Below are 133,602 nucleotides of genomic sequence, written 5' to 3'. Positions count from 1 at the left end.
TGTATATATACTTATGTATATATACACACACACACAGTATATATATGTACAGTGTTGGGTTAGTTACTGAAAACCAGTAACTAGTTACAGTTACTAGTTACTTTATTTCAAAAGTAACTCAGTTACTAACTCAGTTACTTACACCAAAAAGTAATGCGTTACTGTGAAAAGTAACTATTTAGTTACTTATTTTTTTCTCCTTTTTTTTTTTAAGGCTCCCATTAATGCCCTTTTAGCCTTCATTTCAGTACTGTTATTGCACTGGAGAATAATACAATGTGTTGATCAACTTGACATGCATTTGCATCACTGAACTCAGAAAGCAATGTGGTCTACATACAACACACAAAGACAAAGATATGTTTCAAAGGGCCAATTTATTTCAGGCCACAACAAATTGACAAAACTATTTGAAATAGCTGCAACATAACATACATAAGTAACAAACCGCATAATAACAACATAGCTGTAAAGCTGGCTTCACCCAAGGAAGGCACACATCACATACACAAAGCCTAGTCAGGCATTTCTTTCTCTCAAGGAATTGTGAAATAAAATCATGTATTCAGGAGATCAACACTGTAGTGAAGCCCAGAAGACTCTACACATTTCCCCAGTTTTAGTTTAGAGATAAGGTAAGATTGGCCTGGCCCACTAGGATCCCTCTTCATGTTTGTGAACTTTATAGTCTATACATTTAGAATGATGTGATAATCAAACACTCTAGAAGTCTAGAATGAAATAGTTTATAAGATAATTGACAGTGTGTACCTTCAATGATGAGCAGAGGCAGAGTTTGGAGTGTTTTCTTTAGCTCGCTTTCCATGTTTATGTACTCACTGTCCAGGTACTTGGAACATGTTTTCCGTGCCATTTGTTGTTTGACGCCGGTATCATGCTAATTAGCTGCCAGAAAACGGGTGACTCCACTGTAGAAATAGCCTGCATGTCTTCTAGCACATACGCTGCAATGGCTCTATCAATGTTGTCCTGGCTAGCATTGCCTCCGTTAAAATCCTTAGGTGGAGGTGAAGTGGCATCGGAGTCTGTGTCTCTCTTTACTAGCTTCGTCGAAGCATGTTGCTTATGTGGCGTGGCGAAGTTGGGAGAGTGGCCGTGCCAGCAATCTGAGGGTTACTGGTTCAATCCCCACCTTCTACCATCCTAGTCACGTCTGTTGTGTCCTTGAGCAAGACACTCCAACCTTGCTCCTGATGGGTCCTGGTTAGTGCCTTGCATGGCAGCTCCCGCCATCAGTGTGTGAATGTGTGTGTAAATGGGTGAATGTGGAAATAGTGTCAAAGCGCTTTGAGTTCCTGAAAAAGGTAGAAAAGCTATACAAGTATAACCCATTTACCATTTATGTAGCTGTTTCAGCAGATTTGAATTGCTGTTTTGGGCAGTATTCCCGGGTGCGGTCACTGCTGCTGCTCACTGCTCCCCTCACCTCCCAGGGGGTGATCAAGGGTGATGGGTCAAATGCAGAGAATAATTTCACCACACCTAGTGTGTGTGTGACAATCATTGGCACTTTAACTTTAAGTAGATGGGATCTTTGATCCAAGACACAACTTACATTTAACTAAAATGTTCTTTTCTTTGTGCTCAAAAAAAATAAATAAAGTGACAATGTCTCCATGTTAAGAAACTCGACTTCTGGCTTCGCCATGATGTCTTTTTAGTTGTTATGAGAGTAGCGTATGTGTGTGTGTGTGTGTGTGTGTGTGTGTGTGTGTGTGGCCCTTTAAGATATGACAGCTTATGAGGTGAGTGACGTCAGTGAGTGAGTGGGCGAGAGAGGTGAGGGAGCGCAACAGTGCGTGCGTGCAGGTGCTCTAGCTTGGTAGATGGCTGCGTGCAAGACACCAATAAAGTCACAAAATTGCAACAAACCGCCGGCCTCGTCATTCACCCTCGAGTCCGGAGCTGTAAAGACCCACTGCCGGGTAAAGTGAAGGTTGTTAGCCCCGAAGTACATAGACCCTGGAGGAACGTCTCCCCTGCGCTCCGCTCCTCGGTCGAGGAAAGCACGCCTTTTCTTTTCCTTGTGAGACAGAAGGACGACACTTCTTCTGTTTCTAGCCGATACTACATTAAAAAATAACGTAAAATAACGCAGTAACGCATCACGTAGTAACGGTAACTGAGTTACTGAATATAAAAAATAACGCGTTAGATTACTAGTTACCGCCGAAACTAACGGCGTTACAGTAACGCGTTACTTAGTAACGCGTTAGTCCCAACACTGTATATGTATATATAATATATATGTATATATGCATATACACATAGTATATATGTGTATATATATATATATATATATATATATATATATATTTATATATATATATATATATATATATATATATATATATATATATATACATATATACATATATATATACAATATACACAGTATAAACATATATGTATATGTCAACCGTTTGTATGCACCTGGGATTTTCTACTTCAAATATACATGCAAATTATGTGTCATTAATTCAAACCTAATAAATCCATACAGTACATCATTTCGCCTCCAAGCCAAAAATAATGCACACCTGTATCACCTGCAATAATATTTGCATAGAAAATATATGTTACATTGTCCCATGTGATTGCAAGGATCAGATACCTATGCAAAGTATGCAATAGAAATATGGAACAAAACATACAAACATGAAAGAGGTACACCTGTAAGTTTGGGCAGCTGGACATGCTTTGGTGCGTTTGCAACCGTAACTCTAAATTAAAAGAGTACATTTCCATGTAAAATCAGGGGATATTCCCCAACAAAAGGCGCATTACCAAGTCTGAGGCAGCATAGATGTCTGCGTAATCTTAAAACTGATGACAAATTCAATGATCCTCTTTTGGTCGGTAGTCTATTGAAACGAGTCAAATGTAATAAAATTTTGCTAAGCCCCGCTCAAGGAGACTATATAAGCCATTGTTGGGGGGTTCATCTGCCCCCATGGCTGATCTGTGCTGAGGCATGCTGGACGCTTGTTTACCCGGGATCCAGAGTCTCAAGGGCCAGCTGTGTGTGCTTGGACTCACTCTGCCTTTATTTGCTTTTGGATCGGCCCAAATGATGCAGATCTAATTCTACAGAGCTCTGCAAAGATTACACAATTGCCTACCGCCGCATCGGAGGTAATAGGCTTTGGCTTTAATAATTTTGTACGGGGGAGTCGCACCTGCTGAACCCGAGGGGAAGTCGGACAGAACAAGTCGGGCAACTTTTGTTATGTCGGACCATATCCACCGATAATTCCCCTTCTTCACTCCTGCATACCAAAGGCCACAAAGAGCGGAGGAATTCCCCTTCAAGGACAAGAACACTTTTTGAGTGACTCTGTCATTAGAACATCATTAAAGCTGATACCGACATGGCTTTCTGAAGGAATGCGGAGAATAGAAATCACAGCAACATTCAGCAGAAAAGAAGCAAAAGTACTTGCTTTTTGACTTAGTCTTTTGAGCTATAAAGAATTGCAGGAGGAGATGCCTGGAGGAGATGAAAAGGCTCCCAAAAAAGAGGGGAGAAGCAGTGTTTGCAGATTTAGCAGACTTCAGTGGCCTGTTGTCCTGTGCGGCTCAATGCTCAGCAGCTCCTTTTCACTGCCGTCTGCTTAATTTGTTTTTAGCACAATGAGCCCATGTACCTCTTGGAATCCATGTGCAGAATGTAGAAGGAGAGTCAATTCAATGAGTATTAGCTGCCGTCGTTTGGGCAATTAGGTTCTCTCTGATGTTTACAGCAAGGAATGACCAGCAGCCTTTGCTTGAATCCTTGCTCGGACAAAGTGATCAAACCGGTTAGGAAAAGGTCTCCTTGTTGAGGAAAGCTTATTAGAAACCATGTTATACTCTGTTGTAGTGTTGTCCCGATACCAATATTTCGGTACCAAAATGTATTTCAATACTTTTCGGTACTTTTCGGTACTTTTCGGTACTTTTCTGGGGACCACAAAAAAGTGCATTATTGGCTTTATTTTAAACAAAAAATCTTAGGGTACATTAAACATATGTTTCTTATTGCAAGTGTGTCCTTAAATAAAATAGTGAACATACAAGACAAATTGTCTTTTAGTTCAAGTTAAAGTTAAAGTCCCAATTATTGTCACACACACCCGAGGTGTGTTGAAAGGTTTATTGAGCTTAATTATGTGTTGGGGTGTGTTAAAAAGTTAAGTTAAAGTACCAATGATTGTCACACACACACTAGGTGTGGTGAAATTTGTCCTCTGCATTTGACCCATGAGGGGAGCAGTGAGCTGCAGCGTGGGCCGCGCTCGGGAATCATTTGGTGATTCAACCCCCAATTCCAACCCTTGATGCTGAGTGCCAAGCAGGGAGGTAATGGGTCCCATTTTTTGTAGTCTTTGGTATGACTCGGCCGGGGTTTGAACTCCCAACCTACCGATCTCAGGGCGGACACTCTAACCATTAGGCCACTGATAGTAAGTAAACAGACAAAGGATCCTAATTTGGTCTGCTGACATATGCAGTAACATATTGTGTCATTTTCCATTCTATTATTTTGTCAAAATTATTAAGGACAAGTGGTAGATAATGAATTATTAATCTACTTGTTCATTTACTGTTAATATCTGCTTACTTTCTCTTTTAACATGTTCTATCCACACTTCTGTTAAAATGTAATAATGACTTGTTCTTCTGTTGTTTGGATAATTAAAGGGGAACATTATCACCAGACCTATGTAAGCGTCAATATATACCTTGATGTTTCAGAAAAAAGACCATATATTTTTTTAACCGATTTCCGAACTCTAAATGGGTGAATTTTGGCGAATTAAACGCCTTTCTAATATTCGCTCTCGGAGCGATAACGTCACAACGTGGCGTCACATCGGGAAGCAATCCGCCATTTTCTCAAACACCGAGTCAAATCAGCTCTGTTATTTTCCGTTTTTTCGACTGTTTTCCGTACCTTGGAGACATCATGCCTCGTCGGTGTGTTGTCGGAGGGTGTAACAACACGAACAGGGACGGATTCAAGTTGCACCAGTGGCCCAAAGATGCGAAAGTGGCAAGAAATTGGACGTTTGTTCCGCACACTTTACAGACGAAAGCTATGCTACGACAGAGATGGCAAGAATGTGTGGATATCCTGCGACACTCAAAGCAGATGCATTTCCAACGATAAAGTCAAAGAAATCTGCCGCCAGACCCCCATTGAATCTGCCGGAGTGTGTGAGCAATTCAGGGACAAAGGACCCTCGGTAGCACGGCAAGCAATGGCGGCAGTTTGTTCCCGCAGACGAGCGAGCTAAACCCCCTGGATGTCTTGGCTCACACCGTCCCTTATGCCACTGAAGATGATCAAGAGAAGAATATCGACCCTAGCTTCCCTGGCCTGCTGACATCAACTCCAAAACTGGACAGATCAGCTTTCAGGAAAAGAGCGCGGATGAGGATATGTCTACAGAATATATTAATTGATGAAAATTGGGCTGTCTGCACTCTCAAAGTGCATGTTGTTGCCAAATGTATTTCATATGCTGTAAACCTAGTTCATAGTTGTTAGTTTCCTTTAATGCCAAACAAACACATACCAATCGTTGGTTAGAAGGCGATCGCCAAATTCGTCCTCGCTTTCTCCCGTGTCGCTGGCTGTCGTGTCGCTTTCGTCGGTTTCGCTTGCATACGGTTCAAACCGATATGGCTCAATAGCTTCAGTTTCTTCATCAATTTCGTTTTCGCTACCTGCCTCCACACTATAACCATCCGTTTCAATACATTCGTAATCTGTTGAATCGCTTAAATCGGTGAAATCCTAGTCTGAATCCGAGCTAATGTCGCTATAGCTTGCTGTTCAATCCGCCATGTTTGTTTGTGTTGGCTTCACTATGTGACGTCACAGGAAAATGGACGGGTGTATATAACGATAGTTAAAATCAGGCACTTTGAAGCTTTTTTTAGGGATATTGCGTGATGAGTAAAATTTAAAAAAAAAACTTCGAAAAATATAATAAGCCACTGGGAACTGATTTTTAATGGTTTTAACAATTCTGAAATTGTGATAATGTTCCCCTTTAAATAAAATAGTGAACATACAAGACAAATTGTCTCTTAGTTAAAGTTAAAGTACCAATGATTGTCACACACACTCTAGGTGAGGTGAAATTTGTCCTCTTCATTTGACCCATCCCCTTGTTCACCCCCTGGGAGGTGAGGGGAGCAGTGAGCTGCAGCGTGGGCCGCACTCGGGAATCATTTGGTGATTCAACCCCCAATTCCAACCCTTGATGCTGAGTGCCAAGCAGGGAGGTAATGTGTCCCATTTTTTGTAGTCCTTGGTATGACTCAGCCGGGGTTTGAACTCACAACCCACCGATCTCAGGGCGGACACTCTAACCACTTGGCCACTGATAGTAATTTGGTCTGCTGACGTATGCAGTAACATATTGTATCATTTTCCATTCTATTATTTTGTCCAAATTATTAAGGACAAGTGGTAGAAAATGAATTATTAATCTACTTGTTCATTTACTGTTAATATCTGCTTACTTTCTCTTTTAACATGTTCTATCTACACTTCTGTTAAAATGTAATAATGACTTGTTCTTCTGTTGTTTGGATACTTTACATTAGTTTTGGATGATACCACAAATTTAGTTAGTTAGTTAGTTAGTTAGTTAGTTAGTTAGTTAGTTAGTTAGTTAGTTAGTTAGTTAGAGTTTATTTCGAACATGCAAGCATACAACATGATACATCACAATTTCCAGTTTCTCTTTTCAACATGTTCGAAAAGGCATTTAGGTATCAATCCGATACCAAGTAGTAACAGGATCATACATTGGTCATATTCAAAGTCCTCATGTGTCCAGGCACATATTTCCTGAGTTTATAAACATAATATAAAAAAATAATAGTATATCGATGTAATCATAGTAGTATCGACTAGATACGCTCCTGTACTTGGTATCAATACAGTGGATGTCAAGTGTAGATCTACCCGTGGCATTTGTTTACATTCATGAACTGCATCATTAGCAGTGACGCCGGTGACTATTGTAGTGAAGCATGTTTAGCTATTCCTCGTCCTGCAGGGATGGTACTTGTTAGAAACTTACTTTATTTGTCGCCATGGAAGCGAGGATTAGTGATTTAGAAGTAGCTAAAACACTGCCGACTGTGGGTGGGCTTTAGCTGCAAGCTAGCCAGCCATATCTTAAAGGGGAACATTATCACAATTTCAGAATGGTTAAAACCATTAAAAATCAGTTCCCAGTGGCTTATTTTATTTTTCAAAGTTTTTTTCAAAATTTTACTCATCACGCAATATCCCTAAAAAAAGCTTCAAAGTGCCTGATTTTAACCATCGTTATATACACCCGTCCATTTTCCTGTGACGTCACACAGTGATGCCAATACAAACAAACATGGCGGATTGAACAGCAAGGTATAGCGACATTAGCTCGGATTCAGACTCGGATTTCAGCGGTTTAAGCGATTCAACAGATTACGCATGTATTGAAACGGATGGTTGTAGTGTGGAGGCAGGTAGCGAAAACGAAATTGAAGAAGAAACTGAAGCTATTGAGCCATATCGGTTTGAACCGTATGCAAGCGAAACCGACGAAAACGACACGACAGCCAGCGACACGGGAGAAAGCGAGGACGAATTCGGCGATCGCCTTCTAACCAACGATTGGTATGTGTTTGTTTGGCATTAAAGGAAACTAACAACTATGAACTAGGTTTACAGCATATGAAATACATTTGGCAACAACATGCACTTTGAGAGTGCAGACAGCCCATTTCAGGTGCGCTAAGAACATATATTTTTCCACGATTTCAGCACTCAGGTTAATCATACCTAAATAGACACAAAATACTGCATTACACAAGACTACCCGAATGTACTCGAATGATTGAAACAAATAAATGTGTTTAAGCTAAATTATTGGTAAACACAGTTTATGTATAATAATTTACGTAAAACCGCGAGTAATGAATAAAGTTTTCATCAATTAATATATTCTGTAGACATACCCTCATCAGCTCTCTTTTCCTGAAAGCTGATCTGTCCAGTTTTGGAGTTGATATCAGCATCTGCTTTGAGTGTTGCAGGATATCCACACATTCTTGCCATCTCTGTCGTAGCATAGCTTTCGTCGGTAAAGTGTGCGGAACAAACGACTGACCATTTCGTCGGCTTTCCCCACACCCTCGTATTTTGAACAAATTTCGTCCAATTTCTTGCCACTTTCGCATCTTTGGGCCACTGGTGCAACTTGAATCCGTCCCTGTTCGTGTTGTTACACCCTCCGACAACACACCGACGAAAGTGAGAAAATGGCGGATTGCTTCCCGAGAGTGAATAATAGAAAGGCGTTTAATTCGCCAAAATTCACCCATTTAGAGTTCGGAAATCGGTTTAAAAAAAATATGGTCTTTTTTCTGCAACATCAAGGTATATATTGACGCTTACATAGGTCTGGTGATAATGTTCCTCTTTAAAGCACCTCTTCCTGAGGGCGTTTCAGTGTTATAACTTCACCTTTATCGTTAGTTTTTAAGCCAAAATGCGTCCATTCTCCCTTTTTTGTCTACACACTGTGTCTGCTTGTAAAACCAACAATGACACGACGTGACGATGACGGGTGGGGCGGGAGGTGCCGGACCGGTACTTTTTAGAGGCGGTATAGTACCTAATATGATTAATTAGTATCGCAGTACTATACTAATCCTGGTATACCGTACAACCCTACTCTGTTGTGACAAGAGCCATGCACAAAAAATGCATCTTACAAAAAAGTTTACACATGGTGTCACATCAATTCTACATCAGAATAAAGTGGTAGAATCCACTTGGACCTGGATTAAAAAGAACAGCCCTAGGACCATTTTGACCAGAGACCAGTCCAAAATCAGCCCGTATAAAAACGTAGTTTAGAGATATGATGTAACAAATAATGGATTATGACAGACTACTCAACCCGTCGCTCGCAAACTCGCCAAAAAGTTTTGGAAATGTGACACGTTATTATGCACAGTAAACAGCTGCTATACGGTGGCCGAACAATCAGATATTTTGAAAGGCTCTTTCAAGTGAATAATGAGTACTCATTCAGTCGGCTTCCAACTGTAGGGACTTTTTGGCGTTCCTATCATTTTTTTAGTGCCCGGGCCGTTTTTCGTCGTGTTCCGACATACGGGACTATGGACTAAAACCATATTAGCTCTACTCTGAGGCAGGGTCCAAACTGAGTTCTATAGGAACTAAAATACATAGGTGTTTGGTGACTGGTTGAACTGACTACCTACGCCCCTTGCTGGCAGGCAATGGGGCGCATATGTGGGACCGCATATGTGGGTGACCCCCCCCCCTCTAGGGGAAACCGGATGCAATGGACGTCGAGTGGGTCTGACATAATATTGTGAAAGTCCAGTCCATAGTGGATCCAACATAATAGTGAGAGTCCAGTTCATAGTGGGGCCAGCAGGAGACCATCCCGAGCGGAGACGGGTCAGCAGCGCAGAGATGTTCCCAACCGATGCACAGGCGAGCGGTCCACCCCGGGTCCCGACTCTGTACAGCCAGCACTTCATCCATGGCCACCGTTTTCTTGTCGTTGAGTTGCAAAAAGTTAGCGAACATCCATTGTTTAATTTCACTAAGACACGCCTCCAGCTGACTACAATGTGGCGTGTTGGTCAGCTTTAGGGGCATGTAGAGTTGGGTGTCGTCAACATAACAGTGAAAGCTAACACCGTATTTGTGTATGATGTCACCTAGGGGCAGCATGTCGGCACTATACCAGAACCGAACCCTGGGGAACTCCACACGTTACCTTAACATAGTCCGAGGTCACATTGTTATGGGAGACGCACTGCATCCTGTCAGTAAGATAGGAGTTAAACCAAGACAAGACTAAGTCTGACATACCAATACGTGTTTTGATACGCTCTAATAAAATATTATGATGGACGGTATCGAAATCAGCGCTAAGAACAAGAAGCAGCAACATAGATGACGCATCAGAATCCATCGTTAGCAATAGATCATTAGTCATTTTTGTGAGGGCTGTCTCCGTAGAGTGATTTGCCCTGAAACCGGATTGAAAGGGTTCACAGAGATTGTTAGACTCTCAGTGTTCATTTAGCTGCTGTGCAACAATCTTTTCGAGGATTTTCGAAATAAACGGAAGGTGGAAGATGTTAATATAATATCATAACGGCGGACATTTACACATGAAAATATGGAAAGGCAGAGGTGTGGACTCGAGTCACATGACTTGGACTCGAGTCAGACTCGAGTCATGAATTTGATGACTTTAGACTCGACTTGACAAAATGTAAAAAGACTTGCAACTCGACTTAGACTTTAACATCAATGACTTGTGACTTCACTTGGACTTGAGCCTTTTGAATTGACATGACTTGCTACTTTCCCCAAAACCCAAAGATGAAAAAGTTATTCGGGAGCGCTCCGTATTTTTCATTGTGTACTTGTCTATCAGCGTTGCGTGTGTCAGCTGGTGTGGTCTCAGTACAACAGCCAATCAAATTAGATCTACTTTGTTTTCATCACACAGCATTCATCCAATCAAATTGCAGGACAACCAACGAAGAAGACATGTCCAAACCACACGCCAGTGAACAAAAAATGATACCTAAAATAATTTTGTTTGGGTATAAAAATTACGAGGTGGTCAACACAAAACGGTTTGCAGTATGCAACACATGCGGTTCGAAAATTACTGATGGAGAGGCAACAACTTCCAACTTCGTCCGGCATTTGAAGTTGCACAAAGAACGGTAAGTTTTGAATGTAAGATAACGTTTATTGGCTAAGTAACGTGACTTTTATTTGCTGTGTAGTTAAATCAGTGAGGCTGTAAACTCACTGCTAACGTTATAACGTTATTGCAAACACGGGAATCTGTTGCAGTTCACTACCTTATTCATACTTTTTGTTCAGTGATTTTTTTTAAGCAGGGTTACGTTAGTCAATATATCACACGTAACGTTAGACGGCGGTCAGCAGCACCGCGTATTTTAGCCACCTAAAAAAAGACAAAAATAGTAAAATAAAGGTCAGTTAAAATGTATACTATATTATGAATATGTGTACCGTTTTAGCTAGCTTTCTGACATACTGTTGGTTGTTTACCTCAGTTGTCCCCAACCACCGGGCCGCACAAGAATTTTTTTTTTTCTTTTCTTTTTTTAATTAAATCAACATAAAAAACACAAGATACACTTACAAGTAGTGCACCAACCCAAAACAACTCTCTCCCCCTTTTTGTTCTGGGCATTGAACATGAAGACTCTTCCTTCACTGTTCCGAGTGGCCATGAGAGTCTTGGCAGTGCCTGCCTCCAGTGCTCCAGTGGAGCGAGTTTTCAGCCATGGTGGCATCATACTACGCCCCCATCGTGCACAAATGACTGACAGACTCTTGGCTAATTTGGTCTTTTGCAGATGCAATGCAGCATAGGGCCCTGACATATAAAAAGTACAACTTTTTTGTTATGTTCACGTATATGTCATGTTTTTTCAATGTTAACACTTTTGTACAAATAAGTACATTTGCACTTTATTTTTCAATGTGTTTGTTCTGTAAAGGAATGAGTTAATGTTTAAAATGACTGGTTAATATAGTGCTATTATAAAGTGCAATGTCAGCACAATTTTCTTTCCTGCAATTTAAAATGCACTTGTTTTAATAAATAAATACAGCGTTTGAAAGGCATACACAATCTGTGTTAATATATTAGTCTGTGGTTAAAAGGACTTGAAAGGACTCGAAACTCAAAATGCAGGACTTAGGACTTGACTTGAGACTTTCCAGTCTTGACTTTGGACTTGACTCGGGGCTTGCCTGTCTTGACTCGGGACTTGACTCGGACTTGAGGGCAAAGACTTGAGACTTACTTGTGACTTGCAAAACAATGACTTGGTCCCACCTCTGTGGAAAGGTACTGATGGTGTGTTTGATGGAGAAGCAGCTCAGAGGCAATATGGGAGAAGTCCACTCTCCAAGGTAAATACTGTACATTATCATTACATTGATTCATAAAACTAGTGTAGTTGTTAGTGCTACAATCTTTTGTATTGTTTTCATACATTATTTGTCATCTAAAAGTTTGTTTTTATTTTGAAAACACATTATATGATGAAATTGGACTGTTTTGAGGGGTCGAGCTTTTGAGAGGCGGAGTTGTTGGATGCAAATGAACCTCTCCTCATCCGCCCTCTCACGCTGAGTGAGCATTTGCCCGCGCCCGGCAGAAATGTTTTGTAGTTTTAGCTCTCTTGCTTTTAATGTGCACTATGACCATCATTTGTTTTGAGTGACTAACCACAACATAACATCCCAGATGATATAGCGAGATCAGCGGCTCACCGTGTTTTGTTGTTGGCACCAAGGAAGGAGGCAAAGATGTGGGCGGACGAAAGCGAGGAAGGAAGCCCGGCTTACGTACAGGTCTGAAACTATAGCTGGCTAAGGTTAAACTTCTGCCGAGTCCAGCTTTTTAATGCTAGATCCTGGTCATATACATACGAATATTGACATTAAAAGGCTTTTCTGTTCTATATCATGTTAATAACTGTGCTGCACGACTGCTTCAAGTCGTAAACAAAGTGAGGCTATAAGGTGAGCTACGAGCGACATGGCAAAGGTAATAACGGATTATATAACTTACTCGCCCATTACCAAACACAGTAGACACTGATCCAATTAAAAGTAGTTTTTAGGAAAATCATTCTTAGTTTTGCCGGAGGAAGGTGATGCTATTGTCTTACAGTAGAAGGCTAAGCGAGCTACACAACAAATCGAGCTGACATTACTAACGTATCATTCACACATTTCTAATCTACTTAATGTTTCATTATCTCCTCCATTGCCATAAATATTTGACACCGAACCAACCATTAAAATTAATTTTTCAAAAGTCCATCTTTTTGTGAAAGTTTGTGAGTAAAGTAGACTCATTTTTTGCACACACTCGGAGCGACTTTTTCACAAATAAAGGCACATTGCCGCCAAATGAAAAAGTTAGCCAGGCACTTTCTACAGCATTTTCGTTCTTCAAGTTGTATTTTGGGCATCTTGTCATCTAAACTAAGGATGTTGCTCATAAACTAAAAATGGCGAACACGTGCAAGGCAGTTTGGGTAGATTTATACCATATATGAATAATCCACTGACAATGTTCCTATATGGTGACATCACTAATTGTACACATTCCAAACGAACTGTTTGGAGGAAGTAGATAGGGAGACAAGATTGTTGTATAAATATCTCCACAATGCCTCCACGCTTTAATTTCCAATTTTTCTCTCCTGCTTGCTTCTTTGTCTTGTCTTGTCTTAACTTTCTTGTTGCCTCTTTTTGCACTGCTCTCCAAATCTAAACATTAGAACTATATAACTGGCCTCAACGAAATTGACGAGATCTTGGTTTTGGGGGAACCTGCTTTTCGTGACGGAGTGGTTGTTGCTGGACACGCGACGGACTCTGGGGAGAAGAAGGAGTGCCGCGTGCCTGGCGACCAGTGTTGGGACTAACGCGTTACTAAGTAACGCGTTACTGTAACGCCGTTAGTTTCGGCGGTAACTAGTAATCTAACGCGTTATTTTTTATATTCAGTAACTCAGTTACCGTTACTACGTGATGCGTTACTGCGTTATTTTACGTTATTTTTTAATGTAGTATCGGCTAGAAACAGAAGAAGTGTCGTCCTTCTGTCTCACAAGGAAAAGAAAAGGCGTGCTTTCCTCGACCGAGGAGCGGAGCGCAGGGGAGACGTTCCTCCAGGGTCTATGTACTTCGGGGCTAACAACCTTCACTTTACCCGGCAGTGGGTCTTTACAGCTCCGGACTCGAGGGTGAATGACGAGGCCGGCGGTTTGTTGCAATTTTGTGACTTTATTGGTGTCTTGCACGCAGCCATCTACCAAGCTAGAGCACCTGCACGCACGCACTGTTGCGCTCCCTCACCTCTCTCGCCCACTCACTCACTGACGTCACTCACCTCATAAGCTGTCATATCTTAAAGGGCCACACACACACACACACACACACACACACACACACACATACGCTACTCTCATAACAACTAAAAAGACATCATGGCGAAGCCAGAAGTCGAGTTTCTTAACATGGAGACATTGTCACTTTATTTATTTTTTTTGAGCACAAAGAAAAGAACATTTTAGTTAAATGTAAGTTGTGTCTTGGATCAAAGATCCCATCTACTTAAAGTTAAAGTGCCAATGATTGTCACACACACACTAGGTGTGGTGAAATTATTCTCTGCATTTGACCCATCACCCTTGATCACCCCCTGGGAGGTGAGGGGAGCAGTGAGCAGCAGCAGTGACCGCACCCGGGAATACTGCCCAAAACAGCAATTCAAATCTGCTGAAACAGCTACATAAATGGTAAATGGGTTATACTTGTATAGCTTTTCTACCTTTTTCAGGAACTCAAAGCGCTTTGACACTATTTCCACATTCACCCATTTACACACACATTCACACACTGATGGCGGGAGCTGCCATGCAAGGCACTAACCAGGACCCATCAGGAGCAAGGTTGGAGTGTCTTGCTCAAGGACACAACAGACGTGACTAGGATGGTAGAAGGTGGGGATTGAACCAGTAACCCTCAGATTGCTGGCACGGCCACTCTCCCAACTTCGCCACGCCACATAAGCAACATGCTTCGACGAAGCTAGTAAAGAGAGACACAGACTCCGATGCCACTTCACCTCCACCTAAGGATTTTAACGGAGGCAATGCTAGCCAGGACAACATTGATAGAGCCATTGCAGCGTATGTGCTAGAAGACATGCAGGCTATTTCTACAGTGGAGTCACCCGTTTTCTGGCAGCTAATTAGCATGATACCGGCGTCAAACAACAAATGGCACGGAAAACATGTTCCAAGTACCTGGACAGTGAGTACATAAACATGGAAAGCGAGCTAAAGAAAACACTCCAAACTCTGCCTCTGCTCATCATTGAAGGTACACACTGTCAATTATCTTATAAACTATTTCATTCTAGACTTCTAGAGTGTTTGATTATCACATCATTCTAAATGTATAGACTATAAAGTTCACAAACATGAAGAGGGATCCTAGTGGGCCAGGCCAATCTTACCTTATCTCTAAACTAAAACTGGGGAAATGTGTAGAGTCTTCTGGGCTTCACTACAGTGTTGATCTCCTGAATACATGATTTTATTTCACAATTCCTTGAGAGAAAGAAATGCCTGACTAGGCTTTGTGTATGTGATGTGTGCCTTCCTTGGGTGAAGCCAGCTTTACAGCTATGTTGTTATTATGCGGTTTGTTACTTATGTATGTTATGTTGCAGCTATTTCAAATAGTTTTGTCAATTTGTTGTGGCCTGAAATAAATTGGCCCTTTGAAACATATCTTTGTCTTTGTGTGTTGTATGTAGACCACATTGCTTTCTGAGTTCAGTGATGCAAATGCATGTCAAGTTGATCAACACATTGTATTATTCTCCAGTGCAATAACAGTACTGAAATGAAGGCTAAAAGGGCATTAATGGGAGCCTTAAAAAAAAAAAGGAGAAAAAAATAAGTAACTAAATAGTTACTTTTCACAGTAACGCATTACTTTTTGGTGTAAGTAACTGAGTTAGTAACTGAGTTACTTTTGAAATAAAGTAACTAGTAACTGTAACTAGTTACTGGTTTTCAGTAACTAACCCAACACTGCTGGCGACTCTTTCAGTCGAGGACGTGAAGATATCTACCTATTGGGAATTATGACAACAGGACATCTGCTGATTGGAGTAAGCGTTGCTCTGGTTTGTCGACAAATTGGAAGTTGCTGGTTGTCTTCAAAGTACCCCAAAGCTGCCACAAATGATTGGAGGATGTGGGAAGAATTGTGGACAATCTTGCGATTTGGATAACATCGGACTGTCTGCCCCACAGGATGAATTTTGAGGATCAGTCATAGACAATTTAGAGTGAAAAACAAACTTTATTTTCACTCGCATACAAAACATTCCAACTTGGATTGTTTCCCAGGCTCCGAGACTCTCCCGAAGGACAGTGCGGCGGAGACACAACAAACTCCCTTCTTGTTTCTCATGGACACACACCTGTTGTCGTTGACTTTGGACTAGTGACTGCACGACATCAAGGCCGCGGAATAGAGACACACACACATGCATCCACAAAAATATACGCCGCACACACATACCCCACCCGCCATCCAACACCCTTGACACGAATCCCTTACAGGTGATGGACGGATGGGCAGCACCTGAAGAGCTGCAGCCAGCCACCATGGACCCCAACCTCCCCTCTGTTGCAAGTCTAGAGATGTTGTACTATGTATATGTGCTTTGCTGTGGATTTTTTTTCCCACTCCAGACTGGGCCTCCTTAGGAGCCAAGTCTAGATTGTATTTTTTTACTCATCCTCCCCCAGTGTTTACCTTTTTCCCATCTTTTACGGGGCGCCTTGTGGCGACACATCAGCGTTCCTGTTACGTAACCCTGTACACTGTTTGTGTGTCTAATCTTGAACGGGTTTGTGCTGAAAACAAAGTTCCGTTGTACTTGTGCAGTGACAATAACGACCTATCTACCTACCTACCTATGCAGAGGGCAAATTTCACCACATCTAGTGTGTGTGTGACAATCATTGGTACTTTTTTGGTTCGGGACCCTTTGGGACAGTGTGACAAGGGGTGGCACTTTTGTGACTTCTACGGTGCTTTTTTGTGAACTTCTGGATCTGCCTCCCGGGAGCCTTTTGGCCAAGGAGACCAGCTGCTGGGTCTCTGCCACACCAGACTCCGTTTGGAGAGACTGGAGGAGATGCGGATGAAGAGACAAGGCTGCGGAGCTGGCGCTGAGCGCCGGGACGGACAGGCTTCACAGTGTCTTGGCTGAATGAGCAGGTATCGGACACCTCGGTCTTCTTGGACGTATCCTCGCTGATCCATGCGGACTGGACACTGGCCGAGGGTTGGTGGGCGGCCGAGAGTGGAGTCGGCTCTCTTGGTTGCTTTGTTGGGTCTTCTCCTGTTTCTGGCCATGCTCCCTCCACTCTAGCAGACGATGGCGTGGAACACCGCAGAGGCCACCACAGTGTATATTTTTATTTTACTTTTTATTCATAGCTGTATGTAGAAGTGGCTGGTTGCATCAGCTCTGCTCTTTTAATGTGTTTAATGTCCTTTGTTTCCTTTGATGTTTCCCTCTTACACACATGTAAGAGGGATGTGTGCTATGGCTATGAGTTGTTTTTTCCCTTGGCCTCAGTCTGGACGCCCTCTCCAGGGGCCCAGGCTTAGACCGATTTTTTTTTCTCTCACCCCTCCATTGTTTACCTATATCTCACCTTTTTTGAAAGGGGCACCGGAAGTTGGCAAACCCGTCAGCAATCCTGTTCTGTCTCCCTGTAATGTTTGAGCCTGTTCTGTCTCCCTGCAATGTTTGTCTGATCTTGAATGGGATTGTGCTGAAAATTTAGATTTCCCCTCGGGGATTAATAAAGTATTTCTGATTCTGATTCTGATTCTGATTCTGAGTCTGATTTAACTTTAACTTATATGGGCTGTAAACAAAAAATCAAGATCAAGGGAATTTTTTCTTTTGAGATTCGAAATTGCACCCCCCGCTACCCCAAAAGGGACAAGCGGTAGAAAATGGATGGATGGATGTATTTGTTCAGTTTTGGATGAGGCATGCAGCTGACATTTATGAGAACAGTGATTTCATAATTTGACGTAAGTTCAATGTGAACCCCAAGTGCTTGATAAAAGATCCTATTTGAGTGAATGAGAGTCGAAATATTGCAGTGAACATGGACGCTTGCACCACAAATGCTAATTCCCGCACACGTTATCCTTCTTTAATTTCATTACTCTCTCAGCTGTTTTCATATCTGCAAGGAGACTCTATGATCAATTATATTTGCCTCACTTTTCAAACGGCTTGTTGTCATTTTGCCATCTGCAGACCAGCATGTCCAGTACAATGTGGTGTATTCACACAGCCCCTTTTGGCTTTCTGAACACAGAAAGAGAGCGCCCTTTCTCTTGCTCCTCGCCCCGATTCAAGTCTTTCTTCTCCTTTTTAAGTGGGCTGTTGATGAGGTTAGCCTAATCAGATTAAGTCAACTCACATTGGGCTCTGCAGTTTGTTTTCCTTCCAAAGGCGTCCTGACATCTCCTATACTTTTCCTTTATCCTCCTCTTTGCACTTTTCTTCCAAGCTTCCAGCCCCCCAAAAAAAGCCCTTTCAAACATGGGCTCCAATGGACTCCTTTATAAACCACACATCCCCAATGATATAGGTTATTTAGAATGGGTCACTAGGCTGCAATACATGGGAAAGGCCTTTAAAGTTGTGCAGTGACGCATTTGGACATTTCCACTGGTGTCTGCGTGAATGCCAGAGATTAGGTAAACACAAAGCACTAAAAAAGAAAAAAAGAAAAAAAACGCTAAATCAAATTCGGCAAATTGGTGGAACCCTTAACTCGATTCTCAGATAAATGTCGGCGAGCTGTTTAGTAACTACAAGGCTAATGTAATCAGCCCACTTATAAAAATGCTTGTTAAGTTGTTCTTAATTGTTGTTCGGATGCTAGTCTGCATGTGGATTTTAAACATTACGCCCCCATTTTTAATGTCATTTAAATGTGTGTGACTCAAATGCTGAAACTGAAACTGTGGTGATCACTCAAATAACCTTGACCTACTATTTGCATGTTTTTGTGTTCATTACTTTCTAGTTCATGTCACTATGTGCAATACTTGTTATTAATGCTGCTGCAGACATTTTGATTAAATATAGTTTAACATAAATTAGATTAGATTAGTTTATTTCTAAGGGGACAATGCAATTTCTTAAAAAAGCCAGAATTAGCCAGAAGGCTAGTTTTCATCTGTAGTCCCCTGGCCATGATGTAAAAAAGGCAGTAAAATTACAATTTAACCCTTGTGTGGTGTTTGGGTCTGTGGGACCCGTTTTCATTTTTTATTAAAAGAAAATTGATACAATTAATACATTTTTCAAACTGAGACTCACTAACTTTGGCTCATTTTCTGTGAAGAACATATATCAGAATACATATTTAATGACCACACACCATACACCCCCCCTACACATTTATATTACATATAAAATTACGTATAAGATGTACCACACACACACACACACACACACACACACACACACACAGCAGGCCTAGACAGGAGGAGGACAGAGTGTAGGTACACAGAACATCAGAGGGTCAAATGTGCGAGAAAATGAGAGCAGACAGTGTTGACAAACAATGTTGCAACCTTGTGTGGGAACCGCAGGTGCAGAAACACAAAAGAAGAATCCCTGTGGGATGCGGAAACTGGCAGAGAAACTTTCCGTGCAACGTTCATATTGTTGTTACTCAGCCAGCGTTTGTGGGTCTGATGGACCCGTTGCATTTTGTGGCTTTTAATGCTTCACAATCAAACACTTCTATGTTAAAATACTGAACAGATGTTTATTGGGATAAGTTAACTCTTTTGCCTTCGCCTTCATTGTCCATTCGTTTTTGGTGACTTTAAATACTCTGGACCTAGACGTTGACTCGGCGACATAAATGGCGGACAATAACTGATACAGTCTTTGTGCCAGTCCAAATGCATTCGTTGTTTTCCTCGACGGACAGGTAATACAAAGCATACGCTATCTTTTTTATCACATCCACGGGAGCTCGCATTCTCGTTGACTCTCCTTCGACAAATGAACAAAGTTTTTCGTTAAGCAGCATCACAGCTGACCCGGCCGGACATTGGAAAGTTCTTTAACCGTCTGAGAAGTGTTGTACCCCAAATAGCTGCAATTGCTTTCTCTTAAGGTATTCATGTGTGATTTCCACAAGCGTCTGTACGTGTAGAAGAAGGAGAAACACGGGCATGTCTGGATGACTCGCTTTCATATTCCCAGTGGTTAGCTCCGAGCTACAAAACCGCTTTATTATGAAGCTGGCTGTGGCGCGTTCTTTCTGACGTCACTTCCTGTGTGGGCGAGGTCTTTCTGGCATCACTTCCTCTCCGAACTCACTCTGTAAACTATCAATGTGTTGTGTTTTTCCTTGTCTGCACTTGTGTTTTTTAGTGATTCGTCCTCGGTGAGGGGCACATGCTCACAATTAGCTCGTCAGTATTTAGGCTCGTCACTCACAGCTTGACCTTGCTGGTTATTGTTTCCTGAACCCCGCACGTGCATGTGCCTGCTTCGCCTCGTCACTCTTGGTAGGTTGCCTTTTCTTAGTCCTGTTAATCTTAACCTCTTTGTGTTTGTTTCCTAGCCTCCTTGATTTAAAGAGGACTTTATGCTGTGCTTAGTGCGCCCTGGCTTTTTCCCCGCCGACCACTGAGGAACCTGTTTTGTTAGTATTACATGATGTGGGTACTTCTGCCCCATCGCCTTTTGTTACCCCTTTTTGGACTTATCAAATTTTTCCCTTTTTGTTATTCAACCTTGCCTCCTGTCTCTGCATCCCGGGGTCACACCCTTGATCAATTCTTAACACAATGAGTCTATACAAAGCATAGAGTCAGGAGATTCAAGAATTACACGGCTGACTTACCCGTGTAAAAAATTGTCCGAGGAGGGGGACCTTAAACGTTGGTTAGTGTGGCTGAAACGGGGCTTAGGCTAAATAATTATTCGTTTAAGGGGTTAAACGACTTAGTGGAGACATGGCCTTAGTCAGCAAATGTGTGAAGACTGCCCCAGTTAAAAATACTGTAGTTTTTTTAGAATGGCACAATGATGATAGTGCCTAAGTTTGTTATCCATAACCTTAATTGATTGTTTGTACAAGATTTCCAATGTTTTTTTTTTTTTTAACTCTGACCAGCCTGAGACCAGCTGGTAAGGCAATAGTTGAAATGGCTGAAAATCCATCCATCCATCCATTTTCTACCGCTTATTCCCCTTTTTGGGGTTGTGGGGGGGCGCTTGAGCCTATCTCAGCTACAATCGGGCGGAAGGCAGGGTACACCCTGGACAAGTCGCCACCTCATCGCAGGGCCAACACAGATAGACAGACAACATTCACACTCACATTCACACACTAGGGCCAATTTTAGTGTTATTTATATTGGCTGACAATTTGTATTCTTTCTCCATTAATATGTATGTCGGGGTCAGATAATGTTTTTGTTTGTTTTAGTTACATACATGCCTACAGTTTTAGAAAGGTTTAGCTGCAGACAGCTCTCCTGCAACCAAGTTGGACATTGTTTGAGTGAGTTTAGCAGCAACAATGTCTTTGGTGTGACCATGAACGAAGAAAACCGTGCGGTCTGCATACATTAAGCATTCGGCTTCAGGACAAACAGTGGGCAAATCATTAATATAGAGGCTAAATAAAATGTATTTAAACTATTGATACTGCTCCTTGATACCCACAATTCAATCAATTGTGTATATAAAAAATAACAAATATCAAAAGGGAATTTTGATTCATTTTTTTTGTTGATGATGATAATCCCAAATTTTAATTAAGTATGAAAAACATGCACCTGGGGATAAGTTGATTGGCAACACTAAATTGGCCCTAGTGTGAATGTGAGTGTGAATGTTGTCTGTCTATCTGTTTTGGCCCTGCGATGATGTGGCGACTTGTGCAGGGTGTACCCCGCCTTCCGCCCGAACGCAGCTGAGATAGGCTCCAGCGACTCCCTGCGACCCCAAAAGGGACAAGCGGTAGAAAATGGATGGATGGATGGATGAACCGTAACATGCAGAAAGTGTCACATACATTTATAAAACTGTATAATAATTAAATGTGGTAAGTAGGGGTGTGGGAAAAAATCGATTCGAATTCGAATCGCGATTCTCACGTTGTGCAATTCAGAATCAGTTTTCATTTTTAAAAAATCGATTTTTTTTTTTTTGTAATTTATTTATTAAAAAAAAAAATAAAATAAAAATGTTTTTTTTATTAATCAATCCAACAAAACAATACACAGCAACACCATAATAATGCAATCCAATTCCAAAACCAAACTCGACCCAGCAACACTCAGAACTGCAATAAACAGAGCAATTGAGAGGAGACACAAACACGACACAGAACAAACCAAATGTAGTGAAACAAAAATGAATATTATCAACAACAGTATCAATATTAGTTACAATTTCAACATAGCAGTGATTAAAAATCCCTCATTGACATTATCATTAGACATTTATAAAATAAAAAAAAGAACAATAGTGTCACAGTGGCTTACACTTGCATCGCATCTCATAAACTTGACAACACACTGTGTCCAATAATTTCACAAAGATAAAATAAGTCATATTTTTGGTTCATTTAATAGTTAAAACAAATTTACATTATTGCAATCAGTTGATAAAAAATATAAAAGCTTATAAGAGCTTTTTACAAAAATCGACTACTCTGCTTGCATGTCAGCAGACTGGGGTAGATCCTGCTGAAATCCTATGTATTGAATGAATAGAGAATCCTTTTGAATCTGGAAAATATCGTTTTTGAATCGAGAATCTTGTTGAATTGAAAAAAAAAATCGATTATGAATCGAATCATTACCCCCACCCAAAGATTCACAGCCCTAGTGGTAAGTTTACCGCTATAGAACAAAGACCAGAAAGTAAATCAAGCGTAAAATGCCAGTTTTAACCAATTTGAACAGTAATTAAAACACCAAATGGTTCGGTGAAACGAATGAATTGTCCATCAAAAATGGATCTGATTAATACACACAGATGTCTGGCGCAGAAACATCCTCCCCGTCCCCGACCCCTAACTGTAAAGGTAAAGGTTCTCATCGGAAGTGTGCGGTAACTTGATGCCCCCTCTAATAACAGGCTTACAGAGACAATGAGCACAATGAGCATAGAGAAGAGGCCTTTTCAGATGACTTCAGATCCAGCCCCCCTGAAAAGACACAGCAGTCCACTGCCTGAATGGGGGTGTGCAAGGGAGGGGGTGCACGACACATTCAGGCTAATGGACATGAGAGACTGTCAACAAAATTACATCACAGCATTTCAGCAGCCCTTTGAGCTCCACACTTGTGGCTCAGGCACATCCCCTCACTCAATTCCTTCATATTATAGCTCATGTACAGTGGAATGTGCTGCGACAGATATGGCCCTCATGGTCACTTTACAAGAAGGGATGGGCAGGGCTTCCCCCTCGCAGCATCCCACTCCCTCAACCTCGTGCTTACAAGCTCCTGGATTTAAAACAGAGGGTGGGCCATGAAAATACGAAAGATCAAAAAGACTGAAAACAAATTTCAAAATAGATTTAAGGCCAACATACAACAGTTTTTGCTACTGTTCTGCTTGCAAATTAGGTATAGGCTCGGTTGCCAGGATGATCAATAATAATTAGGACTGTCAACCAGTTTATATATATATATATATATATATATATATATATATATATATATATATATATATATATACACATATGTATATATATAAATATATATATATATATAAATATATATATATATATATATGTGTGTATATATATATAAATATATATATATATAAATACATATATATATATAAACTGGTTGACAGTCCTAATTATTATTGATCACATATATACCTTTTACTTTTCCTTGAGTATATTTATAGAGAAGAAACATTCATTATCTACATTCAGCTCGCTACTCGCTACTGATTTTTATCGATCTGTTAATGCACGCTTTGTTTGTTTTGGTCTGTCAGACGGACCTTCAAAGTAGGATCTATCGCATGCCTGCGTTTCACCAATTAAATACAGTCACTGGTGACGTTTGACTCCGTTTCACCAATCAAACAGCCAGGCGGTCACATGATTAACAAACTTAAGCTTACATGAACTCAACGTCAAATTTGAGGAAGCACATTGCGGTAAGTAACGTTAGTAGATATTTTGGCTGATGTTAGCTTCCCTACTATGAATCACTGTCAAATGTACATCGTGTGGGGACATTTATTAACGTACTGCAGCCTCATAGACACACACACACACACACACACACACACACACACACAAACACACACACACACACACACGCACAGTCGCACGCACACACACGCACACACACGCATGCATAGAAACACCAATCAGTGTGTTCCCAGATGCAGCCCACACCTATCAGTTTATGGTTTGCGTAAAGGCTAACTTTTTATTTTTATTCGTAATCTCTGGCTACTGAGCCTATGGTGCTGTTAAGTTATTGTGGCTCAATTTGCCTTAATTTTTTTTATGTTAATGTATCATTATTATATATACAGGTAAAAGCCAGTAAATTAGAATATTTTGAAAAACTTGATTTATTTCAGTAATTGCATTCAAAAGGTGTAACTTGTACATTATATTTATTCATTGCACACAGACTGATGCATTCAAATGTTTATTTCATTTAATTTTGATGATTTGAAGTGGCAACAAATGAAAATCCAAAATTCCGTGTGTCACAAAATTAGAATATTACTTAAGGCTAATACAAAAAAGGGATTTTTAGAAATGTTGGCCAACTGAAAAGTATGAAAATGAAAAATATGAGCATGTACAATACTCAATACTTGGTTGGAGCTCCTTTTGCCTCAATTACTGCGTTAATGCGGCGTGGCATGGAGTCGATGAGTTTCTGGCACTGCTCAGGTGTTATGAGAGCCCAGGTTGCTCTGATAGTGGCCTTCAACTCTTCTGCGTTTTGGGGTCTGGCATTCTGCATCTTCCTTTTCACAATACCCCACAGATTTTCTATGGGGCTAAGGTCAGGCGAGTTGGCGGGCCAATTTAGAACAGAAATACCATGGTCCGTAAACCAGGCACGGGTAGATTTTGCGCTGTGTGCAGGCGCCAAGTCCTGTTGGAACTTGAAATCTCCATCTCCATAGAGCAGGTCAGCAGCAGGAAGCATGAAGTGCTCTAAAACTTGCTGGTAGACGGCTGCGTTGACCCTGGATCTCAGGAAACAGAGTGGACCGACACCAGCAGATGACATGGCACCCCAAACCATCACCCAACCATGCAAATTTTGCATTTCCTTTGGAATTCGAGGTCCCAGAGTCTGGAGGAAGACAGGAGAGGCACAGGATCCACGTTGCCTGAAGTCTAGTGTAAAGTTTCCACCATCAGTGATGGTTTGGGTTGCCATGTCATCTGCTGGTGTCGGTCCACTCTGTTTCCTGAGATCCAGGGTCAACGCAGCCGTCTACCAGCAAGTTTTAGAGCACTTCATGCTTCCTGCTGCTGACCTGCTCTATGGAGATGGAGATTTCAAGTTCCAACAGGACTTGGCGCCTGCACACAGCGCAAAATCTACCCGTGCCTGGTTTACGGACCATGGTATTTCTGTTCTAAATTGGCCCGCCAACTCCCCTGACCTTAGCCCCATAGAAAATCTGTGGGGTATTGTGAAAAGGAAGATGCAGAATGCCAGACCCCAAAACGCAGAAGAGTTGAAGGCCACTATCAGAGCAACCTGGGCTCTCATAACACCTGAGCAGTGCCAGAAACTCATCGACTCCATGCCACGCCGCATTAACGCAGTAATTGAGGCAAAAGGAGCTCCAACCAAGTATTGAGTATTGTACATGCTCATATTTTTCATTTTCATACTTTTCAGTTGGCCAACATTTCTAAAAATCCCTTTTTTGTATTAGCCTTAAGTAATATTCTAATTTTGTGACACACGGAATTTTGGATTTTCATTTGTTGCCACTTCAAATCATCAAAATTAAATGAAATAAACATTTGAATGCATCAGTCTGTGTGCAATGAATAAATATAATGTACAAGTTACACCTTTTGAATGCAATTACTGAAATAAATCAAGTTTTTCAAAATATTCTAATTTACTGGCTTTTACCTGTATATTATTGTTTGCTCTTGAACGCATCATAATTACCCCCCCAAAATGGATTAACTCGCTGGAATAAAAAAGACAATATAACATACATACATAAACGCGGATGCATAAGAAAAAGTGCAATACATTTATCTGTACAGTAACCTATTTATTTATTTATATCTGCACCTTATTGCATTTTAATCCTGCACTACCATGAGCTAATGCTACGAAATTTCGTTCTTATCTGTACTGTAAAGTTCAAATTTGAATGACAATAAAAAGGGAGTCTAAATCTAAGTCTAAGTCTAAGTTTTAGTTGCTTAAGAGATATTCCTGGCTCTCAATTTGCTCATTGCTATTTTTATGTTTTTGTGCATTATTTGTTGCCGTCATTGTTACTCATCATTTACTCAGTACTTGAGTAGTTTTTTCACAACATACTTTTTACTTTTACTCAAATAAATATTTGGGTGACTACTCCTTACTTTTACTTGAGTAATACATCTTTAAAGTAACAGTACTCTTACTTGAGTGCAATTTCTGGCTACTTTACCCACCTCTGACATCAAGCAAGAATGGGAAAGAATTCCACCAGAAAAGCTTCAAAAATTGGTCTCCTCAGTTCCTAAACATTTACTGAGTGTTGTTAAAAGGAAAGACCATGTAACACAGTGGTAAAAATGCCCCCGTGACAACTTTTTTGCAATGTGTTGCTGCCATTAAATTATATACATATATGTGTGTAAGTATATACATGAATACATATATGTGTCTATATATACACATATATACATATATGTGTGTATAAATATATATATATATATATATATATATATATACATATCATATTAATATATTCAAATGTGTAAAAATAAATATATGTGTGTGTATGTATATATATGTATATATATATATATATATATATATATATATATTTATTTATTTATTTATTATGCGCACATATACACACCGGCCCCGAAACAAAAATTTTTTTCTCTCTGTGTGGGCCCCTGAGTCAAAATAATTGCCCATGTCTGCTATATATGGTACAACTTCTTTGGGAAGCAATATTACACTCAGTACATTACTGGTATTGAAACAGAAGTTCAGAACAATCATACAAGTATATTCCCATTTTTTAGGACATGTTACTGGAAATTGAATTGAGGAAGTTCACCCAGGCTAGCAAAGTTAGCATTTAGGTTGGCAAAGTTAACATTCAGGCTAGCAAAGTTAGCTTGTCTACTACTGTGTTTACATCTACATACTAGACTTTTCTAGTCTGTGCACCTTAAACATTTTTAAAACAAAAATAACCCTCCGTCCGTCTTCATTTTCTTATTCCCTTCGGGGTCGCGGGGGGCGCTGGAGCCTATCTCAGCTACAATCGGGCGGAAGGCGGGGTACACCCTGGACAAGTCACCAATAACTGATTACTTTTAATGAACAATTAATGAAATGTGTCCAAAGCCCATCCTTGGTCCACCGTCCAACAGAAGTTAAGTAAAATAGAGCAGCAAATCCCCTTTGGCCAGTCATTTCAGCCTAACTAAACAGATAAAAGGGAACACGATTCTTTTCACAGAGTGTGCTGAATAAGTCAAACAGACAAACACAGACATCTGTCACTGCATTACCATCCTCAGTCAGTTGTGATTTATAGCAGTCTCTCTCAACATTCACTGGTCAAATTATTGAAATTTACTCTGATCCTTTTATTTCAATTATACGGTAGCTACACACAAAGCTAGCATTGACTCTGTGTCTGCAGATCAAGTGAAAAATTCAACGGATAACTAAAATCGCACAAAGCACAACTTTAAGTGATTTTCCACCCTGATCGCCATAATAATAGATTTTTTTGTTCAGTTTTGTTTCTGGAAGAAATGCTTTGCCTTTATTTTTCTGGACAGAAAATGACACCTTTTGTTCCCAAATCAATGCAAATTAATCCTTTATTCATTTTCCTGAATAATTCAAGGCTTTATACCTTTGTTTGCGTTGGCTAAACCAAATCATAAGAAAGGTGGAGATCATGAATGTTCATTGGTCAGTGAAGGAGGGAGATGACCCCCACTCACGGCTAACAAAAAAGTCCTTTATGGCGTTGCCTTGAACCCATGACGCAGGGCAATCCAGTCTAACTGACCAGCACCACAGGACATCAACTCATGCAGCCCAACTGTGTCTCCCCAAAGGAGATTAAAAAAACAGCATATAATTATTTCAGTCTTTGGTATACATTTTCCACATAAACGCCACTTCATGATACAATGGGGATGAATTTTTCCTTTCATATTTACAATTTGTTTTTTAAAATATCCATCCGTCCATCCATTTTTTACCGCTTGAATCATATTTTTTCAAAAAATGGTAAACTAGGCCCACAATGAGGCTTAAAAAGGGTGACATAGCAAATTTAAAAAAACGCAATGCATTGTGGGCTTTACGGGTATCTTAAGGGTGTTTACGCTGACTGCTTGTAGTGTTTTTGTTTTTTTAACAAGTTTAAAACATGGTGCAAACTTGCTGCGTTATTATCTGCCACAATCGTTCACAGGGGAAAACAATGACGGCATGAGATATTTCTCATTTCCAACGTGTAAGCAAAGCCAACGACCTAGGATCCGTGAGTTAAAGGCGAACATTATCACCAGACTTATGTAAGCGTCAATATATACCTTGATGTTGCAGAAAAAAGACCATATATTTTTTTAACCGATTTCCGAACTCTAAATGGGTGAATTTTGGCGAATTAAACGCCTTTCTATTATTCGCTCTCGGAGCGATGACGTCACGTTGTGACGTCACATCGGGAAGCAATCCGCCATTTTCTCACTTTCGTCGGTGTGTTGTCGGAGGGCGTAACAACACGAACAGGGACGGATTCAAGTTGCACCAGTGGCCCAAAGATGCGAAAGTGGCAAGAAATTGGACGAAATTTGTTCAAAATACGAGGCTGTGGGGAAAGCCGACGAAATGGTCAGTTGTTTGTTCGGCACACTTTACCGACGAAAGCTATGCTACGACAAGGATGGCAAGAATGTGTGGATATCCTGCGACACTCAAAGCAGATGCATTTCCAACGATAAAGTCAAAGAAATCTGCCGCCAGACCCCCATTGAATCTGCCGGAGTGTGTGAGCTATTCAGGGACAACGGACCTTGGTAGCACGGCAAGCAATGGCGGCAGTTTGTTCCCGCAGACGAGCGAGCTAAACCCCCTGGATGTCTTGGCTCACACCGTCCCTTATGCCACCGAAGATGATCAAGAGAAGAATATCGACCCTAGCTTCCCTGGCCTCCTGACATCAACTCCAAAACTGGACAGATCAGCTTTCAGGAAAAGAGACCGGATGAGGGTATGTCTACAGAATATATTAATTGATGAAAACTTTATTCATTACTCGCGGTTTTACGTAAATTATTATACATAACCTGTGTTTACCAATAATTTAGCTTAAAAACTTTTTTTTTTTTTTTCAATCATTTGAGTACATTCGGGTAGTCTTGTGTAATGCAGTATTTTGTGTCTATTTAGGTATGGTTAACCTGAGTGCTGAAATCGTGGAAAAAATATATGTTCTTAGCGCGCCTGAAATGGGCTGTCTGCACTTTCAAAGTGCATGTTGTTGCCAAATGTATTTCATATGCTGTAAACCTAGTTCATAGTTGTTAGTAATTATCTTATCAGACAGTGTTAAGCCGCTGAAATCCGAGTCTGAATCCGAGCTAATGTCGCTATACCTTGCTGTTTGTTTGTATTGGCATCACTGTGTGACGTCACAGGAAAATGGACGGGTGTATATAACGATGGTTAAAATCAGGCACTTTGAAGCTTTTTTTAGGGATATTGCGTGATGGGTAAAATTTTGAAAAAAACTTCGAAAAATAAAATAGGCCACTGGGAACTGATTTTTAATGGTTTTAACCCTTCTGAAATTGTGATAATGTTCCCCTTTAAAGAAGCCAAACGGTCTGGATAGCAGCTGTGAGTTCAATCAATCAATCAATCAAAGTTTATTTATATAGCCCTTAATCACTAGTGTCTCAAAGGGCTGCACAAGCCACAACGACATCCTCGGCTCAGATCCCACATCAGGGCAAGAAAAAACTCAACCCAATGGGCTACAAACGACGTTGAGTGGATCTAGTTAATAGTGTGAGAGTTTAGTCCATAGTGGGGCCAGCAGGAGATCATCTTGAGTGGCGACAAGTCAGCAGCGCAGAGACGTCATCAACTGATGTAAATATGAGTGGTCCACCCCGGATCCCGACTTTGAACAGCTAGCGCTTCATCTGTGGTCACCTAATAACCTCTCTACACAGGAGAGGGGGGCAGAGCAGAAAAGAGTCGTCAGTTGAGCAAACGTCACTTTTTGTTCCATCACTGGACACATGTTGGTGTGTTCATGGCATTTTCAGACTGGTAAGTTTGAATCGAAGCATTGTATTCCACTGTTTCACGAGTAGCATTTAGTAGGCTGCCAGAGATAGCGGTAACCAAGGTAGCTGCGGGCTGTAAACAATGTACCGCATTTTGGGGAAAACAACTTGACTTAAAGTGATCTGTGGGGTTTTTTTTGGAGAAGATTGTCATTTTAAAAGTGACAATGGCCGTGTTGTCTACATACCTCTGAAATGACGACAGTCTTCTCGCTCCGATGTAAAATGTGCATGTCTTGCAGCCTCTTCCAATTGGTTTGTCCAAGAGCCCTTAGAGACTTTGCAGTCCGAAAATGTTCACAGGTATAAAAACGGACTCGTTAACGAGGGCAAACTTTGCTTCGGATAATGGTGGGAGGTCATTCAAATCGCTTGTCTAGTGGATGTACTCATACGAATCAATTTCACAGATTTTTGTGATTTTTGTCACGGTATCAAGCCTTTGGAACAAGGTCCAGTTAGCAGAGGTGGGACCAAGTCATTGTTTTACAAGTCACAAGTAAGTCTCAAGTCTTTGCCCTCAAGTCCGAGTCAAGTCCCGAGTCAAGACAGGCAAGCCCCGAGTCAAGTCCAAAGTCAAGACTGGAAAGTCTCAAGTCAAGTCCTAAGTCCTGCATTTTGAGTTTCGAGTCCTTTCAAGTCCTTTTAACCACAGACTAATATATTAACACAGATTGTGTATGCTTTTCAAACGCTGTATTTATTCATTAAAACAAGTGCATTTTAAATTGCAGGAAAGAAAATTGTGCTGACATTGCACTTTATAATAGCACTATTAACCAGTCATTTTAAACATTAACTCATTCCTTTACAGAACAAACACATTAAAAAATAAAGTGCAAATGTACTTATTTGTACAAAAGTGTTAACATTGAAAAAACATGACATATACGTGAACATAACAAAAAAGTTGTACTTTTTATATGTCAGGGCCCTATGCTGCATTGCATTTGCAAAAGACCAAATTAGCCAAGAGTCTGTCAGTCATTTGTGCACGATGGGGGCGTAGTATTTATTTTACCTTTATTTTACTATTTTTGTCTTTTTTTAGGTGGCTAAAATACGCGGTGCTGCTGACCGTCGTCTAACGTTACGTGTGATATATTGACTAACGTAACCCTGCTTAAAAAAAATCACTGAACAAAAAGTATGAATAAGGTAGTGAACTGCAACAGATTCCCGTGTTTGCAATAACGTTATAACGTTAGCAGTGAGTTTACAGCCTCACTGATTTAACTACACAGCAAATAAAAGTCACGTTACTTAGCCAATAAACGTTATCTTACATTCAAAACTTACCGTTCTTTGTGCAACTTCAAATGCCGGACGAAGTTGGAAGTTGTTGCCTCTCCATCAGTAATTTTCGAACCGCATGTGTTGCATACTGCAAACCGTTTTGTGTTGACCACCTCGTAATTTTTATACCCAAACGAAATTATTTTAGGTATCATTTTTTGTTCACTGGCGTGTGGTTTGGACATGTCTTCTTCGTTGGTTGTCCTGCAATTTGATTGGATGAATGCTGTGTGATGAAAACAAAGTAGATCTAATTTGATTGGCTGTTGTACTGAGCTCAGTACAACAGCTGGTGTGCTCTAGAGCACACCAGCTGACACACGCAACGCTTATAGACAAGTACACAATGAAAAATACGGAGCGCTCCCGAATAACTTTTTCATCTTTGGGTTTTGGGGAAAGTAGCAAGTCATGTCAAGTCATGTCAATTCAAAAGGCTCAAGTCCAAGTGAAGTCACAAGTCATTGATGTTAAAGTCTAAGTCGAGTTGCAAGTCTTTTTACATTTTGTCAAGTCGAGTCTAAAGTCATCAAATTCATGACTCGAGTCTGACTCGAGTCCAAGTCATGTGACTCGAGTCCACACCTCTGCCAGTTAGTCTAGGTATGATCACTAGCTTTTTTTTGGTACAACCCATGTTTTATTAGTTTGTTACTTGTTCTCCAACTCAGCGATGTATACAAAAATACCTGCCTTGTGGTTTGAGTGTCCGCCCTGAGATCGGTAGGTCTTGAGTTCAAAGCCCGGCCGAGTCATACCAAAGACTATAAAAATAGGACCCATTGCCTCCCTGCTTGACACTCAGTAACAAGGGTTGGAATTGGGGGTTAAATCACCAAATGATTCCCGAGCACGGCCACGGCTGCTGCTCACTGCTCCCCTCACCAGGGGGTGGAACAAGGGGATGGGTCAAATGCATAGGGTACTTTCACCACACCTAGTGTGTGTGTGACTATCAGTGGTACTTTAACTGTAAAAAATATTTTCCATCAAAAATGGCAACTGCAGCCCATAATGCGAGATCACATGCACTTTCGAGCCCTTTTCTAAAACTGGACTGTACCTCACACGCTATATGTCTTGTTTTCTCAAGAGGGTTTCAATTGTTTTGGAGAAGAAGTGAAGTCAAAGATATCAAATGCATTTAGATCCAAGCAGAGCTCGTAGACTGCAATGGTTGAAACAAGGAGTGTGTTTATGGTAATAGTACACACCATCCCATCATCAAAGTCCCTCCCTTAAATCCCAACAGACCACCCTTCCTTTAGCCTCTGATGTGTAGATTCATTGCGTACCCTCCCTTTAACTTTTATTTTGGGCCAAACATAGCTGAGGAGACACTTTGCGTCTTTGAAAACACTGTGTATCAATCACATCAAAAGGCTAGGAAACAAAGGCAGACAGTGGCAGCATCAGACAAACACTCCCATTAGTCAACTGCATTCTCTTTCACGTGAATCCCGTCGCGGCCCGAGGAGGGGCTGTTTACTTTGGAATATGTGCCACTGTAAAAGCAAAGTGCGAAAGGGAACCTACCGCCTGGCCCATTCAACTAGCAAGGAAACAAGTGACCTACTATGTGCCCACTTCCAATAAAGACAATTCAAGGGCCACAAAATGGACTTGTGTCTTATAATGCACCATGTGGCAACCTCAAGGCCCTCACACTCTATCTTCCCACACTCGTACACAAACTCACCATTAATAAGGTCTGAAAAGTGTGATTCTTAACTCCCTTTTCTCAGTCTCTCCTCCTTGTCTCATCCCAAGCCCCCTGCCTGGTACTGACCCAGCCTTAGACCCCCTACACCCCCTTTGGCCCCCTCCAACCCTGGGAATAAGAGGCCCACGCCGGAGCTACAACTGGGGCTCATTAGCAGCGCCCACCTGGAGGTTGGTTGGGGGTTAGCAGCGGACCACCTCGGCCCGGGGCCTAGATCTGTTGGCGGGGACACACAGAGTGAAGAGGACTGTAACATACAGTACAATATATGCTGCCACATCAAAAAAAAAACTCTTGAGTAGAGGTAGGTCACGTCTCTATGTTATGACACAAACCACCTTTTTACCACTTCCATCGTAAAAGTTAAGTGGAGTGTTTGACTGTTTGAGCTGATGCTATCTTAGCATCTCTTAGACAATTCAGAAGACAAGCGCCCCCCCATGGTCAGGTACCCTCTGTCTGGGTGTGAGACACAAAGGGATTCCAGGAAGAGCTGCCATGTCTTCTGAGACCCATTGGTTCCATGCTTCCACATACCTATTCACATCAAAATAGTTTTCATGTCATATTTTATATATTTTGAAAAACAACTTTTCCTGACATCTAACTCTTAAACCGATCTATTTATTTCAATTAAGTATTGTATTTGTGCACTTGTAAATGTTTGGATATAACCAATTTAATATTAATAGCTAATGTTATGTATAGATTCCATGACATTTCAATTGTTTAATGGCATTTTATTTTATGATGCCGGAGTTCCTTGAAAAACAACACAAACAAAGTGGAACAAACCTGTCAGGCTTGCCCCTGACAGTTTGGTTGTGTTTTAGTTTTTCCTCTGTGTGTGTAGTATTTCCTGTCAGCGCTCTTGTTTTGGTTCTGTTTCCTGTTTGTCTCCCTGAGTGCTGTGTCCCCTCAGCTGTGGCTGATTGGCACCTGGCCACACCTGGTGACAATCAGCCAGCTGCTGTTTATACCTGCCCTACCCTCCAGTCACTGCTGGATTATTGTCATTGATTGTCGCTAATACTTGTTGTCACTACTACCTGTCATAATAATTGTTGTTGTTGTAGCTCTGTCTACTTTTGTTCACTCTGCTCTTGTCATAGTTCCTTCGTGTCACAGTAAGTGTTTGTTTCTTGTCGACAGTTAGCTTTTGTGCTATTTTAGTTCATAGCCAAGTTTGTTCTCCGCCTTGTGCGCGCCTTTTGTTGTTACCCTTTTGTTTGTTTTTTTGCCATAGTGTTTAATTAAATCATGTTTTCTCGCTCAATGCCTGCCGTCATCTCTGCATCTTGGGGTTCGTCACCAACAAACTCTGACAAAACCATTAAGGCATACTTGCCAACCCTCCCGGATTTTCCGGGAGACTCCCGAAATTCAGCGCCTCTCCCGAAAACCTCCCGGGACAAATTTTCTCCCGAAAATCTCCCGAAATTCAGGCGGACCTGGAGGGTCTGCATGGAGCAATGTTGTTGTAGTATATTGAGTTGGAGGCAATAAACAGGCGAGGGGATGAAGTACGTCTCTTTACTGTAGACTTCAGAACTGACTCACACACTTGACGTCAGGTGCGCAACACCACGTAAATCGTTGGCCAACCAAAAAGTAACCCCAGTACGCTATAGCCAACATTCACCAGGAGATGGCAACAGACAAACATAGATCAGAAGTATTTCTTATATATATATGTATATATATATATATATATATATATATAAAAAAATACTTCACTTTCAGTGAATTCTAGCTATATAAAGTTAAAGTTAAAGTACCAATGATTGTCACACACACACTAGGTGTGGCGAAATTATTCTCTGCATTTGACCCATCACCCTTGATCACCCCCTGGGAGGTGAGGGGAGCAGTGGGCAGCAGCGGTGGCTGCGCCCGGGAATCATTTTGGTGATTTAACCCCCAATTCCAACCCTTGATGCTGAGTGCCAAGCAGGGAGGTAATGGGTCCCATTTTTATAGTCTTTGGTATGACTCGGCCGGGATTTGAACTCCCAACCTACCGATCTCAGGACGGACACTCTAACCACTAGGCCACTGAGTAGGTGTAGTAGTAGTATATATATATATATATATATATATATATATATATATATATATACATATATATATATATATTTATTTTATTATATATGTGTATATATATATATATATATATATATATATATATATATATATATATATATAAGAAAATACTTCACTTTCAGTGAATTCTAGCTATATATATATATATATATATATATACATATATATATATATTTATTTTATTATATACATATATATATATATATATATATATATATATATATATATATATATATGTGTGTGTATATATATATATATATATATATATATATATATATATATATATATATATACAATATATATATGTATATATATATGAAATACTTGACTTGGTGAATTCTAGCTGTAAATATTAGCCACGCCCCCAAACACGCCCCCGCCCCATCCCGACCACGCCCCCCGCCCCCCACCTCCCGAAATCGGAGGTCTCAAGGTTGGCAAGTATGCATTAAGGTCACTGTTTAAAGAGGTGGTGTACAGGATGAATGTCTTATAAATTATTGAAAGTGTCATACAAATTTCATCGGTCTTAAAATAAAATACTTTTTAAAATATGTTCAATATGATATTTGATTTTAGTTCTTTTTTCATTGAATATAGTGCAATTTACTTGGTGTTATGTTTATTTTTTTAAATCCCTCAGAAAAACACATTTATTGTATTAAAACTAAAGTGAAGTGAATTAAATTTATCTAATGCTTTTTCTGTAATGAATCGAAGCACTTTTCATTGAGAAACCCATAACCCGGTATCTACATTTAAGCTACAAGGTGAGTGAAACGTCTTGCCCAAGGACACAACAGCATTGACTAGAGCAGTGTTTTTCAACCTTTTTTGAGCCAAGGCACATTTTTTGCATGGAAATAATCCGGAGGCACACCACCAGCAGAAATCATTAAAAAATGAAACTCAGATGACAGTAAAAAGTCGTTGTCGCAATTGTTGGATATGACTTTAAACCATAACCATGCATCACTTTAGCTCTTGTCTCAAAGTAGGTGTACTGTCACCACCTGTCACATCACACCCTGACTTATTTTGAGTTTTTTGCTGTTTTTCTGTGTGTAGTGTTTTAGTTCTTGTCTTGCGCTCCTATTTTGGTGGCTTTTCCTCTTTTTTTGGTATTTTCCTGTAGCAGTTTCATGTCTTCCTTTGAGTGATATTTCTCGCATCTACTTTGTTTTAGCAATCAAGAATATTTCAGTTGTTTATCCTTTTTTGTGGGGACATTGTTGATTGTCATGTCATGTTCAGATGTACTTTGTGGATGCCTTTTTTTCTCCACAGTACGTCTTTGCTGTCGTCCAGCATTCTGTTTTTGTTTACTTTGGAGCCAGTTCAGTTTTAGTTTCGTTCTGCATAGCCTTCCCTAAGCTTCAATGCCTTTTCTTAGGGGCACTCACCTTTTGTTTAACTTTTTACTTGCACACTGCCTCCCGCTGTTTCCGACATCTACAAAGCAATTAGCTACCGGCTGCCGCCTACTGATATGGAAGAGTATTACACGGTTACTCTGCCGAGCTCTGGACAGCACCGACACTCAACAACACATAATTTGCAGACTATAATCACTGGTTTGCAAAAAAATATTTTTAACCCAAATAGGTGAAATTAGATAATTTCCCACGGCACACCAAACTGTATCTCACGGCACACTAGTGTGCCGCGGCACAGTGGTTGAAAAACACTGGACTAGAGGCCCTTCACAACCAAAAGTTCAACTTTTGGTTCCTGGAACCTCTGGTTCCTGGATCTATAGGTTCCTGTAGAAGTGTGTGGTTTGTGTTTCCACCGCATTTCACAGTTCAGGGTAGTTTATACAAATCCGGCTGATGACGTATGACGGAGTGGTTTACTATATTTCTACACTGATACCATGTAAAGAAACAGACAGTATTAGGTGACTGCAGTTATTTTACTAAAAAGTAGGTAATTGAAATACAAAGCAATAATATGAATTTTTCATACACAATCTGGTTTTTGTCCATCCAGAAAGTCGTCCTCTCAGTAAATGATGAATTTGTGAGGGTCCTTTTGGTTCATGTGAGCTGTAAAAAACAATATAAAAATAATAAATGTCCGGGTTTATCTCACGGACATATCGGTTTTAGTGTTAGCTTGTTAGCGTTATATATATATATATATATATATATATATATATATATATATATATATATATATATATATATATATATGAAATACTTGACTTGGTGAATTCTAGCTGTAAATATACTCCTCCCCTCTTAAACAAGTCCCCAACAACGCCCCCCTCTCCCGAAATCGGAGGTCTCAAGGTTGGCAAGTATGGGTTTACGACACTCCTGTCTAGTCGGTGGACACCTCAATAAGGACTCTTTGTGTGTAACCCACCTAATTAATGGCTAATAAGGTTTGTGAAACAAGATTATTCATATTCATTCATGTCAACTGCTGGATGTGGTCGGGCCCCGGCCGTAAAGCTGAGTGGCCAGAAGACAGATGAAAAATAAGGCCATTGAAGTTGCACAAAATGAAAAGGATCTAAAGCGCCGAAGGGACGATTTGGGGGGGTGTTGTGATGAATGTGGACAACGGATTGGTCATGATGACTGGTAAACCTCTGTCACAGAGCAGCAGCCCATCACATCAAGGACAATTAGCATTAGCTTGACTCTCCAGGCTCAGCCTTTAAGCGGGGTGAAGAAGTGACCTGCTGACTAAGCACATTCCACCTGCATCGGGCAGTTCAAAAGGCTCCCATGAGGATCTCCCACCGCACTTCACTGCTCCAAAGCTATCCAGCCACCACCTGCCCTCAGGGAAGGCTCCACCCGCCCCCCTTGGCTCCCCCACACCGCGGGTGACCCTGTGCTCCATCACCAACATTGCCGCCATTTTACAACACACGAGCGGAGTCGCTACCTGCCAGCTAAGTGCCTCAGGTGACATTTGAATGGATTTCACTTGAGAATTAGCCACACCTCTCCCCCTCCTCACAGGGGAGGCAGCATATGGCCGCTTCAGATGAATCCCCCTACTGTTCCGGGGAGCTCCGGAGAGCCTTCGGGGTGATCGGGAACGTCACGCTCCGCTTTTACTAGATTAAGTCTAATAATCTCTCAGTAACGAGACTTTAAATCCAGAGCGGTAAAACAGCGGAGGCAGAGTTCCCTGCAGACACAATACACGCCGTTACCCTTTTTACACTTTATTTTATGACCACAAGTAAGAGTTAATGCCCCCCAACTGCACTTTCTCCTCTATCTTTGAGCAAAGAGCAAGACCCCATTATGTCTTTTTAATTACTTGCATTGCAATAACTAGAATATCCATAAAAAATACATTTGATCAACAATTTGTTTGGTGAAAGTTATATTTTCATGTAATTGCTCCTTTACAGTATAAGATATGTATACTGTAAATATAACTGCTGAATGTTTGAGTATTTTTGCTAGGGGGGGTCCCGAGTCGATATCAGCAAATAAATATCGGATGTTATCGACTTGCATCTAATATCTCTGATGTAAGCTCTGACCATACTTGCCAACCTTGAGACCTCCGATTTCGGGAGGTGGGGGGTGGGGAGGGGGGGGGCGTAGTTAAGAGGGGAGGAGTATATTTACAGCTAGAATTCACCAAGTCAAGTATTTCATATATATATATTTATATATATATATACTGTATATATATATATATAAGAAATACTCAAGTATTTCATATGTATATATATATACTCAATATTTCATATATATATATATATATATATATATATATATATATATATATATATATATATATATATATATATATATATATGTATGTGTGGGGAAAAAAAATCACAAGACTATTTCATCTCTACAGGCCTGTTTCATGAGGGGGGGTACCCTCAATCATCAGGAGATTGAAATCTCCTGATGATTGAGGGTATCCCCCCTCATGAAACAGGCCTGTAGAGATGAAATAGTCTTGTGATTTTTTTTCCCACACATACATATATTGCGCTCTACTACGGTATCGAGCACTATTTTTTGGATAACCTTATTAAGACATATATATATGAAATACTTGACTTCCAGTGAATTCTAGCTATATATATATATATATATATATATATATATATATATATATATATATATATATATATATATATATATATATATATATAGTATAGCAGTTGTGCACTGCACTCTCTAAAAGCCCTAGATGTTATTGTCACATATGCATGTACAGTAGATGGCAGTATTGTCCTGTTTAAGAGTGTCACAACATTGCTGTTTACGGCAGACGAATTGCTTTACGGTAGACGAAAACGTGACTGCTGTTGTTGTGTGTTGTTACCACGCTGGGAGGACGTTAATGAAACTGCCTAACAATAAACCTACATAAGAAACCAAGAACTCGCCCTCGATCATTCTACAGTTACAACGTGATTGGGCAGGCACGCTGTTTGTATTGTGGGAAAGCGGACGTGAGAACAGGCTGGCCGCTGTCGACACGTCACTCAGGTCCGCCTGAATTTCGGGAGATTTTCGTGAGAAAATTTGTCCCGGGAGGTTTTCGGGAGAGACGCTGAATTTCGGGAGTCTCCCGGAAAATCCGGTAGGGTTGGCAAGTATGGCTCTGACACATGCAGTCCTGCAGCGCGTTTGCTTGTGCAAAGCTGGGCAACCATTTAACAGGACATTTACATCCTCCAATAAGTGTTGGACTTTCCTTGTATTTGATTGAAGTAATTTACAAACCCCCAAAACCAGTAAAGTTGGCACATTGTGTAATTTGTAAATAAAAACAAAATACAATAGCTCCAGCCTATCTTGCCGATTGTATTGTACCATATGTCCCGGCAAGAAATCTGCGTTCAAAGAATTCCGGCTTATTAGTGATTCTCAGAGCCCCCCAAAAAATCTGCGGGCTATAGAGCGTTTTCTATTTGGGCTCCAGTACTATGGAATGCCCTCCCGGTAACAGTTAGAAATGCTACCTCAGTAGAAGCATTTAAGTCCCATCTTAAAACTCATTTGTATACTCTAGCCTTTAAATAGACCCCCTTTTTAGACCAGTTGATCTGCCGTTTCTTTTCTTTTCTCCTCTGCCCCCTCTCTCTTGTGGAGGGGGGGGGGGACAGGTCCGGTGGCCATGGATGAAGTGCTGGCTGTCCAGAGTCGGGACCCGGGTTGGGAACATCTCTGCGCTGCTGACCCGTCTCCGCTCGGGATGGTCTCCTGCTGGCCCCACTATGGACTGGACTCTCACTATTATGTTAGATCCACTATGGACTGGACTCTCACAATATTATGTCAGACCCACTCGACATCCATTGCTTTCGGTCTCCCCTAGAGGGGGGGGGGGGGGGGGGGGGGGGTTACCCACATATGCGGTCCTCTCCAAGGTTTCTCATAGTCATTCACATCGACGTCCCACTGGGGTGAGTTTTTCCTTGCCCTTATATGGGCTCTGTACTGAGGATGTCTTTGTGGCTTGTGCAGCCCTTTGAGACACTTGTGATTTAGGGCTATATAAATAAACATTGATTGATTGAATGATCTGCAAATCCTTTTCAACTTATATTTAATTGAATTGACTGCAAAGACAATAGATGTAATATTCGAACTGAGAAACAACATTTTTTTTTGCAAATAATCATTAACTTAGAATTTAATGGCAGCAACACATTGCAAAAATGTTGGCATGGGGAATTTTTACCACTGTGTTACATGGCCTTTCCTTTTAACAACACTCAGTAAACATTTGGGAACTGAGGAGGCCAATTTAATTTTTTAAGCTTTTCAGGTGGAATTATTTCCCATTCTTGCTTGATGTACAGCTTAAGTTGTTCAACAGTCCGGGGGTCTCATAATGTGCCACACATTTTCAATGGGGCACAGGTCTGGACTACAGGCAGGCCAGTCTAGTATGCGCACTCTTTTACTATGAAGCCGCACTGTTGTAACACATGGCTTAGCATTGTCTTGCTGAAATAAGCAGGGGCGTCCATGATAACGTTGCTTGGATGGCAACATATGTTGCTCCAAAACCTGTATGTACCTTTCAGCATTAATCGTGCCTTCACAGATGAGTAAGTTACCCATGCCTTGGGCACTAATACACCCCCATACCATCACAGATGCTGGCTTTTCAACTTTGCGCCTATAAGAATACGGATGGTTCTTTTCCTCTTTGGTCCGGAGGACACGACGTCCACAGTTTCCAAAAACAATTTGTAATGTGAACTCGTCAGACCACAGAACACTTTTCCACTTTGTATCAGTCCATCTTAGATGAGCTCAGGCCCAGCGAAGCCGACGGCGTTTCTGGGTGTTGTTGATAAACGGTTTTCGCCTTGCATAGGAGAGTTTTAACTTGCAACTTTGCGCTTATAACAATCCGGATGGTTCTTTTCCTCTTTGTTGCGGAGAACACGACGTCCACAGTTTCCAAAAACAATTTGAAATGTGGACTCGTCAGACCACAGAACACTTTTCGAAGGGATCGAAGGTCACGGGCATTCAATGTTGGTTTTCGTTTTGATTTCTCCAGATTCTCTGAACCTTTTGATGATATTACGGACCTGAGATGGTGAAATCCCTAAATTCTTTGCAATAGCTCGTTGAGAAATGTTGTTCCTAAAATGTTGGACAATTTGCTCACGCATTTATTCACAAAGTGGTGACCCTCGCCCCATCCTTGTTTGTGAATGACTGAGCATTTCATGGAAGCTGCTTTTATCATCATCATCATCATCATCATCGGCGGTCACTCGAAACGGCTCTTAACTTTGTATGGACTCATCGATCGTTTACAAACTGAGTCCGGAGAGGAAGTGACGCCAGAAAGAACGCGCCACAACCAGCTTCGTGACAGACGCTTGTGGAAATCACACTTTAACAGAAGGAAAACGCGCCATTGCAGCTATTTCGGATACAACACATCTCAGACGGCAACATAGCAATGTTGAGCGACGGTTTTGGATAAGGCCTGGAAGAACAACAGCCTGGTGTGCCACAAGAACGGCAAGAGAACTTTCGAATGTCCAGGTCAGCTGTGATTCTACTTAGCGAAAAATTTTGTCCATTTGTCGAAGGGGAGACAACAAGAATGCAGGCGAGGGAGTACTACGGACAACAGCGAATGCATTTGGACTGGCAAAGCAGACTATCAGTTATTGTCCACCATGTATATCGAGTGATTACTCAATGTCTAGTTTTGTACTCCATAACTATTGTGAAGCCATGAAGTGTTTGCGGCCGTCAAGTACAACCGCCAATTTCAGCCTATGAGCACAGTGTCCTGACCAGATATCTAGACCCCTAGATTGATTGTTGTAAAATTTTATTTATTACATTGTTTACTTTCACATGTCCATTAAAGATATGATTCATGTATGATGGCTCAGGTGTGATTGACTACAAAAGGGCCAGTCTAACAGCTGCTGATGGTGAGGCAAGCAAGGTTTACTGTTAAGAGAAATGTGTCAATAGGCTACATTGAAACACAGGGTAAGAATACACTTCCAGGTCAGAGGTGACTATGACACGCGCATCTTTTTTCGCGCATGCGTACTAGGTCGAGTTGCGCCGGCGGACGGAAGGGGGAGGGGGTCTTAAACGGTAGCATTGTGTGTGTGTGTGGACAAGGATAAGGTCAGGTGAGATATAGCCTGCACAATACGAACGTCCTGAGTTCAATCCCGGTCCGGGGATCTTTCTGTATGGAGTTTGCATGTTCTCCCCCGTGACTGCGTGGGTTCCCTCTGGGTACTCCGGCTTCCTCCCACCTACAAAAACATGCACCTGGGGATAGGTTGATTGGCAACACTAAATTGGCCCTAGTGTGTGAATGTGAGTGTGAATGTTGTCTATCTATCTGTGTTGGACCTGTGATGAGGTGGCGACTTGTCCAGGGTGTACTCCCCCTTCAGCCCGAATGCAGCTGATATAGGCTCCAGCAACCCCTGTTACCCCAAAAGGGACAAGCGATAGAAAATGGATGGATGATGGATGGATGTGAATGCACTGGCCATTACTTGTTGTTTACTTGCTTGTTTGAACAGTAACACTAGTATATATATTTATGGATTTCAACTCACCAAATTCTTTCAGTATCGTTCTAAATAAATGATTACATCGTCCCTGAATGGTGTCAGCAACACCAAATTATGATTTGAATCGAAAAAAAACAAAACAAGAATCATTAAAGGGGAGCATTATCACCAGACCTATGTAAGTGTCAATATATACCTTGATGTTGCAGAAAAAAGACCATATATTTTTTTAACCGATTTCCGAACTCTAAATGGGTGAATTTTGGCGACTTAAACGCCTTTCTATTATTCGCTCTCGGAGCGATGGCGTCACAACGTGACGTCACATCGGGAAGCAATCCGCCATTTTCTCAAACACATTACAAACACCGAGTCAAATCAGCTCTGTTATTTTCCGTTTTTTCGACTGTTTTCCGTACCTTGGAGACATCATGCCTCGTCGGTGTGTTGTCGGAGGGTGTAACAACACGAACAGGGACGGATTCAAGTTGCACCAGTGGCCCAAAGATGAGAAAGTGGCAAGAAATTGGACGTTTGTTCCGCACACTTTACCGACGAAAGCTATGCTACGACAGAGATGGCAAGAATGTGTGGATATCCTGCGACACTCAAAGCAGATGCATTTCCAACTGGACTGGACAGATCAGCTTTCAGGAAAAGAGAGCGGATGAGGGTATGTCTACAGAATATATTAATTGATGAAAACTGGGCTGTCTGCACTCTCAAAGTGCATGTTGTTGCCAAATGTATTTCATATGCTGTAAACCTAGTTCATAGTTGTTAGTTTCCTTTAATGCCAAACAAACACATACCAATCGTTGGTTAGAAGGCGATCGCCAAATTCGTCCTCGCTTTCTCCCGTGTCGCTGGCTGTCGTGTCGTTTTCGTCGGTTTCGCTTGCATTCGGTTCAAACCGATATGGCTCAATAGCTTCAGTTTCTTCTTCAATTTCGTTTTCGCTACCTGCCTCCACACTACAACCATCCGTTTCAATACATGCGTAATCTGTTGAATCGCTTAAGCCGCTGAAATCCGAGTCTGAATCCGAGCTAATGTCGCTATACTTTGCTGTTCTATGCGCCATGTTTTTTTGTATTGGCATCACTGTGTGACGTCACAGGAAAATGGTTAAAATCAGGCACTTTGAAGCTTTTTTTAGGGATATTGCGTGATGGGTAAAATTTTGAAAAAAACTTCGAAAAATAAAATAAGGCACTGGGAACTGATTTTTAATGGTTTTAACCCTTCTGAAATTGTGGTAATGTTCCCCTTTAAACCCGTACAAATCAGTTATTGAGATGTTGGTTGTTGTAGAGGGACAATAACATTCCTGTGTGGAGACAAGCTCACCAGGAACAAAGACCAAAACAAGGTGTCTTGGAGTTTGACGCTGTCTCTTGCGACCTATGGCAGACAGCCGACTGGAAATGTCCGGAATGCTAGACTGCTGCTCGATAGGAGATCATGTTCCACTTATTGGCTACTGGTGGGCAGAGCAGCCGGGACAATGTCCAAGATGAGTTCCCACACAATAGGGACAAGACATTTATGACTTTTTGGCCACCGACTAAAAAAAAAAAAAAGAGGGTTCACGCTGAGGATGCTCATGGTCCTCGTCCTCACAGCGGCATGCTGGGAAAGAGATGTCGCATTTTTTTGGGGTTGTGTCTGAAAGACGAAAGAAAAGGTCTCCCCTGAATCCAGGCAGGCTGTCTCATTTGGAGTGATTTAAATGGCCGGTTATTACCTTTCCCAGCCATTGTCCCTCTCTACTGCTTCTCTGGTCTCATGATGCTTTTAATTATGAGACGGAGCAGCACTCATTAGACAGGAGCCGGTGGAAGTGTAGCATGCTATTCCAATGGCATGTTAGACATTTGTGGACATAACCCAGGCAACCGCCCTCAGAAATTCTCACTGAATGTTTCTGTTGTTTCTAGGTGGAGTAAATGAACAATATACGTGGCCTCATATAAGGTTTAAAAGTCCAATAAAATCCATGTGTGCTGGGAAAAAAAAGTACAACGTTAAGGCAATCATACGAAATTAAGGGGTAAGTCATATTTTCTTTAAATACTATTATTTGCGTATTTTATGGAGTCGTACCTGTGTATAAAAAGCTACACTACACAAATTAAAATGTCTATATTTTAATTTTATGCACTCATAGATAGCTCGTAGAGTTCTGTATATAAAAAGCATTTAAAGAGCTTTAGTTCATTTTATGCACTCATGTATGTAATAGCTCATTCTTTGTACTTGTATGTACGGTATGTGTAAAGAGGCATCTGTAAGCATTTAAATATTGTTATTATTATTAATATTGCTAAAATAGAAGCATTTAAAATATGTGTGTTATCTGTATGCACTTCTTCACATGTAAAACCCGTTCATCAGCATTAAGATATTTGACTTCATTCTATCATGCATATTCATTTGCAAAAATTAATATGTAAGTCTTAGAATATTTTTTATGTTTTTATGTACTTGAACATATGAAAGAGAAGCTAATAAATAAGCATTTAGAATTTAGCAAATGTATTTATATATTTTATGCATAAAAAGCTAGACTACATTTTTTTTTTCCTACACTGTATATTTTATTTGTATTTATTTATTTGAAATAGGATAGTACATATTAATCAATGTGTCAGCAAAAACAGCTTCGACATGAATATGCTGGAATTAGCACAAAAGCTGATTTGCATCCATTGTCCTAAGGCATATTCAATATGTATGTGTAAAAAATAGTATGTAAGTATCTAAATATTATTATTGTATTTATTATTAATTTATACATTTATTTAAGATACTTTTATGTACTTAATTGAGCCGAGGATGTCGTTGTGGCTCGTGCAGCCCTTTGAGACACTGACAGTGAATGGTGATTCTGCAAAGTTTCAAGAACTGTAGGGTGCCTTTCTGAGATATGTAGGAGAGACTGATCTCCAAATTAACCACGATTAAAACATAATTGAAATGTGGATGGTTGATGAGCCTTTTGTGTGCTTGTTGGTTATTGTATATCTTAAGGGCCATTGAGGAATGCAACTGTCTGTGGTTTTATGTTGATATCTGTCTTTGATTTATCTTTTATGTATTTAATTATTCATTTTATGTTTTACTTGTTGGGGAGAGGCAGCATTTAATGCATTTTTGGCTATTCATGTCCACTATTTGTGTCTGAAACCCAATAAACAAATGTTTGAAAAATAATCATTACAAATAAGGATGGCGATTCATTCAAAAATCTATTTTGTTTTTGACACCCTTAATTGACATATGAGCTGCCTTTTCGTGAAGACAAACGCTAAATGGGTTGTGCTCCTTATTCTGCTCAGTAAAGAGACGTAAACACAGGCTATATGAATAAACTTTGATTGATTGATTGAATAATATAGGATAGGATTCATCCCACAATGGGGAAATTACTTTGTTGCAGTGCAGGTTTTTACATACAGTAACAGAAGTAAAGCATAATAAAAAAAAAAAACAGTAATAAATACTACATATTGCTCACTAATATGGAAGAAAAGCTCAAATATACACATTTAAAATATTTTAGTTACCTGTATGCACTGAGTCATATGTAAAATCCATTTAAGCATTAAGATATTTTACTTCATACTTAGGTGTTTTTGATGATTTTTACTACTTAAACATACAAAGAAAAGTTGATAGATAAGCATTTAAAGTATTTTATTTTACTGTATGCTTTAATGCATTTGTCATTTTAGAGACTCATGCATACTTAATTTAGTTTACATTGTCTGTTGCATGTAGCTGACATATTAAGAAAAAAATAAAGTTATTTCCCAGGAATGTTATTATATATGAGTTATTAATTATTGCTTTGGTTACAGTCTGTAGTGTTGCATCCTGAGAGTTTTTTTTCTAATATTGCATTTTTTATATAAGTATTTAGCTAAATATTGTAAAATGTGTTATTTATTGTATGTTCCATTCCTTCCCAGTCTGCAGAGCTAATGAGGCGACAAGCAGTCAGGCTTAGAGGGCCCCCTTCTGGTATGCAGCCTAAAGAGCATGCTTCCCTCCATGTTGTTTCTTCTTATAACAACTGCACACTTGAGAAATGTATATTAGATGTTATTTACCAGAAGAAGACTCCTGCTCAGCTGTGGACAAAAGAGAGGACTAGACATGCCCCAATTAGCAATGACAATCCAGACCTTTCCCAATTAGACCCACCTTCCGCTTTAAAGGTTTACTCTCACCCACATGAAGGAGAAACTGGGTTCTTTGACAAGTGGGCCTCATTCTGTTGTTCGCGGGGGAAGTTTGGCCACATCTGTTTCTCCACCTAACCCCTGGAAGAGAGGAGGGTCAGTGCCAGGGGTCGTAGGTCACCACGTGTCCCATTGTGAGCTAGAACCAACATGAACCCTCCTGGTATAAGACCACGGTCAGCAGGGAAAAAAAGCGCCTGGGTTAGTTTTTCGGGCCAGCGACTCGTGAATTAAGCCTAAGACAAGAAGAACAAATAGTTGTTCTATGTTGTCACCCCCTTTGTGGCTGGTTAATATGGCTCAGACGCGTCCCAGTAAGCGTTGTAGGTTTAAGACTTTGCAGGTGCATCAAATTGATGGGAGAGGAGTATCGTCACAGATCTGACAGAAGGTTTAAGGCCTATTAAGTTTGGTAGAAGGCCCACGGTTTTGCATGTTTGGGTTTTACAGTTTTTTCCAATTGCTTACACACTAAGTTTTAAATGTTCACACAGCTAACAAAGTCTACACACAGTAAACAAACCACTTTGATTGATTGAGACTGATTGAGACTTTTATTAGTAGGTTGCACAGTGAAGTACATATTCCGTAAAATTGACCACTAAATGGTAACACCCGAATACGTTTTTCAACTTGTTTAAGTCGGGGTCCACTTAAATTGATTATCACACAAGATAATCATCAGGGTATATACATTGAATTATTTACATTATTTGCAATTCGGGGTGTGTGTGTGGGGGGGGTTAGGTTTGGTTGTTATCATCAGTCATCAACAATTGAGAACAGAGAAATGTATATTGAAACAGTGTAGGTCTGACTTGGTAGGATATGTACAGCAAGTAGTGGACATAGAGAGAGAGAGATCAGAAGGCATAAGAAAAAGTATCTACATTTGATTGTTTACATTTGATTCTTAACAATCCGGGGAGGGTGTTAGTTTAGGGTTGAAGTTGCCTGGAGGTGTACTTTTATTGCGGTTTTGAAGGAGGACAGAGATGCCCTTTCTTTTATACCTGTTGGGAGCGCATTCCACATTGATGTGGCATAGAAAGAGAATGAGTTAAGACCTTTGTTAGATCAGAATCTGGGTTTAACGTAGTTAGTGGAGCTCCCCCTGGTGTTGTGGTTATGGCGGTCATTTACGTTAAGGAAGTAGTTTGACATGTACTTCGGTATCAGGGAGGTGTAGCAGATTTTATAGACTAGGCTCAGTGCAAGTTGTTTTACTCTGTCCTCCACCCTGAGCCAGCCCACTTAGGAGAAGTGGGTAGGAGTGAGGTGGGATCTGGGGTGGAGGCCTAGAAGTAATCTAGTGTCTGTACATGTATAGCAGGGGTAGGGAACCTATGGCTCTAAAGCCAGATGTGGCTCTTTTGATGGATGTATCTGGCTCTCAGATAAATCTTAGGTGACATTGTTTAACACGATAAGTAATGAATAATTCCGCTGGTAATCACAGTGTTAAAAATAACGTTCAAAATACAAAACATTCTCATGCATTTTAATCCATCCATTCGTTTTCTACCGCGCCTGTTCAAGAAGTCGCATTAATGGTAAGAAGTGTTTTATTTATTATTGGTTAGCTTCAGAATAACAATGTTATTAAAAAGAATAAGAGATGTTGGTCTTACTTAAAAATGCACGCATTTAGTTATTATACTATATTATATATAATATTATACGGCTCTCACGGAAATACATTTTAAAATATTTGGCTTTCATGGCTCTCTCAGCCAAAAAGGTTCTCGACCCCTGATGTAGAGGGAGGGGAAACACGGCATGTCTGGATGACTCGCCTCCATCTTTCTAGTGTTTACCTCCGAGTGGAAACAGGTTGTTATGAATCTGACTGTGGCGCGCTTTCCGACGTCACTTTCTGTGTGGGGTGCTGTCTTTCTGGCGTCACTTCCTCTCCGAACAGTTTGTAAACGATCGGGGAGTCCATACAAAGCTAAGAGCTGGAGATTCAAGAAATACACGGCGCACTTACCCGTGTAAAAAATTATCCACGGAGGGGGACCTTAAACGATGGTTTAGTGTGGCTGACACGATGCTTAGGCGAAATAACTATTTGTTTAAGGAGTAGACAGGGCCTTAAAGGCCTACTGAAATGTGATTTTCTTATTTAAACGGGGATAGCAGGTCCATTCTATGTGTCATACTTGATCATTTCGCGATATTGCCATATTTTTGCTGAAAGGATTTAGTAGAGAACATCGACGATAAAGTTCGCAACTTTTGGTCGCTGATAAAAAAGCCTTGCCTGTACCGGAAGTAGCAGACGAGTAGCGTGACGTCACAGGTTGTGGAGCTCCTCACATCTGCACATTGTTTACAATCATGGCCACCAGTAGCGAGAGCGATTCGGACAGATAAAGCGACGATTTCCCCATTAATTTGAGCGAGGATGAAAGATTTGTGGATGAGGAAAGTGAGAGTGAAGGACTAGAGGGCAGTGGGAGCGATTCAGATAGGGAAGATGCTGTGAGAGGCGGGTGGGACCTGATATTCAGCTGGGAATGACTAAAACAGTAAATAAACACAAGACATATATATACTCTATTAGCCACAACACAACCAGGCTTATATTTAATATGCCACAAATTAATCCCGCATACCAAACACCTCCCCCCTCCCGTCCATATAACCCGCCAATACAACTCAAACACCTGCACAACACACTCAATCCCACAGCCCAAAGTACCGTTCACCTCCCCAAAGTTCATACAGCACATATATTTCCCCAAAGTCCCCAAAGTTACGTACGTGACATGCACATAGCGGCACGCACGTACGAGCAAGCGATCAAATGTTTGGAAGCCGCAGCTGCATGCGTATTCACGGTACCGCGTCTGCATATCCTACTCAAAGTCCTCCTGGTAAGAGTCTCTGTTGTCCCAGTTCACCACAGGCCAATGGTAAAGCTTTACTGTCATCTTCCGGGAATGTAAACAATGAAACACCGGCTGTGTTTGTGTTGCTGCAGTCGGCCGCAATACACCGCTTCCCACCTACAGCTTTCTTCTTTGCTGTCTCCATTGTTCATTGAACAAATTGCAAAAGATTCACCAACACAGATGTCCAGAATACAGTGGAATTTTGCGATGAAAACAGACGACTTAATAGCTGGCCACCATGCTGTCCCAAAATGTCCTCTACAATCCGTGACGTCACGAGCAGACGTTTTCAGCAGGATATTTCGCGCGAAATTTAAAATTGCACTTTAGTAAGCTATTGGCATGTGTTGCAATGTTAAGATTTCATCATTGATATAAACTATCAGACTGCGTGGTCAGTAGTAGTGGGTTTCAGTAGGCTTTTAAGCCAGTAATTTCTAGGAGACAACTCAACCCTGTGAGAATCTCTCCATTTGAAACTTGTTAAAATACCAGCACACCCGCTCCGTGTCGCTCTTATCAGCAAACCATCGTCCTTAATTGACCCAATTCCCAAATATCTGTCCCTCTGGGCCCAAAAATGGGCAGCACAGGAGGTATTGCGAAGAAAAGAAGGTAAAAGAAAGTATTCTCTGAATGTCTTGTGGAGAGAGAAAGAAAAGGAAATCAACATAATGACTTAGCACACATTCAAATCTCTCATATGTGCGCCCTCCTCCCAGCCCTAGTCCACATCCAGATCTTGATTAACCTCCTCTTTCCCACCCACTTACATTCACACGTCCGTGGCGGACACAAAAAGTGGCTCGGAGGCCTCCTGACAGATGGGGAGAAAGAGGGGGGGGTCGGTGGTAGTGGTGGTCCCTAACAAATGGCACCCTGGTTCAGTGTGGTGTTGTCAGCCTCTGAATTGATCCCGAGAATACAGAGGCTTCACTCTGCCAGCGTGTCACAATGACAACAAGTGTGTGGAGCTGGGAGCAAGCTTGTCCAGGCATGGGAGCCATAGCGCGATGAATGATAGCTCTCCTTTCACCGGCGTCCATTCAAGGGACATCTCCTCTTTTGCTTTCATGAGCTTTGTTGGTTTTATTGGGTCTGATTGGTTTGAGATTCTGCAACGTGTCGGGTTTTGTATGCGTGACCACAATAGCGGGTGCGTGTGGCAGCGTTATTTTTTTTCCATGCACATTTGCGCTTGTTACCTTGATTGGCGCACGGCTCTCACGCTACACGGCCTTTTGGAACGATGTAAAGCTATATCCGTCTTTGGAAATGTGATTCACTTTTATATGAATGGAACATCCTGGGAGGTCAGCCGAGCGTGCTTTTCACGATGTGAGATCAACATCATGGGCCTGATCGACTAATGGTTTGCGTGCTCCAAAACACGTGCAAACTTGATAGCACACGCAAAGCTGATCTAAGAAACGTGTGCACTGAGGATTGCGTCTCTTTACTGAGCAGAATAAGGAGCACAACCCATTTAGCGTTTGTCTTCATGAAAAGGCAGCTTATATGTTGATATGAATGAATGAATGTATCGCAATTCTTATTTGTAATGATTATTAGTGTTTTTTTAAACATTTGTTTATTGGGTTTCAGACACAAATAGTTGACAGTCGTAGCCAAAAATGCATCAAATGCTACCTCCACTCAACAAGTAAAAAATAAAATGAATAATTAAATAAATAAAAGAGAAACCAAAGACTGATATCAACATAAAACCACAAACAGTTGCATTCCTGAATGGCCCTAAAGATATACAACACACACACAAAAGGCTCATCAACCATCCACATTTCAATTGTGTTTTAATCGTGGTTAATTTGGAGATCAGTCTCTCCTACATATCTCAGAAAGGCACCCCACAGTTCTTGAACCATTCAATGTCAGTGATTATTTAAAATAACATCTTTAATCCAGCGGGTGTGGCAAGGAGGGGCTCTTGCCTTCCAATTCAACACAATGAGTCTTCTAGCCAACAAAGTAGTGAATGCTACAGAATTATTTTTGGATTTGTTAAGTGTAGATGACTGAGGTGCTACTGCAAATACTCCACCTAGAGCAGTGGTTCTCAAATGGGGGTACGTGTACCCCTGGGGGTACTTGAAGGTATGCCAAGGGGTACGTGAGATTTTTTTTAAATGTCTGTCAAAAAGAACTGTGAAAAGAAATGCAACAATGCAATATTCAGTGTTGACAGCTAGATTTTTTGTGGACATGTTCCATAAATATTGATGTTAAAGATTTCTTTTTTTGTGAAGAAATGTTTAGAATTAAGTTCATGAGTCCAGATGGATCTCTATTACAATCCCCAAAGAGGGCACTTTAAGTTGATGATTACTTCTATGTGTAGAAATCTTTATTTATAATTGAATCACTTGTTTATTTTTCAACAAGTTTTTAGTTATTTTTATATCTTTTTTTCCAAATAGTTCAAGAAAGACCACAACAAATGAGCAATATTTTGCACTGTTATACAATTTAATAAATCAGAAACTGATGACACAGTGCTGTATTTTACTTCTTTATCTCTTTTTTTCAACCAAAAATGCTTTGCTCTGATTAGGGGGTACTTGAATTAAAAAAATGTTCACAGGGGGTACATCACTGAAAAAAGGTTGAGAACCACTGACCTAGAGGATTCAGTTCAATCCTTTTGCCAGTGACCACAGACTAAGTGTTAAAACTTATTGTCCAATAGCTGTTCAGGGATAGGCAGAGCCAAAACATATGTTTAAATTAGCTGGAGCCTGTTTACACCGATTACGTAACACGGATATGCCATCATATATCTTCGCTAATTGGACCTTGGTATAATAAGTGTGATGTATTAGCTTGCATTGAATAAGGCTGTGTCAGACACAAATGGAAGACTTATAAACTCTACTTAAGATATTTGTAATGATTCTTAATCGATTTTTAAAAAAGCCACTCAGGCAAATCCTTTTGTTAATATAGATGCCCCTATTTGCTGAACAGATTTACTTTAGAAAAGAGAAGTGTTGGGTACTTGCCTTATTTATATTTAATTTTATTAAATGTTTGGGTAGAAATTTGTTTAACAAAACCTGTTTTCTTTTAAGTAACATGAATATATATCAGATCTGTTTGTCTATTCTAGAGGAATGTAGTCAATCATAGAACTGGCAAAAAATTGAGAATCGATTCTGACTTGAATCGTTACCCCCAAATCATGTGGTGCCAAAGACTCACAACCCTAATGTCGATCATCAGAACGCTTACAATACTGGGAGGAGAAGATGCAAATATAATTTTTCTGGACATGCAGTTTGATTTATCATGACTAGAACTCATGTGCATGCGCTATGTTGCACATGCACATGAGTTCTAGCAGTTAGCATGTCTGAAAATCTTATGAATGCTTGTGAACATACAGTATATGGACTGATTTGACATATTGTCTAACCACTAATATTATTTTATTTTATAATAATCCTTTAATTTTATATGACTTAAGTTCCTGATTAAAACAAATTCAATTGATGCGTTTTTGTGTCTGCTGGTGTTTTTTTTTTTTTTAATGACGTTTGTTTTTTCATAAAGAAGATAATATTGTTAATAGGGCTGTCAAAAATCACAAACTGATCACATTAATCATGAACACATTTAGATTAATAATTTTTTGGGGGTGAATTTTGCCTATCGTCATACTTGCCAACCTTGAGACCTCCGATTTCGGGAGGTGGGGCGTGGGGGCGTGGTTAAGATATATATATATATATATATATATATATATATATATATAAGAAATACTTGACTTTCAGTGAATTCTAGCTATATATATATATATATATATATATATATATATATATATATATATATTTATTACATATTATATATATATATATATATATATATATATATATATATATATATATATATATATATATATATATATATATATATATATATAAATAAAAGAAATACTTGAATTTGAATTGTTCATTTATTTACACATATACACACACATAACACTCATCTACTCATTGTTGAGTTAAGGGTTGAATTGTTCATCCTTGTTCTATTCTCTGTCACTATTTCAGAACACACACATTATACAAATATACATTATAAAATCAATAAGAAAACGGGAGCTCTAATTTGGGAGTTTGAATTAGGATCAGAAGTTCCTATATAAACATTGCGCACTCACGTCGCCTTTTTGTATTGATTACTGCAGCTGTGCACTGGATTCATTCACAAATACAAACTACAACTCACAAACACTTTAGAGTTAGGCTCCACCATCAGAATGTGTACTTAAACTTATAAAGATCACATGGATATTATTCAGTGAGTTGATTCACCAAAACTAACCTGTTATACAGGAGAAAAAAGCACACAGGACGTTTCAATTGTTCACAGACTGGTCGCGCTCATCAGAATGACAAGACACTTCCGGTCTGCAGGTGATAGCATTCAATTGGAAAGAAACGCCCTACTGCTCCCTACTGACCAATGTGAATACTGACAAATGTGTAATGACAGCTCCAAAAACTAATTCAAACCACAAAATAAAATAAATAAATCAACACAAAAATGTGACACATTATGGGTGGGTCACATATGCATGTACAGTCAGTAGATGGCAGTATTGTCCTGTTTAAAAGTGTCACAACATTGCTGTTTACGGCAGACGAACTGCTTTACGGTAGATGAAAACTTGACTGCTGTTGTTGTGTGTTGTTACCGCGCTGGGAGGACGTTAATGAAACTGCCTAACAATAAACCCACATAAGAAACCAAGAACTCGCCCTCGATCATTAGCTGTTTATATTGTGGGAAAGCGGACGTGTGAACAGGCTGTCAACACGTCACTCAGGTCCGCATGGAGCTGGAGGGGGCGTGGCCTCCAGCTCCGCCTGAATTTCGGGAGATTTTCGGGAGAAAATTTGTCCCGGGAGGTTTTCGGGAGAGGCGCTGAATTTCGGGAGTCTCCCGGAAAATCCAGGAGGGTTGGCAAGTATGCTATCGTTCACAATCCTGATTAGAGACAAGCAGACAAAAGGGTTTTATTTTTATTTTTTGCATTCAAACTTGTAATATTCGGCCTGTTCTAGGTGGCTAACAATGCAGCTAATGGTTATAAATCATATTAAAAATGTATCTAAAAACCTCCAACAATACTTCATTTACGTTCCGTAACTTGTATAATAATCCAGTTGTAGCAATATTGTTATTGTGAGAGCGAACACTGAGAAACTGATTTGCTTGTGTAGGAATTCATCGCCATGCTACTACATTAGCCAAAAGCTAGCTATGGCAAGAGGTAAGCTAACTACTAGGTCAACAACTGAATGGCTTTTAAGTTTGTACTGTACAACACAATGCTGAAAAACATCTATCCGATCATCAATTGTCTATCGCTTGTCCCTCTCTGGGTCGTGGGTATGGCTGGAGCCTATCCCAATATCTGTAAAGTATTATTTCATGTTTTGTTTGTACACAGCTAGCTCGACAGCTTATGTACTGTAGTTATACAGTGATGTGCTTGTATCAAGTTCAGTAGTATAGTGACTCACTAGATGGACAGTTGTCTGTTTGGTCCAGCTGGCCGAGGACGTTTTCAGTTGATTTGGGTATGCAATCCGTACGCATAGGTTGGCTCAAAGTTCCACATTTGCAGCGCCGACCTCACTTGCCCGGCTTCCTTCTGGTCCGTTTCACCCTCTGTTTGTGCTTGCTGCTATACGCAGCAATTCATCCTCCGTATATTCAGCTTCAAAAAGATATACCGTATTTTTCGGACTATCGCTCTAGTAACTCCGGAGTATACGTCGCAGCGGCCGAAAATGCACAATAAAGACGGAAAAAACATATATACGTCGCACTGGAGTATAAGTCGCATTTTTGGGGGAAATTTATTTGATAAAATCCAACACCAAGAATAGACATTTGAAAGGCAATTTAAAATAAATAAAGAATAGTGAACAACAGGCTGAATAAGTGTACGCCATATGACGCATAAATAACCAACTGAGAACGTGCCTGGTATGTTAACGTAACATATTATGGTAAGAGTCATTCAAATAACTATAACATATAGAACATGCTATACGTTTACCAAACAATCTGTCACTCCTGATCGCTAAATCCCATGAAATCTTCTTCCTCGTTGTCGCTCCTGGTATGCGTCGCTCCCTTTCTTTCTGCTGCTCGATCGCCGTTTTCTGCTGCATATTTCACTACGTCCGGCTTGTAATCTGCAGTATATGATTTTCTTTTCGGTGCCATTTTAGTTCAGTCCTTCTCAGTTTTTATAAGTTACCGCCAATGTTGATGTGATCCATTTTAATAGCTCCGGCAGTAGCGTATAGCATATAGCAGTTAGCATTCCATGACCCACAATGCACTTCTGCCATGACCCTCCCCCGCCGAATTCTTATTGGTTGGCGTGTGAGTGACGATTGCTGACGTGTGTGTGACGATTGCGGACATTTTCTTCGTCGCTCACGCGAATGAGATAAATAATATTATTTGATATTTACGGTAATGTGTTAATAATTTCACACATAAGTCGCTCCGGGGTATACGTTGCACCCACGGCCAAACTATGAAAAAAACGTCGACTTATAGTCCGAAAAATACGGTAGTCGTCTTCATTGTCTATTACCAGGTCTGCCATGATTACAACACACTCGCATTTGTTCCTGGAAGGATGGACACACATTTGTTGCTGGAAGTCAGAAGTGCGCTGCTATGGAAATGGAAATAAATGCGCTGAGAAAAGTTCCGGTATTGCTAAAAATGTACCAAAATACGATAAATATACATACATATTACATATTGTTATGAACGTGTCTGTTACTACATTATATATTTACTTGCAGCTAGGGGTGTAACGGTACGTGTATTTGTATTGAACCGTTTTGGTACGGGGGTTCCGGTTCGGTTCCGAGGTGTACCGAACGAGTTTCCACACGGACATATTAAGTAGCGTAACGCACGTTGTGGAAACAATGCACACCGAGGCACAACACACGGCATGCTAGCAGCTAAGGGGCTACGATAGACTGACCATACGTCCTCTTTTCACCAGACATGTCCTCTTTTGCGGAGCCGTCAGGGCGGAGTTTCTTAAATGCCTCAAATGTCCGGCATTTTAAGTTAGGGTTGCGTGTATTTTCAATGTACGTTCAGGGTTAAGAAGGGGTTGAAAACAAAACAAATTGTGTGCGCAGCAGCATTCGTGAGGGAGGAGCAGAGACAGAGAGAGCGAGAGAGTTATGATAAACGCGCCAGGCTCTGCTTTTTATCCATAGATTTATCAGATTTAAATGTTTTATCATCTATAGCAGGGGTGTCAAAAGTGTGCCCCGGAGGCCATTTGCGGCCCACAGCTAATGTTTTAAAGGCCCACGGCACATTCTAAAAATACTATTAAAATAAACAAAAACATAACAAAAGTGAAATAAAAAAGCTTAAAGGTTAAATGTAATTTAGAAAAAGTTGCAATGTTGACTAATAAAACAAAGCAGTTTTTTTTCTTTCAAACTGTCATTGCTCAAAACATAATATTGAATCAAAATCAATGTTATTATGAATTATTGACCTATCCAAGGTTCCGATTACTTCACATCAAATATTCCACTAAGAAAAATATTTTTGGTGGAAGATTTTGCAAATTTGGTAAATAAATAACCAAAAATTTATATTTTGTTGTTTTCTTACTGTACTGAAAATGAACCGAACCGTGACCTCTAAACCAAGGTACGTACCGAACCGAAATGTTTGTGTGCCGTTACAGCCCTAGCAGCGTGTTTATAAAACATTGATGGAGGGTTTCATTCATACTACATTCTGTCCGCATTTCAGTTCAACTTCAGCATTGGAGCATTCACATGCAATTCCTTCAGGAATTGCCTCATAGAGTTCTCTTATATTATTTCTATTATTCATCCTAATAATTTTAGGTCAGCTTCTCGTGCCTAATCTTTTCTCCAAGTTTATACAGCAACTGACATTAAAAACTATAAAGGTTGTGTGCTTAGTGTTTATGGTTGAGTGAGGAAAGCCAGGAAGACTTGCGAATGTCATTTTGTCATGCCTGAATAAAAACTAGTCCTTGTTTATTAGCAATATGTTTTGTGCAGATACAGTAGTAGTATTGTGGGTGTTTTTTATCTGTTTGCTCAAATCTGACAGCCGCAAAAACACTGTAAAAAAATAACCGTTTAGCTTTAGCAGCGATGCTAAAAGTTCCTTTCACAGATAATATATTGTTTTGCTTTACTCTACCGTTGCTGATGTTCTGGTTGTTACATGGAAACACTTGATATGAAGCACACTGCACCTTTTGCAAGAAAACACTTCTCTGGAAAATCTGAAAAATGGCTGTTATAATGCTTGCTAATATTTTTTTTCAATTAGTGGTGCTTTTAGTTAGTTTAACCAATTTGATTTCTAATGTGAAAAAGCAGTGAATGAATTCATATATTTACAATTCATTCTGGCCCTCTGATTTTCTTTTATGTCTTTGTACTTTTTTTTGTCCGTATTGATGTGAAATTGTCCTAAATTATTTTCAATATGGTCTTAAAAAAGTTTTACAAAGTCTGAAAATTGACTTGTTGAAACCCGCATAGATTCAATAAATGAGTGTATCGGTGGTGAAATCTGCGTCGTACAAACAAATCCTCATTTATATAAGGTGGTCTGCTTTACAATTGCACACATAGTAGATCACACGCAAAACACCCACTAATAGTACATGCAATTTTATAGTTTGCATACACTGTTTAGCGTGTCTATTTGCAGGCCCATTGTGTGATATCCTAACAGTAATCCTCTCTATCTTTTTTTTATAGTTAAATATAGTAACTTGTACTTTAGCATAATGAACCTCTGTGTCATCCAAAGATAAAAAAAAACAATCTGAAAGGCCAACGTGACCCCTCAGCTGACCCCGGCTGACGCTCTACAGGCCCAAGAACAATCGTCCCTTTGGGAGATAACAACAGCATCATCCCTCCAGGCCCGTTTCATCGCCGTCACCTCACCTCCGTCTGGTTAATGTTTCACCAGCAGTTCTTGCAGGAGGAAAAAGGAGCAAAAAGAGGCTTGGTTAATGACAAAAAGCAAACAGAGGGTGATCGATTGAATGGTAAACAAACAGAGCAGAACAAGAGGCAGGGAGCCGTGCGGCCTTATCTCCCATGTGACGTGTCCATCCATCACAGCTCATTATCACGGCTGCATCACACGCCGATGAGCTGACAATCAAAAGACGCTATTCAGGAGGAGGAAGTGATCTTTTACGGCTCCGAGGCGGCGCTGATTACTTTTTTATCAGGGGATCTTTTTTTCTGAGAGCTTATTTGAAAGCTGCTCTAGAAACCTTCTGGACCCAACATGTCATCGGATGTCATCACTGTTAAACACAAGTTTGCATTAGTTAGGCATGGGGCAATATGTATATGCCGTGCATAGCCATCAAGTTGTTAACAATGAAAGATGTTCAACATGTTCCCTTTTATCTAATTAGGTAATGCATGCATCTTAATGGCATGAATTCTACATATGCTTAAAGGCCTACTGAAATGCGATTTTCTTATTAAAACGGGGATAGCAGGTCCATTCTATGTGTCATACTTGATCATTTCGCGATATTGCCATATTTCTGCTGAAAGGATTTAGTAGAGAACATCGACGATAAAGTTCGCAACTTTTGGTCGCTGATAAAAAAGCTTTGCCTGTACCGGAAGTAGCAGACGAGTAGCGTGACGTCACAGGTTGTGGAGCTCCTCACATCCGCACATTGTTTACAATCATGGCCACCAGCAGCGAGAGCGATTCGAACAGAGAAAGCGACGATATCCCCATTAATTTGAGCGAGGATGAAAGATTTGTGGATGAGGAAAGTGAGAGTGAAGGACTAGAGGGCAGTGGGAGCGATTCAGATAGGGAAGATGCTGTGAGAGGCGGGTGGGACCTGATATTCAGCTGGGAATGACTAAAACAGTAAATAAACACAAGACATATATATACTCTATTAGCCACAACACAACCAGGCTTATATTTAATATGCCACAAACTAATCCCGCATAACAAACACCTCCCCCCTCCCGTCCATATAACCCGCCAATACAACTCAAACATCTGCACAACACACTCAATCCCACAGCCCAAAGTACCGTTCACCTCCTCAAAGTTAATAAAGCACATATATTTCCCCAAAGTCCCCAAAGTTACGTACGTGACATGCACATAGCGGCACGCACGTACGGGCAAGGGATCAAATGTTTGGAAGCCGCAGCTGCATGCGTACTCACGGTACCGCGTCTGCGTATCCAACTCAAAGTCCTCCTGGTAAGAGTCTCTGTTGTCCCAGTTCTCCACAGGCCAATGGTAAAGCTTGACTGTCATCTTTCGGGAATGTAAACAATGAAACACCGGCATTGTTATCCGGCACAACAGTCAGGGGGTGCATTCTACAGCGGGGGTGCGTTATCCGGCACAACATCTGCCGCAATACACCGCTTCCCACCTACAGCTTTCTTCTTTGCTGTCTCCATTGTTCATTGAACAAATTGCAAAAGATTCACCAACACAGATGTCCAGAATACTGTGGAATTTTGCGATGAAAACAGACGACTTAATAGCTGGCCACCATGCTGTCCCAAAATGTCCTCTACAATCCGTGACGTCACGCGCAGGCGTCATCATACCGAGACGTTTTCAGCAGGATATTTCGCGCGAAATTTAAAATTGCACTTTAGTAAGCTAACCCGGCCGTATTGGCATGTGTTGCAATGTTAAGATTTCATCATTGATACATAAACTACCAGACTGCATGGTCGGTAGTAGTGGGTTTCAGTAGGCCTTTAAAGTGCACAGACAGGTACTGTTTGGTGCTGAGCCAACGTATTTCCTATCTATCCTTGTTCTTTGATAAACATGCTATCAAATACTTTTCAGATTTGTCACAGCAGTATATCAGTGCAAAACCCAGTAAAAGTTGTTAAGGTACCATCTTTGGAAACTTCAGAATGCTTTAATTATTACAAATGTGCCCTTTTAGATAGACAGTGCAACCTACTTCATGGAACACAATGCGTTCCAGGATGATAGTGTATCCTCATTATTCCCATGCGGAATAAAGTAATTTGATTAATCTGTTACAAGGTTACAAAATGACCAATAACTTTTAAATAAATGTTCTATTATCATTCAAATGTAAAAAATATGTTAACAACTGCTAATATAAATTGCCTAACCTAAAGCTGTGACATCATTAAAAAACGCAATCAGATAGTTTTCAAATTAATTTAGGCCAGGCAATTCGTACACAAGGCAATTCAAAGTGCTTAACAGAAAATCACAGGAATGCAAAAATAAAATCATCATAGAAACAGTCATAATTAAAATCAAAGAGTGTAGATAAAATACTGTTAGTAGTTATATGCACAATTAAATAAAAGTGTTTTAACCTGGATTTGAACATTACCAATGTTGACGCCTGTCTCACATTTTCTGGAAGACTATTCCAGATTTTAGGAGCATAAAACTGAAACGCAGCTTTAGCATGTTTGGTCCTTTATCCAGGCACCAGCAGGAGACCACTACCTGAGGTTCTCAGAGCTTGAGATGGTTCATATGGCTCTAACATGTCAGAGATGTACTTTGGCACAAGACCATGAAAAGCCTTTTCACAAGGAGAGCTTTTTACAAGTCTATGCTCTGAACAAAAGGAAACCAATGCAGTGACCTAAGCAATTGACTTATATTTCCTGGATCTAGTCAGGACTCGAGTAGCTGCATTCTGGACGTACTGCAGCTGCTTTACAGCTCGTTTAGAGAGCCCATTGAGAAGGTCGTTGTAGTAGTCTAACCTGCTGGAGACCATGGCATGGATTTCTTTCTAAGTCTTATTTAGAAATTATTCCTTTGATTTTGGCAATGGTTTTCCGGTGGTAAAAGCTGCTGATTTTATTGACTTAATGTGGCTGAAATCTGAGTCCATTGCTACCCCTACATTTCTAACCTGATTATTAGATTTCAGTGAGAGGCTGATTTACAGTTTATTTTTGCTTTTGTGAGCCAAAGACAATGATTTCAGTTTTGTCTGAGTTTAGCTGAAGAAAATTGTTTTGCATCCACACACTGATCTGTTCAATGCAGCGACAAAGTGAATGAACAGGCCAACGGTCACCTGCCGTCAGTGACGTGTAGATTTGAGTGTCATCTGCTGAGTTGTGGTAGGATTTAGGAAACATTGAAGCTGTGTGTTAAACACCATTTGCAACTGTGTCTAAAATATGCTATTTTTCAGTGTATTACTAAGAGAGAGAAATTTCAGTTCAGTTCATGTATTTATTTCATTCCTAACAATCAAACAAAGGAATAAAATAAAAGTAAATCAATTTTGTTGTTGTTTTTTTTCACGTTCATATTTTTCTGTGTTAGTTGCATTTTTGTTGCGTTTCGCTTGATTGCAAAATATGTCGATCGAAGGGGGTGTGGTGTTCATACAGTATGTTGTCAATATTCAGTGTTTTATCCTTCATAGTTAATATTGTAAATCCCACATTCCTTATATTCATGTACATTTTGGGTGTCTCATTCAGTAAAAAAAATAAAAAAAACTCCATTCTGTGATTTAAAGCGGTCTGTAATAACGTTTTTAGCACTCAATCAGACATTATTGTGAGTTTTTTTTATTAGTGTTCCTAAAAATAGATATACCGGCCCCCAGACACATTTGTTTCTCTAAATTTGGCCCTCAAGTCAAAATAATTGCCCAGGCCTGATCTAGTGAGTCACTATACTACTGAACATGATACCATTAAAGTAAAATATGAATAGAAAGGAGCAGAAAGAAGTTTAAAACGTATAATATCTGCCCTCTATTTTCCCAAATACAACAATTGACTTTCAATGTTGGCGACTGCAAAGCCATATTTTCATTTTACAAGATTTAAACCAATGCAGCTGAAATAGGCTCCAGTACCCCCCGCGACCCCAAAAGGGACAAGTGGTAGAAAATGGATGGATGGATGGAAGAAGAAATACTTTTTCTCACTTTTCATTATCATGATTTTTTTTAATACAGACATAGATTTACATTGTTTTATTCCACTGTCAAGTTTGTTCCATAAACTAACACCTATGATTGAAATACTTGTTTCCATTATTACTGTTCTAAATGTAGATTTATTAAAGATCTCGGTTCCTTTCAGATTATAATGTCTTTCTCTTTTTACAAATCTGTTTTGAATGTTGTTTGGTAGAATTGTTGCATGTGCTTTGTCCATGATTTTTAGGATATTATACTCTGCCAGTTCATGAAATTTTAATAAATGTAATTGTTTGTAAATGATAAATGAGTCCATACAAAGCTAAGAGCCGGAGATTCAAGAAATACACAACGCACTTACCCGTGTAAAAAATTATCCAAGGAGGGGAACCTTAAACGAATATCCGGCAATTAGCTTTGTATGGACTCATTGATTGTTTACAAAGTGAGTTCGGAGAGGAAGTGACGCCAGAAAGACCGCGCCACAGCCAGCTTTATAACAACCGAATCTAAAAAGATGGAGGCGAGTCATCCAGACATGCCCGTGTTTCTCCTTCCTCTACATGTACAGACGCTTGTAGAAATCACACAGGAATACCTTAAGAGAAGGAAACCCGCGATTGCAGCTATTTCAGATACAACACTTCTCAGACGGCAAGAGGACTTTCGCAGCTGTGATTCTATTTACCGAAAAACTTGGTCCCTTCCTGCCGTCGATGTGATACAGGCAGTGTGACTACAAATATTGCTTTTTGGATGTGACTGTGAAATGGCCAGGCAGCGCTGCCACATTATAAGTCGCAGTTTTTTTCATAGTTCGGCCGGGGGTGCGACTTATACTCTGGAGCGACTTATGTGTGAAATTATTAACACATTACCGTAAAATATCAAATAATATTATTTATCTCATTCATGTAAGAGACTAGGCGTATATCAGCAATCGTCACACACACACGTCAACCAATAAAAATTTGCCGGGGGCGGGTCATGGCAGAAGTGCATTGTGAAAAAATAGATGCTACCTGCTACTACTTCCGTACCTATGAAAATTGATCATTTCAACATTGGTGGTAACTTATAAAAACTGAGAAAGGCTGAACCAAAATGGCACCAAAAAGAAAATCATATACTGCAGGTTACAAGCTGGAAGTAGTGAAATATGCAGCAGAAAACGGCAATCGTCATATCGTCTTATTCAGCCTGTTGTTCACTATTCTTTATTTATTTTAAATTGCCTTTCAAATGTCTATTCTTGGAGTTGGATTTTATCAAATACATTTCCCCAAAAAATGCGACTTATATACGTGTTTTCCTTCTTTATTATGCATTTTCGGCCGGTGAGATTTATACTCCGGAGCGACTCATAATCCGAAAAATGCGGTATATATATATCAGTGACGTGCGGTGAGGTTGATGACTGGTGAGGCACTGACTTCATCACAGTCAGATTTACAAACATATGAACCCTAAAGAGTATCTTATTCACCATTTGATTGGCAGCAGTTAACGGGTTATGTTTAACAGCTCATACCAGCATTCTTCCCTGTTTGGCACTCAGCATCAAGGGTTGGAATTGGGGGTTAAATCACCAAAAATTATTCCCTGGCGCTGCGCCTCTGCTGCCCACTGCTCCCCTCACCTCCCAGGGGGTGATCAAGGGGATGGGTCAAATGCAGAGGACACATTTCACCACACCTAGTGTGTGTGTGACAATCATTGGTACTTTAACTTAACTTTAACTTTACACATACAAACTGTAGCACACAAAAAAGCACATTTAATTAAAAAAAGGTTATTATGGTCTTACCTTTACTTATAAGTGCGGGAACAGTGGTGTTGGTGTTGGAGGAGTTGTGAATGAATGAAATATGAAATCCGTGCTGCAGTCTGCAGGTGTACATAATGTTGTGTCCCTGCAGTCGTTCACGTACGGCTCCTCCGGCGCGAGCATTGTTGTTTTTGCACTTTTTGGCTTCTTCTTAAGTTTTTCTGGGTGGATTCGGTCTTGCATGTGGAGGGTTTGGGTGTGGCTTTGGTTGGTGTGGCGCTCCCGTCGGGGGGTGCACTAACCGGCACCAGGAGGCGGGATTACTGCGAGCATCAGCCAGTGCGTCTTCGCAGCAGTTTTATGATTGCTCAGCACAAGAAATACGTTACACACATACAGTTGTTGACAAAATACACTGTACATTATATACCTCAGCTAACTAAACTATGGAAATGTATAATATAATTCATATAGCAATACGGTCTCACTGCACAGCAGGCCAGCAGTTAGCCGCGTCATTGCGCAATCCATGTTGAGGCATTCAGTGACGTGCCTCAACTGGCTGCTGATCACCGCACCGTCTCTTCTCAGTATTTGAACGGCAAATGTGAAAATTCAGCAATTCTGAATAAAAATAATTTAAAACTGGTGAAGTTAAATGGAAAAAAACTTTATAGTATAATCACTGAATACATATAACAATTTAATTAATTTTTTTTCTTTTTACATCTGCCTCCAGTGACCGCACGTCACTGATATATATATATATATATATATATATATATATATATATATATATATATATATATATATATATATATATATATATATATATATATATATATATATATATATATATATATATATAGAGCCCTAGATTAATGATTAATTGTTGTAAAATGTTCTTTATCGCATGGTCTACTTTCTCATGTCGATTAAAGATTTGATTCAGGTATGATGGCTCAGGTGTGATTCACTACAATAGGGCCCCACAGCACACTGGATTCTAGTTAATTGAAATACCACAACACAGGATATTGTTCAAAGGAGATACATTTTAATTTAAAAACTTGCACACAAAACACAGCAAAAAAATGTAAAATGCACAGCAAACTATTTACAATATAGCTCGTTTAAATAACAACTTCAAGTAAAGTCATCTACTGGAGAACTTGGAGCAGATAGATACTCAGGTGGATTTTTTTTTTTTTTTAGGTTGCGTTGCGCCGGCGGATGGGGGTTTTAAACGGTGGCATTGTTGTGTGTGGACACGGATAAAGTTAGGTGTGATTTACCCTGGATAACCTTATCCGGCTTAGTGTAAACGGGGCCTTAGTCTCATGTGATATGACGATCAGTGTTGGGAGTGTGGTCTTTGGTGCTTCCATCTGCCATTAAAAAAAAGTTCAAATGCGTAGTCCAGATACAAAGAAGTGCAAGAAGTCATTGTCTTTATTTGTGAGTATTGGCCACGCCTATGTGCTTTGGCCGGGGTCAGGGAGCAAAGATACACATCTCATACATAGCAAGGTGTCAGGACACTGTGTGGCCTTGCTTGCCTTTTGTGTCCTTCCACTCTGCATAGCAATGGCCGCTGCATTGCGATATGTTTGAGATGTTGATGACAGAGCGGGTAGAGCGTGTATTGTTGCGAGGAGACAAGGGCTGCATATTAAGAAAACACGGGAGGGAGAACAGGGCAACCGAAGGCGACTTTGAATGAGAATCAATTAATTTTCATTTACCTCCATTAGCAATGGGCTGGGATTTGCATGTGTGAACCCACCCTTCTAGTGGAGGGAGAGGGTGACATTAGGCTAATGATGGGGGGCAGCGGCAGAGACAAAGGGCAGTGTGTGTGGGAGGAGGAGGCTCGTCCGTCCTCTTCTCTCATTAACACCACAGTGCTGTTCTCTGCTGTCACACGGCCAGGCCTCACAGGCTGATCATTAACCACAAGCTGGGATCTTCGTCCACACTGGCCTGGGGTGAATCCATGCAAAAGTAGATAACAAACGTCGTTTATTGATAAATGATGCACAGGCAAGAGTTTGTAAAAGACATGTCTAACCCAGAAGATGAGCTGAATATGTCTACTTAACAAAAGGATGAACGGCAGTGTGACGTCGATGTGGAATCTTGTGAAAACGATAAGCAGGATGTGAATGCTCTCATCACGAATGAATAATAATCACTGGTAGTAACCAGCACTGTGATTGGTTGGTAACTCAGCTGGGATAGACTCCAGCTTACCTGTGACCCTAATGAGGGTAAGCGGTATAGAAAATAGACATATAGATGGAAAATACCTGGGAATGAGCTACAAATAAACGAGCAAGTGTGTTGAGTGTTTAATGCAGTGTTTGACAACATTTTTGGAGCCAAGGCACAGTTTTTTCATTGAAAAAATCCAAAGGCACACCACCAGCAGAAATCATTAAAAAATGTTTTTCGATATTGACAATAAAAAGTCGTCGCAATTGTTGAATATGAATTTAAACCATAACCAACCATGCATCACTATACTTGTCTCAAAGTACTGTCACGGCCTGTCACATCATGTCGTGACTTACTTTGAGTTTTTTTGGTGTTTTCCTGTGTGTAGTGTCTTGCGCTTTTATTTTGGTGGCTTTTCCTGTTTTGCTGGTATTTTCCTGTTGCAGTTTCATGTCTTCCTGTGAGCGCTATTCACCACACCTGTTTTGTTTTAGCAATCAAGACTATTTCAGTTGTTGCTATGCTTCTTTGTGTGGACATTGTTGTCATGTCATGTACGGATGTACTTTGTGGACGTCATCTCTGCTCCACACGCTGTAAGTCTTTGCTGTCGTCCAGCATTCTGTTTTTCTTTACTTTGTAGCCAGCTCAGTTGTAGTTTTGTTATACGTAGCCATCCCTAAGCTTCAATGCCTTTTTTTAGGGACATTCACCTTTTGTTTAGTATTGGTTTAAGCATTAGATACATTTTTACCTGCACACTGCCTCCCGCTGTCGTCTTCATATTGTGATCATGACAAACCATTTTCCCGTCTACACGTCTACAAAGCAATTAGCTACCTGCTGCCACCTACTGAAATGGAAGAGAATAACACAGTTACTTTGCCGAGCTCTAGACAGCACTGACACTCAACAACGGCACATTATTTGTGTATTATAATTACTGGTTTGAAAAAAATATTTTTAACCCAAATAGCTGAAATGACATAATCTCCCACGGCACACCAGACTGTATCTCACGGCACAGTGGTTGAAAAACACTGGTTTAATGAATCCTTCAGCAAGATTGGCTGCTACTGCTGACATCCACTGTTTTAGTTTTTGGGTATTTTTCCTGTGTTTTTGTTTCCACTTCCTGTTTTGTTTGTATTCTGTTTGTCGTGTACTGGAGGAGTAGACGGCACAGACACATGGGGGCGTAGTTTAGCGCTATATATTTATTATATATATATATATATATATATTAGGGGTGTGGGAAAAAATCGATTCGAATTGAATCGCGATTCTCACGTTGTGCGATTCAGAATCGATTCTCATTTTTTTTAAATAATTTTTTTTTTAAATTATTTATTAAAAAAAATAAATAAATAAAAAAATAAAAAATTTTATTAATCAATCCAACTTAACAATACACAGCAATACCATAACAATGCAATTCAATTCCAAAACCAAACCCGACCCAGCAACACTCAGAACCGCAATAAACAGAGCAATTGAGAGGAGACACAAACACGACACAAACTAAAAGTAGTCAAACAAAAATGAATATTATCAACAACAGTATCAATATTAGTTACAATTTCAACATAGCAGTGATTAAAAATCCCTCATTGACATTATCATTAGACATTTATAAAAAAATATATATAATAATGATAACAATAGTGTCACAGTGGCATACACTTGCATCGCATCTCATAAGCTAACACTGTGTCCAATATTTTCACAAAGATGAAATAAGTCATCTTTTTGGTTCATTTAGTAGTTAAAACAAATTTACATTATTGCAATGAGTTGATAAAACATTGTCCTTTACAATTATAAAAGCTTTTTACAAAAATCTACTACTCTGCTTGCATGTCAGCAGACTGGTAGATCCTGCTGAAATCCTATGTATTGAATAAATAGAGAATCCTTTTGAATCTTGGCAAATATCGTAGCCACACGATTATCAAATGTAATAGGAAAATTAATTCATACTGACCAAACTGGCTTCATGGAAGGTCGACAATCTTCAGACAATACAAGGAAATTGTTTAATGTTATTTACTATGCTAGAAGTCTCCCTTATCCCACAGCAGTATGTACTGTTGATGCGGAGAAGACATTCGACCGCATAAACTGGTCATTTATGTTTTGCACATTACGTAAATTTGGATTTGGAGATAATTTTATACAATGGATTAAGATGCTTTATACAAGGCCCATGGCATCAGTCAAAACCAATAATCATATTTCATAACCTTTTTCATTAAAAAGAGGAGTAAAACAGGGATGTCCTGCATCTGGATTATTATTTAATTTGGTTATTGAACCCTTAGCTGCAAAAATAAGAAGTGAAAATAATATTCATGGTATAAAAATGGGCTCTCAGTATAATAAGCTATCGATGTATTGTGACGACATAATTCTCTACCTGTCACATGTTAACTCCTCTCTTCACTATATCAATAATGTCATCACTGAATATGGCTGTTTATCAGGGTATAAAGTCAATTGGGACAAATGTGAAATATTACCACTTAATAAACACTGCAAGAAATCACAAGTTCAGAACTCCAAAATTAAATGGAAAGAGGCAGAAATCATATAGCTAGGACTACACATTACACCAAACCTGTATACAAGCAGAGATCTAAATCTTAAACATTTTAAAAATAAGATAGAATCCAAAATGGAACGCTGGTCACATCTCCAAATATCACTTTGGGGTCGGGTGAACATAGTAAAAATGAGTACCGGTATACTGCCAGCAGTTAATTATATACTGAAAATGATGCCTGTCCTAATTAATAAAAGTTGGTTTAAGAAAATACATACAATGATATCACATATTATATGGTGTGGAAAGAAGGCCAGATGTTCATACTTAAGGTTGTCTTGTACGCAAGATAAAGGAGGACTACAATTACCAAATTTCTTACATTATTATATCTCCTTCGGTTGTGAACAAGCAAGCCACTTATTTCATTCTTCTGCAGATAAGGACTGGATCAACATAGAAAAAAATATGTTAATGAATTTGGACATTGATGTGGGGAGTTTATATTATATTTAAAAAATACCTAATGAATTGAGGCAGAGCCCAATAGAAGCCACCTTTAACATTCTAAAACTGTGTCAGAAAATACTTTGAATCAACCCAATGACATCTGTAAATCAACCGCTTTGGTACAATCCTAATATTATCATTAATAAAAATGTGGTTAAATGGACAACATGGAAAGACAGAGGTATTACTAAACCTCGTCATATTATTAATAAAAACTCTTTTAAACCGTTCTATGATTTAGTTGATCAATATAATGTACCCAGAAATCTTTTTTTTAATTTTATCTCTTTAAAACACGCTGTAAATAAATGCATTTCCTCTGAAAGTATGTCTTTAAATAGCCATTAACTGGAAGATACACTTTTTAATCAAGATACATTTAAGAAATTAATTTAACTATTTTATGGAATAATAAATGCTAAACACCACACTAGAAATGTAAATGATGCATGTGTTCGGAAATGAATGATGGACTTGAACATTTTAGATGAAAGAGACATATCATAGAATGATATTTGGAAAAATGCCATTAAGCTCTTTAGAAGCATTGAAGATAAGCTGACTCAATGTAAGATATTGAATAGATTGTATTTTACATCTTCTCAGCTGTTTAAAATTGGTGTAGTAGATAGCAAGTTATGTATGAAGTGTCGGGCAGCTGAGGGAACTCTTTTCATTTATTGTGGGAATGTCAGAGAATAAAAGAGTTATGGTTGAAAACAACAAAAGAAGCAATCACAGTCCTTAATATAAATATCCCAATGACACTGCAAACTTGTATTCTTGGGGATCTCCATCAATTTAGTAACGTGTCATCAAAGAGTAAAAATGCATTTCGTTCAATATGCATAATAACAAAAAGGGTATTATTAAAAAAATGGATAGATGTTGATAGTCCAACTTATACTGACTGGTATACACAAGCAATGGAAATGATATCAGTAGAAAAAACTGCATTTAGTTTAGATAATAATGAGTCATATATTGGAATATAGGATCCATTATTTAAATTTGTTTTAACTATTAAATGAACCTAAAATATGACTTATTATATCTTTGTGGAAAATATTGGACACAATGTGTTGTCAAGTTTATGATACAAGTGATACAAGTATTAGCCACTGTGACACTTGTTCTTTTTTTTATTTGTATTTTTTTTTTATTAATATTTGTAATGATAATATCAATGAGGGATTTTTAATCACTGCTATGTTGAAATTGTTACTAATATTGATACTGTTGTTGATAATATTCATTTTTGTCTCACTACTTTTAGATTGTGCCGTGTCATGTTTGTGTGTCCTCAATTGCTCTCAATTGCTCTGTTTATTGCTATTCTGAATGTTGCTGGGTCGGGTTTGGTTTTGAAATTGTATTGCATTATTATGGTATTGTTGTGTATTGTTTTCATTAAAAAAAAATAAAAAATAAAAAATAAAAATTGTTTTTGAATCGAGAATCGTGTTGAATTGAAAAAAAAAAATCGATTTTGAATCGAATCGTGACCCCAAGAATCGATTTTGAATCGAATCGTGGGACACCCAAAGATTCACAGCCCTAATATATATATATACTTAAGATTATTGTTATCAATATTGAAATCATGATTACTGATTGTTAAGTAAAGCAGTGTTGGGGTGTGAACGTAATACCATTTGTAATGTCTAATAAAAAAGACTATAGATAAACGTTATCCATATATTTATAAACAAATATTAGGTTTTTTTATTCTTTAATAACATCAACTTGTCAGCTTTTTGACATTACATGATGCCTTTATCTCTATTTTTACATTTTGATGAGAGAGTTTTTATTTTTATTATTTTTTAAGTTATGTACATTTATATGTACATGTAGATGATGTATCGGGACAGATCCATTAAAAGTTTGGGTAGAAATATATTGTATAGGAATGAACTATACACAATAAAACAATAACAAAATACTGTGTCACATGAATGATTTTTTAAGTAATACCTTTGTGACATGAAAAAAACACAATTAATGTTAAAAAAATAACCTGGTGTTTACTTTCTGATATCCAAATAAAACACAAAGCAGTATGGCTAATGAAGATGAAGTCTAATAAACAAGCTTTGTTCTTCTCCAACGCTTCCCTAGTGTTTCAGTACAACAGTTTGGCCAACAACAACAAAAAACCGGAGTGATGCCTCTCACATCGAATAAACAATCTTCACCGCCTGCGTTCCATTCGATGAGATGACTAAACATTTTAGCTAGTATTAATGTTATTTGAACACTGATACAGTTTGCAGTTAAGTAAAGGACAAGTGAACATCCTAGTAAACAAAGTAAAGACTTGTGACAAATTGTGACAACGTTCACGACACAGCAAAGTCGGTGTCGTTGGTCCGCCATGATTATCAAGCCAAACACCGCTAGTGCGCATGCGCTTGACTTCGTGTTGCCAAAAATGCATTAATAAATGACGGTTTTTCGGTAATTAAAAAATTAAATGGTATTACTAACCGTCGGGAATTATCGCAAATTATCATTCTGCCGTTTACCGTTACAGCCCTCGTCCATTAACAAGTAAAACGTCAAGGGCGGTCACGGCATGTTCTTGCCGCAAATGTTGGTCTATTTTTTGGGCATTACGGAAAATGATGAGGGCGGTCGTGGAACTTTCCGCAGTTGCCGCGGTTAAATACGAGCCCTGTAAATGGCTGACTGAATGATTGTGTGAGTGCGTTTGATTTAATGTGAACAATTTTATTGGTCCACCATGACCTGTTAAGCAATCTCATTGGTCTAATGCAGTGGTTCTTAACCTTGTTGGACGTACCGAACCCCACCAGTTTCATTTGCGCTTTCACCGAACCCTTCTTTAGTGACAAAAAAAATGTGTTTTTTTTTTCAAATTCAAGACAGAGTTATATGTTTTTTTTACTGGTGCACAAAATGAACCGTGCATGAACATCACCTTGTTCAAAGAACAAAACCAACAGTGTAAGAACTCACAACAAATTACACACCTGCAAATCAGATGGAAAATTAGAAGGAACATAGTTTGGGTGTATCCATAATCATACTTGCCAACCCTCCCGAAAACCTCCCGGGACAAATTTTCTCCCGAAAATCTCCCGAAATTCAGGCGGAGCTGGAGGCCACGCCCCCTCCAGCTCCATGCGGACCTGAGTGACGTGTTGACAACCTGTTCTCAAGTCTGCTTTCCCACAATATAAACAGCATGCCTGCCCAATCACGTTATAACTGTAGAATGATCGAGGGCGAGTTCTTGGTTTCTTATGTGGGTTTATTGTTAGGCAGTTTCATTAACCTCCTCCAAGCGCGGTAACAACACACAACAACAGCAGTCAAGTTTTCGTCTACCGTAAAGCAGTTCGTCTGCCGTAAACAGCAATGTTGTGACACTTTTAAACAGGACAATACTGCCATCTACTGTACATGCATATGTGACCCACCCATAATGTGTCACATGTTTGTGTTGATTTATTTATTTTATTTTGTGGTTTGAATTCGTTTTTGGAGCTGTCATTACACATTTGTCAGTATTCACATTGGTCAGTAGGGGGCAGTAGGGCGTTTCTTCCCAATTGAATGCTATCACCTGCAGACCGGAAGTGTCTTGTCATTCTGATGAGAGCGACCAGTCTGTGAACAATTGAAACGTCCTGTGTGCTTTTTCCTCTTGTATAACAGGTTAGTTTTGGTGAATCAACTCACTGAATAATATCCATGTGATCTTTATAAGTTTAAGTACACATTCTGATGGTGGAGCCTAATTCTAAAGTGTTTGTGGGTTGTAGTTTGTATTTGTGAATGAATCCAGTGCACAGCTGCAGTAATCAATACAAAATGGCGACTTGAGTACGCAATGTTTGTATAGGAACTTCTGATCCTAATTCAGACTCCCAAATTAGAGCTCCCGTTTTCTTATTGATTTTATAATGTATATTTGTATAATGTGTGTGTTCTGAAATAGTGACAGAGAATAGAACAAGGATGGACAATTCAACCCTTAACTCAACAATGAGTAGAGGAGTGTTATGTGTGTTTATATGTGTAAATAAATGAACACTGAAATTCAAGTATTTATTTTATTTATATATATATATATATATATATATATATATATATATATATATATATAATTTTAAAAAAAATAAAAATATATATATATATATATATATATATATATATATATATATATAGCTAGAATTCACTGAAAGTCAAGTATTTCTTATATATATATATATATATATATATATATATATATATATATATATATATATATATATATATATATATATATATATATATATATATATATCTTAACCACGCCCCCAACCACACCCCCCACACCCCACCCCCCACCTCCCGAAATTGGAGGTCTCAAGGTTGGCAAGTATGCCATAATACATCGATAGGGAGGAGTTTTTATTTACACGATGAGTTGGGTGTGTCTTGACCTCCGCCGAACCCCTGAGGCCGACTCACCGAACCCCTCAGGTTCGATCGAACCCAGGTTAAGAACCACTGGTCTAATGTGACAAGGCTAAAATTATAGCTTGTGAACCCGGAAAAATCCCTAAATTAGCCGCCACGTCATATAAAGCGTGAGGTTCAATCGTGGACTTATAGAACGGAAATTACGATACTTACAATGAACAATGTTGGGTCTGTCTCCTTTTTTGATGTAATAAGCATTGTGCGCCCCATGCTTGGATGAGGGGTTCAGGCCTAACTGCCTAACTGAGATTTTACAACATATTCACACTGTTTTTCATTGTAACTCACATAGCTATGACAATTGGCATACCGCTTTGGGTACGTGGGCTCTCCTAGAGTATTTACTCAGTGGCCTAGTGGTTAGAGTGTCCGCCCTGAGATCGGTAGGTTGTGAGTTCAAACCCCGGCCGAGTCATACCAAAGACTATAAAAATGGGACCCATTACCTCCCTGCTTGGCACTCAGCATCAAGGGTTGGAATTGGGGGTTAAATCACCAAAATGATTCCCGGGCGCGGCCACCGCTGCTGCCCACTGCTCCCCTCACCTCCCAGGGGGTGATCAAGGGTGATGGGTCAAATGCAGAGAATAATCTCGCCACACCTAGTGTGTGTGTGTGACAATCATTGGTACTTTAACTTTAACTTTACCAACGGATACTTTATATGTAGTGATGCAGATAGGGGATGCGGGGGATGAAAAGACCTCTTTGATTTAAAAGGAATGTAGTTTACTTCCTGTGTTATTCATTGTTGGAATTGGCCCGGTGTCCAGTGAGCAGTGTCAAATTAAAACAGGATTAGACACAAGAAGGCATCTTATTGCAACACTACGGTCCAAAGCTGTAGCTCACGTGTGGAGGGGAGGGAGCCAGACAGAATGTAATGGAGTGGAATGTATGAGCAGAGAAGAGGATGAACAACTTTAATGGTAGTGGGGAGCAGACGGGGTCACAGATGTGACATTACACTAACAATAGGAGCGGCGGGGGTACAAATGTGCACACATCCCATTTTGTCTTCCAGCTGTTTGCCTCACCTGTCTATTAAACTGGGACGTATTTCTTGGGACCTAAAGGATCACAGACAGATTTATTGGGCTGACAGAGTGGTTCAATGATTTAACCAGGGCTAATAAATCACTTTTCCTTTTGTTGTGGCTAGTTAGCACACTGCGCATGCATGCTAATGATGATGTGAGCCTATCCTTACTTGCTAACTCACTCAAGCTTCTGCAGTAACTTTTCAACGTGGACAGTTTGGCTCAAATATTCAAAGGTGGACTCGGGGGCTTAATTGGGTTAAAAAAAAATTGGCCGGGCTGTATATATATATATATATATATATATATATATATATATATATATATATATACATATATATGTATAGCTAGAATTCATATATATATATATATATATATATATATATATATATATATATATATATATATATATATATATAGGGAATAAGCGGTAGAAAATGGATGGATGATATGTGTATGTGTATACATATATATATATATATATATATATATATATATATATATATATACTACCCCTGTGGTAAATTTTAAATGTGCTCTATAAATAAAGTTGATTTGATTTGATTTGATATATACACATACATATATATATATATATATATATATATATATATATATATATATATATATATATATATATATATATATACAGCCCGGCCAATTTTTTTTTTACCCAATGCAGCCCCCGAGTCCACCTTTGAATATTTGAGCCAAACTGTCCATGTCCGATAATACTGGCCTGCCGATATTATCGGCCGATAAATGCGTTAAAATGTAATATCGGAAATTATTGGTATCGTTTTTTTTATTATTGGTATCGTGTTTTTTTTTTCTTTGTTTTTTTTTTCTTTATTAAATCAACATGAAAAACACAAGATACACTTACAATTAGTGCACCAACCCAAAAAACCTCCCTCCCTCATTTACACTCATTCACACTCATTCACACAAAAGGGTTGTTTCTTTCTGTTATTAATATTCTGGTTCCTACATTATATATCAATATATATCAATACAGTCTGCAAGGGATACAGTCCGTAAGCACACATGATTGTCCGTGCTGCTGGTCCACTAATAGTACTAACCTTTAACAGTTAATTTTACAAATTTTCATTAATTACTAGTTTCTATGTAACTGTTTTTATATTGTTTTTAATTTATTTATCTTATTTTATTTTATTAATTTAAAAAAAGTACCTTATCTTCACCATACCTGGTTGTCCAAACTAGGCATAATAATGTGTTAATTCCACGACTGTATATATCGGTTGATATCGGTATCGGTTGATATCGGTATCGGTAATCAAAGAGTTGGACAATATCGGAATATCGGATATCGGCAAAAAGCCATTATCGGACATCCCTAATCACGACAGACCATCGTCGTCGTTCCCAACATCTATAAAGCAGTTAGCTACCTACTGCCACCTACTGATATGGAAGAGTATTACACGGTTACTCTGCCGAGCTCTAGACAGCACAGACACTCAACAACGGCACATTATTTGCGGATTATAACTACTGGTTTGCAAAAAAGACTTTTAACCCAGCTAGGTGAAATTACATAATCTCCCACGGCACACCAGACTGTATCTCACGACACAGTGGTCGAAAAACACTGATGAAAGAGGAAAAACATTTTTTTTTAAACTGATACCTAAATCCCCGCATTGTGGCCATTTCAGTGTGGTTTTTTTTTCCGGGCTCAGACAGACATTGACGTGACCGCCGAGCCTTTTCCTGTATTCTGGAGGCCTCATTTAAAAACAAAGCCTTCATGACAACAGAGGACAGGCAAAATCAGATGGCTTAATTGTTCTCTGACAATCAGACCATCACTCAGGAGAACAGTGAGCAAGCAAGAAAAAGTATAGCAAAGGTAGGAGGCGGCTGGAGAAAGACATGAAAGGAGAGGACACTAAAACACCCGCTGGGAATGAGAGGCAAAGGCCCTGGCTATTGATGGCCTGACGGCGCCACAGAAGCAAAGGGCAGTTGACAATACTGTACACTGCTGTTCTGCACCATTAAGTGGCGTGGAGGACAGGCCCGGAACAAAAGCTTGGGTCTCTGAGGAGAAGGCCAGCAGCTCCGGAGGAGTCCTCCCTTTTTCAGCCCATATGTTTACGGCCAACTCACAGGATGCTTCTCGCACTGCGGCCGCATGCTCGGCATCTGGACACACCAGTCCCGCTGTGCCCCCAACCCCGCCCCCGTCTGCCAATCTCCACGGTAACGGAGCAGCAATACATCAGGATTCAGGGCAGCACTTCAGAGATTAAGGAAAGGAAGTGATTGTAAATGCACTGGAGTTCCAATTAGGTTGGATTTAAGGTCACAGGAACTAGATGGTGACAATAGATGCTTAACATAGGCCAGTCTAGAATTGAAGTGTGTAAAGTCCTGAGTCAAAATAAGGGTAGGAAACATTCTGGTAAAAAAAAAAAATGTTGAATGGAGACTGACATGCAATACTGCAATGTGGAATGATAAGGAGACTTCATGATGTCTTAATTTATCACATGAATATAAATTACATTTACGGCGCCCCGATATGTTTATGACATGCAAGCAATCATGTAACATATACAGTCGTGGTCAAAAGTTTACATACACTTGTAAAGAACAAAATGTCATGGCTGTCTTGAGTTTCCAATCATTTCTACAACTATTATTTTTTTGTGAGTGATTGGAGCACATACTTGTTGGTCACAAAAAACATTCATGAAGTTTGGTTCTTTTATGAATTTATTATGGGTCTACTGAAAATGTGACCAAATCTGCTGGGTCAAAAATATACATACAGCAATGTTAATATTTGGTTATATGTCCCTTGGCAAGTTTCACTGCAATAAGGCGCTTTTGGTAGCCATCCACAAGCTTCTGGTTGAATTTTGGACCACTCCTCTTGACAAAATTGGTGCAGTTCAGCTAAATGTGTTGGTTTTCTGACATGGACTTGTTTCTTCAGCATTGTCCACACGTTTAAGTCAGGATTTTGGGAAGGCCATTCTAAAACCTTAATTCTAGCCTTATTTAGCCATTCATTTACCACTTTTGACGTGTGTTTGGGGTCATTGTCCTGTTGGAACACTCAACTGCGCCCATAACCCAACCTGTGGGCTGATGATTTTAGGTTGTCCTGAAGAATTTGAAGGTAATCCTCCTTTTTCATTGTCCCATTTACTCTCTGTAAAGCACCAGCCATTGGCAGCAAAACAGGCCCAGAGCATACTACTAACACCACCATGCTTGACGGTAGGAGTGGTGTTCCTGGGATTAAAGGCCTCACCTTTTCTCCTCCAAACATATTGCTGGGTATAGTCGCCAAACAGCAACATTTTTGTTTCATCTGACCACAGAACTTTCCTCCAGAAAGTCTTATCTTTGTCCATGGGATGTCAGATGAAACAAAAATTTAGCTGTTTGGCCTCAATAACCAGCAATATGTTTGGAGAAGAAAAGGATTTGGTGTTTCAACAGGACAATTACCCCAAACACACTTCAAAAGTGGTAAAGGAATGGCTAAATCAGGCTAGAATTAAAGTTTTAGAATGGCCTTCCCAAAGTCCTAAGTTAAACGTGTAGACAATGTTGAAGAAAGAAGTCCATGTCAGAAAACTAACAAATTTAGCTGAACTGCACCAATTTTGTCAAGTGGAGTGGTCAAAAATTCAAGCAGAAGCTTGCCAGAAGCTTGTGGATGGCTACCAAAAGCGCCTTATTGCAGTGAAACTTGCCAAGGGACATGTAACCAAATACTAACATTGCTGTATGTATACTTTTGACCCAGCAGATTTGGTCACATTTTCAGTAGACCCATAATAAATTCATAAAAGAACCAAACTTCATGAATGTTTTTTTGTGACCAACAAGTATGTGCTCCAATCACTTTATCACAAAAAAATAAGAGTTGTAGAAATGATTGGAAACTCAAGACAGCCATGACATTATGTACTTTACAAGTGTATGTAAACTTTTGACCACGACTGTATCGCCTTATAGTTTTATAATACTTTAAGACATGGTCAGTGGAATGTCACTCAGTCACTAGGTCGCACCCGAACTCCCGCAAAGATGGACAACCATGGTTTTCCATCAATCCTGTTCAAATTTTACACATACGCGTTTGATAGTCGCCTACAGGTCTGTACCAAATGTTGTGGTTATTCAGCTAAACACCCTAAAGTTACAGCAGGTGTTTTGTAGAGCGGGTTGAAATGTGTGTAAAATGTCATGACAATCTGACTTACGACTTTGGAGTATACACAGCAGAAAAATGAGCGCACAAGTCGGGATGGGTACCGAATTCAGTACTTGTACCGACCAAATCCGTCGGTTCTACTGGGTATAGATTCACGTAAAATCAAACGGTACCAAAGTTTGATACCTTTGTTGTGTGTGATGTCAAGTCTGGTTGCGGATTATGCACCAACTCAAACACTTGGTATGGAAAGCACTCAAGCAGCACTCAGAGCTGATTCAGTCAAACTGTCTCTATGTAATGTAAAAATTTTAATGCCAACAAAAACAATATGCTTGATAAAAGACGCTCGAACGTAAAGTAAAGCTCCACTTTTCCAAAATGCACTAGCTCAATTCTAATTTACATTGGCTTTGCCATATACATGCTACTGATTAGCAATAGCAATTTTACATGGCGATTTCAATACCTCCAAATTTGGTAATGACAACTACTAAATAATGCAAGTGTGTAATAAGGACAACATTAGGCCACCTGCTCAGTGGCCTAGTGGTTAGAGTGTCCGCCCTGAGATCGGTAGGTCGTGAGTTCAAACCCCGGCCGAGTCATACCAAAGACTATAAAAATGGGACCCATTACCTCCCTGCTTGTCAGTCAGCATCAAAGGTTGGAATTGGGGGTTAAATCACCAAAAATGATTCCCGGGCACGGCCACCGTTGCTGCTCACTGCTCCCCTCACCTCTCAGGGGGTCATCAAGGGTGATGGGTCAAATGCAGAGAATAATTTTGCCACACCTAGTGTGAGTGTGACAATTATTGGTACTTTAACTTTTTAACTTTTTAGTGCCTGGTCTGCTAAAGGTTTGCGTGTATTAAAACGTGCAAACTTGATAGCACACGCAAAGCTGATCTACTAAACTGGGTTGTATAGGATTGAGTCTCTTAGTGGGTAAAAAAAAGAGCACAATCCATTTGGTGTGTCTGTCTGCGGGAATATGCAGAATGTATAATGGTCATCAGAACGGCCACATTACTGGGAGGAGAAAATGCAAATCTAATTATTTAGCACAGTGGTCCCCAACCTTTTTGTAACTGCGGACCGGTCAACGCTTGAAAATTTGTCCCACGGACCGGTGGGGGAAGGGGGAGGGGGGAATAATGGTATTTTTATTTTTTATTTTTGTCATAAAAAAAATACAATCATGTGTGCTTACGGACTGTATCCCTGCAGACTTTATTGATGTATAATGTAGGAACCAGAAATATTAACAACAGAAAGAAACAACCATTTTGTGCGAATGAGTGTAAATGGGGGAGGGAGGTTTTTTGGGTTGGTGCACTAATTGTAAATGAAGCTTGTGTTTTTTTTGTTGATTTAATAAAAACCAATAAAAAAATAAAAATTATTATTTTTTATTTTTTTCTTGTGCGGCCCGGTACCAATCAATCTACGGACCAGTCGGGTGATTGCGCTGCAGCTCTGTCCTACGTATGTGTGTCAACATGTATGGGCTGTCCATAATAAAAGTATTGAACACATCGTCCATTCAGCAATATCATTTCATAATTTTGTAGCTGCTAGATGACTTAAGGGGTTGATTAAATCAACTTAAATTGATGCATTTTGTTGTCTGCTGGCGTTTTTAATGATGCTAGTTTTTTTCCTATATAAGATATGATATTGACATATCTCCTGTATGAAAAAAAAATTATTGCAATATGCATTTTCTTGCATCTGGAACATTCCAGCACATGCTTGCAGTTAGTGCCAGCCTCTTCCATGAGCGCACCTATAGCGCGTTAAATAATGGGTTGCGTTGTAGATGCACTGCAGGACTGCTACTAAAATGTCAATAAAAAGTGGCATATAGATGTCTATTGCATCTTTCAAAACATAGCAAAATGCCACCGGTAGGAGCATGTTAACATAAATGTGCAGTAGATGAGTGTCTACATGGTTAAAGCTTCATAGTACATGCAAAAACCTCATTTAAATAAGGCGGTTTTCACCAGTTATCAATTGTACACACAGTCTTACTAGATCACATGCCACACGCCCACTAATAGTACAAACAATGTAATAGTTTGCACATGCTGTTTAGTGTGTGGTATTGGAATCATAGTAGATCAAGCACTTACACTATAAACCACAGGTGTCAAACTCAAGGCCAAGGGGCCAGATTTGGCGACATCATTTTATCTGGCCCGCAAACACCTGGAAATGATATGTGTCAATAAAGTACTTTATATTTTCTCACTACATGTAATTGATTTTTTTCATTTTGACAGACACAATATATGTATTGCTTGAAATTGCATACCTTTTAAACTTTAATATTATCCAATATTGCAACAAATATTACAGTATATTATCACACTTTCCAAACATTTTTTGTCTAAATAAAATATAAATACTTAAATATCTGCTTGACTTATGATTTTACAACAAACTACCCATCAAATTAATAAAAATGGCAATATCTTTTACGGTCTTCTTTTATTACTGTAAATTGAAAAAACTACCAGTTTTTTGCGTTAAAATTCTGTTGACTGAGCTGCCAGTTTTTGACTGTAAAATCTACGGTTGTTGTTTTTAACGGCGTATTACTGTAAATGGAAAGACGGTACATTTGTTTTTACGGTAGAAAAACTGTCAGCTAAGTTCCCAGAACAAAAAAAGAACTTGTACTGTTCTTCCATGAACAATATAATGTCGCAAAAACCCATGTCCATTTAACACAAAAATTCTGGCAACTAAGCTGCCAGCTTTTTCCTTGCCACAAATGATTGGAGGATGCGGGAAGAACTGTGGACACTTGTGATTTGGATGACATCGGACTGTCTGCCCTGCAGGATGAATTTTGAGGACCAGTCATACACAATTTAGAGTATAAAGCCATTTTTTTTTTTCACTCTCATACAAAACATTCTAACTTGGATTGATTCCCTGGCTTCGAGACTCTCCCGAAGGACAGTGCGGCAAAGACACAACAAACTCCCTTCTTGTTTCTCACAGACACACACCTGTTGTTGTTGACTTTGGACTGACTAGCGACTGCGCGACACCAAGGCCGCGGTACAGATACACGCGGCAGGCTTACACACACACATGCATCCACAAAAAATATACGCCACACACACATATCCCACCCGCCATCCAACGCCCTTGACACGAATCCCTTAGGGGTGATGGACGGGTGGGCAGCGCCTGAAGAGCTGCACCCTGGCCCCCACTCCCTCCCCTCTGTTGCTAGTCTCAAGATGTACGTTGTAATATGTATATGTGCTTTGCTATGGAGGTTTTTTCCCGCTCCAGACTAGGCCCCCTTAGGAGCTCAGTCTGGATTGTATTTTTTTACTCATTCTCCCGCAGCGTTTACCTTTTTCCCATCTTTTTTGGGGCGCCTTGTGGCGACCCATCAGCGTTCCTGTTCTGTAACCCTGTACACGGTTTGTTTGTCTAATCTTGAACGGGTTTGTGCTGAAAACAAAATTTCAATGTACTTGTGCAGTGACAATAAAGACCTACCTACCTATACACCCAATAGTACACATAAAAGCGGCATCGATTCCACAGTGGTTCAGGAGTAGAATGGTTATACAAACCCCGTTTCCATATGAGTTGGGAAATTGTGTTAGATGTAAATATAAACGGAATACAATGATTTGCAAATCATTTTCAACCCATATTCAGTTGAATATGCTACAAAGACAACATATTTGATGTTCAAACTGATAAACATTTTTTTTTTTTTTTTGCAAATAATCATTAACTTTAGAATTTGATGCCAGCAACACGTGACAAAGAAGTTGGGAAAGGTGGCAATAAATACTGATAAAGTTGAGGAATGCTCATCAAACACTTATTTGGAACATCCCACAGGTGTGCAGGCTACTTGGGAACAGGTGGGTGTCATGATTGGGTATAAAAACAGCTTCCCAAAAAATGCTCAGTCTTTCACAAGAAAGGATGAGGCGAGGTACACCCCTTTGTCCACAACTGCGTGATCAAATAGTCAAACAGTTTAAGAACAACGTTTCTCAAAGTGCAATTGCAAGAAATGTAGGGATTTCAACATCTACGGTCCATAATATCATCAAAAGGTTCAGAGAATCTGGAGAAATCACTCCACGTAAGCGGCATAGCCGGAAACCAACATTGAATGACCGTGACCTTCGATCCCTCAGACGGCACTGTATCAAAAACCGACATCAATCTCTAAAGGATATCACCACATGGGCTCAGGAACACTTCAGAAAACCACTGTCACTAAATACAGTTTGTCGCTACATCTGTAAGTACAAGTTAAAGCTCTACTATGCTAAGCAAAAGCCATTTATCAACAACATCCAGAAAAGTTTATGAGTTTGAACATCAAATATGTTGTCTTTGTAGTGCATTCAATTGAATATGGGTTGAAAGGGATTTGCAAATCATTGTATTCCGTTTATATTTACATCCAACACAATTTCCCAACTCATATGGAAACAGGGTTTGTATTTTGAGATATGCAAATGTTTTTCACATGACCGTACAAAATGCTCTTGTTGTGTTCCAGAAGATTCTGTCAAGAATTCTCCCTAACAGCTTCCAGACAACATATACACGTCCGATACATTTCCATGAGTTTAGTCGGCCTATTTCAGCAACTGTGACTGCTGTCCTCATTGGCGCGGCGACAAAGAGACGTCAGAATGATGGATGATGAAGCTGCCGCCTTGCTTTCAAACAAGGACCGCATTCTCAAAGAAGACAAAAATATGCGAGCGGCGTTGCCTATGTGAGAAAGTTGCGGGGGAGCCTGAAGAAGCGGAATCTTAACAAGTGTTTACCCGAGCTCTGTTGCCAAGCTGTGCAGCAATAACCTACCGTAGCGAAAGGCGAGCGCCTGATCCGTGAAGAAAGAGCCGGGGCCCTCGGGTCAGGGGTCACTAACTCTACCATTGTCTCTGACAGGGCGAGCACACTTCAGCTTTTCTCCGCCTTTCAAAGGCTTGTGATGGGGGTGGAAAGACAGGCCTGAAAACATTCGGTCAGGACCGGGGGCTTTATGGTAGCTGGGGAAGAAAGATCTGCACCCCAAAGGTTAAATGAAGAGCGAAAGAGCCCTTCTGTCCAATTACCGAGGGACAAATGCTCTCCGTGACCCGAGCGGGTCAAAGTTCAGCGGAGCCATTGGTAGCGGCACACTCTGGCTTTTTGTGCGCCAGATGAGATGAACCTCCGCAGTGTTTATCTAAGTGACACCGCAGCCTATAGTAAAAGTATAAATAATAGCGGGGCTTGTGTGCAGCCACTTAGCGCAATTAATTTATAGACTAAGGCTGGCGAGCTTTGAACACAATGAAGAGAGATTTTTATGGTGCTTTTTAAGAGGGAATGAATACTATTAGCCATTAGGGTTGTACGGTATATCGGTATTAGTATAGTACCGCGATACTAATGAATCATTTCTCTCGTCTCTGAAACGTACCCCCTCGTGTTATTTCTGGTTTACGAGCAGATGAGCGTGTTCGGTCGCACACAACCACAGAGTACTTACAAGCAGACACAGTGTGTAGACAGAAAAGGGAGAACGCACGCATTTTGGCTTAAAAACTAACGATAAAGGTTCCACTGGACGGCGTGGCGCAGTGGAAGAATGGCCGTGCGCGGCCCAAGGGTCCCTGGTTCAATCCCCACCTAGTACCAACCTCGTCATGTCCGTTGTGTCCTGAGCAAGACACTTCACCCTTGCTCCTGATGGGTGCTGGTTAGCGCCTTGCATGGCAGCTCTCTCCATCAGTGTGTGAATGTGTGTGTGAATGGGTAAATGTGGAAGTAGTGTCAAAGCGCTTTGAGTACCTTGAAGGTAGAAAAGCGCTATACAAGTACAACCCATTTATCATTTATTTATAACTAATAACACTGAAACGCCCTCAGGAAGAGGTGCTTTAAGACATGGCTAGCTAGCTAGCAGCTGACGTCCATCCGCCGTCGGCAGTGTTTTAGCGACTTCTAAATTACTAATCCTGGTCTCCATGGCGACAAATAAAGTATGTTTCTTATAAGTATCATTCTGCAGGATGAGGAACAGCTAAACGTGCTTCACTACACACCGTAGCTCACCGGCATCAAAATGTAAACAAACGCCATGGGTGGATCTACATCTCACATCTAATGATACCAAGTACAGGCACATATCTAGTCGATACTACTATGATTACGTCGATATTTGTTAGCATCACAACATCTTCTTTCATTTTTTAAAAATGTATATTGTGTTTATAAACTCAGGAAATATGTCCCTGGACACATGAGGACTTTGAATATGACCAATGTATGATCCTGTAACGACTTGGTATCGAATTGATACCCAAATTTGTGGTATCATCCAAAACGAATGTAAAGTATCAAACAACAGAAGAATAAGTGAATATAACATTTTAACAGAAGTGTAGATAGAACATGTTAAAAGAGATAGTAAGCAGATATTAACAGTAAATGAACAAGTAGATTAATAATTCATTTTCTACCACTTGTCCTTAATAACGTTGACAAAATAATAGAATGATAAATGACACAATATGTTACTGCATACATCAGCAAACTAATTAAGAGCCTTTGTTTGTTTACTTACTACTAAAAGACAAGTTGTCTAGTATGTTCACTATTCTATTTAAAGGGGAACATTATCACAATTTCAGAAGGGTTAAAACCATTAAAAATCAGTTCCCAGTGGCTTATTTTATTTTTCGAAGTTTTTTTCAAAATTTTACCCATCACGCAATATCCTTAAAAAAAGCTTCAAAGTGCCTGATTTTAACCATCGTTATATACACCCGTCCATTTTCCTGTGACATCACACAGTGATGCCAATACAAACAAACATGGCGGATAGAACAACAAGGTATAGCGACATTAGCTCGGATTCAGACTCGGATTTCAGCGGCTTAAGCGATTCAACAGATTACGCATGTTTTGAAACGGATGGTTGTAGTGTGGAGGCAGGTAGCGAAAACGAAATTGAAGAAGAAACTGAAGCTATTGAGCCATATCGGTTTGAACCGTATGCAAGCGAAACCGACGAAAACGACACGACAGCCAGCGACACGGGAGAAAGCGAGGACGAATTCGCCGATCGCCTTCTAACCAACGATTGGTATGTGTTTGTTTGGCATTAAAGGAAACTAACAACTATGAACTAGGTTTACAGCATATGAAATACATTTGGCAACAACATGCACTTTGAGAGTGCAGACAGCCCATTTCAGGCGCGCTAAGAACATATATTTTTCCACGATTTCAGCACTCAGGTTAACCATACCTAAATAGACACAAAATACTGACATACCCTCATCCGCTCTCTTTTCCTGAAAGCTGATCTGTCCAGTTTTGGAGTTGATGTCAGCATCTGCTTTGAGTGTCGCAGAATATCCACACATTCTTGCCATCTCTGTCGTAGCATAGCTTTCGTCGGTAAAGTGTGCGGAACAAACGACTGACCATTTCGTTGGCTTTCCCCACAGCCTCGTATTTTGAACAAATTTCGTCCAATTTCTTGCCACTTTCGCATCTTTGGGCCACTGGTGCAACTTGAATCCGTCCCTGTTCGTGTTGTTACACCCTCTGACAACACACCGACGAAAGTGAGAAAATGGCGGATTGCTTCCCGATGTGATGTCACGTTGTGACGTCATCGCTCCGAGAGCGAATAATAGAAAGGAGTTTAATTCGCCAAAATTCACCCATTTAGAGTTCGGAAATCGGTTAAAAAAAAAAGAAGTTCTTTTTTCTGCAACATCAAGGTATATATTGACGCTTACATAGGTGTGGTGTTAATATTCCCCTTTAAGGACTTAACTGCAATAAGAAACATATGTTTAATGTACCCTAAGATTTTTTTTGTTAAAATAAAGCCAATAATGCATTTTTTTTGTGGTCCTCTTTATTTAGAAAAGTACCGAAAAGTATTGAAAAGTATCGAAATAATTTTAGTACCGGTACCAAAATATTGGTATCGTTGCAACACTATTAGCCATCAAAACAATGTACCCGTGAGAATACCTTTGCCGTGTGCGAAAGAGAAATCCTGAACTCCTGCAGCCAGAGCTTAATCACGTGCCAATCTAGAGCTCAGGCGATTTCTTGTGGCGTTAATACGGAGCGACACAAAAGGCCCAGCAGAGCAGCATGGTGAGAGCATTCCATATCCGGAGATGTTTGGATTAGACTTTTCCTGCAGGACTACTTCCTTCTGAGCCCGCGGGCCTCCTGCAGGGATTAAGTCGGAGAATATATTCATCTACATGTGTTGGCTTAACAAAGTGCAATCATGTTACAGGATTCAGTCTGGCCTCACTGCATCATTAAACTCAGGCTTCTCTTCTTAGTTGCATTACACAGACAAAACTGCATAGCTAGTTTTGTCAAAAGTTAGAGTATGGGACAAAAAAACAAGACTATTCACTTTGGGAGTGGATTAATTAAATAATTTATTGTTTTTACCTTTTACATGTTTTGTTTGTGTTTAGAGTGTAAGTAGGGGGTGTAAAACAAATTTTAGATCGGGGGCCACAGGAGGGAAAAATATACTCCCAAGTGGGCCAGATTGGTAAAATCACAGCACGATAATTTAAAAATAAAGACAACTTCAGATTGTTGTTTTTGTTCAAAAATAGAACAAGCACATTCTGAAAATGTACAAATCATAATGTTGTTGGGTTTTTTTTTTTACACTTACATGTTGTAGTTAATAGTATTCTATTTTTATTTGTCGTTATTTAAACTTTCTGAATAAATGATGTGATAATGTTCATCAGTCAACTCATTTGTGGTAATGTTCAATCTATCAAGATAAAAAAAATAATATCAAAATCAAATTACAGGATGTTATTTATGTAGTTTGCTCATTTTCCTCGACAGGTGCACTAACATCATGTGGTTTATTTTATTTTTTTCATATGTAGCATAATCTACAAAGACACAAATAATTGCTATTGCGACATCTAGTGGACACATTTAGAACAGCAGTTTCTTTCATTCAAAAATTTCGGCTCATTTTTATACTTAGCAAACTCATCCCGCGGGCCGGATAAAACCTGTTCGCGGGCCTCATCCAGCCCGTGGGCCGTAGTTTAATACACCTGGTGTAAGTGTACTGTTTGATTTTTTAGAGCGTTGAGGTACTATTGTAGTCACTTACTTTGAATTTACAGAGGTAATAAACATTGTATTAATTAATATACCGTACATGTAAAACAAGGAGGAAGAGGAAGACCTCAGCATGGCATATGTATATTATAAGTGCTATTTTAGCAGGAATGACAAATATGTACATGTATTTAAAAGATAAAAATAAAGTTTACAATATTTTCTTACATTTAAAAAAAAATACATTATAATAATTTATTTTGGTATTTGATGTTATTTATTAGGAGTGTTGAGTATCGATATCCGATATTAGAAAAAAAATATCGGTTCGTATCGACTTGCATTTAAAATATTCACTATTAACTCCAATAGAAGCAATGCTGCATTGTGTTAACTTGTGCAAAACTGGAGAGCCAGTTAAAGGGCAACTGCACTTTTTTTGGAATTGTGCCTATCGTTCCCAATCATTATGAGAGACAAGAACACAGGTCTTTTTTTTTTAGGATTCTGAAGATGTAAAAAAAAAAAAAAAGCGTGCAAGTTGCAGCTAATGGGAATCAAAGCCCTCTAAAACAACTTCAAAGCCCTCCAGCAATGTTGTATTTACACACTGCAAGTAAATATATAATGTAGTAACAGACACATTCATAACAATATGTAATATGTTCAATATTTACCATATTTTGGTCATTTTATACATTACAATATTTTCTCAGTGCATTTATTTCCATTTCCACAGCAACCCACTTCCAACTTCTGGCAACAAATGTGTGTTCCTACTTCCGTAAACAAAGGCGAGTGTGTTGTAATCACGGCAGACTTGGTAACAGTAAACAAAGATGACAATTTTTGGACAAATGAGGATTCACAACCTTATATTTTTGAAGCTGAATATAATAGAGGAGGAACGGTTGGTTATAGAAGCGAGCACAAACAAAGTGTGAAACGTTGGAGCAAACGAAAGCTGAGAGAGTGAGGTTGGAGCCAAGCTGTGCTGACATAAATGGCGTGCTTACCCGAAATAAACGGGAAATAAACGTCCTCGGCCAGCTGGACCAAACGCACAACTGTCCATAGAGTGAGTCATTATAATATTATTCATAATACATGCAGTACATCACGCTTGTTAGTACAACTACAGTACATACACTGTCGAGCTAACTGTGTACGAACAAAACATGAAATGTGGGCTAATACTTTACAGATACTATAAAATAATTGTTCATTTGTTTCAGTCAGTACAGATTGGTGTTCTATCGGATTGTGGTGTGCATTACAAACTCAAAAGCCATACAGCTGCTGATGATGTGCTACTACGCTCAAAAAAGAGTTCTTAAGTGTTACAATACCAATGTTGCTACAGTTTGGTTATTATACAGGTTACGGAACATACATTAAGTATTGTTGGCAGTTTTTGGATGTATTTTTAAAGTGATTTCGAGGCAGAATGGATTGCTTCAATTAGCTGCATTGCCATCCACCTAGCATGAACCATCCCATCCATCCATTTTCTACCGCTTGTCTCTTTTGGGATCTAAATGTCCTCCAATAAGCACACAAGGTTTGCCTTTTCTTGAATTTTGGTAAAGTCATTTACAAAAGGTAAACTTGATAGGCTATAGGCTACTGGGAGCTAGCAGCTACACAAGCGCTAAGCACAAAAAAGGACACAAGCTAGACATACGTAATAAGTGTCTTTAATTGGACAATATTACAGTCTAAAACACCACTTCAATACAAACAAATATCAAATAATTGCAGTTTCCTATTTCTTACAGATGCAAAGTCTCCAATGCAGAAATGTATCAGAAAGAATCCAGTAACAAACGTGTCCACATCATTCAACTTTGTGCGTCATGAGCTTAATTTCATTCTTTACTGTGGTTACTAGGTGTCTCTACAAAACAAATTACCACTCCATCTCAACTTAAGGATGAGTCTGTCATAAGGTTTGTGTTTTTCATGTCTACCATTGTTCTCTAAGTAATTTAATTTGATTGAGCTGCTTCTGACATTCCATTTGACAAAATAATTAAAATAAGTACAGTACTTTGATTTGTGCTGATATTGGATTGGATAAGGCCAACTGTATTTTACAAACACCAGAGCGCAAATTTTAGAACCCCCAAAAAATATGTTTCCATATATTCGCTGCACCGCCGATATATACGTTGTTACATGAGTTATTTACACAGAAAGATTTTGCAAATGTTTATTTACATACCTTAATTGTTTCCAAACAGTCCCTGTAACACAGCTGTAAAACGGCTAATCAAACAAAACAGAAGTCATCGTCGTGGATGCACAAACTGCAGAAACTAGGTCTCCAATCAGCTAAACTGACTAAATAACTCCACGGTAACGTTTTGGAGAATTCACTGAGAAATTTGGAAGACTGAAACAATACAAAAAGAATGCCATTGTAAGTTAATAATACTAACACAGACACTTGTAAACGTGTTAGCATATTGCTTGATTACATTATTCTCGCACGTACAAATATGCATGAAAACACTACTATCAAATTTTTGTTAAATTAACAAATGCTTCTTGGAGTGATGAATGAAGAAACCATATGAGTAGAAACGCCGTGGACGACTAAAAGACGGAACAGTTCTTGTACTTCCGGTTCAAGGCACTAAACAGAAGGAAATACTGTAGACGTTCACCTCGCAGCACCTGCAGTGGGCGATCTCGTCCAAAAGATGGAGCCGTAGCACAAACAATAACACACCTTTTCAGTCTATCTCCGTGTTTTATGAAAACTATTTGTTGAGTACAGAACAATATGGCCATTAGCGAAGAAAAATCCATCAATTAGCCGCACCGTTTTATAAGCTTAGGGTTGAAAGTGTAGGAGTAAATGTAACGGCGTGTAGTCTGTAAAATACGATAATATCAGTTTCGGCCAATACTGAGTTACAGTTTTTCAGTTTCAGTTTATTTTGAACATGCATACGATACAATGTAATACATCACACAATTCCAGTTGTTTCATTACAACACGTCCGAAAGGGAGTAGGAAGAAGCAGAGCTTATTTAATCCTACCCCTTTTCATACTCATAGCAATTTTATCCAAGTTCCTTGTTCTCTGTAACAGAACAGTGAACAAAATAAATTATAAATAAATAATATACCATAGTAAGCATACAAATATTAAATATATAAATAATCTTTGTCTCAATAAAAATTATTATTATTATTTTTTATTTTTTTTTAATGGTTCAAGATGTTCATCATAATTAAAAAGTTAAAGTACCAATGATTGTCACACACACACTAGGTGTGGCGAGATTATTCTCTGCATTTGACCCATCACCCTTGATCACCCCCTGGGAGGTGAGGGGAGCAGTGGGCAGCAGCGGTGGCCGCGCCCGGGAATTCTTGTTCTGTGTACTTTATGAACACTTGTAGTTTGAACAGTCTCTTAAACGGAATCATATTGGTGCTTTGTTTGATTTCTTTGGTTAATCCGTTCCATAATTTAATTCCACATACAGATATACTGAAGGTTTTAAGTGTTGTACGAGCATACAAATGTTGTGAATTAGATTTTCCTCTAAGGTTATATTTCTCCTCTTTTGTTGAGAAGAATTGTTGTACATTCTTGGGTAGCAGGTTATAGTTTGCTTTGTACATCATTTTAGCTGTTTGCAAATGCACCAACTCGTTGAATTTCAATAATGATGATTTAATAAATAAAGGGTTTGTATGTTCTCTATATCCAACTTTATGTATTATTCTAATTGATCTTTTTTGTAACACAGTTAGTGAATGAAGTGCACATTTCAGAATCAGAATCACAAATACTTTATTAATCCCCGAGGGGAAATTAAAATTTTCAGCACAATCCCATTCAAGATCAGACAAACATTACAGGGAGGCAGAACAGAATCGCTGACGGGTCTGTTTTGTAGTTGTTTCCCCATATTCTACACAATAACAGTAAAGAATATGAAGTGATTTTTGGTCTAGAAATTTGCTTTATTCATTATTGATGTGTTCCTTGCTACTTTATGTTGTATATTTTTTACATGAGATTTCCAATTCATTTTATCATCTATTATTACACCCAAAAATGTGTTTTCATTTACCCTTTCAATATTTACTCTGGGCTCCAATATCGGTATCTTATCGGGAGTGTAAAAGTTGTATTGGGACACCCCTATTATTTATCAATATCCTTGTTGTTGTATTTTCAAATATTATTAAGTCAATAGATAGCTAGCAGAACCCGAAAGAAGAAAAACAAGAAATGATAAAAACATGAGTTGATACTAGAGATGTCCGATAATGGCTTTTTTGCCGATATCCGATATTCGGATATTGTCCAACTCTTAATCAACCGATACCGATATATACAGTCGTGGAATCAACACATTATTATGCCTAATTTTGTTGTGATGCCCCGCTGGATGCATTAAACAATGTAACAAGGTTTTCCAAAATAAATCAACTCAAGTGATGGAAAAAAAATGCCAACATGACACTGCCATATTCATTATTGAAGTTACAAAGTGCATTATTTTTTTTAACATGCCTCAAAACAGCAGTTTGGAATTTGGGACATGCTCTCCCTGAGAGAGCATGAGGAGATTGAGGTGGGCTAGGGTTGGGGGGGTGAGGTGGAGGGTAGCGAGGGGTGTATATTGTAGCGTCCCGGAAGAGATATTGTTGCAAGGGGTTCTGGGTATTTATTCTGTTGTGTTCATGTTGTGTTACGGTGCGGATGTTCTCCCAAAATGCGTTTGTCATTCTTGTTTGGTGTGGGTTCACAGTGTGGCGCATATTTGTAACAGTGTTAAAGTTGTTTATACGGCCACCCTCAGTGTTACCTGTATGGCTGTTGACCAAGTATACCTTGCCTTTAAGGTTTATTGGCGCTCTGTACTTCTCCCTACATCCGTGTACACAGCGGCGTTTTTAAAAAGTCATAAATTTTACTTTTTGAAACCGATACCGATCATTTCCGATATTACATTTTAAAGCATTTATCGGCTGATAATATCGGCAGTCCGGTATTATCGGACATCTCTAGTTGATATTACAATGAACAGTCATCTTCATATTCAAAATATACTTTTGTGCAACAGGCCACCTGGATATGATTCTATGGTCCGTCATCCAGAGTTGCAGAAATGAGCCTGAGAGCATCCATCAAAGGCCTGAGAAGCACTGGAGTGAAACAAACTGAACCCCAATGAAAAGCTTTAAATCTCTTCCTCTGCACAATCCATTTAGCATGGCTTTGCCACACTCCACCTAGGGGGTGCTGGGACTGGGTTGTGGGCGTGGAATACGGCTCGGATAAATCATGCAGCCACTGTTTTTGTGTGCGTGTATATTCACTTGTGTGTGTTTGTGCGTGTGTGTGAATGTTAGATGTGGAGGATTTTCCTCTCCACAGGCTTTCTCTGAGCTGGCACATAAGCCTGTTGGACACAGTTAGGAGTGTTGAAGGGGAGTCACTGGGACTGGGCCAGGTCTCCCAGGGTCTTACAGGCCCTTAGAAAGCACAGGATGACCTTTAATCTCAGGATCAGACCAGGATTCAGCTGGAGGCTTGCAGCATCACTAGAGCTCCCCCTAGGTCACACTTCCAGCTGGATATCCACCTTGAGTGTGGACACATGAGACCCCCTATAAGCACTCGCTGCGTTGCAAGCAGAAGGTGAACATTTATGATGAGAGTTTAACGTAAACGTTGCGTTTCATACAATGAAGTGAAGGGAAAGGGACTTTCTTCACCATGATATGACTCTTGTTGCGTCCGACCAGTCTTCCTCTGTGGTCAATCCCAAGTTCAAAACCGAAATAGGAGGAGGTCAAAAATACACTGAAAATTCCTACAATATTACAATTGTATCCATGTGGTCCAAAACAGTGTTTGACTTACAGACTTCAGGACAGACTCTTAATGCAGAATTTACAAAAGCCTCTGCTTACCTTGATTTCTGTGTTGTTCGGATGAGTCTGTCCAGAAGAGTGTAAGAGACGAATCAATCCTCAACATGTCATCCCGGACGAGCCCCCAATAGTTGCGTTCGACCAGTCTTCCTCTCAGGGAATAAAACACACGGGTCAAACCCAAGTTCTTTTGGATGACATATACAGTATGTTGAGTGAGAAAGACCACCAAGACGGAATAGTACTTGGCCGAGTTTTACTAAAGCTTTAGGAGACCAGCCCTTACAAAGCGACAATAGCATCTGCAAGAAGAGGTCTAAATTCCAACAAAAAGAGTCAGCTTATGTAGAGCGAAAACAGCCCCTCGCGCCCAGAAAGAAATACAGCTGTTGTTCCATACAGATAAGGCCTTCTCCACAGAAAGGTGTATATTCAGGACCATAGAGCGCACCGAATTATAAAGCGCACTGCCGATGAATGGTCTATTTTTGATCTTTTTTCATATACAAACTGTCAGGTTTGTCACTGACAGTTCAGTTAGGTTTTGGTTTTTCCTGTCTTTGTTTCCTGTCAGCGCTCTTATTTTGGTTATTTCCTGATTATCTCCCTGAGTGCTTTGTCCCCTCAGCTGTGGCTGATTGGCACCTGGCCACACCTGGTCTCAATCAGCCAGCTGCTATTTGAACCTGCCTTCCTCTCCAGTCAGTGCTGGATTATTGTCACTACTACCTGTCATAATACTTGTCATTGTAGCCCTGTCTACTTTTGTTCACTCTGCTCATGTCATAGTTCCTTCGTGTCACAGTAAGTGTTTTTGTTTCTTGTCGACAGTTAGCCTTTGTGCTATTTTAGTTCATAGCCAAGTTTGTTCTCCGCCTTGTGCGCGCCTTTTGTTTGTACCCTTTTGTTTGTTTTTTTTGCTATAGTGTTAAATTAAATCATGTTTTCCCGCACAATGCCTTCCGCCTTCTCTGCATCTTGGGGTTCGTCACCAACATACTCTGACACAAACGTTTGAATAAGGCGCATTAAAGGAGTCATGTTATGTTGTTTTTTTTCTAAATGTAAAACACTTCCTTGTGGTCTACATAACATGCAATTGTGGTTCTTTGGTCAAAATGTTGCATAGATTATGTTTTACAGATCATCTTCAAGCCGCTTTCTGACCTTAGCTTCAGGATGTGCCGTTTTGTGGGCGGTCTTATTTACGTGGCTCACCTTCGGCAGTGTCTTCTCCCCGTCATCTTTGTTGTAGCGGTGTAGCGTGCAAGGAGTGGAAGAAGTGTCAAAAGATGGAGCTAACTGTTTTAATGACATTCAGACTTTACTTAAATCAATAACGGATTAGCATCTCCTCATCCGCCGGAAATGGGGTCCCGTGAAAAACCGTCCGATCGGAACTTCCTAATAACTAAAGTTCCTTGGGTGAATTATGTAAACTCACTACACCGGTATGTTTTAGCGCTTTCATGGCAGATATAAGTAAGAACTTTACACTACTTTATATTATAAATGGCAACAGCGGAGGATGAATGTTCCATAACAGGGACGGCATGGCGAAGCTGGGAGAGTGGCCGTGCCAGCAATCTGAGGGTTAATGGTTCAATCCCCACCTTCTACCATCCTAGTCACGTCTGTTGTGTCCTTGAGCAAGACACTTCACCCTTGCTCCTGATGGGTCCTGGTTAGCGCCTTGCATGGCCGCTCCCGCCATCAGTGTGTGTGAATGTGTGTGTGAATGGGTGAATGTGGAAATAGTGTCAAAGCGCTTTGAATTCCTTAAAAAAAGATAGAAAAGCGCTATACAAGTACAACCCATTTACCATTTACCATCATAACAAGAAGATAGAGAAAAAGAAGAAGCTTATCGACTACGGTGCAATTTTTCAGGACTCAAATACAGATCAGCAGGCACCAGAAGGTAAGAAAAGTTGCTTTTGCATAATATTGCGAAACAAAACGCCAGATAATATGTCTTACCTTGTACACACACCATAATAAATCGTGTATGTTGAAGCACAGTACAATCCATCAAGCGGTGCGGCTTCATAGTTTACCAAAGTCGTACTAAAACATTTTGATAGATTTTTGAGTGCCGTGTGTAATGTTCTATATTTTCAATGGAACATATAAAATGTTGGTGTTGTTTACTTGAGTCATATTGCAGTCTACACCTATCTCTTGTGTGTGACTTTCATTATATTGCAGTCTATACATATCTCTTATGTTTGACTGCCATCTACTGGTCACACTTATCATTACACCATGTAAAACCAGAATTATTCTTTACATTAGGTGCACCGGGTTATAAGGTGCACTGTCGAGTTTTGGGGGGGGAAAAGGATTTTAAGTGTGTGTGTGTGGGGGGGGTATTGTTTATTTATTTATTTATTTATTTTCATAAAGAAATACAATCATGTGTGCTTACGGACTGTATCCCTGCAGACTGTATTGATCTATATTGATATATAATGTATATATTGTGTTTTTTATGTTGATTTAATAAAAAAAATTTAAAAAATTGTTTTATTTTTTTAATGTTTTTATTTCTTGTGCGGCCCGGTACCAATCGGTCTGCGACCCGGTGGTTGGGGACCACTGATTTTGAGTGTTTGTCTTAATGAATATGCAATCCATAGCTGATTATCAGAATACCAACAATATTGAGGAGAGTAAATGCAAATTTCATTACTTAACACACACTGTGATTTATCTATACTAAAACTGGTCTGTGGGTGATGTTTCACGGCCTTATTTAGCACGTCTAAAATGTGCGTACAAACTGGCATTTGCACAGAAATAGCTCTGAGAAAAGAGGCAATTGCGCTTCAGGTCCATTTGACTGTCAAAAATAAAAATATTAGAAATGTCGTCTTCACAGCATAATCTTTATTTAATTTGAATATCTGCTGAATGACTTAAGGATCCGATTAAAATAAATCCAATGGATGCGTTTTGGTGTCTTTTTTTTAATGACGCTTGTTTTTTCCTATATGTAAACAAAGAATTCTTGCAATATGCATTTTCTTGCGGCTGAATAATTAGTGCCACCGTCTACAGGACGCACCTTCCGCCCGCTAAAAAAAATGTCTTCTGTTGTAGATGAACTAAAGGATTTCTTCTAAAGTGCCCATAAAAAGTGTATGTTAGGAAATCTAACACGCCACAGGTACGATAACAAGGATTTGCTGTAAATGAGTGGTGAAATCTGCATATTACTCGCAAAAACTTCATTTAAATAAGGTCGTCTGCACCTCTTTTACACTTGTTATCAATTGCACTTGCAGTCTTAGTAGATCATACGCAACACACCCACTAGTAGTACACACAATTTTACTGTATAGGTATAAACAGGTAATACAGCTAAGAAACATTATTATTACCCCCTTGGTAGGTGAATATACGCAAGAGTGAGGACACTATTTATTTTATCATTTATATGGATATCATATGCATTTGACTGTTTTATAAGCACTCCATGCAGATTTTACATACTTTTACAAACACTTCCTTTATGCTCTTAAAATACTTCATACACTCGAAAACCTACGTCATTTTGACATGAAAATGTCAAAATGCTACTTTAAAATCTGCGAGGGAACACTGTATTCACATACTGTAGTAGCTATACTAAGTGTCATGATCAAAAATATGACAATCCCATTAATTAGTATTTACATAAACAAAAGTTTTCTAGCGTAGTAACACATAGCCTTGCGACGACATGCTACGGCATTAGCCGTAAGATAGCTTCTGCGTCAGCAGCTGAATGGCTTTTGAGTTTGTAATGCACAACACAACGCGATAGGACACCAATCTGCACTGACTGAAAAACATGAAAAATCATATTGCAGTATGAAGAAAGTATTATTTCATGGATTTTTTTGTACACAACTAGCTCAACAGTGTATGTAATGTAGTTGTAATAACAAGCGTGGTGTGCTGCAGGTATCATGATCAATATTGTAGTGACTCACTTGATAAAAATGTGTCTGTTTGGTCAAGCTGGATGTTTTTTTCCAGTTGATTTTGGGTAAGCACCCCGTTTCTGTCGGCACAGCTCGGCTCCAGATTTACACCGTGACCAAGTCACACCGGTCCTGACTCTCTCTGCTCCGACATTTCACCCTCTCAGTTCTATAAGCGGCAGTTCAGCCTCTGTATATTCAGTTACAAAAAGATAGGTTTGTGAATCCTCATTTGTCCAGAAATAGTCATCTTAGTTGTCTCTTACCAAGTCTGCCATCATTAGAGGACACTCACGTTTGTTTCAGGAAGTAGGAACACACATTTTTTGCGGGAAGTTGGAAGTACGCCGCTATGTGAACGGAAATAAATGCGCCGAGAAAATAGGATGTTTAAAATGACCAAAATACGGTAAATATTGTACAAACCCCGTTTCCATATGAGTTGGGAAATTGTGTTAGATGTAACTATAAACGGAATACAATGATTTGCAAATCAGTTTAAACCCATATTCAGTTGAATATGCTACAAAGACAACATATTTGATGTTCAAACTGATAAACATTTTTTTTTGTGCAAATAATCATTAACTTTAGAATTTGATGCCAGCAACGCGTGACAAAGAAGTTGGGAAAGGTGGCAATAAATATTGATAAAGTTGAGGAATGCTCATCAAACACTTATTTGGAACATCTCACAGGTGAACAGGCAAATTGGGAACAGGTGGGTGCCATGATTGGGTATAAAAGTAGATTCTATGAAATGCTCAGTCCTTCACAAACAAGGATGGGGCAAGGGTCACCACTTTGTCAACAAACCCATGAGCAAATTGTTGAACAGTTTAAGAAAAACCTTTCTCAACCAGCTATTGCAAGGAATTTAGGGATTTCACCATCTACGGTCCGTAATATCATCAAAGGGTTCAGAGAATCTGGAGAAATCACTGCACGTAAGCAGCTAAGCCCGTGACCTTCGATCCCTCAGGCTGTACTGCATCAACAAGCAACATCAATGTGTAAAGGATATCACCACATGGGCTCAGGAACACTTCAGAAACCCACTGTTAGTAACTACAGTTTGTCGCTACATCTGTAAGTGCAAGTTAAAACTCTCCTATGCAAGGCGAAAACCGTTTATCAACAACACCCAGAAACGCCGTCAGCTTCGCTGGGCCTGAGCTCATCTAAGATGGACTGATACAAAGTGGAAAAGTGTTCTGTGGTCTGACGAGTCCACATTTCAAATTGTTTTTGGAAACTGTGGACATGGTGTCCTCCGGACCAAAGAGGAAAAGAACCATCCGGATTGTTATAGGCGCAAAGTTGAAAAGCCAGCATCTGTGATGGTATGGGGGTGTATTAGTGCCCAAGACATGGGTAACTTACACATCTGTGAAGGCGCCATTAATGCTGAAAGGTACATACAGGTTTTGTAGCTACATATGTTGCCATCCAAGCAACGTTACCATGGACGCCCCTGCTTATTTCAGCAAAACAATGCCAAGCCACGTGTTACATCAACGTGCCTTCATAGTAAAAGAGTGCGGGTACTAGACTGGCTTGCCTGTAGTCCAGACCTGTCTCCCATTGAAAATGTGTGGCGCATTATGAAGCCTAAAATACCACAACGGAGACCCCCGGACTGTTGAACAACTTAAGCTGTACATCAAGCAAGAATGGGAAAGAATTCTACCTGAGAAGTATAAAAAATGTGTCTCCTCAGTTCCCAAACGTTTACTGAGTGTTGTTAAAAGGAAAGGCCATGTAACACAGTGGTGAACATGCCCTTTCCCAACTACTTTGGCACGTGTTGCAGCCATGAAATTCTAAGTTAATTATTATTTGCAGAAATAAAGTTTATGAGTTTGAACATCAAATATCTTGTCTTTGTAGTGCATTCAACTGAATATGGGTTGAAAAGGATTTGCAAATCATTGTATTCCGTTTATATTTACATCCAAACACAATTTCCCAACTCATATGGAAACGGGGTTTGTATATATTACATATTGCTATGAATGTGTCTGTTGCTAAATTACGTCTATACAAAACTTTGACGGAGGCTTTTAGAAGGCTTTGAAAGCTACAATGGTGACTCCCTTTAGCCGCATCTTTGCAATTTTTTTTTTTTTTTTGTCTTCAGAATTCGTGTCTTTCATAAGGATTGTGAACGATAGGCACGATTCCTTCCCTTTCAAGTTTGTTGATAAACAACCCTCATTAACCGCATGCACACAGAGCCTCTCTCCATGGCCCACACGCTCCTGCCATCTAGGGGAATGCAGCTTTTTCTCCATCACCCGCCCTGAGGATTAGCCCCCTGCCCCCAGCTCTGTACGCACTAGCATCCCCTATTGCCCCTATTATCATATTTGACCCACCACCACCCACTCCCTTCTTCACCCTCCCACATGCACCACCAGCAAGGCATGCCCCCCCACATACCCCTTTCTTTGGACCACTCTCAGGGAGAAGAAGAGGAGGATGAAGAGGCAGGGGCTTTCATGGGGGAACAATCTGCCAGGGAGACCAAGAATGAGCGGGCACTCAATTAAGGGCTGCCCATTGAGCCTGTGGAGTGAGCCTGAATGCGGGCCCCTCCAATGGAATGGAGTCCCATGAATAGATTGTGGGCCTTCATGAAATATTAAAGAGCGGACGGATTTCCCACAATATTTGTACACCTCCCTTTGTGGGGATTTCTCCCTCCATTGAGCCTGAAACTGTTAACACATCCGCTCTGAAGCACGGTCCGCAGACTATGCTAAAAGAGCCCCAGCATCCCAGCATCAAACGCCAACCCCCCACCCCCCCTCTCTGCCGCCCCAAGTAGCTCTATCTGCCCCCTTTTGTCTTTCCCTCCCCATCTCTTCCTCGTTCCCTTTTCCTGCATCCGTCCTCCTGACCATGAGCTATTCATGGAGGGGATTACAGCACTTTTAATGACCACCTGTCCTCGGACCAGCACTGTATTGTGCCATGCCAGGCCAAGCAGCAAGTGTACCCCTCCCCAGTATTAAAGGGTCATAATGCTAACTGGTGACCCCTGTCTCCTCCAGGACAGGCTCTGATTGCCAAAGCCACCCAGACAGGCCAAGCCCACACTCCACATTTAACATGAACTTCATAAAAAAAAAAAAAAGATTCAAAATTAAAAAACCACAACCATAAATGCTTTGATTTTTGCTGGGTCCTTTTAATTCAGTGTTTTTCAACCTTTTTTGAGCCAAGGCACATTTTTTGCGTTGAAAAAATCCGGAGGCACACCACCAGCAGAAATCATTAAAAAACGAAACTCAGTTGACAGCAAAAAGTCGTTGTCACAATTGTTGGATATGACTTTAAACCATAACCAAGCATGCATCACTATAGCTCTTGTCTCAAAGTAGGTGTACTGTCACCACCTGTCACATCACGTCGTGACTTATTTTGAGTTTTTTTGCTGTCTTCCTGTGTGTAGTGTTTTAGTTCTTGTCTTGCGCTCCTATTTTGGTGGCTTTTTCTCTTTTTTTGGTATTTTCCTGTAGCAGTTTCATGTCTTCCTTTGAGCGATATTTCCCGCATCTACTTTGTTTTAGCAATCAAAAATATTTCAGTTGTTTTTATCCTTCTTTGTGGGGACATTGTTGATTGTCATCTCATGTACGGATGTACTTTGTGGATGTCGTCTTTGCTCCACAGTAAGTCATTGCTGTTGTCCAGCATTATGTTTTTGTTTACTTTGTAGCCAGTTCAGTTTTAGTTTCGTTCTGCATAGCTATCCCTAAGCTTCAATGCCTTTTCTTAGGGGCACTCACCTTTTGTTTATTTTTGGTTTAAGCATTAGACACCTTTTTACCTGCACACTACCTCCCGCTGTTCCCGACATCTACAAAGCAATTAGCTACCTGCTGCCACCTACTGATATGGAAGAGTATTACACGGTTACTCTGCCGAGCTCTAGACAGCACAGACACTCAACAACAACACATAATTTGCAGACTATAATTACTGGTTTGCAAAAAATATTTTTAACCCAAATAGGTGAAACTAGATAATCTCCCATGGCACACCAGACTGTATCTCATGGCACACTAGTGTGCCACGGCACAGTGGTTGAAAAATATTGCTTTAATTGACCTAAACCGCAAAAGTAAATGGAATTAATCGGAGACTAGCTGGTCTTCCCAAAATGTGAAAACTCATTGTATATATCAGTCCCTCCAGGATTTTGCATGCTTTCTTCGGTGATCATTTTTGTGGCAGCTTTTTTCAGAAATTTGCGGCAAAAGTTGCAACGTTTGAGGCTTATTTTACCCCCAAACATTGTATCTACTTGTGATTTAATGACTTTAACTTAAAAAAGCACTGGATTTCACCAACAATTCGAAAAAAAATACTCCATTGATATTGTACTTGTTTACTACCACACAGACTTAAAGTAGACACTAGATGGCAGTAAAAACATACTCTTTGTGAAGTTATTGCACTGTTTTAACTAACTATAACTAATAATAGTAATACATCGTTGTAATTATAAAAAGAAATACCACCAATTGATTTGTTGTAGTCTGCTGTCTGCTCTGTCGTCCACAAGTTGCAGACATTCTCCGTGTATGTTTAATGTTTGAAAAGTGTTCATTTATATTCAGAGGTGGGTAGAGTAGCCAGAAATTGTACTCAAGTAAGAGTACTGTTACTTTAGAGATTTATTACTCAAGTAAAAGTAATGAGTAGTCACCCAAATATTTACTTGAGTAAAAGTAAAAAGTATGTTGTGAAAAAACTACTCAAGTACTGAGTAACTGATGAGTAACATACACACACATATCATATATATATATATATATATATATATACATATATATATATACATATATATACACATACATTGATATATACAGTATATCATTTATATTTATTTATTTTGTCGTTTTTGTTTACATGTTAAAGGTGTTTTAATGAATATACATGCATGTTTAACACATATAGATTCCTTTCTTTCATGAAGGCAAGAATATAAGTTGGTGTATTACCTGATTCTGATGACTTGCATTGATTGGAATCAGACAGCAGTGCTTAACGTCCACGTTTTCAAATGCAGGAGAAAAAAAGTTCCTCCTTTCTGTCTAATACCACATGAAAGTGTTTGGTTTTTGGTATCTTATTTGTCCAGCTTCCATATTCGTTTTCACACACTTTACAAGAAATACATTGGCGGCAAATTCCGTAGCTTGCTAGCTTGTTTGCGCTGGCTTTCGGAGACTCTTATTTTGAAAGCGCAGGCGCGATGGAGCGGCACTTTTATTGTGAAGACAGGAACTGTGCAGTCAGTCTTTAGGCTTGTGACGGGATGTACGGTTGAAATAAAAAAGTGTCTTTTTTCCTTCACACTTTTGATTGATTGATTGAAACTTGTATTAGTAGATTGCACAGTACAGTACATATTCCGTACAATTGACCACTAAATGGTAACACCCCAATAAGTTTTTCAACTTGTTTTAGTCAGGTCATGTGACCGCCTGGCTCTGTTTGATTGGTCCAACGTCACCAGTAACTGCATCTGATTGGTGGAACGGAGTCAAACGTCACTAGTGACTGCATTTTATTGGTGGAACGGAGTGAAACGTCACCAGTAACGCAGGCACTTTGAAGGTCTGTCTGACAGACCAAAACAAACAAAGCGTGCATTAACAGATCGATAAAAATTAGTAGCGAGTAGCGAGCTGAATGTAGATAAAAGTAGCGGAGTAAAAGTAGCGTTTCTTCTCTATAAATATACTCAAGTAAAAGTAAAAGTAAGTTGCATTAAAACTACTCTTAGAAGTACAATTTATCCCAAAAGTTACTCAAGTAGATGTAACGGAGTAAATGTAGCGCGTTACTACCCACCTCTGTTTATATGTCAACACATTTATTAACACATTGTATATTTTCATACATTTTATACATATATACACACATTTGTATTCATATTTATATTCTTATATGGGATATGTTAAAACATTTAGTATATCTGTATGTGGAATTAAATTATGGAACGGATTAACCAAAGAAATCAAACAAAGCACCAATATGATTCAGTTTAAGAGACTGTTCAAACTACAAGTGTTCACAAAGTACACCGAACAAGAATTATGATGAAAATCTTGAACACTTTTTTTTTATAGAGACAAAGATTATTTATGTTTATATTATTTATTCTGCTCCAATTTCGTTGTTCTTTGAACCTGTTCACTGTAGTAATGACAATAAAACTCTATTATATTCTATTCTTATGTATTTAATATGTGAAGCGACTGGGATGAGAATCAGCACCTCCAAGTCCGAGTCCATGGTTCTCGCCCGGAAAAGGGTGGAGTGCCATCTCCGGGTTGGGGAGGAGATCTTGCCCCAAGTGGAGGAGTTCAAGTACCTCGGAGTCTTGTTCACGAGTGAGGGAAGAGTGGATCGGGAGATCGACAGGCGGATCGGTGCGGCGTCTTCAGTAATGCGGACGCTGTATCGATCCGTTGTGGTGAAGAAGGAGCTGAGCCGGAAGGCAAAGCTCTCAATTTACCGGTCGATCTACGTTCCCATCCTCACCTATGGTCATGAGCTTTGGGTTATGACCGAAAGGACAAGATCACGGGTACAAGCGGCCGAAATGAGTTTCCTCCGCCGGGTGGCGGGGCTCTCCCTTAGAGATAGGGTGAGAAGCTCTGTCATCCGGGGAGAGCTCAAAGTAAAGCCGCTGCTCCTCCACATCGAGAGGAGCCAGATGAGGTGGTTCGGGCATCTAGTCAGGATGCCACCCGAGCGCCTCCCTAGGGAGTTGTTTAGGGCACGTCCGACCGGTAGGAGGCCACGAGGAAGACCCAGGACACGTTGGGAAGACTATGTCTCCCGGCTGGCCTGGGAACGCCTCGGGATCCCCCGGGAGGAGCTGGACGAAGTGGCTGGGGAGAGGGAAGTCTGGGCTTCCCTGCTTAGGCTGCTGCCCCCGCGACCCGACCTCGGATAAGCGGAAGAAGATGGATGGATGGATGGATGGATGTATTTAATATTTCTTTGCTTACTATGGTATATTATTTATTTATTATTTATTTGTTCACTGTTCTGTTACAGAGAACAAGGAAATAGGATAAAATTGCTATGGTATGAAAAGGGGTTGGAAGCTCTGCTTCTTCCTACTCCTTTTCGGACGTGCTGTAATGGAACCACTGGAATTGTGTGATAAATTACATCGTATCGTATGCATGTTCCAAATAAACTGAAACTGAACTGAACTGATATAGATTTAATTATTTACACACTTACTATTTTCAGATTAGATCCGACCAATCTAAGTCTATGAGCATGAACTGATGAAGTCTCTTGAGGTATTGCCAACAGCTGCTAGACTAAATCTGACCAATCTAAGTCTAAGACTAGATCTGACCAATCTAAGTCTAAGACTAGATCTGACCAATCTAAGTCTATGAGCATGAACTGATGAAGCCTACTCGGATGAGAGGCAAAACGTTTTCTAAAACAAACAAACAGTCCAGTTGCGATCGATTGACTGCCCTGAGATTACAATGACCTGGATGAATGAGAGCATTCATAGACTTATACACATATGTGTTTTAATAAACATTTAATATTTATTATATTTTTCTAATACATATTGAAGGAGCCATATGTAATAATTTCATGTAAAGTCATCATTAAATGCCCCTGATATGTCAAAAGGCATTAATAAATCATGTTCTTTTCATATACCTTAATAACTGATAACGGTAGTTCAGCCGGGATATGATCATTTCAAAATTATATTTACAGCCCCGAAATCGTGTTATTGTTTTCATTTTGATGCCCCGTCCTCCACCGTTTTAAGCAATTAGAAAGTCAGTGAATGTGTTACATCCAGGTTGCCAGTTACGCTTTGCCATCTTCATCGAGCTGCTGCCAATGGTAAAGTTACTATACATGTCAGACCTTAGTCAATTTAAAAAGGCCTCTTTACGATTCTCAACTTATTCATGACAAAACTAGGAACAAAACAAGGATTTGTATCGGGAATGCCTTTGAAAGATGAAGACGATTGGAGACAGAGACTATTTTTTCATCTGACCCCAAACTTGCTAATTTTCTCCTTGATAGGTAAGTCAGGCATTTACATTTCTTATTACTTGTAATAAATGGAAATGGACCTTTCGTATGTAAACTATATTGTCTAATACAGTCTATGATCTTGACGCAGAGGGAGTCCCGCGCCGTACACCGGTCAAGCTGGGATCGCCACTGAAGTAGGAGTCACATAACAAATCTGAAATTACACTGTTTTCAATTCATATTCTACCGTTTGTGCAATGCAACTTGTCTGGGGTTTTGAAGCTGGATTCGTCCATGTTTCGATGGTGGTCCATGCGGTCAATCTAAACATTTTATCAGGGTAATGTCAATAATCTATCCCGAGTCCCAACTAAAGTATTGCTGAGTAACTTTAGAAATACATTTGGCTAATCGACATTGGTAAAATGTGGCATAATTACTTAGTAAACCATCTTGCAAGAAGGATAAACAAGAGAAATCTACATCGCAGGACTCGATTGCCATTTGAAGTTCGTTGGAGTAGCCCAGTCGATCGAGCTGGATTCGGCTGCCTATCTGGCAACCTCAGTCAGGGAGAGGGGGAAGGGACTACAGAATTTTGACCGTGATTACAGTACCATTTCTGGCCAAATTCTTACATATGGCTCCTTTAAGTATATATTACACGCACATTAAGAGCATATGTAAACTGTTGAGAGCATTCTATAGTTCGGTAAATGAGAGACAGCGAGAGGACATCATCACACTTCAACTTCTCTATCATGTAAATAGTGCCTCTTTGTTACCCTAGATCATACTTGCCAACCTTGAGACCTCCAATTTCGGGAGGTGGGGGTGGGGGGTGGGTGCGGGGGGCGTGGTTGGGGCGTGGTTAAGAGGGGAGGAGTATATTTACAGCTAGAATTCACCAAGTCAAACATTTCATATATATATATATATATATATATATATCCCCGCCACCCCGAAGGGAATAAGCGGTAGAAAATGGATGGATGGATATATATATATATATATATATATATATATACATATATATATACATAATTGACTTTCAGTGAATTCTAGCTATATACATATATATATATATATATATATATATATATATATATATATATATATATATATATATATATATATATATTATATATATATATATATATCAGTGACGTGCGGTGAGGTTCATGACTGGTGAGGCACTGACTTCATCACAGTCAGATTTACAAACATATGAACCCTAAAGAGTATCTTATTCACCATTTGATTGGCAGCAGTTAACGGGTTATGTATAAAAGCTCATACCAGCATTCTTCCCTGCTTGGCACTCAGCATCAAGGGTTGGAATTGGGGGTTAAATCAACAACAATTATTCTCGGGTGCGGCGCCGCTGCTGCCCACTGCTCCCCTCACATCCCAGGGGGTGAGCAAGGCGATGGGTCAAATGCAGATGACAAATTTCACCACAGCTAGTGTGTGTGTGACAATCATTGGTACTTTAACTTAACTTTAACTTTACACATACAAACTGTAGCACACAAAAAAGCACATTTAATAAAAAAAAAACGTTATTATGGTCTTACCTTGACTTATAAGTGCGGGAACAGTGGTGTTCGTGTTGGAGGAGTTGTGAATGAATGAAATATGAAATCCGTGCTGCAGTCTGCAGGTGTACCTAATGTTGTGTCCCTGCAGTCGTTCACGGCTCCTCCGGCGCGGGCAATGTTGTTTTTGCACTTTTTGGCTTCTTGTTAAGTGACTTTTTTGGGGTGGATTCGGTCTTGCACGTGGAGGGTTTGGGTGTGGGCTTTGGTTGGTGTGGCGCTCCGGTCGGGGGTGCAGTCTGCGCGGAGGTGCATTAACCGGCACCAGGAGGCGGGGTTACGCGAGCCTCACACAGTGCGTCTTCGCAGCAGTTTTATGATTGCTCAGCACAAGAAATACGTTACACACATACAGTTGTTGACAAAATACACTGTACATTATATACATCAGCTAACTAAACTATGGAAATGCATAATATAATTCATATAGCAATACGGTCTCACTGCACAGCAGGCCAGCAGTTAGCCGAGTCTGCAATCCATGGTGAGGCACAATTGAGTGACGTGCCTCAACTGGCTGCTGCTCACCGCACCTTCTCTTCTCAGTATTTGAACGGCAAATTGGGTTCAATCCCGGGCTCGGGATCTTTCTGTGTGGAGTTTGCATGCTGTCTATCTGTGTTGGCCCTGCGATGAGGTGGCGACTTGTCCAGGGTGTACCCCGCCTTCCGCCCGATTGTAGCTGAGATAGGCTCCAGCGCCCCCCGCGACCCCAAAGGAAATAAGCGGTAGAAAATGGATGAATGGATGGATGTGAAAATTCAGCGATTTTGAATAAAAATAATCTAAAACTGGTGAAGTTAAATGGAAAATAACTTTATAGTATAATCACTGGATACATATAACCATTTAATTATTTTTTTTTCTTTTTAAATTTTTTTTCTTTCCATATATATATATATATATATATATATATATATATATATATATATATATATATATATATAAAAGAAATACTTGAATTTCAGTGTTCATTTATTTACACATATACACACACATAACACTCATCTACTCATTGTTGAGTTAAGGGTTGAATTGTCCATCCTTGTCACTATCTTTCTAACCATGCTGAACACCCTCTCTGATGATGCATTGCTGTGTGGTACGCACAAAAGTGCTTTCATCAAATGCACTAGATAGCAGTATTGTCCTGTTTAAGAGTGTCACAACATTGCTGTTTACGGCAGACGGACTGCTTTACTGATGACGTTCTTTATATTGTGGGAAAGCGGACTCAGGTCCGCATGGAGCTGGAGGGGGCGTGGCCTCCAGCTCCGCCTGAATTTCGGGAGATTTTCGGGAGAAAATTTGTCCCGGGAGGTTTTCGGGAGAGGCGCTGAATTTCGGGAGTCTCCCGGAAAATCCGGGAGGGTTGGCAAGTATGCCCTAGATTAATAAAAGTTAAATAAATATGTGAACTAGGAAGTACGCTCCGATCCCTCTCTACAAATCTAAGTTCCAAGAATGCCGGCTTATTAGTGGTTCCCAGAGCCCCAAAAAAGTCTGTAGGCTCTAGAGCGTTTTCTATTCGGCCTCCAGTACTCTGGAATGCCCTAACAGCAACAGTTAGAGATGCCACTTCAGTAGAAGCAAGTCCCACCTTAAAACTCATGTAGATACTCTAGCTCTTAAACAGACTCTGTTTTAGACCAGTTGACCGGCCACTTCTCTTTTCTGCCTTCCTCTCCTGAATGGAGAGGTTACCAGGTGGCCACGGATAATCACCTAAAAGGTACCAGTCTGGAGGGGGCGCTTCTCAGTCATTATTCGGAGTGGACCAATTTTCTTTGGCATGGAAGAAAAACCTCCTGTGACCCTCTGCTCGCCTCCCAATGGACTGGACTCTCACATTATCATGAATAATTCAATAACTATCTCTATGGACGTTGTCATTCATCCAGGTCATTGTATTCTCAGGGCATGCAATCGATCCCAACCGGACTGTTTGGTTTGTCTTAGAAGACGTTTCGCTTCTCATCCAAGTAGGATTCATCAGTTCTTGAAATAACTATACACACTTGGCGTTCATTGCAGCCCCAGGTAGGTATCCACAGGAAGGGGATACCTACATCTGCAACCCCTTACTAAAGGTTTCTTCTTTTTGACATTTTGGGGTTTTTGGAGTTTTTCTTTGCCCGAATGTTGGTTCAGAACAGAGGATGTTGTTGTGGTTTGTGCAGCTCTTTGAAGCACTTGATTAAGGGCTATACAAATAAACGTTGATTGATTGATTGATTGATTGATTGATTGATTGATTGAAGTTAATATTTATATACTAAATTACCCAGCCCAGAAGGCTCAGCGCAGATAGAAACAAAACAAAACTAGACTGTTTGGACAAAATATGCGTGGAAGTTGTGGGCTTTGAAAAAAAGTTGCGAGGCAGTGCACAATTTGCCAGGATTTGTTGAAAGTGCGTGAATCGGCACGATGGCAACGTTGCAAAAACAAAGAAGCATTGTTACATTGTTAGGATACTTTTTAGTATTTACTTCATTTACTCCAATAACACAATTCTTTAGGACAAACTCATGCAAATACTAAAAATGTCTCTCTGTGACTACATACTACTGGATGTAGTTCCAAATAGGGATTTACTTTGGCAAAGGTCAATTCTACTTGTTTTCAAACACTCACCAGAAATGGTGGAGAAAAAAAAAACTTCCTGGCACTTAATCACCTTTACCCTTTCGCCTTCTTTGTCACATGCACACACACAGTGAGATCAGGTTGAGTGCAGATGTATAGAGAGTGGGGCCCGTGTGGTTAAATAGGTGGTTAAATCCCCCATTAGCATCAGAATGACCACATGCTCATGCCGTGACTCAACGTTGTTTCAGGAGTCAAAACTGGGGCCAAATACTAAACACACGTGTACATGTTTAAACAAATATGTATCAATATAACCATTATTTTTGCAGGCGAACGGTATTCCTGTAACTCGAATAGCTTGCGGCTTGTGCTAAGTACTGTTCAAAAAGTGTGATGTATGCAAGGACGCGATGAATGGTTTGCATTTTTAATTATATTTGAATCAAGTTTCTTGATTACAGCAAAAAATGTCCCTGTAGATTTGTGTGCAGGGCTGCTGTTGCAGTGGCAACTGCATGAGTGGCAATTGAGAAAGTCTGCCACCAGATGGTGCTGTTTTTGAATAATTATTTAGGCATTGACTTGAGTCTTAATCCCTGTTGTTATAGGCTTTTATTTGAAATCATTTATTTAGGTTCTCAGGGCATGAATTGTATATACAATTAACTTTATTTATTTATTTATATTTTCATACATTTTAAATACGTGCATGTATTTATTTATATTTGCATTGTATTTAATTATTCATACACTTCCATATTTTAATGAACATGTAAGCATGTATTTATCTATATATTCTTATATATTTAATATACATTTATTCATATTTTTGTTTATGTACATCAGTCTAATTAATTAATGAAATATTTTTACATGACGTTGTGTGTTTGTTTGCATAAGCTAACTTCTCTAACCTTGAACCGCTGCACACAAAGAGGGTGACAAATTGGCAAAACTTGCACTGCCACTGTGTTGCCTGTGCTATTATTCCTCTGGAAAATACACCACATGGTGGCGCTGTTATAGAACCCCAAAGTTCAACACCATAAGTCAAATTGACTTGAAATTTTACACACATCTCCCAAATAACTTTAGGGTGTGTTTTCTGAATCACCACAAATTTGGCACACACCTTTAGGAGACAGGCTAGCCTATGTTTGTAAAATTTGAACAAGATTGGTTCAAAACCATGAAGGACAAATTGCTTGTAAGTCATTGGTCGTTTGTCTAATGATGATAAAACTGTATTGCATGATTCCATCACATTTTGAGCACAATGCATAGTGGGTGGTCTTTCGTGACCTTTATAGATGTCGTTTATATTACAAACCCCAAAACCAATGAAGTTGGCACGTTGTGTAAATCGTAAATAAAAACAAAATACAATGATCTGCAACTCCTTTTCAACCTTTATTCAATTGAATAGACCCCAAAGACAATATACTTAATGTTCGAACTGGAAAATGTTATTTTTTGCAAATATTAGCTCATTTGTGATAGTATGTGGGTGTATTAGTGCCCAAGACATGGGTAACTTACACATCTGTGAAGGCACCTTTAATGCCGAAAGGTACATACAGGTTTTGGAGCAATATGTTGCCATCCAAGCAACGTTATCATGGACGCCCCTGCTTATTTCAGCAAGACAATGCCAAGCCACGTGTTTCAACAGCGTGGCTTCATACTAAAAGAGTGTGGATACTATACTGGCCTGCCTGTAGTCCAGACCTGTCTCCCATTGAAAATGTGTGGCGCATACCACAACAAAGACCCCGGACTGTTGAACAACTTAAGCTGTACATCAAGCAAGAATGGGAAATAATTCCACCTGAAAAGCTTCAAAAATTGGTCTCCTGAGTTCCCAAACGTTTACTGAGTGTTGTTAAAAGGAAAGGCCATGTAACACAGTGGTAAAAATTCCCCTGGGCCAACTTTTTTGCAATGTGTTGCTGCCATTAAATTCTAAGTTAATGATTATGTGCAACAAAAAAAATAAGTTTCTCAGTTCGAACATTAAAAATATTGCCTTTGTAGTCTATTTAATTGAATATGAGTTGAAAAGGATTTGCAAATCATTGTATTCTGTTTTTACTTACGAATTACACAACGTGCCAACTTCACTGGTTTTGGGTTTTATAATTGTGGTTCTAGTATTGACCCCTGGGGTACACCGCAAGTTATGTTTAAGCTTGCCGACGTGTATTCTCCAAGCTTCACATATTGCGTCCTATTCATTGGGTGGCTTTTACTCTTTTTTAAAAAAAAAACCAACCCCCTGATATTACGATTGTAGAAGTAAGAATGCAGTGTTTTCATTTCAAGATATATACAAACGTTTCTAGCATGGTTGTCTGCCGGTTTCCAGCAATCCGGAAGTTGCCTGATGTGGTGCTGCAAAGACTCTCTGCCCTTTCCAGCTGAGTCCCAGCTGTGGATCAGCACTTTGGCTCCATGGCCTCCATATGTTGAGGTTTGGGCTCCGGCCTGACAACGTATCAGCATGTGGAGGGCAGTAGGAAGCCACATTCGGTAAGGGAGTGGGTCCCGGGGGTTTGGGGTCAGCATTGTAGCAAGAGCCGAAGAAGACCCAGCAGGAGAGTTGCGGAGGGGGGCCTTTTCTAAAGAACGATCAACTGGAACTGCCTTTCTCACAGCCCGCTCACATCGTCCCATATCGCCTCCACAAAACCTCTTCTTCCTTCCCTCAGCAGATTGATACACTGGACCAAATGTTCTTGTGTCTTTCCATTGCACACACACACACACACACACTGTCATGTGCTGGAATCCAATCGGACCGTGCCGCTTTTGTTTCTCAATCATCTTGTCCACGTCCAAGTCACTCATGAGAGGCCAGCAAAAAGACGCAAAGGGGCCAAGGACGAGACAAATCTCTCCGGCACAATGCTTTTCATTTGAATCCCCGCCTCATATATTGCGGGTCACCATTCTGAATGGCGCCTCTGATGAAGTGTTGTTTTTATGGCTCCTTACATGAATTCTAAAGACCCCCGGGATACATTTTCCTCTTTTTGTTTTGGACTTCAAAAGTTCGAAAATGGGACGTGTCGGAATGAAGAAACGACAAGGTCACCGGGTGGATGTTGTTTACCAACCTTCTCACCAACTAGGAATGAACTCACAACGGGGGATGTATCGCATAGTTCAAGCAGTGAGCTGTTTTCATGGCTTGAGCAGAATTCTTGCTTTGACTAAAAGCAACTCTTTTGTTTTGGTTTGTTTTTTTGCTGTTGTTTTTTAATCATCCGTCACACCAATAAGTATATGCAAGATGGACCAGCCAGTCCACAACATGTGTCCTGTTTTGAGACATATATGGGTTTGTCAAGGCACAGAATATTGACTTGTCTGACGATACAATTCATTCATTCTTTCGCGATATAAACAACCATCCATGCATTTCAGGTTAATCAAGGTACATACCGTTTATGTTTTGTTTTCTTCCCTGGTATACGAGATAACGCTAAAATGACGACAATACATCAATGTTATGATGCCTATTTGATATCAAGAAAAAAACGGTGACCCTATATCACAGCACTTTTTAATGACCATGATGATGATCTATGGCAGTGGTTCTCAAATGGGGGTACGCGCACCCCTGGGGGTACTTTAAGGTATGCCAAGGGGTACGTGAGATTTTTTTTAAATATTCTAAAAAATAGCAACAATTCAAAAATCCTTTATAAATATAAATAAAAACCTATCTTTTTTTCCAAATAGTTCAAGAAAGACCACTACAAATGAGCAATATTTTGCACTGTTATACAATTTAATAAATAAGAAACTGATGACATAGTGCTGTATTTTACTTCTTTATCTCTTTTTTTCAACCAAAAATGCTTAGCTCTGATTAGGGGGTACTTGAATTAAAACAATTTTCACTGAAAAAAGGTTGGGAACCACTGATCTATGGCATTCTGCTTCCCTCTGCTGGCCAATGTTATGTACTATACATCAGGGTACTGGATGGATGGATGGATGGATGGATGGATACAGCAGTGAAGAGAAGTGAATTATATATATAGCGCTTTTCTCAGTGCCTCAAAGCACTTTACATAGTGAAAACCCAATATCTAAGTTACATTTAAACAGGTGTGGGTGGCACTGGGAGCAGGTGGGTAAAGTGTCTTGCCCAAGGACACAACGGCAGTGACTAGGATGGCGGAAGCGGGGATCGAACCTGGAACCCTCAAGTTGCTGGCACGGCCACTCTACCAACCGAGCTATACCGCCCAGTGCAGTAAAGTAGATCAGTGGTTCTGAAACTTTCTTCACCAAGAAAAAATGTGGGTATCCAAGTACCACCATAATGATCAACATTAGGATACAGTAGTGTAGTAGGCCCAAGTATTCATTAAAAACAAGGCTGAAGTTTTTATATTTATATCTAATATTTGTGGACACTGTAACATTACACACAGTTTCAACAGAAGCACTGTGTTTAAATATAGAGAGATAATACACTATACTTTCATGAAGTGATTTTTTTGGCGTACCACTACATCAGGGGTGTCAAAGTCAAGGCCCGAGGTCCGGATCTATGGCCCTTGGGATAATATTTGATTAGTGTTAGAACCGGCCCGCAGGCCACAGCTGCCTGCTGCTGTTTTGCACGCACCAATACTCCATCAGTGTTGGCGCTAAGAATTTTCCAAATGGGGTCCTAGGCACCCCATCAAGTCATAAAAATGGGGTCCCACAGTAAATTTTTGGGGTCCCGTTTTTTTGTAACCGTTTTGAAAACAAATGATAAATGCATGCATTATCCTGTTATATCTCACATTCTATATTGTGTTTTGGAAAAAGGCTTAATTCATTAAAAAAAATAATACAACATTTTATTCAGTTATAAACATTCATTCACTTTCTTCTTTCATCAATCAATCAATCAATCAATGTTTACTTATATAGCCCTAAATCACAAGTGTCTCAAAGGGCTGCACACGCCACAACGACATCCTTGGCTCAGATCCCACATCAGGGCAAGAAAAAACTCAACCCAATGGGATAATAATGAGAAACCTTGGAGGGGACCGCAGATGTGGGGACCCCCCCTGGGCGACCGCTGCAATGGACGTCGAGTGGATCTAGCATAATATTGTGAGAGTCTAGTCCATAGTGGATCTAACATAATAGTGAGAGTCCAGTCCATAGTGGGGCCAGCAGGAGACCATCCCGAGCGGAGACAGGTCAGCAGCGCAGAGATGTCCCCAACTGATGCACAGACGAGTTGGGGACATCGTTATATTAACACAGATACGACTGTATATACGACGGATACTGCAATCCAAAATAGTCTCTGTCTTTTTGATGAAATAACATTAGAGGAACTATTACGGCGTGTAAGTGGGATAAAACAAACAACATGTTTACTTGACCCACTTCCTGGGAAACTTATCAAAGAGCTTTTTGTATTATTAGGTACATCAGTGCTAAATATTATAAACTTATCACTTTCCTCTGGCACTGTTCCCCTAGCATTCAAGAAAGCGGTTATTCATCCTCTGCTCAAAAGACCTAACCTCGATCCTGACCTCATGGTAAACTACCGACCGGTGTCCCACCTTCCGTTTATTTCGAAAATCCTCGAAAAAATTGTCGCACAGCAGCTAAATGAACACTTAGTGTCTAACAATCTCTGTGAACCCTTTCAATCCGGTTTCAGGGCAAATCCCTCTACGGAGACAGCCCTCACAAAAATGACTAATGATCTACTGCTAACGATGGATTCTGATGCGTCATCTATGTTGCTGCTTCTTGATCTTAGCGCTGCTTTCGATACCGTCGATCATAATATTTTATTAGAGCGTATCAAAACACGTATTGGTATGTCAGACTTAGCCTTGTCGTGGTTTAACTCTTATCTTACTGACAGGATGCAGTGCGTCTCCCATAATAATGTGACCTCGGACTATGTTAAGGTAATGTGCGGAGTTCCTCAGGGTTCGGTTCTTGGCCCTGCATTCTTCAGTATTTACATGCTGCCGCTAGGCGACATCATACGCAAATACGGTGTTAGCTTTCACTGTTATGCTGATGACACCCAACTCTACATGCCCCTAAAGCTGACCAACACGCCGGATTGTAGTCAGCTGGAGGCGTGTCTTAATGAAATTAAGCAATGGATGTCCGCTAACTTCTTGCAACTCAACGGCAAGAAAACGGAAATGCTGATTATCGGTCCTGCTAGACACCAACATTTATTTAATAATGCCACCTTAACATTTGACAACCAAACAATTACGCAAGGCGACTCGGTAAAGAATCTGGGTATTATCTTCGACCCAACTCTCTCGTTTGAATCACACATTAAGAGTGTTACTAAAACGGCCTTCTTTCATCTCCGTAATATCACTAAAATTTGTTCCATTTATCCACTAGCGACGCTGAGATCATTATTCATGCGTTCGTTACGTCTCGTCTCAACTACTGTAACGTATTATTTTAGGGTCTCCCTATGTCTAGCATTAAAAGATAACAATTGGTACAAAATGCGGCTGCTAGACTTTTGACAAGAACAAGAAAGTTTGATCATAATACGCCTATACTGGCTCACCTGCACTGGCTTCCTGTGCACTTAAGATGCAACTTTAAGGTTTTACTACTTACGTATAAAATACTACACGGTCTAGCTCCAGCCTATCTTGCCGATTGTATTGTACCATATGTCCCGGCAAGAAATCTGCGTTCAAAGAACTCCGGCTTATTAGTGATTCCAAGAGCCCAAAAAAAGTCTGCGGGCTATAGAGCGTTCTCTATTCGGGCTCCAGTACTATGGAATGCCCTCCCGGTAACAGTTAGAGATGCTACCTCAGTAGAAGCATTTAAGTCCCATCTTAAAACTTATTTGTATACTCTAGCCTTTAAATTGACCCCCCTTTTAGACCAGTTGATCTGCCGTTTCTTTTCTTTTCTCCTCTGCTCCCCTCTCCCTTGTGGAGGGGGGGGGGGGGGGGGCACAGGTCCGGTGGCCATGGATGAAGTGCTTGCTGTCCAGAGTCGGGACCCGGGGTGGACCGTGGGCCGCTCGCCTGTGCATCGGTTGGGAACATCTCTGCGCTGCTGACTGGTCTCCGCTCGGGATGGTGTCCTGCTGGCCCCACTATGGACTGGACTCTTACTATTATGTTGGATCCACTATGGACTGGACTCTCACAATATTATGTAAGACCCACTCGACATTCATTGCATTCGGTCTCCCCTAGAGGGGGGGTTACCCACATATGCGGTCCTCTCCAAGGTTTCTCATAGTCATTCACATCGACGTCCCACTGGGGTGAGTTTTTCCTTGCTCTTATGTGGGCTCTGTACCGAGGATGTCGTTGTGGCTTGTGCAGCCCTTTGAGACACTTGTGATTTAGGGCTATATAAATAAACATTGATTGATTGATTGATTTGTTCTGGTCACGGTAAGTGTTATTTATTTCATGTCCATAGTTTTGCCTTTGTGCTAGTTTTTTTTGTTTCATAGTCAAGTTTGCATTTCCGCCTTGTGCGCGCTTTTTGTTTACACCTCTTTGTTAGTGTTAAAATAAAGATGTCCTTACCTTCACGCCATGTCCGCTTCAATTTCCTTGCAACTCGGGAATACAAACCCCGTCAAAGTCCACGTCTTGACAGAATGTCGCCAGCTTCAAAAAGTTTTCCCGAAAGGAACATGGAGTCGTTAGGAGCCATGGCGGAGCTAGACTTGACATGGGGGCCAAATGGCAAGCTAATTACGATTAGCTCCATTTGGTCCGAGGACGGCGCTGCGTCACCGCAGTCCCGGAAGCGCCGCTCCAGACCAAGGACGTCAGGGAAGGCTTTCGCGAGCGGACAGCACGCTACGCTCCCGCAAGCTCCTCCCCCTCCGGGCGGAAATAGGCTGCAGCCTGCCCGGCTCCCTCAGGACAATGTCACGCTACCGTCAGCGGATGACATCACAGATGTTTTCTCTGAACTCTTTTACTTTTGATCACCCGCCTCCAACAAAAGACTCAAAGACCATGATTGAACATTACCAAAACATCAATCAGTCATCCAGATTTCATGCCCCGCCCCCCAAGACTCAAGCCCTGCTAAATTGTATCGTCTCATTTCTTGTAGCAAATGAATAATCTGCTCTGGTATGCCATACCAAACAGCAGTATAAACAAAAAGAGAACTGTAAACTGTTCTCAGGTATTACTTAAGCAGCTTGGAATTCGGCTGTTGGTTTGTCTCCATATCAGATCAACTGAATGCCAACGAGGAGACGCTGGTTAGAGTCGAGTCAATAAACATTTCACAGAAATAATTAACCACCTATTAACAAGGCGTACAGGAAGCTCTTTGTGTTGTCTTTGTGTTTTTGGATTTTGAGTTCTATTCATTGTTTTAATTGGTTTTTCCCTTTAAAATCGTTTTTAATCATATTTATTTTTATATTGTTTTTATATTGGTTTTGTATTTATTTTTTTTGTTTTTATTCAGTCATTGGTGGATCTAAGGATAATATTTGAATATTGTTTTTAATATTGTTGTGCAGCACTTTGGAAACATTTTTGTTGTTTAAATGACCCAACTCTCTCGTTTGAGTCACACATTCAGAGTGTTACTAAAACGACCTTCTTTCATCTCCGTAATATCGCTAAAATTCGTTCCATTTTGTCCACTAGCGACGCTGAGATCATTATTCATGCATCGTCTCGATTACTGTAACGTATTATTTTCGGGTCTCCCTATGTCTAGCATTAAAAGATTACAGTTGGTACAAAATGCGGCTGCTAGACTTTTGACAAGAACAAGAAAGTTTGATCATATTACGCCTATACTGGCTCACCTGCACTGGCTTCCTGTGCACTTAAGATGCGACTTTAAGGTTTTACTACTTACATATAAAATACTACACGGTCTAGCTCCATCCTATCTTGCCGATTGTATTGTGCCATATGTCCCGGCAAGAAATCTGCGTTCAAAGAACTCCGGCTTATTAGTGATTCCCAGAGCCCAAAAAAAGTCTGCGGGCTATAGAGCGTTTTCTATTCGGCTCCAGTACTATGGAATGCCCTCCCGGTAACAGTTAGAGATGCTACCTCAGTAGAAGCATTTAAGTCCCATCTTAAAACTCATTTGTATACTCTACCCTTTGAATAGCCCCCTTTTTTTAGACCAGTTGATCTGCCGTTTCTTTTCTTTTATCCTCTGCTCCCCCCTATCCCTTGTGGAGGGGGAGACACACAGGTCCGGTGGCCATGGATGGGGTGCTGGCTGTCCGGGGTCGGGACCCGGGGTGGACCGCTCGCCTGTGTATCGGTTGGGAACATCTCTGCGCTGCTGACCCGTCTCCGCTCGGGATGGTTTCCTGCTGACCCCACTGTGGACTGGACTCTTACTGTTATGCTGGATCCACTATGGACTGTACTCTCACAATATTATGTTAGACCCACTCGACATCCATTGCATTCGGTCTCCCTAGAGGGGGGGGTTACCCACATATGCGGTCCTCTCCAAGATTTCTCATAGTCATTCACATCGACGTCCCACTGGGGTGAGTTTTTCCTTGCCCTTATGTGGGCTCTGTACCGAGGATGTCGTTGTGGCTTGTGCAGCCCTTTGAGACACTTGTGATTTAGGGCTATATAAATAAACATTGATTGATTGATTGATATATAAATAAAGTGGATTGGATTGGATTGTCTTTGGCTACTTTTATTTACCCTTTTATTTTGAGGTGACTAGGAATGGGAGTCAAAAACCGGTTCTCGCCATTGTGTCAAGCGATTCTCTTATCGATTCGTTCGGGTGTACATGATGTCATTACACAACGTGCGGTCTGCGTAGTGATGTCAGATCTCAAGACGGCGATGCACGGTCGAAACAAACACTAATATTTTGCAAGAAAAGATTGCAACAGTGCTACTTGTAATAATTATAAGGGTAATAATTATAAGGCTGCAAGTTGGTCAAGAGGAAGACATGCGAGCAACATGCTGAAACATTTGAAGACACAGCATGCAATAATTATGAATGAAAGTCGCGTTTTTAACCGCTCCGAACTGGGGTTGTACGGTATACCGGTATTAGTATAGTACTGCGATACTAATGAATCATATTCGCTACTATACCGCCTCTGAAAAGTACCGGTACACCAACCCCCCCTAACCCTAACATCCACTGTAATGATACCAAATACAGTAGCGTATCTGGTCGATACTACTATGATTACATCAATATTTTTTGGCATCACAAGATCTTCTTTCACTTTTTTAAAATTTATATTATGTTTATAAACTCAGGAAATATGTCCCTGGACACATGAGAACTTTGTATATGACCAATGTATAATCCTGTAACGACTTGGTATCGGATTGATACCCTAATTTGTGGTATCATCCAAAACTAATGTAAAGTATCAAACAACAGAAGAATACGTGATTATTACATTTTAACAGAAGTAAGCAGATATTAACAGTAAATGAACAAGTAGATTAATAATTCATTTTCTACCACTTGTCCTTAATAATTTTGACAATATAATAGAATGGAAAATGACACAATATGTTACTGCATACGCCAGCAGCTAAATTAGGAGCCCTTGTTTGCTTACTTACTAACAAAAGACAAGTTGTCTTGTATGTTCACTATTTTATTTAAGGACAAACTTGCAATAAGAAACATATGTTAAATGTACCGTAATATTTTTTGTTAAAATAAAGCCTATAATGCAATTTTTTGTGGTCCCCCTTTATTTAGAAAAGTACCGAAAAGTATCACAATTGAGGCTAATCTACTTTTTTCTTCCCTTTTTTCCAAATGTGAATGGATAAGAAAATCGTTAAGGAACCGAATCGCTAAGCAGAATCGAAAGTGGGATCGGAGCCGAAAAAATTCTTATCAATTCTCATCCCTGGTGGTGACTGGCGCTGAACAAATATTAAAGTGTAGGTCAGCTCCGTAGCACAGTTTGGCAACAGCAAGGTCGTTGGAACATGTAGAAACCAACAATGCACCGTGCCCAATTCGGGAGAAGAGTCAGTTACAGGCTAAATACCCTGGCGCTTGAGCTGCACCCAACAAGGGAATTCAAAAGCATTTAGTGTTGTAAAAGGCACTAAATACACGACACACCAAATAACCTATTGAAATGTATTCAAAAACATATTTCTATTGTTATTTTGTCGAAATCAATATATTTTCCCTGATATTAAAAAAAGTTTAGTTGGAGGTGTATGTACCGTATTTTTCGGAGTATAAGTCGCTCCGGACAAAAATTGTATAATAAAGAAGGAAACAAACATATATAAGTCGCACTGGAGTATAACTCGCATTTTTTGGGGAAATGTATTTGATAAAACCCAACACCAAGAATAGACATTTGAAAGGCAATTTACGTTATATGACACATAAATAACCAACTGAGAACGTGCCTGGTATGTTAACGTAACATATTATGGTAAGAGTCATTCAAATAACTAGAACATATAGAACATGCTATACGTTTACCAAACAATCTGTCACTCCTAATCGCTAAATCCCATGAAATCTTATACGTCTAGTCTCTTATGTGAATGAGCTAAATAATATTATTTGATATTTTACGGTAATGTGTTAATAATTTCACACATAAGTCGCTCCAAAGTATAAGTCGCACCAAACTATGAAAAAAACTGCGACTCATTGTCCGAAAACTACGGTATGCGTAATGTGTTTTGCCACATTGGCACTTCAACACTTATTGCCAATCACATAATTGCTGCTATCATGATGAGTCAAGTGTACTTTATTCCCTTCCAGATGAAGCTGACCTCACTTATTCCCCTTCTGAAAGTGAAAACAACAACAGGTGTCCAAAAAGTCCTGTTCGACAACTATTGTGTATGACTGTGTTGCCGTTCACGGCTGAATGAAAAGATGAAGGAACTAAACTCTCTGCGTCAAGGTTGCCTTAAACTGAGACATTCCATTGTGTTACACACAAGCCTAACAATTAAGTTTGAATCATCTGAAACTGTCTTTTTCTCCTTTGTCAAATCTACTATCCTGGTGATTTGTTTCTCCACCTAAAGAATCATCGATGATCACACTCCTACTTCTGACACCGTTTTTCATAGAACTCTGAATAGTGCCTTAAACTCCAATCTGAACCTGGGTCTGGTTGCTTGCTTGTAAAACCTCTAGCTGCCCAGTCCATGACTTAAATGCCTCAGACAAAATCACAGCTAATAATCCCACTTTTGACACCATTTTTCATAGAACTCTGAATAGTGCCTCAAACTCCAATTTGAACCTGGGTCTGGTTGCTTGCTTGTAACACCTCTACCTGCCCAGTCCATGACTTAAAAAAGCTTAAAAGCTCCTAGCCGTTATGGACAACACCTCCCTCCCACTACACTCGGACCTGGCGGAGAGAATGAGCACGTTCAGTGGAAGGCTCAGACTCCCAAAATGCAACACGGAACGACACAGGAGGTCCTTCATACCGACGGCTATCAGACTGCGTAATGCATATGTTCCTTCTTGACTGTACTTAAATGTAGAATATATATATAATATATTTATATTATTCACATGTGAATAATGCTGTATAATAGACTGTTTTTATATTATTCACATGTGAATAATGCTGTATAGCTGAGATAGGCTCCAGCACCCCCCGCAACCCCGAAAGGAATAAGCGGTAGAAAATGGATGGATGGATGGATGGAGTATTTATTGTCTATTGTGAGCGAACTGTGGTGCTGAATTTCCCCCAGGGATCAATAAAGTACTTTCTATTCTATGTTATTCTTAAAGGCCTCGTACGGAATCACAGCTAAGAATCCCACTTTTGACACCATTTTTCTTAGCACTCTGAATAGTGCCCTAAACTCCAATTCAAACCTGCAGGGTCTAGTTGCTTCCATCCATCCATCCATTTTCTACCGCTTATTCCCTTCGGGGTCGCGGGGGGCGCTGGAGCCTATCTCAGCTACAATCGGGCGGAAGGCGGGGTACACCCTGGACAAGTCGCTTGTAAAACCTATACCTACCCTGTCCATGACCTAAAGAGATAGGAATCCCACTTCTGAAACAATTTTTCATACAATACCGCTTTTCTATTTTGTTCATGCAACGTCTCTGGCAATGCAGGTGCGTATGTGTGTTGTGACACAGAGTCACGATGCACGCCTCCATTATAATTTGTTTATGAACGCAGGAGAATTGGAAGCAGCAAATACAAACCCCATTTCCATATGAGTTGGGAAATTGTGTTAGATGTAAATATAAACGGAATACAGTGATTTGCAAATCCTTTTCAACCCATATTCAGTTGAATGCACTACAAAGACAAGATATTTGATGTTCAAACTCATAAACTTTATTTCTGCAAATAATAATTAACTTAGAATTTCATGGCTGCAACACGTGCCAAAGTAGTTGGGAAAGGGCATGTTCACCACTGTGTTACAGGGCCTTTCCTTTTAACAACACTCAGTAAACGTTTGGGAATGAGGAGACACATTTTTTAAGCTTCTCAGGTAGAATTATTTCCCATTCTTGCTTGATATACAGCTTAAGTTGTTCAACAGTCCGGGGGTCTCCGTTGTGGAATTTTAGGCTTCATAATGCGCCACACATTTTCAATGGGAGACAGGTCTGGACTACAGGCAGGCCAGGCTAGTACCTGCACTCTTTTACTATGAAGCCACGTTGATGTAACACGTGGCTTGGCATTGTCTTGCTGAAATAAGCAGGGGCGTCCATGGTAACGTTGCTTGGATGGCAACATATGTTGCTCCAAAACCGGTATGTACCTTTCAGCATTAATGGTGCCTTCACAGATGTGTAAATTACCCATGTCTTGGGCACTAATACACCCCCATACCATCACAGATGCTGGCTTTTCAACTTTGCGCCTATAACAATCCGGATGGTTCTTTTCCTCTTTGGTCCGGAAGACACGACGTCCACAGTTTCCAAAAACAATTTGAAATGTGGACTCGTCAGACCACAGAACACTTTTCCACTTTGTATCAGTCCATCTTAAATGAGCTCAGGCCCAGCGAAGCCGACGGCGTTTCTGAGTGTTGTTGATAAACGGTTTTCGCCTTGTATAGGAGAGTTTTAACTTGCACTTAGAGATGTAGCGACCAACTGTAGTTACTGACAGTGGGTTTCTGAAGTGTTCCTGAGCCCATGTGGTGATATCCTTTAAACACTGATGTCGCTTGTTGATGCAGTACATCCTGAGGGATCAAATGTCACGGGCTTAGCTGCTTACGTGCAGTGATTTCTCTAGATTATCTGAACCCTTTGGTGATATTACGGACCGTAGTTGGTGAAATCCCTAAATTCCTTGCAATAGCTGGTTGAGAAAGGTTTTTCTTAAACTGTTCAACAATTTGCTCATGCATTTGTTGACAAAGTGGTGACCCTCGCCCCATCTTTGTTTGTGAAGGACTGAGCATTTCATGGAATCTACTTTTATACCCAATCATGGCATCCACCTGTTCCAAATTAGCCTGCACATCTGTGGGATGTTCAAAATAAGTGCTTGATGAGCATTCCTCAACTTTATCAGTATTTATTGCCACCTTTCCCAACTTCTTTGTCACGTGTTGCTGGCATCAAATTCTAAAGTTAATGATTATTTACAAAAAAAAAAGGTTTATCAGTTTGAACATCAAATATGTTGTCTTTGTAGCATATTCAACTGAATATGGGTTGAAAATGATTTGCAAATCATTGTATTCCGTTTATATTTACATCTAACATAATTTCCCAACTCATATGGAAATGGGTTTTTTTCCCCATAGCTTTAACTTACAGTTGTGCAGATGTCATGATGACTTGCCAACAGATGGCATCACATAGCGTCAAAAATAAAATGTGTCCTCTTCACTTACCCCCATTTGTACACATATTACGATGGGGAACATGTTGAATCCACACATTATTGTTTTTTCGGTGAAAAATCCAATTTTGTCATCTCACAAGGAAAAGCATCTGATTGGCTCGCCTTCATAACTAACTGTGCGCCGTTAAAGAGCGTTGGTTGGATATATTACCAACTTGTCCCACTTGTCTGCAAGACAAAATAAATATGATTGTATTTTGTTTCTTTCAACATTTTTGTCTTGTTTTTATTCGTCGACAAAAATGTCAGTTAATGTTATCGTCTTAGTCAATCTGCTTTTTTTTAATCCGCCATGGTCTTATTGTCATTTGGAAAATAGGTTGTTGACGATAACTAAGACGAAAATGATCTGTCAACGAAATTAACGCTAGTGTTTTGGTTTTGTCTTGCAGTAATTTTGCCCTGGGTTTACCTGCGACACAGGACTATTGTTCTTGGTGTGCCTTTGGCTTTTTGCCTGCCTCGTCCTAATTAAAAGATATTTTTATGTGCCAACTGTCCCTGTATCCTGTGGTCACACCAACAGCAACCATGCGCTACGCGACCACACCTTTGTAAACCACAAAACAATTTTTTGCAGACATTTACATTTGTGGTGATTGTGTAACCACATTGTGTGGTTTGTGCGAAACTACACATTATGTTTCTAATTATGAGAAGATGACGAGTCTTTTGCAAGGCGACCGTGATCTATGCTCTGCCTCAGCTTGTGTGCACAATTGTTTCTACTGATGCAATCTTTCATGTTATCAGTTTGAGAACTTTTTTTTTTCTTCTCTTTCCCTTTTTCCTTTCTTTTACTGTAACTGGATTTGCGTATGTTCTGTAACTGGATCTGCGTACTGTTTTTTTTTTTTTTTTTGAGAATTTTCTTTTTCTTTTCCTTTTTCCTTTCTTTTATTGTAACTGGATCTGCGTATGTTCTGCAACTGTATCTGTGTACTGTTGTTTTATGTCATTATTTTGAGAATTTTCTTTTTCTTTTCCTTTTCTTTTATTTGTAACTAGATTTGTGGATGTCTTGTGACTGGATCTGTGTATTATTATTTTACTTTGAACTTTTGAAAAGGACCCCAGGAAGACGAGCCTGCCGTTTGTGTGTCGGTTAATGGGGATCCTCAATAAATAATAAACAACTCTTTGATTAAACCACTCCAAAGCAGAACTATTCAACATTTTCAAGAGAAGTCACATGAAGGGTGTAATAATGAAAGTGGCAGGGCGGAGTTTGTTGCTGCACCTGTGTCTTGCTTGGCAGCACACGGCTAACTTAACTTAGGAGTTCTTGCAGAGCAGGACACACACACACACATACACACACACACACGGACGCACAATGGAGGATACATCACCAAAGAATCAGGGAGCGCAGCTGCAGGAAATGAGCCCAAATAGTGCGGGTGAGTGGGAGAAACCACCATACTCGTACGTTGCTCTAATCGCCATGGCCATCAATGACAGCTCGGGCAAGAGGGCAACTCTGAGCAACATTTATGACTACATCTCCTCCAGGTTCCCATTCTATCGCAAGAACCAGAAGAGCTGGCAAAACAGCGTCCGACACAATTTGTCTCTGAATGAATGTTTCATCAAGGTGCCCCAGGAGACCAATTTGGCGAAGAAGCGCAACCACTGGATGCTTGACCCCGCCTTTGATGGCATGTTCAAATACGGCAACTACCGGCGCCGTCACAGGGTGAAGAAAGTTCAACCAGACCTGCTTTACCTGTCGCCGCACTATGTGGATGCCCCCTGGGGAATGTGTCAGCCTCGATCCCACCAACAGGTGCTCCATCAAACCGGAGTGAGCTCCTACTTTCCACCGCCGCCGCCACCTCACTTCCACCCTCTCCTCCCCTATGGCGTCTATCACCAGCAGCCGGTTCTGGTGCCGCACAACGGATATCCATACGGCACTGTGACCCAGCCAGTCAGCCCAGGCGGGGGCACTGTGGTTGTGGGGTGCGGCTACCAGACCACAGAGGGGCGAGTTGAGCCCTTAGAGCAGTAAAATGGACAAAAGATGACCATATTTTAGCCCAGTGTTTTTCAACCTTTTTTGAGCCAAGGCACATTTTTTGCGTTGAAAAAATCCAGAGGCACACCACCAGCAGAAATCATTAAAAAACTAAACTCATTTGACAGTAAAAAGTCGTCGCAATTGTTGGATATGACTTCAAACCATAACCAAGCATGCATCACTATAGCTCTTGTCTTAAAGTAGGTGTACTGTCACCACCTGTCACATCACGCCCTGACTTATTTTGAGTTTTTTGCTGTTTTCCTGTGTGTAGTGTTTTAGTTCTTGTCTTGCGCTCCTATTTTGGTGGCTTTTTCTCTTTTTTGGGTATTTTCCTGTAGCAGTTTCATGTCTTCTTTTGAGCGCTATTCCCCGCACCTATTTTGTTTTAGCAATCAAGACTATTTAAGTTGTTTTTATCCTTCTTTGTGGGGACATTGTTGATTGTCATGTCATGTTCGGATGTACATTGTCATTTCTCCACAGTAAGTCTTTGCTGTTGTCCAGCATTTAGTTTTTGTTGATGTTGTAGCCAGTTCAGTTTTAGTTTTGTTCTGCATAGCCTTCCTTAAGCTTCAATGCCTTTTCTTAGGGGCACTCACCTTTTGTTTATTTTTGGTTTAAGCATTAGACACCTTGTTTTACCTGCACACTGCCTCCTGCTGTTTCCGACATCTACAAAGCATTTAGCTACCGGCTGCCACCTACTGATATGGAAGAGTATTACACTGTAACTCTGCCCAGCTCTAGACAGCACCGACACTCAACAACAACACATCATTTGCAGACTATAATTCCATCCATACATTTTCTACCGCTTATTCCCTTTGGGGTCGCGGGGACTATAATTACTGGTTTGCAAAAAATATTTCTAACCCAAATAGGTGAAATTACATAATCTCCCATGGCACACCAGACTGTATCTCACGGCACACTAGTTGATGCACACTAGAAACCCCTGGGCGACCGGTGCAATGAACGTCGACTAGATCTAGTTAATAGTGTGAGAGTCCAGTCCATAGTGGGGCCAGCAGGAGATCATCTTGAGTGGAGACAAGTCAGCAGCGCAGAGACGTCCCCAACTGATGCACAGATGAGTGGTCCACCCCGGGTCTTGAATTTGAACAGCTAGCGAATCATCTGTGTTCACCTAATAACCTCTCCACACAGGAGAGGGGGGCAGAGCAGAAAAGAGACAGCAGATCAACTGGTCTAAAAGGGGGTTCTGTTTAAAGTTTAGCGTATACAAATGATTTTTAAGATGGGACTTAAATGCTTAAATTTACTTATTATGTGTTTACAAATGACATTATTATGAGGTTCCAGCACCCCCCGCGACCCCAATAGGGACAAGTGGTAGAAAATGGATGGATGGATGGATTATTATGCTGTTACAGCCAGATTCAGTGATGTCCATGAAGTGCATGTTATTTATTTCAGTTTTTAGGCTCTTGTGCAAAAGTGTATTGCACTTCCAGCTGTTTTACTGGCTTCATGTAAAGTGCATCATGTTTGGTAACTAAAACCATGTCTCGGCTGGCTCGCTCGAAGTCAGCTGGGATAGGCTCCATCTTATACCTGTGAAGCTAATGAGAATAAGCGTTACAGAAAATGAATGAATGTTAAATAAATAAAGTTGCACTGAAGTATAGGCTGCATCATGTTTATACTTGCACAATTCAACATGTCTGTGAAGCAGTGGCGTCAAACTCATGTTCATCGTGGGCCACATTGCAGATACCAAAGTCCCTGGAGGGCGGCTTCATGATATTATACACAATTTCCCCTTTGTTTGATTATTATCATTATTTACCGACAAACTGATGGAAAACCTGCTTTGGAGTCAAAAATCAAAGTGACAACTTAAATTCAGCTAGTGTAGATTTTTCATTAGAAAAGGGTTTTGATGACAAAAAAGCCAGGAATAGCTTGTTGCATCAAATAAAACATTGAGTTAAGAGCTGCATTTGCATGCATCTGTGCATTTTTTTTATGTCAAAGTGTAAATACATTTATAAATAAAGATGAAATGCCTTCTTGGTGTACATTATTTCCAGGCCTCCGAGCCTTGAGTTTGAGCCTTGTGCTATAAAGGAACTACTGTAGGAAGGAGGGTAAATTTAATCCTCGAGGACATTTTTTCAGAAATAAGAATCAAAATTCCTTTTGTCCTATTAGTATGCAATTAGTTTGCTCAATACCTGTGTTTAAAGAGGCTGTTTGCAGAGCGCATGCCGATGGACTTAGACTTAGACAAACGTTATTGATGCACAAGGGAAATTTTTTGACACGCAGTAGCTCAACTGTAAAATGATGAAAAACATAGGAGCTACTGACAGATTTTCACATGAAATGACAGAAATTATGCTTGTGCATTATCTTTGTGTGTGAACAGCTAATGATAGCAATTTAGCAAAGCTCAGCTACTGATGTTAGCTGTCATTCAATGTATATTCTATTGCAGTGATTCGTAAACTGTGGTAGTGTACCACTAGTGGTATGCGGGATCCATCTAGTGCCTATGTGTCAAAGTCAATAATGAATTATCTATGGACTTATTATCTATGATATGGATGATATTTGATTAGTATTAGAACCGGCCCGCAGGCCACAGCCGCCTGCTGCTGTTTTGTATGCACCAATACTCCATCAGTGTTGGCGTTAGGAATTTTCAAAATCATGTCATAAAAATGGTGTGCCACAGTACATTTTTTGTAACCGTTTTGAAAACAAATGATGAATGTATGCATTCTCCTCTTGTATCTCACATTCTATGTTGTGTTTTGGAAAAGGGTTGTCATAAACGTTACTTAATTCATTAAAAAAATTATATAAAAGAAAACAAATGTTTATGCATATGTAAATTTATTCAGTTATAAACATTCATTCACTTTTTTCTTTCCTTCATGGATCTAATTTTTACCGCTGCCGTTATTTATTCTATATTTTTATTGTAATAATTTCAGAATGTGTTTGTTCTATTTTTGGCCAAAGTAAGACAAAGAAGACAATCCGAAGTTGTCTTTATTTTTTTTAGTTTTAATGCCATGATTTTAATAGTCCGGCTCGCGTGTGCACAGACTTTTCTCCATGCGGCCCCTGAGTTAAATGAGTTTGACACCTTAGTGGTCACCTAATTAAATACTGAAACACAGTGTTACTGTTCAAACTGTGTGTAATGTTACACTGGCCAACAATATGAACTATACTTGGTAAATAAAACCTCTGCCTTGCTTTTAATGAATACTTAGGACTACTACGCTACTGTATGTTAAATATTGGTCATTATGGTGGTACTTGGAGAGTTTTTTCTGAGGTTACTACTTGGTTAAAAAAAAGGTTTGAGAACCACTGCTCTATTGTAACAACAACATGACTGCAAATTGTTGGTTGCTTCTCTTGGACTGCTTTAGTGTATGTGTACGCGCTCCATGCGTGTACATGTGTAGCAGACAGCGGCGAGTGACAATCCTGAATGCCAAACAATTTCCTTGGACCAACGACAATTTTTATTCAGTACAATTAAGTAATTGTGAAAAGTATAGACATTAAAAAATATATGTATAGGTTCTCTTAACCAATAATGGTAACATAAGCTAGCCGGTGGTGTTCTTGTTATATTTTCTGGTTTAAAAATGGTAACTTTGAGCAAACAGCCCCTTTAAAACGCCCATGTGATCTATTTTAGGGAAAGAGAAGAATAAACAATGTGTAATAGATGAGTTAATATATATCTTATTCAGTAATAAATCAAATGAAACTGACATAATGCACGTTAAAGTAAATAAATAAATGAACGATGCATAATTTCTTATCAATAGCGATTAGAGATGTGACTTTCCCGAACGAGTCGAGTCTTTTGAACAGCTCTTTTAAGTGAACGACGAGAACCGATACGCATTAGCAATCCGTTTGTTTGCGAGGAATTTTATATAAAAACTTCCCAGGCATGTGCGAGACAGAGTCAAAGAAAACGTAGCAGCATTTGGATTGTTTTTTTCTGGTTAATTTGTACAAACACCAAACAGGGTTGATTGATTGATTGATTGATTGATTGATTGATTGAAACTTTTATTAGTAGATTGCACAGTACAGTACATATTCCGTACAATTGACCACTAAATGGTAACACCCGAATAAGCTTTTCAACTTGCTTAAGTCGGGGTCGACGTTAATCAATTCATGGTAAATGGGTAATACTATTTTGCATTCACATTTGTATTTATTTGTTTTTGTTGTTGTATTTATATTATTTGTAACCATGATATTCCTATTCAATTTTTTTTTTTTTTGTACTTCAATGCCATGTATGAAACTAATCAAATACTGATCTTACTGTCAATGCATATGAGATGGGCTATGCCGCTATGGCAACACCTTAACAACATCATCCAAATTAAATTACGGTATTATCAACGTTTAAGAATAATTCCCTTAGTAGAGGCTATAAATTGTTGGTAATTTAAAAAAAAAAAAAAAAAAGATTAAAAAAAACTAACAAGCATTCCTTTGAACGGCTCCGGTATTTGGCTCCCTGTGAAGAGCCATAAATGCCATCTCAAAAAGCAATACAATAGTTAATTTATTATACATAATCATACAATATAGTTTTCATTTAACAAAAACAAATTAATAAATCATAGTATTATATTTAATATTATTTAGATTATATGTATCAAGTAGATTTGCTACACATTCTGGTATTTATTCATGTATTCATTTCCGCCGTTTAATTATCATAAATTTAAATTCACAGACAATATTCTACTGTTGGACTTATAACACCTAATTTTTTTTTTTAATCATTTTTGCATCAATTATTGTAATATTGGAGATAATAACAAACTATGTCATCTCTGGTCAAACATTTAGAGGAGGTTGTTCATTCCAACTTTCGTGAGTACTTCCGGCTCGCCATAAAAAAAAATAATTTAGGTACAATCCTGTACGTCTATTTCTGATTTTAATGAAACAGAAAAAAAAATATTTAAATATTCATATTTTATTTATAGTATTTTAGAAAAAAGTGAGTCCAATAGT

At 39.8% G+C, this 133,602-nt stretch overlaps 1 protein-coding gene and 1 long non-coding RNA gene across 2 annotated transcripts; one reads left to right on the top strand and one right to left on the bottom strand.

The window, feature by feature from the left end:
- Positions 1 to 27,429: 27,429 nt before the first annotated feature.
- On the bottom strand, positions 27,430 to 119,508 carry LOC133617243 (uncharacterized). The gene is made up of 3 exons (XR_009816962.2): positions 119,230 to 119,508; positions 47,655 to 47,773; positions 27,430 to 30,178 (listed from the first exon to the last, which is right to left on the bottom strand). It is a non-coding gene; the product is annotated as an uncharacterized lncRNA (long non-coding RNA).
- An 8,338-nt stretch (positions 119,509 to 127,846) lies between these two features.
- foxl2l (forkhead box L2-like) lies at positions 127,847 to 130,559 on the top strand. The gene has a single exon (XM_061970516.1). The coding sequence runs from the start codon at positions 127,879 to 127,881 to the stop codon at positions 128,551 to 128,553; it is 675 nt and encodes a 224-aa protein (XP_061826500.1). The 5' UTR covers positions 127,847 to 127,878; the 3' UTR covers positions 128,554 to 130,559.
- The last annotated feature ends 3,043 nt before the right edge of the window (positions 130,560 to 133,602 follow it).

Source organism: Nerophis lumbriciformis, linkage group LG01 (genome assembly GCF_033978685.3).
Source record: "Nerophis lumbriciformis linkage group LG01, RoL_Nlum_v2.1, whole genome shotgun sequence".
NCBI classification, from domain to species: Eukaryota; Metazoa; Chordata; class Actinopteri; order Syngnathiformes; family Syngnathidae; genus Nerophis; species Nerophis lumbriciformis.
The sequence above is the reverse complement of the archived record's forward strand: the minus strand, read 5'-3'. Positions and strand labels throughout refer to the sequence as shown.

Coding starts and splice junctions, on each gene's coding strand:
- foxl2l (XM_061970516.1), top strand. CDS start 127,879: ATGGAGGATACATCACCAAAGAATCAGGGAGCGCAGCTGCAGGAAATG.